General features: G+C 51.8%; 3 protein-coding genes across 15 annotated transcripts; all 3 read left to right on the top strand.

The window, feature by feature from the left end:
• Positions 1-1,947: 1,947 nt before the first annotated feature.
• S1PR4 (sphingosine-1-phosphate receptor 4) lies at positions 1,948-11,471 on the top strand. Its single transcript, XM_005209013.4, has one exon. The coding sequence runs from the start codon at positions 8,860-8,862 to the stop codon at positions 10,015-10,017; it is 1,158 nt and encodes a 385-aa protein (XP_005209070.1). The 5' UTR covers positions 1,948-8,859; the 3' UTR covers positions 10,018-11,471.
• Positions 11,472-16,639: 5,168 nt separating this feature from the next.
• Positions 16,640-29,234, top strand: NCLN (nicalin). 2 transcript variants are annotated; one of them, XM_005209007.5, is made up of 15 exons: positions 16,640-16,924; positions 22,211-22,401; positions 22,493-22,637; positions 23,474-23,568; positions 24,401-24,481; positions 24,774-24,877; positions 25,757-25,845; positions 25,929-26,068; positions 26,287-26,465; positions 27,399-27,486; positions 27,578-27,616; positions 27,706-27,866; positions 28,765-28,818; positions 28,910-28,988; positions 29,083-29,231. In XM_005209007.5, the coding sequence occupies exons 1-15, from the start codon at positions 16,741-16,743 to the stop codon at positions 29,137-29,139; spliced, it is 1,686 nt and encodes a 561-aa protein (XP_005209064.2). In that variant the 5' UTR covers positions 16,640-16,740; the 3' UTR covers positions 29,140-29,231.
• An 11,749-nt stretch (positions 29,235-40,983) lies between these two features.
• On the top strand, positions 40,984-92,431 carry CELF5 (CUGBP Elav-like family member 5). 12 transcript variants are annotated; one of them, XR_003035532.2, is made up of 13 exons: positions 40,984-41,392; positions 59,676-59,758; positions 70,709-70,760; positions 72,558-72,686; positions 74,211-74,290; positions 75,946-76,092; positions 77,001-77,142; positions 77,246-77,392; positions 79,190-79,252; positions 80,053-80,136; positions 83,135-83,237; positions 89,007-89,174; positions 90,528-92,431. XR_003035532.2 is itself a non-coding variant. In XM_024995026.2 (13 exons), exons 1-12 carry the CDS (start codon positions 41,134-41,136, stop codon positions 89,132-89,134), a joined length of 1,458 nt encoding a protein of 485 aa, XP_024850794.1. In that variant the 5' UTR covers positions 40,985-41,133; the 3' UTR covers positions 89,135-89,174; positions 90,528-92,431. The 12 variants fall into 12 exon arrangements, 11 of the variants coding, with proteins under 11 accessions (XP_024850795.1, XP_024850794.1, XP_024850793.1 ...); XM_024995026.2 differs by having other exon boundaries at positions 40,985-41,392; positions 83,094-83,237; XM_059888668.1 differs by lacking the exon at positions 40,984-41,392 and adding exons at positions 45,945-47,357; positions 51,071-52,787 and having other exon boundaries at positions 83,094-83,237; positions 89,007-92,431.
• Positions 92,432-110,415: the final 17,984 nt, after the last annotated feature.

Raw genomic sequence — 110,415 nt, 5'->3', positions numbered from 1 at the left:
CAGAACACCCTTCACCCAGCTTCCTCTGACGTGAACCTCTTAGGTAACATGCTACAAACCAGGTTATAGAAGCCGGGGAATTCACATCAACCATCCTGCTATTACCTAACCTCTAGACTTGATAGAATTTGGCCAGTTTTTTCCTCTTCTGTCCTCTGTCTGGGCCAGGATTCCACACTGCACCTCCTGATCTTCGTCTTCTTCCTGGCTGATGGTTCCTTAGCCTTTGTCATGGCCTGTTTAAAGAATTCTGCCTGGTTATTTTGTAGAACAGTCCCACAATTTGGGTTTGTCTGAGGTTTGCTCACAATGTGATTAACGCCATGCATTTTGGGCAAGAGTCCTGTAGGGTTCCTCTCAGACAGTTGGGGCCCTGGTGGGGAAATGCCTCATCACAGATGATGAAATGCTACCTGTGTTTTTTTTCCACAGTTGGTTCATTTGAGTCACGACCCAAACAAAGCCCACATGTGGCATTTGGTTGCTGTTCAGTTCAGTCGCTCAGTCACGTACGACTCATTGGGACCCCACGGACTGTAGCCTGCCAGGCTCCTCTGTCCTTGAAATTTTCTAGGCAAGAACACTGGAGTGGGTTGCCATTTCCTTCTTCAGGGGATCTTCCTGACTCAGGGATCGAGCCCATGTCTCTTGCATCTCCTGCACTGGCAGGTGGGTTCTTTACCACTGCACCACTTGGGAATCCCCTTGGTTTTTCTATCTCTTAAGAAGCTTTTCACCAATAACTATCACCCAACCTTTTTTGTGTGTGCCATTTATTTATTGAATAAACGAGATCACTTGTCTGGTAGTTTCTCAGCTTCCTAACTGGTGGATTGCTTTCCAGCTGTGGCTCAATGGGCTCCTCTGTGCCCTGTAACCCCTGCGAATGATCTGCCTAGATACATGAACAGACTTTCTAGGTGGTGTGAGCTCCAGCAGATGACACATAACATCCAGTTGGTTCTCTCTCTGTGTATCCGTGTGTCTCTCTCCATGAAACATGTAACAACACAACAGCCAGTTGGTTCTGTGTGTGTGTGTGTATGTCTCTCTCTCTTCTCATTAAAATGGACCAGTGGGTTCAGGGGGCATCGGTCTGACTCATCCATTGTGAACTTCCCAATGAGAAATTTCTCTCTACTAATAATCTTAGTGGCCACTGATGATCATCACTTACATACATCAATCGGGGTTGCAAAAATGGTGACTTCGAATACTTGCATTCCTTCTGCATTTATTGCCTTGAATTTTTCAACAACCCAGCTCACTCGAAAGAACTGAAAGCAGGGTCTTGAAGAGATATTTGTACACCCATCTTCACAGCAGCATTATTTCTAGTAGCCAAGAGGAGGAAGCAATCCAAATGTCCCTTGAGAGACGGATGGTTAAACAAATACGGTCCATCCATACAATGAAATGTGATTCATCCCCAATGAGGAAGGAGACCCTGCACACACTACAACATGCATGAACCTTGGGGATGCTATGCTCAGTGAAGTAATCCAGACACAGAAGGACACACACTGATTCCACTCACAGGAGGACCCTAGAGGAGTCAGATCCACAGAAGGAGATGGTGGGGCCAGAGACTGGGGGAGCAGGAGGGGGAATCAATATTTCATGGGGACAGAGTTTCTGTTTGGGAAGATGAGAAAGCTCTGGAGGTGATGGTGGTGGTGGCTGCAAGACAATGTGAATGTGCTTAAAGCCACTCTGGGCACTTAAAAATGGTTAGTGATAATTAATGCCACATGTGTTTTACCACAATTAAAAATTTTTAATGTAGTATGATCAAAATATCTTTCCCCTATCAAGTAATTGGTTACCCAGAAATAAAAGCTGTGCAGGAAAGAAAAGTTTAATGCTTGATTCTTGATTTTCTTTAGCAGTTTTCATAATAATGAGTTAGTTCCTTAATAGCCACAAAAGATCACCAAAGGGTTTTATTTTCTCCTTTGTGTCACTATGAACTCATGGATGTAACATTAGATGTTTTTCTACACAGTGTACATCTTATTCTTCCCTTTGTTGTTCAGTCGCTCAGTCATGTCTGACTCTTTGCAACCCCATGGACTGTAACACACCAGGCTTCCCTGTCCTTCACTATCTCCCAGAGTTTGCTCAAACTCATGTCTACTGAGTCAGTGATGCCATCCAACCATCTCATCCTCTGTTGCCCCCTTCTCCTGCCCTCAATCTTTTCCAGTATCAGTGTCTTTTCCAATGAGTCGGCTCCTCACATCAGGTGGCTAAAGGATTGTAGCTTTAGATTCAGCTTCAGTCCTTCCAAAGAATATTCAGAGTTGATTTCCTTTAGGATTGCTGCTACTGCTGCTGTTAAGTCACTTCAGTCGTGTCCGACTCTGTGCAACCCCATAGACGGCAGCCCACCAGGCTCCCCGGTCCCTGGGATTCTCCAGGCAAGAACACTGGAGTGGGTTGCCATTTCCTTTTCCAATGCATGAAAGTGAAAAGTGAAAGTAAAGTTGCTCAGTCGTGTCCGACTCCTAGCGACCCCATGGATTGCAGCCTACCAGGCTCCTCCATCTATGGGATTTTCTGGGCAAGAGTACTGAAGTGGCTTGCCATTGCCTTCTCCGTCCTTTAGGATTAACTGGTTTGATTTCCTTGCTGTCCAAGACGCTCAAGAGTCTTCTAAAGCACCACAGTTCTAAAGCATCAATTCTTCGGTGCTCAGCCTTCTTTATGGTCCAGCTCTCACATCCATACATAACTACTGGAAAATCTATATTTTTGACAATATGGACATTTTTCTGCAAGGTGGTGTCTCTGCTATTTTCCTTCTCCGGCCAATGGAAGCCTCTTCAAGTTGGCCCCTAAGTCCTTGTGATGTGACGCAGTGGTCTTAAGAGCTCATAGTTCTGGCATAGTGAGACGCTTTCTGATCATCTCATACTTCACAGCCCCAGCCTTGGATCCGGTTGTTTCCCCAAGGAGCCCTGTTTCCTTTTTTTTTAAATTAACATATTAATTTTGTTCATTTGACTACACTGGGTCTTAGTTAGTTGCAGCACGTGGGATCCAGTTCCCTGACCAAGGATTGAGCCTGGGCTCCCTGAGATAAGCATGGAGTCTTATCCACTGGACCACCCGGGAAGTCCCCCTGCTTCTTCTTGATATTTAGAGACCATCACTTGACCGCAAGTTAGGAAATCCACATTTTCTTCACTTATCTTTTGACTTTGAAAATATTTCAGGCCAACAGAAGTTGCAAGATGATGATAATGAACCCCCATAAAGGCTTCCTCTAGGTCAGCAGGGCTCCCTACCTGCTCTAAGCCTGCTTTGTAAATAAATTTTTATTGGCACATAACCACACCCATTCATTTACACATCATGGGGGGCAGCTTTCTCCATGACAGCAGAATCACTGTGACAGAGACTGGCCCTCAACACCAAAGACAGTTACTGTTTGGCTCTTTGCAGAAGAAGTCTGCCCATCCCTGAGCTAGAGCTTCCCACAGTTCATCTTTTGCTTTACATTTCTCTATAATCATAATCTAAAAGTATATAATCTATTCCCTAAAGAATATGCACAAAATAATTTTGTTCTTTTTCTTAATCTTTTCTAAATAATTTGACAGTGAGCTGGAGACATCATGCACTTTGACTCAAAAACAAAACAAATAATGCATGAAATCAAGCCAGTTAATCCTAAAGGATGGAGAAGGCAATGGCAAGCCACTCCAGTACTCTTGTCTAGAAAATCCCATAGATGGAGGAGCCTGGTAGGCTGCAGTCCATGGGGTCGCTAGGAGTCAGACACGACTGAGCAACTTCACTTTCACTTTTCACTTTCATGCACTGGAAAAACAAAACAAAGACCCACCCACAAAACAAAAAAACACGTCTTGTTAAGTAATCAGGATGGTCAAATTCAGGAAATCTAGCACTGATACAATAATAGTAGCTAATATACAGCCTGTATGAAAGTGTCACAAGTTGTTTTAATATTGTCTTATATAGCAATGCTCCCCTCCCCACCCCTCACTCTCCACCGGTGGTATATTCACTTGGGGATCACTTATTGCACATAATTTCATGTATCTGTGATCTCCTTTCTTCTGAGTCAGCTTCAGGCTTTTTGTTGTTGCTGTTATTGTCTCTTAATACCTTTCAGGCTTCCCAGGTGGCTCAGTGGTCAAGAATCTACCTCCAATGCAGGAGACGCAGGAGATGTGAGTTTGACTCCTGGGTGGGGAAAATCCCCTGGAGGAGGACATGGCAACCCACTCCAGTATTCTTGCCTGAGAAATCCCAGGGAGAGAGGAGCCTGGTGGGCTATGATCCATGGGGTCGCAAAAGAGTCAGACAGGACTGAAGTGACTTATTGCGCGCATACACACACACACACACACACTTAATAGCTGTTCCGACCTTGTCCCTCAGTGTGGGTTTGTCTGATGGCTCCCATGATCAAATGCAGGTGGTCTGTGTTTGGCAGGAATATCCAGGAAGCAATGTGTCCTCCTTGGCGCCTCCTATCAGGAGGCCCACAAAGACCATTTGTCCTCATTCCCAGTGTATTTACCTGCATGGCTTGGTTAAGAAGCTATTCACTAGGGTTCTAAGTAAGGCATTTGTAATTGCTAAGTCATCTGTAGGAACATACTTTGAGATTACTTCTCCCCTTCAAACTTCCACCCAATCATTTTAACATCCACTGATGAATTTATTTTTCACTGTGCTGGGTCTTTGTTGCTGAGCACAGGCTTTGTCTAGTTGCGGCGAGTGGGGGTACTCTCTACTTGCAGTGCCTGGGCTTCTCATTGCAGTGACTTCTCTTATTGTGGAGCACAGGATCTGGGGTACTTGGGCTTCAGTAGCTGTGGCTCCCTGGCTCTGGAGCCCAAATTCAATAGTAGTGGTGCCCGGGCTTAGTTGCTCCTCAGTATATGGGATCCTCCCGGACCAGGGATCAAACTGGTGTCTCCTGTACTAGCAGGCAGATTCTTTACCACTGAGCCACCAGGGAAGCCCTCCACTGGTCAATCTTGTTTGGGTCCATTACTGCTGGGATAATTATCGAATGGTGATTTTTTTCTAACTCTTTTTGAGTAAACGCCTGGGAGTGGAATTGCTGGATCATATGGAAAGATCATTTATTTTTTCTAATTTTTAAAAAATATTTATTTATTTGGTTGCACTGGGTCTTAGTTGTGGCATGTAGGATCTAGCCTGGGCCCTCTGCATTGGGAGCGTGGGGTCCTAGCTACTAGACTACCAGGGAAGTCCCTTCAAAACTGTTTTTTATTGTGGTAAAATAAACATAACATAAATGAACCATGCTGAGCATCCATTTCAGAGATAGGACTGAATGAACACATTCTTAATGTTTGCAAATGTCACAACCACATTCTATCTGCAGAACTCTTTCTTTTCACCTTATAAAACTGAAACTCTCTTCTCATTAAACACTAAATCTGAATTCTCCCTCCCCTTCCCCTGCATCCACCATCCTATTTTCTGTCTATATGATTTTAAGATCATTCACTGATGCTTTCCCATTGTGATGCTAGAGAAGCCTCTTGAATGTCCCTTGGACTGCACAGAGGACAAACCAGTCCATCCGAAAGGAAATCAACCCTGAATATTCGTTGGAAGGACTGATGCTGAAACTGAAGCTCCAGTACTCTGGCCACCTGATGCAAAGAGCTGGCTCATTGGAAAAGACCCCAATGCTGGCAAAGATTGAAGGCAGGAGGAGAAGGGGGCAACAGAGGATAAGATGGTTAGATAGCATCACTGACTCCATTGACACGAATTTGAGCAAATTCTGGGAGATAGTGAAGGACAGGGAAGCCTGGCATGCTTCAGTTCACGGTGACACGATCTAGTGACTGAACATTTGTTCACAATCAATTGTCCCAGATTTGTCCAGCCTGTATCTCTCTGATGGGTCCCATCCTTCTGGGAGCCCTTCCTTACTCTTTGATGCACCAAGACATTCCAGCCTCACCTTGTATATAGCTTGTATCCTGGATTCTGCCATTTCTCCCAAGAGTCCTGCATTCCCCTTCCCACCTTTCTGAGAGGATGATATTTAGAAGCCAAGATTAGGTGCTAGGTGCACTCATTCCTATTGGGTTGTCTCAGTGGACAGAGTTAGGAAGTAGATTTTTGTTTAACTATCAAGTCCACACAGATACTTTAATCTCGTTCTGTTCCCATGGGATTCTTCCATTTCATCTTTGCACTTTCTTTCTCCCCCAGGAAAGACCTGATTCTTAATAATATCAACACACTTGCTAGTTTGCTCAGTCCCATAATATACATGAGAGTTTCAGAATCACTATGCCTGTGCCACTCCGGAACACACCAATGTACTGAACCAAGTTTAAAATATTTTTTGCAGTTCCTTTTGTCTTTAGAATCAGTACCGTGTCCACAAGTTGCATAAGCTGGTTCTTTTCTATTTCTGGGGGTTATGGTTTTCATTTGAAATATCATTCGGTTCATTTGTTTTCTACTTATATCCCCCCTTTTTTTTTTTTGGCTGCACTGCATGACTGTGGGATCTTTGTTCTCCAACAAGGGATCAAACCCATGCTCCCTGCGGTGGAAGTACAGAGCCTTAACCACTGGATCACCAGGGATGTCTCTATATTCCATCTTAAAGTTTTTGTCCTCCATTGTTGTTGATATAAATTTTTGTTGAATATAGAAAGCAATAACAGTTTAAAAATTATACAAAAAGGAAAATACAAACGATGGTATCCCCTCCTTTCTTAAATTTCAGTCCCAGCCACACTTGTAGGTAACCAATTTGATTGCTCTTTGCTTTACCTTTCATTTTGCAAAAACAAGCAGATATGTGGTTATTTTATTCCCTCTTCTTTATTATACAAAAGGTAACATATTACCTATACTCTTGTACTTCCCCCTCAACTTAACAATATGTCCTGGAAATCACCCCATTCCATCACAGAAATAGACCTTATTCTTTTTCATGGCTGTGTAGTACTCCACTCTGAAGTGCAGTGTAGTACATCAGTCTCTCTCCTGTATACAGACATGTGGGTTGCTTCCAATATTTTGCATTTACAAATGACAATTAATAATTGTCTCCATATTCACTTGGGTATTGTTAGAGCTGTGTCTTAAGGATTAATTTCTGAAGGAGGACTGCTCTTCTGTAACATAAGGATAATTGTAAGGTTAAATAAGTTATAATGCACATATGGCTTTTCACCTAAGCAGCAGGTAATCCATGGCATAAGGTCACCACAGTTGGACAGCTTGGCCTCAATTTAGTCAAATCCTGCTCTCTCATAACATTTCAGTCTAGTTCTCAATTTGCTCTTCCAGGCTGGGTCAGGGGCTCACCTGGGGATAGGATTTAGTCAGGGTTGGGGTTCAATAGGATCAGGGCTTAGCTTGCAATCAGGGCTCAGTTCAGGGTCAAGTCTCAGCAAGGGTCAGGGGTCAGGGTTGGAATCAGCCTATGGTCATGGGCTCAACCAAGGACAGGATTCAGCCTGGGGTCAAGGTTCAGTCCAGGGTCCAGGCTCAGACTATACATGTGTCTCTCTCTGAGTGTGCCTGGGTCAGGGGTCCCTTGTGAGGCTGGGACTGGGGCTCGGTGGTCCTACTGCACAGGGTAGTACCTGAGCAAAGACTTCGCTGCTCTTGCCCTCCTCGCTCTCCCGACCTGCCTGCATAGCCCCTCCTCCCATCCCCTTCCCACCTCAGATCTGTTTCTGCTTGGTCACCTCCAGTGATTATATGTGGCTGCCTCTCAGTGCAGCCCCCCTCCCTCCCTGTAACTGTCCTGCTCCAGGCTGAACAGTGAACTCAGGGGAGGGCTGCAGGGCTGCCCTCCAGCCCCACGTCCTGCCCATCCTCCACTCACGGGGGCTAGGGAGCCCCGCAGATGCCTGTGCCACTCCCCTCAGACACTGGCCAGGGCTGTGCCTCCCCCCTCAGGCTCCCCCAGCATCACTTCACATGTCACCCCCCACTTCCTCTCCCCCACCTAGTCCCCACACACCTCGGTCCTCCACCTTCTCAGGCTGAGTCAGTCTGAGGGAGGTCGAGCAGTTGGGGTGTGAGCTCCCCACTTCTGTGAGCCCCTTCTCCCTCCAGAGGTGAGGCGCCGCCCTGGGTGGGGGTTCCCTGCGGCTTTGCTGCTAGCAAGGTCAGCTCAGGGGCTGGAAAGCAACAGAAGACCCGGGTAAGGAGGGTCCTCCCATCCAGACCCGCGTGGGTGCGTGGGGTTCACTTCCCCACTGTGTTGTCTTCTGCAGGGTTTCCCAGGGACTGCCCCTCTCCAGGCCTCAGTTTCCCCTCAGAACTGTTTGGTCCTGGCCCTATTGTGAGGATAAAATGGGGGTACAACTGCACCAATGAGGGAGCTGGCAGTGCTTCTGTGTGTGCGGTCACTCGGTACACACTTATTAAGCACCTACTATGTGCCAGGCGGGCCTGGATAGATTGAGGAGCAGGTGATGGAACAGTGGGTCCGGCCTGCAAGGAGTTGTTGGTGGGGGCGGGAGAGTCGTCCAGCCTGGGTGCCACAAAGGAACCGGTTACCCACCCTCTAGAGGGAGTGAGGGGGTGGGGGCGGGGACCCCACCCTCAATGGGCTTTCAAGGACCGGAAGGGGGCGACAGGGGGTGACCGCAGCGCCCTGCCCTCTGGGAGTAAGGATGGGAGCCGACCGTTGGATGCCCTTCCCCGTCTCAGCCTCACCCCCACCCAGGGGGGTACCTTATACATAACAGGAAATTTCAAACAACAGGAAACCAAGGCCGGGCAAGGCTCGCGGCTCCACCCTGCCTGGGGCGAACGAACCACCCCACCCCGGGGCCTCAGTTGCCCTCGGGGAGGGGGACCGCAATGAACGCCACGGGGACCCCGACGGGGGACCCCGAGTCCTGCCAGCTGCTGGCGGCCGGTGGGCACAGCCGGCTCATCGTCCTGCACTACAACCACTCGGGGCGGCTGGCGGGGCGCGCCGGGGCGGAGGAGGTCGGCCTGGGGGTGCTTCGAGGGCTGTTCGTGGCCGTGAGCTGCCTGGTGGTGCTGGAAAACATGCTGGTGCTGGTGGCCATTGCCAGCCGCATGCGCTCCCGGCGCTGGGTCTACTACTGCCTCGTGAACATCACGCTCAGCGACCTGCTCACCGGCGCCGCGTACCTGGCTAACGTGCTGCTGTCGGGGGCGCACACCTTCCGCCTGGCGCCGTCCCAGTGGTTCCTGCGCGAGGGCCTGCTCTTCATGGCGCTGGCCGCCTCCACCTTCAGCCTGCTCTTCACGGCCGGCGAGCGTTTCGCCACCATGGTGCGGCCGGTGGCCGAGAGCGGGGCCACCAAGCGGGGCCGCGTGTGCAGCTTCATCGGGCTGTGCTGGCTGCTGGCGGCGCTCCTCGGCCTGCTGCCCCTGCTCGGCTGGAACTGCGTGTGCGCCTTCCAACGTTGCTCCAGTCTCCTCCCGCTCTACTCCAAGGACTACATCCTCTTCTGCGTAGTGGTCTTCGCTTGCATCCTGGCCACCATCATGGTGCTCTACGGGGCCATCTTCCGAGTGGTGCGCGCCAATGGGCAGAAGGCGCCCAGCATCCCGGCGCGCCGCAAGGCCCAACGGCTGCTCAAGACGGTACTTATGATTCTGGTGGCCTTCGTGGTGTGCTGGGGCCCGCTTTTCGGCCTGCTGCTGGCCGATATCTTCGGCTCCAACGTCTGGGCGCAGGAGTACCTGAGGGGCATGGACTGGATCCTGGCACTGGCCGTGCTCAACTCGGCGGTCAACCCTATCATCTACTCCTTCCAAAGCCGGGAGGTGTGCCGGGCCGTGGTGGGCTTCCTGTGCGGTGCATGTCTCCGGCTAGGGCTTCGAGGGCCTGGGGACTGCCTGGCTCAGGCCGTCGAGGCCCACTCTGCAGCCTCCAACACCGACAGCTCACTGAGGCCGAGGGACAGCTTTCGGGGTTCTCGATCGCACAGCTTCCGGATGCGGGAGCCCCTGACCAGTGTCTCTAGCGTGCGGAGTGTCTGAAGGCACAGTCGGGGTGGAGGCTCAGCAGCCTCGATCCCCGTGCAGGGATGCTGCAGTCGGGCCTGAAGAAGAGGAAGGAGCCAGTTAGCCACCAGGGGCCTGCATCCCAGGGCCCCGCCATGCTCCCGGAAGCCTCCTGGGGCTGCTGTCACCAAGTGGGTTTCCTATGGTTGTTGTGGAGTGGGAGGCAACAGCTGGTTGGAACCGAGAGCACGCTGGACTGGAGATCAATGGGTTTGCTGTGTGCACCCCGCTCCTGTGTGACTCAGAGGAAGTCCCAGCCCCTCTCTGGGCCTCGGTGGGGGTGGGCTGGGGGGGAGTGGGTGGATGCCCTGGGAACAGGGAAATTCAGTGGTGGGATGAGATGGTGCGGTCCTTTATTCACAGGGGGTGTCAGGGTGAATGCATGAGGGTTGTGGGTCTGCTGGAGCTGGGCCAGTGTCCAGGGAGCGACATGGGTCTGTGTGCTGGGGGGTGTGGTTGTGATGGCAAGGGGTTTGGTGCGGGTGAGACTATCTGTGTGTGTTAGACAGAGAGGGATAGAGAGGTTGAGGGCAGAGAAAGCTGTGCCGGTGAGCAGAGTGCGCTGGTGTGCAGATATCCTTGCGTGTAGCAGGCCTCTTGTCTGAGGGTGTGTGCTTGTACACACATGTGTGTGACCGATCCACTCTGTTGAAGGTGTGTGTAAGCTTTGGGAGGCTACCAGAAGGGGGAGTGGGGGCGGTGACACTGACACCCACCCCTTCCCATTCACTTCCCCTTTGCCTGCCCTATCTCTCATCTTGGGTTCTGGGCAGCCTCCTCCCCCCACCTCTGGCTTCTGCATCTTTTGGGACTCAGCCTGGAGTCCAACAGAGAGGGAGATGCTTTAGTACTAACTGCCTCTCCCTTCCCCATCTGTAAAATGGGCTGATGGCAGACGAAACTCACCGCAGGAGCTGTCGGTGATTGCTCAGTGCTTTTGCTGTGGCGAGCAGGCATCAGTGTGTCAAAGAAACATCCGGCGATAGTGGAAATGTTCTACATCTGTGTTTCCCAGTATGGGAACCCTCCCTACCACATGGCTACTGAGCCCTCAATAAGAGGTCAATGGGACTGAAGAAATCAACTTTGAATGCATTAGAATTTAAGCACTCCACAGGACTCTCAGCAATGGTACCAGACAGTGCTACAGGGGGACACCTTCTGAATGTAGCCACTTTTGGCTAGTGGGAAGTTCTCTGTTTCCATCCGCCCAGCTGAGACAGCGCCCACAGGTCTTTCTGCCTATGTCTTGCCAAGTCCTTGGGGCAGCATCCTGTCTGCCACTCCAGAAGGGACAGCTGTGTTCTGAGCCTCCATTTCTCCCCTGCCGGATAGGAGATGGCATAATGGACATGTTGACTGTGCTGTCCAATAAAGTAGCCATTAGCCACATGTGGCTACTTAAAATTAAAATGAATTTTAAAAATTCAGTTTCTCGGTGCATTTCTCAGAGCTTCGGTGGCCAAGTATCACAGACTGGGGAGGGGGTGCTTGAATAACAGAAATGTATTTGCTCACAACTCTGGAGGCTGCAAGTCTGAGGTCAAGGTGCCAGCAGGCTTAGTTCCCCTGAGGCCTCTCTCGTGGATCCTGGGGGTTTGCTGGCAGTCTTGCATCCCTCAGCTTGTAGACACATCAGCCGCATCTCTGCCTCCATCTTCACATGGGTTCTGTTTGCCTGCACGTCTGTGTCCAAATTCTCAAGTCTTTTTTTTTTTTTTCTTGGCTGTTCTGGGTCTTCACTGTGGCACAAGGGCTTTTCTCTAGTTTTCTGGCTTAGTTGTCCTGCAACATGTGAGATCTTAGTTCTCTGACCAGGGATCAAATACAGGTCCCCTGCATTGGAAGGTGGATTCTTTCAACTTTTTATTTTGTATTGGGGTATAACCAAATAACAAGCAACTTTGCAATAGCTTCAGCTGAACAAGGAAGAGACTCAGCCATGCATATATGTATCCATCCATTACATGTATCCATTCTCTCCCAAACTCCCCTCCCATCCAGGTTGCCACATAAGGTTGAACAGGATTCCATGTGCTATACAGTAGGTCCTTGTTTGTTATCCATTTTAAGTGTAGCAGTGAGTACATGTCAATCCCAAACTCCCTAACTATCCCTTCCCCCTATTCTTCCCAACCAGCAACCATAAGTTTGTCCTTTATGAGTCTCTTTCTGTTTTGTAAATTCATTTGTATCATTTCTCTTTAGAGTCCACATGTAAGCGATGACATACGACCTCTCTCTGGAAGGAGGATTCTTAACCACTGGGCCATCAGGGCAATCCCTCCCCTTTTCATAAGGACACCAGTCCTATTGGATTAGGGCCACCCTATTCCAGTGTGACTCAGGTTAACTAATTATACCTATAAAAATCCTATTTCCAAATAAGGGCCTCTTCTGAGGTGTTGGGAATTAGGATTTCGAGACATGAATTTTGGAGGAGACACAATTCAGCCCATGACATTTGGTCACGCTAACCCCATTTTGAGGGCTTGTGGCTACTATTTTGGATAATGTAGACACAGAATCTATCCATCATCACAGAAAGTGCTATGGGACAGGGAGGGGAAAGTTCTAAGCATGTATAAGCTAGGATTGTGTGCTTGCGTGCTCAGTCACTCAGTCATGTCCGACTCTTTGTGACCCCATGGACTGTAGAGCTCACCAGGTTCCTCTGTCCAGGGGATTCTCCAGTCAAGAATACTGCAGTGGGTTGCCATTCCCTTCTCCAGGGAATCTTCCTGACCCAGGGAATGAACCCATGTCTCCTGTGTCTCCTGCATTGGGCATTGGCGGGGGGGCGGGGGGGGGGTTCTCCCTTCCCAGAGCACCCCCTGGGTAACTCATAACCTGGGATACTTACATTTTCCAGATTCCTGACCACATGTGTTTATCTGGAACAGTCACAGGGTGGGTGGGGTCTTGGTGGAATTTGGGGTGAGTGAAGCCCGGGCTGCCTTAAAGCTCTTGACCTGCAACCCCAGGCCTGTGTGAGTTGGGCCTGTTGGCCCCGTGGCCCCCTCCACCCTGTGAGTGTCACACTTTGCTTTGACTGAACTGGACCATTTGCTGCTCCTTCCTATCTGGGACCTTTGCACCTGTCTTTGTTAACCCCACTAGAGTGGCCTGCGCATCCTTCAGGTCTCAGCTTCAGCATCACCTCCTCCAGGAAATCTCCCTGATTTCTCCTCTTCCTTAGCCCTCTTCCAGGCTCACACATCTGCCTGTGCATCTCTATCACAGCTTCAGTCACACCTGGTCACACATCCACCTTCTCCCCTGGACTTGGAGCTCCATGAGAGTGGAGTTAGTGACAGTGTTAGGGTCACTGCTGTGTCCCAAACACAGCACAGGGCCCAGCAGATAGGAGATGCTCCATGAACTAGAGCTCTGGTGTAACTGGTCCCAGCAGCATGCCTTCCAGGGAAACCTCTTCACCTCCTTATTCCCCACCTCCCTAACTGAGGTGGAGCCGTCATGAATGCGGTCCTCTGCTCTTAGGTGGCTCAGGTGTCTGTAACCCATTGCTGTTCCCCAGCTCTGCCATGCACCACGGGCTTCAGTTTCCTCATCTGTAAAATGGAGATATTGATGTCTCCTGCCCTCCTGGGATGTTGATAAGGCAAGGAATATAAAGGCTCTCAAACTAGGTATGTTTGTGTAATGCGCTGTGCTCAGTTTCTCAGTCGTGTCTGACTCTTTGTGATCCCATGGACTGCAGCCCGTCAGGCTCCTCTATCCATGGAATTTTCCAGGCAAGAATACTAGAGTGGGTTGTCATTTCCTCCTCTAGGGGATCTTCCAGACCCCAGGATTGAACCTGTGTCTTCTATGTCTCCTGCATCGGCAGGCGGATTCTTTACCACTGCACCACTTGGGAAGCGTGGTTTTGTAACAGGGAAGAACAAATCTGACTCCGTATTAGATCTGTTCCTCTTTCACCTTTGTGCCCTGTTGCCTGTCATGCTGATTCTGCACCTTTTGTACAAGAATGTTGCATTAGAGCCTGAAATATACAGGAGAGCCTGTCCTCAAGGCTCTGACACTTGAATCTATTCATACAGAGGTAAAAAGTTGCAGAACAGAGAATAACATTTGTCTCATTGGAGGTTTACAGGAACATCCTGTCCTTCGTGGCCAGCTGCAAGAACAAAGGATTCCAACACTAAGAAGTCTGCAACAATCAACCACATCCCTCTCTTAGCTTGATTTGCTGAAACCCTTTGGGGAGTATGAGTTTATAAGGCATAAGCCACTGGTTTACTTGCATGGCCTGCAACAAACCTTTCTCTACTCCAACTCCCAAGGTTTTGGTTTGTCCTGGTTGTGAATAAACTTGCTTTTGGTAACATAGTTAAATGAATAATAACAACGGAGCCTTAAAGACCACTCAGTGTTGTTCTAATCACCTGTGTGTTAATTTATTTAATCCTTGCAAAACCTCCAGGAGGCAGATACTGTCATTAACTTCATGTTACAGATGGAGAAACTGAGACCCAGAGAGGTTAGGTAACACACAAGTTCACACAGCTGGGAAGAGGCAGAATTGGGATTCAGACTCAGACAGGTGACTTCTTGATCCCTGTTCGTTACTGCCTCTTGAATGAATGAATGAATGAATACCAGTCCCTTCCCTCTTTGAAAAACTAAGAATGAATGTTCCAAGTTATTCTTTGGGCTGCCCCAAGGTTTCACCTCCACAAAGCAGGATTAGTTGAAACTCCCCATTTTACAGACAGAAAAACCAAGGCTCAGGGGAGGAGGTGGCACAGGCAGCCCTAAGATCCAAGCCTCGTTATCTGAGCCAGGTTCAGGCCCCTTTCTTGCTCTATCTCTGGGTGAGTGTACGTGTGTGTGTGTGTTGCCTGTTCATAGCCTGGCTGGGAGGAGCAGGGGTAGATGGAAAAGCAGATAATAAATATTTGCTGATGAAGATCACATGGGCCAGAATGAGTTCTTACCCCTCTCCCTGCCCTGCCAAGCCACTCCTGACTTCTCCAGCCTGGGACCAGCCCCCCTGCCCCGAGAGACCTGGGGATGGCCAGAAGCAGGTAACATAGCTGGGAGGGATGGGCTGGTGTGTTAGGGTTTTCATGACTCATTTATTCACTCACTCATTCACTTAACACTGTGTGTCAGGCTCTATTCTGGGCACTGGGGTTGCAGCTATGAACAATCTGGCACCTGCTTGCACAAAGGTCACAGTTTGGCGTGGGTGACAAACACCAAACTAAAAGTCCAACATCATTTTCGGTGAGGAACTACCCATGAGAAAGCAGGAGGGGTCCATGAGGATTCTACAGGAAGAGCAGATGCAGCAGCTCCAAGGCTGCAGGAGCTTGGTGCATTCTCGTAATACCCGCAGCTATTGAGCGCTTCATGTATGCCTCATCCTTTCAAAGTGCATTCACATGAATTATCTTACTGAATCCTCAAACACCCCTGAGGAGCCTGGGAAGAGTGTTAGATTATTTATTATCGTATTCGGCAGGCAGTTGAGGAAATAGAGGCTCAGAGAGGTGAAGAGACTTGCCCAAGGTCACACAGCTGGGAAGTGGAGGAGCTGGGACTTGAACTCATGTTATTAATCAACACAACTGCCTCCTCTCACTTGGGACAGAGGTGGAGCTCAACTCTTTAGGCAACAGTACCAGAGCCTAGGGGCCAGGGCCATTATGTTCTGCACCCTGTGGCCTCAGACTTCTCATCCGTACAGAGGATATGAGTTACTGATGACCCTTAAGGCCTCTGACCCAGGGACAATTGGGTTCTTAGGGTGGGCAGATTAGAAAATATTAATTTAAGACACTCAGTAGAGTTTGAATTTCTCATTATCAACGAGTAACTTTTTTACTATGAGTATGCTCCAAATATAGTTAAGCCTAAGTATAAATAATATATCCTCAACCGCAGCACAACACCAGGTTGCAGACTACAAGTCCCATAATCCATTGCGACATTCCCTTTTAGGAACCTGTCATTTTTTGATTCTTCTTTCATTCATTTATCCAAAAATTATATAACCCACCCCTTGTGTGCCAGGCCTTGGGTCAAGTTCTGAGGAATACATCGGTGCACAAAGCAAACACAAGTCTTTGCCCTCAGGCAATTTAACATCTATATTCTTTGGGAGTTTTAAGTGATTTTTCCCAGACATCTGCCAGGAAGACTTCAGCTCCCATGATCCCTTGTGCTTGCTCGAGACCACAATTCCCAGGAGTCCTAGCGCAACAGATCCGCCCCTCTCTTCCTTATTTCTAACTTTCTTCCGGGTCGCAAGGTCACCTCCTGTACAACCTCTCTTCCTTCCGTCCCTCGCCTTTCTCCCACAGCAAAGGCAGGGTTTCAGTAAGTTACACTGCTAATAGTTTGTTTTAAAGTCTCTGTATTTTCTGACTTGGAGTTTAAGCGAAACTTTAGCCAGACAGTCCACCACAGCTTTCTCTATTAGGGAGTAACAGAATGGGCCCTCAACTCCCATGTGGCTCCGCGCGCCGGGAAGACTACAACTCCCAGTAGGCAGCGCGGCGGACAGGCGGCCCTCGGCTGTGCCGGCAGGACCCCGGGGCGGGCGCGGGCTGTCCCGCGCGGCGCCCGCAGGACCCCGGCGCCTACCCATGCCGAGGTGAGTCCGCGGGAGCCACCGCCACCGCCGTTCCGACCCCGCCGCCGCCCCGCGCGGCCCAGCTGCCGGCCAGGATGCTGGAGGAAGCGGGCGAGGTGCTGGAGAATATGCTGAAGGCGTCGTGCCTGCCTCTCGGCTTCATCGTCTTCCTGCCCGCTGTGCTGCTGCTCGTCGCACCGCCGCTGCCCGCCGCCGATGCGGCGCACGAGTTCACCGTGTACCGCATGCAGCAGTACGACCTACAGGGGCAACCCTACGGTGCGTGGACCCGGGCCCCTGGCCTCCCCCGTGGACCCAGCTCTTCTCCTGGGCTCTTGGTCTCCCCCAGCTCAGCCTCCCCGCTGGGGCCCTGACCTCCCGCCCAGCCTCCCGCCTCCCTAGGGCCCCGGCCTTTGCCGGCCAGGATGCCCCTTCCCGCGGTTCGGTCTCTGCTTCCTGGGCTTCAGGACCTGCCTCTCCCACACGTCCAGCAGGAGTCCAGCTTGCAGACCTCACTTGGGCTGCCAGCCCCTTTACCGGAGCTCCAGGCAAGTCCTAGCCTGGATACCTGGACCGCTGCTGGGCCCCTAGCTCTCTCTGTCCAGTGTCCCGGGGACCCACCGCCTGGCTCCCACAGCCCTCTGGCCCCGTCCCCGACAAGGGCTACCTGCTCCAGAACGCAGAACTCCCTCCCAGCCTCAGGCCATACTGTCGCTTCTCCAGACCTCCTGGGTCCCCTCTCTCTCTCCAGTCCCCAGCTGGAATAGAACGCCCGCCTTGGGCCTCCTTGATTTGGAGTGGAGCCTCTCAGCGCCGTTTTTCCAGGCTAAGCTGGCCAACCCTGCACAGCCCTTCAGCACCCGGGTGCGCTTTATCTAGTGCTCACATTCTGCTCTGCTTTAGGGCTCAGAGCTCTGATCGCTCACCCCAGCCTGTCACTATGTGGAGGCCCTCCCTACTCCCTGGTCCCAGTTAATGAATTCGGTTCCTCAGAAATTCTCCTGCCTTTGGGCTCCTGAAATCCGTTGGACCCCATGTCCTGCTCCCTGCTTGGGAGCGCACCCACCCCTCAGCTTCCTGGAAGCCCCCCTGCTGCTCCTTCTCCCCAGGATTGCAGGCCTCCAGGCCTGGATCCTGCCTAGCTTCTGTTCCTCAGCCCTGCCCTCTCATCTGTTAAAGTCTTTCGAAAGTGTCCTCTCTTCCCGGCCTTGCTGTATCTTGTGTTCCAGAACCTTCTGGCCTCTGGTTGCGCTCCCAACTTGGTGTCTTAGGCCCCTGGCAAGCAAGGCCCGTCCATGCCATGAGGGCTTCCCCTCCCCAGTGCCCCTGTCCCCTCATATCTGAGCCCTGGTTCTCTTGGACTGGCCTCTCTTGTTGGAACATTAGGGCCAACCTGAGTCCCCCGGACCCCTTGCCGCTGCCAGGTCCTTGGGGAGCCCCGGGGTCTGGAGACATCCCCCTCAGGCCCCTCTCACCCCAGAGTTGTAGCATTACTGTTTAGTGCAGTGGTTGCCAGTTCACGGGTCCCTGAGTGATGACTTTGGGTCGTCATGATTGACAGGCTCCTGGCATTCAGTGGGGCCCAGCCAGGGGTGCTGCCCCACACCTCACTGTGCCCGGGACAACCTCACTCCGAAAATTATCTGGGCCAGATTGTCAGCAGTGCCAAGGGGGAGAACTCAGGGTTACAGTGTTGGCTGCAGACCCCAGGCTTCTCACCAGTGGGGTGGTGGGCCAGGAGCCCCTAAGGAGTGGGCAGTTTATATGTATTGTTGGCATCCTCCTGGGAAGAGGGTCTATGCCAGGGGTGTCGCAGGTGGCCCTTTGGGATGACTTTTGGCATTTCATCATCATAATTTTGAATAGCCATGTGTGACTGGCGGCTCTGTCCTGGTCTGGAGGATTCCGCCATCCCGTTGGGATGGGATTCACGCCCTTGTCCTGTCTCACACTGGGAGCCTTGCTGCGAGCTCTCCTAGCACACCCAGCTCTGCCCCAGCCCCTTGGGCAGCTGTAATCTGGATGTCCCGTGTCTCCTGCTGCCTGCTCAGCGCTGGCCTGCTTGCTGATATGGCCCCCTGTCCTTGCCCAGACGGGCGCTTCTTGACACTCCGACCCTGATCACAGAGCCATGTCTGCCTCGTCCTCCACGTGGGCCCTCGGAACCTTCAATACTTTCTCCCTGTCCTCCCCACCTCCTCTCTCTGAGTCCTTTGCCCCCAGTCCTTGATTCCTTCCTATTCTTTTTTCTGACCCCGTGACTCCCTCACCCCACACGCCCTCCTTCCCGGCCCCCATCTTTGCCAGACACTGAGTGGGCTCAGGGATGAACAGAGGGGCCTGGCGGGGCACCCACCCATCTCGACTTACACATCTGCACCCCCACCCTGGTCCCACCTGTTAGTGTCCACATTGGCAGGGATGTGGGGTGCCTGCCACTGCCTGGGGAGATGCTGTGGGATAGTTTGGTGGAGCAGGGAACCCCAGCTCCCTCCCAGTGGTGGAGCATCTGAGAGCTGCTCTGCTGGGTCATCGCTGATTGCAGTGTCCCCAGCATCGCACATGCCCTTGCTTTGAGCCTCATTTCCCAACTTCCTGTCCTCTCTCCACACCTCTTGAGAAATCGGCAGGAGAGGCGTGTGCTCTTTGAGCTGGGGTGTGAGCTGGGCCCTGGGTGTGGCCTGCCTCCCTGCCCTCCCACAACGGACTCCGGCCTCCCTGGGCTGGGCCGCTCATGCCCATCCCACTTGGTCCCCTGCAGAAACGGCTCTGGCAGGCGGGGACGTGGGCACCCACGCCGGGCACCGGGACGGGCTCTCCACCCCTGGTTGTAAATAAAGTTTTATTGGCACTCCGCCACACCTAGTCAGTGGCTTTGCACTGCGTAAGACTAGTGCCACTGCAGGGAGAGAGGACTGGCCTTCGATTGAAAAGTCTGCGACCTCCGTTCAGATCTGGTCCCGCCGTGGGGACCTGCAACTTGCTGTCCAGGTGTCCAGAGCCCGTCATGACGCAGGGGCAACAGGCCTTGCAGACTTCAGCCTCGCACCAACCAAGGCAGTCTCTGCTCTTGGGGTGCTTAGCCTCTGAGGGGGCACTTGGGGGTCTGGCGTTAGCCTGACTCTGCTCTTACCCCCTCCTTCCTCTCTCTGGCCGTCCTCCTTCTGGAAAGTGGGTCACAGTAGGCTCCACAGGTGGCCCTGTGTGTCCCCACCCCGAGGTGACATCTGAGCCACCCCCGGGAGGCTGCAGCTGGGACAGGTGGGGCACAGGGGAAGGGCCCACCCGCCTTTTCAGGGTTTCAAGGGCTCCTGAAGGTCTCTGCTGCCCTCTCCTACCAGGCCCTTGGGGGCTCCCCTGTCACCCTAAAGCAGAAGTGGGGGCCCAGAGGGGTGGGGAGAGGCATGGAGGCCCCTGCCTGGGGTGCACTGCCCGGCCCCCTTGGTCACTGGCCCCTGCCCCAAGACAGCCCTGCCCTTTCCCACCTGGGACACTGTCCCTTCTGTGACCTGCTGGTCCCCTCCCCCGGACGGGCCCTCAGGACAGGCTGTAGGAAGCGACCCTTCTCCTGCTGGCCAGTGCATTCCTGCAGAGCAGTGGGGGGGACCCTGCCCCCGGTCTGAGCCTGAGGCTTCGTGGGGCTTGGTATGTCCCTCAAGGACACCAGTGTCCCCTCGCCCGGCCGCCTCATCCTCCGGGCAGCATGGTCCAGCTCCTGTGTGGAAACAGACCTGTTTGTCTGCATTGTTGTCTTGACATTTGCTGTGAGGGGCTCAGGGTGGAGGCCCTGGGGCCACATCTGCCCCCAGAGTAGGAGGATTCGTGTGCTTGCTTTGTTCATCCCAGCTCAGCCGGGGCCTGAGACGTTTTGGGGACTGTGTGCCTTTGTCATCTGGGAGGTCTGACCTAAGAATCTGGAGTTTCGGCAGCATCCTGCTGAGTGCTAGTGGCCCTGGCAGTTGAGGAGGCCTGCCTGAGCCCCACCTCCCCACCCACTCTGTCCAGGGAGGATAGAGGGCCCCGAGGGCTGGCTGCTGGGGGCCGTGCACCCAGGCAGTGCAACCACGGGAGTCCATGTGCTGCATCAAATGTCTGCACTGCTTCTTGCCCCTTCAGCTCTCAGGGCAGCGGTGCTCTGTGTGTGTGGGGACCCACCAGCCTTAGAACAGTGGGCTTCCCTGGTGGCTCAGACAGTAAAGAAGCTCCCTGTGATGCAGGAGACCTGGGTTCAATCCCTGGTTTGGGAAGATCCCCTGGAGGAGAAAATGGCAACCCACTCCAGTATTCTTGCCTGGGAAATCCCATGGACAGAGGAGCCTGGTGGGCTACAGTCCATGGGGTCGCAAAAGAGTCAAATACAACTGAGCGACTTTCACTTTGGCTGCACAATCCTGGTTACAACCTGCCCCTTCCACTCTGGTGGGAAGGAGTCAGTTGCCTGGAATAAGCTTATGAGCAAGGCAGGGTCCACTCCAGGAAGCAGCTTCTCACTTCCTACCTGATTCTCTGGATCTTTCTTGAGAAAAATCTGGGTGGCCCTGCTCCCAGGGGACACAGGGCCATGTCTGGGGTCGTCTGTGATTACCACGTCTAGGGGGGTCCTGGCAACAAGGGTGTGGGGGCCAGGGAGGCTGCCCTATACCCTACAGCGCTCAGGATGGCCCACAGGCTACAGTGTGGCCCTGACTGTGGAAGAAGGTGCACAAACCCTGGTGCTTGCCCTCCTGAGGGGCCTTGGGGAGACCAAACATTTGTTCATTCATTCCATGTCCTGAGCGCACTAGGCTGGTAGTTGCTAGGTGATGCTGGGTTCACACTGCAATGAACAAGGTTTGTGCCCCTGGAACCCCAGGCTAGTTGCCTGGGGGCTGGGGCGGGGGGTTGGCCTGAAGAGGGCAGGGTTTGGGTTTTCCCCAGGACATTGGCAACCTGGAGGTGGGGAGGTGCAGCCTCCTAGCTTGGGGGCTCCCTCTGCTGGTGTCTGGACCCTGGAGTGGTGTGGGGGCTGGGGAAACTGCTGGGCATCTCAGAACAATCTGGGCAGGGCAGGGGGCTAGGGGTTGGGTTTGCTCAGCTGGCGCCTGTCAGCCCTGCGGGTCCTGGAGCCCTGGGGAAGCCAGTGGTGAAGGACTCGGGGAGCAAGACCACTGAGTTCCGGTCCTAGTGCTCTGGCTGGGGGTCTTGCCTGGGGGTGGGGGCGGGGGTGGCTGCCTCTGTCGGGTGGGTTGAGGGCACCAGCCCCCTGAGCTGCTTCAGGGACACGGGGTGGGGTGGGGACACGTTGCCCGGCCCAGCGGGCAGCCCGCACGTGGTCACAGGGTGGCTGAGTGGACAGGGACATCGCTTTCTGGGGGATGACTGCAGCAGGGGTGTAGTTCGGAGAGGCGAGTGCGAGAGCAGCGAAGGCCGCTAGGGCCGTGGTCTAGGAATGTGGGTGTGGAGGGGAGGTTGGCCCAGGGAGACGGTTCTTGGAAGGCCCCGCGAGTCCCCGGGGTTGGGGTGGGTGTGCGGCGGGCTGGAGGCCGGTGGGGGTCCGGAACCCCACTCAGGATCCCGTCCCCACAGGCACGCGGAACGCGGTGCTCAACACAGAGGCGCGCACCATCGACGCGGACGTGCTGAGCCGGCGCTGCGTGCTCGTGCGGCTGCTGGACTTCTCGTATGAGCGCTACCAGCGCGCCCTGCGCCAGTCTGCCGGCGCTGTGGTCATCATCCTGCCGCGGACCATGGCCGCTGTGCCGCAGGACGTCATCCGGGTGAGCTCTGCCTCGCCCCGGGGTCCCCTCTCTCCCTCCGGGTCCCCTTCGCCCACACACACCGCAAACCGAACGCGTGCCTCTCTCGCAGCAATTCATGGAGATTGAGCCTGAGATGCTGGCCATGGAGACCATCGTTCCCGTGTACTTTGCCGTAGAGGACGATGCCTTGCTGTCCATCTATGAGCAGACACAGGCTGCCTCCGCCTCCCAGGGCTCCGCCTCCGCCGCCGAAGGTGGGCTGGTGAGGGTTGCTGCAGGGCGGAGGGTGCGTGGATGGGCTGCGCTGCGCTGTTTCAGGGGCTCCCCTTTCCAAGCCAACATATGCTTAACCGTGGGGGCACCGGGCATCACAGATCACATCTTGCAGCCGCCACCCGCAGGGAGGAATCTTCACGGACCAGGGATTGAACCCTCGTCCTTTGCACTGGCGGGTGTATTCATTACCAGTGAGCCACCAGGGAATCCCTACAGTTGTGTTTTTAAATGTGTAAAGAACAGAAGGATTTGAGGCAGGGTGAGTTCCTGGGCGTTTTAAGGCAGCCCCTGCCCCCAGGTGAAGTGGACCATTAGCTCACACTGTGGGAGGTGGGCACACCCTCTCCTGATTCTGGAGAGAACAAAACTTTAATTTTTATGAATCTCTGGGTTCTCATACCATCTCCACTTTGGGGGATGGGCTGGAGGGTCATGAGCTGTCTGATGGGAAACTCATGTTTTGGCATCCCTGCTCAAGTGATCCTTGGGAAGCTGGGTCAGAGGCAGTGTGCACCCCTCTGTGATTTAGGAAGGGGCCCTGATGGCCCTACAGAGCAGAGCGAGGGCGCACATGGGCTCCGTGTCGGAACCAGAGACCTTCACCAGCCCTTGTCCTGGATGCCCAGGTTTGCTCCCATGTCCAGTTATCACATTGTGTTCTGTCCATATGAACAGTCCCGTTTTTACTCAGACTGAATGCTTAGAGTCTGGGGTGACGAGGACCCAGGTTCTGGTCTGGGACCCCCCCCTACCCCCCCAGCTGCTGCAGGGCAGTCACGGGGCTCAGGCTGACCCTCCCTGGCCCTGTATCCAGTGCTGCTCCACACTGCCACTGCCAACGGCTTCCAGATGGTCACCAGCGGGGTCCAGAGCAAGGCCGTGAGCGACTGGCTCATCACCAGCGTGGAGGTAAGTGCCTGGCACCTGCCTGTCCCCACTGGAGGGGCTGCTTCTTGGGTGAGGGGATCAAGTCCCTGCCTCTGAGGAGGTGGGGCTCCTCCAGCTCCTCCTGCTTCCCCGACCCCTGCCTCCTGGAATGGCCACCCCTTTCCCTTCATGGAACATTCACTAAGCTGGTAGAGAGGAGAGCTCAGGGCAGCAATTAAAGCAGAGTGCAGAAAAATCCAGACACCCATCTCCCATCAGGAGGCGTCCAGGCCAGAGCAAGCTCCCAAGTCCTCCCCCACTTCCATTCTCTCCACGGGCAAACATGGGGTTTTATCACTGCTCCCCCCAGCAAAAAGCTCTGAGCAGTTTTGTTCCCACTCCCCGCACCAGGAGGCCTCCGCTGTCTCCTTGCAGGGCAGCTCTCCATCCAGAGAGTAAAGGCTGCAGGGCCTTAGCACCTGATGCCCTTAGGCAGTGCTCTGGACAGGCTGTCTTCCCAACTGCTCCTCGTTGGATTTGACGGAGGGCCGGTTTACACAAGAGGACCCTGACTCTTGGGCTCTTCCTGTGCTGTCCTTAAGGCCAGGGTCTTACGGACGGGTGGGGTCTCCATCAGTGGAGCTCAGCCTGTAAAGGGTAGGCCTGGTTTCCAGGTGGAGAAACAGCTGGCACCTTGGCCCCCAGCAGAGTCTGGCCAGCCTGTTTCTGTAAATAAAGTTTTACTGGAAAGTGACCATGCCCACTGGTCCACTGGTGCCCACGGTGTAGCCGGCAGAGCCTAGAACCCTGCCCCCTGAGGTGAGGGTGGCTGTTGCTTCCTATGGGGGGGCCCTTCACATCCATGTCTCTACAGGGGCGGCTGACTGGGCTGGGTGGAGAGGACCTGCCCACCATTGTCATCGTGGCCCACTACGATGCCTTCGGGGTGGCCCCGGTATGTCCATGCCCCTCCTGCCCAGCTGGGGAGTCTGGCTTCAGGCTGCAGGGTAGCAGGGTTGGGGGAGCTTCCCACGTGTGCAGGGATTGGGCCACGCCAAGGGTGCATCAGTCAGGTTTGGGCAGAGCTGGGGGTTAGCGGGGAGAGGAAGCAATCCCAGCTGGACTGGAAACGAGGACCTAAGGTAAGATTGTGGGGGTGGGGTTCAGAGTGGGCCACAGGCCGGGGTGGAGGTGGGTGGTGGTGCATGCTGAGGTGGGGTGAGCGTGCCCTTTGTCCCTGCCTGCAGTGGCTGTCGCACGGTGCGGACTCCAACGGGAGTGGTATCTCGGTGCTGTTGGAGCTCGCCCGCCTCTTCTCCAGGCTGTACACCTACAAGCGCACGCACGCAGCGTGAGTGACAGGGCCCGGGGCTGGGGGCGGGCCCGACCCGTGATCTCAGAGTTGGTTCAGTCAGGCCCCGCCCCTCCAGGTCCATTCACCTACCCCCTCCCCGGAAATCCCACCAGGGGGCTGCTTCCAGATGCAAGAAACAGAAACCCCTGCAAAATCGTCATCACTTAGACGAGCATCTCCCCATCTTAGTGCCGGACACTGCGGTCTCTCGCAGGGGCACTTGTCCACACAGCACGGTGCCCTGGGAGAGCAGGGCCCTAGTAGCCAGCGGGTCTCCCCAAACTTCACACTCCAGGCCCCACGCCTGCTGTCAGGCAGATGGCTTGAGAAGCACTGTGCTCACAGTCCAGTGGGTGGCGGGGGGGGGCGGGGCGCGGTGGGCATTGAGATCAAGGTGTTGGCAGGGCCACACTTGCTGTGCCTCTTTTATAAGGACTGCTGTGGTTGTGGTGAGGTGGATACAGCTGGGGCGGGGCCCAGTTACCTGGTCCTTCACCACCCGGCTGTCTTCACTCCTGCTCAGGGAGGTGGTGCTGAGTTCCCATCACTTCTGTTTCCTGGTTGGTCCACCCAGTCTGAGTGGGTGGACCACTCTGAGTAGCCCACCTCTCCACTCTGAGAGGTCTCTGGAGCCTCCCTTCTCACCCTGGAGACACTGGGTGAAGTTGGGATGTCTGTGGTTGTCAGGACTAGGGGGCTCCTGGCACTCACTTGTGGGGGCCAGGGATGTGTCCAGCGCCTGCAGCACTCAGGATGCCCCGATGTCATCAGTGCCAGGACAGGGTGGAATTGGGTACTCAGCGGGGAGACCACCCCTCCTTTTTGGGAGCCTGGACTCCCACCTGTCAACTCTTTGGCCCCACTCCTCCCTGCCAGGTACAACCTCCTGTTCTTTGCTTCCGGAGGAGGAAAGTTTAACTACCAGGGCACCAAGCGCTGGCTGGAAGACAACCTGGACCACACAGGTGAGCGTCCCCCGCGGCCAGGGTGGCCTCGGGACCCCGGTACTCCCCCACACCCCCTGCCCACCAGCCCTCACTGTCTGCAGATTCCAGCCTGCTCCAGGACAACGTGGCCTTCGTCCTCTGCCTGGACACTGTGGGCCGGGGTGACAGCCTCCACCTGCATGTGTCCAAGCCGCCCAGGGAGGGGACGCTGCAGCATGCCTTCCTGCGGGAGCTCGAAACGGTAGGCGCCCCGTGAGGGCTGCGCCCCCCAAACTGTGTGAGCCCTGGGGCCTCAGTTGGGTTTCCAGCGGGCAGGTGGGCTTATCCTCAGGCTCCAGAAGCAGGAGGTTGGGGAGGGACTGGGGATCCGTGGGGCGGCAGGGGCCACCTCTGCAGAGGCCAGTGAAGCCAGGGTGTGGCGCACGGGCACCGGGCAGAGCCTCATGGCTCCGCTCGCAGGTGGCCGCCCACCAGTTCCCCGAGGTGCGGTTCTCCATGGTGCACAAGAAGATCAACCTGGCCGAGGACATGCTGGCCTGGGAACACGAGCGCTTTGCCGTCCGCCGGCTGCCCGCCTTCACCCTGTCCCACCTGCAGAGCCACCGCGACGGCCAGCGCAGCAGCATCATGGACGTGAGGTGAGCCCCCCCCCATCAGACTGAGCCAGCCGGGGCCCGTCAGGCTTCCTGGAGGAGGGGGCACCAGAACCGAGGGCATGAGCCAGCAGAAGAGAGGGAAGAATTGATTGGGCAGGGTGCTGGGAGAGCCAGCGGCCGCCACCTCACCCTGCCTCCATGGCAGCCTGCACCCCACGCCCACTCAGGTCAGGATGTGTCGCCTCTGAGGCTCCCGGTCCTGTGTGGCCTCAGCCCTTGCTGACCCTGGGCTTGTGGCTGAGCTGCTGCCCTTGTCTCCCTTGTCATGGGTCCCCTCCCCATGCCTGTGTCCAGGCTTCCTTCCTTATGAGGACAGAGCCGTGGACTTCGGGACCCCCTGCTCCACTGTGACTGCGTGTTAACCAGTCATGTCTGCGGACAGCCTGCTGCCAGCTCGGGTCCCGTCCCGGGGTTTGGGTGGCCGTGGGTGTGGGGGACACCGTAGCCCCTCCATGGGGCGTTACCTCAGCTCTGCCCTCAGCAGCCGGCGGAGGCAGATGTCCTGACCAGTCCCCCCATACCCCCAGGTTCTGGAGGAGCACACGGGCCCAGAGCCGTCTGGTCACTGAGGCCCACAGCATCCTCAGGGCTCAGCTGGGCACCCGGGGCAGCCCCTTGGTGGGTGGGCCTGACCGAGGTGTGGGGTGGGGGACCATCCGCTGGGAAAGCTGTTGTTTTTTCTGTCTTTTCATCATCAGATACATATGTGATCATTTTTAGTTTTGGGTGATTGATGTCACTTCCAAATATGTATGTTTTTAAAATCTGCCCTCTAAGGGAGGTGGGAGGGGAGTTCAGGATGGGGCGGTGGAGGGGACACATGTACAGCTGTGGCTGATTCATGTTGTTGTAAAGTAATTAGCCTCTAATTAAATAAATAAAGTAAAAATAAATTAAAAAAACCTGTCCTCGAAGGTCCCGGGTTGACTCGAAAACCCTTACCCGAAACACGAGGCTCATCGCTGAGGCCCTGACCCGTGTCATCTACAACCTGACAGAGAAGGTGAGCCCCCGGCCACCCGCTAGCCGCCCTCTCCGCCCCCCTGAGTCCCCCAGTGGGTCTGAACTCAGCCCCGCCCCGCTTCTCTCTGCAGGGAACGCCCCCGGACATGCCAGTCTTCACGGAGCAGATGGTAATGGCCTGGCCGGCGGGTGGGTGGGCTCAGGCGCCTGGTGGGAGTGTGTGGGGGGTCCTGTGACCACCGCCGCGTCCCCACAGCAGATCCAGCAGGAGCAGCTGGACTCAGTGATGGACTGGCTGACCACCCAGCCACGGGCCGCCCAGCTAGTGGACAAGGACGGCACGTTCCTCAGCACGCTGGAGCACTACCTCAGTCGCTACCTGAAGGAGGTCAAGCCGCACCACGTCAAGGCCGACAAGCGGTGAGACCAGGCGCAGCCCCTGCCCCCAGCTGGCAGAGGGCCCTTCCAGGGTCTCCCTGCCCACCCTGGAACCAGACGGAGCAAATGGAAACTCAGGGCGAAATGTAACAGGATGAGTGAGCAGTGCAGGCGCCCTATTAAATCTGAGCTCCAGGTGAACGACGAATTATCCCAGCATAACTACCTCTCATGTGGTCTGGGACACACTTACCCTGAAAGCCCGTGTCGTCTCTATCTTCAGTCCTCACAGAACTGAAGCCCCGTGTTTTATCTGGCAGCCCTGTACCCCTGCCCACCCTCTGTGGTCCTTCTGTGCCCTGGGCCTCAGGCGACTCATACCCCTGGCCCCCTCCTGCCCTCAGAATGCTCCTGCCCACTGCAGGCCTCCTGGGTTTTGTCTTTCTGTTTGATGCTCCAATGTACCCTGGTTGGGATGAATGAGGACTGAGGAAGGGTGTTGGGGGACCCTCAGCAGGAGACACCCCTCTTCCTCCACAGACAGGTCAGTGCCACTCACTGGCTTTCCATCTTGCTCCCAATTTGTGGCACTCCAGGGAGACAGAGCTCTTGAACAGAAGAAGAAACTGAGGGTCACAGTGGACCCACAGCTGTGGAGCTGGGGCTTGCGAGTCCTCAGCTGTGATCATTCTCCCTCTATAGAAACGAGACCAGAGAATTTCCACAGTCACCACACTTTGTTCTTAGAGAATTGTTGGCCCAGAAAACCATAGAAAAGATGTTAGTTCAGAATAAAGGACGTCCTTCCCTAGGACAGACAGTGGCAACCCCCTGTAGACACATACCCAGGGTCCTCCCCGCTGCTGTGTTCCTGGGCTAGTGGGACTTCGGGTGGCTCTGATGTCAGGGTGAGCCCGCTGAGCAAGTGCTCTCTTGCCAGGGACCCCGAGTTTGTCTTCTACGACCAGCTGAAGCAGGTGATGAATGCCTACAGGTGAGCGCCCTGTCACCGCCCAGGGGCCTGGGTCCTCGGGACAGCTGGGAGCAGCTGGCTGACCGCCTCCACCGCCCCCTCCCATCCCCAGGGTCAAGCCAGCCATCTTCGACCTGCTCCTAGCCGTCTGCATTGGTGCCTACCTCGGGATGGCCTACACGGCAGTCCAGGTAAGCAGGGGGCGGTGGGAGGTGGGTCCTTGTGGGAGCCCAACGGGTGGCCCTTTTTCCCTGGTCTCATTGGAGTCCTCCCACCGCCCCCCAGCACTTCGACCTCTTATACAAAACAGTTCAGAGACTGCTGAAGGCCAAGACGCAGTGACCAGGCTGCCATCCCCGCCTCACCTGGAGGGCAGGGCCTCCCCCTCGGTGGCCGAAACCCTGAATTACAGAGCTTTTCTGTGTTGCTCTTGAGGACTTGGGGGCGTCTTTCTCTTTTTTGTCCTTTGCGCTCCCCTGGAGGAGCTCGGTGGAGGTCTGGGGCCAGGCCACAGACTCGGGGACAAATGTGTGGATGAGCCCCCCACCCTGGAGTCGGCCCCATGACCCTGGGGCATAAGCCATGGCCAGGAAAGAGGAAACGCACCCAGTGTGGCCTTGGGCATCACCCCCGCCCAAAACGCTGATCCTGGACCTGGCAGTTGCAGGCCAAGGAAGTCGGGCCAGGCCACCCCCCAAACCCCTAGCCCTCCACCATGCTGGCTCTGTTCTGACCTCGAGGCTGCCCTCGCATTTCCCAACCACCCCACCCCCGGGGCTCTCCCTTCTTTCCTGTCTGGAGAGTGCGCCGCAGGGCCTCTGGGTCTCCGGTTCCAGCCCCTCCGTCGCAGCCTTGTGCACCGCCTCCACACCCCCCAGCCTGGCTGAGGGGAGCCAGCTCAAGGGGCCGCCTCCGGACTCCCTGAAGCCCCTGGGGAGCTGGCGCCCTGGACACCCGGCACCCTCTCTGTCGGCCCTCTCACCCTGCCTCTGGGTTCCTCTGCCCCGTCCCCTGCCCGGGAGCCCCGCCCACCCGGCCCCGCCCACCTCTCCTAGTCCTTGGAGCTCCTGCTCAGCCTGTTCTCCTGAGGAGCCCTGGGGGCGGAGGCAGCCCCTCTGCCCCTGTCCCGGGGCCTCGGTTTCCTCATCTGCAAGGAGGAGGTCGCATTCAGGGGAAGCATGTTCCCCCATATCCCCGGAGGGGACGTGACCACAGGGGAGCTCTTCCTGGGACCTGTAGGGGCCAGGTCCAGGCCTGAGCCCCTGGGAAGGGGTGAGATGGGGGAGGCGAGCAGGGCTGGGAGTGACCTCAGGGAGACCCAGGTGTAACCATTCATTAGCAATATAATCAGTGACTTGTCCAGTGCTGGGGACTCAGGGTCCAGGAGGAGGGACTCAGGGTCCAGGAGGAGGGACTCCAGGGGCCTACTGGCCACCAGGGAACGCTCACTAGCCTTCCGATTCCGAGGGGCTGGGGACTGGCTCCCCCCCGAAGCCACCTACCACCCACTGGAGGGAACAGGTGACTATTTGGCAGGCCTGGGAGGGGCAGCCGTTGGGACTGCAGGTTCCTTGACCCTCCTTGTCCAGTGGCCTGTCTGCCCGACTGTTTACCCAGTGCCCGGCCCCCTCTAGGGCGATGCGGGGCTGGTGGCCCACCCTTCCACGGGTGTGAATGTGTGAGCCAGGGACCGGCTGGGGATGCCGAGTGAGTGTCCTTCCTCCCCGGGGGGCATGGTCAGGGCCACTGACTAGGTGGAGCTCAGGCTGCTTGTGGGATGCGGCCAGACGATGAGAAATAAAGCCATAACAAACCACAGCATCGCGTGTCCTGTCGGGGCTGGGGCCTCAGGATCTGGACAGACCCCCTGAGGGTCATATGCATTTCTTGGGGGAGGGTTGGGGGCAGAGCCTCATGTCTGTATAAAGAGCAGAGTCGGTGTGCCTCCTGCCCGTAGCTGGGACCGTCACCCGCCCCATGGCAACATGAAGGTGGCAGCCAGCTCAGAGCCGATAGACCATGGTGGGGGTGGCGTACCACAATACAGCTGGGATCCATTACCCCCCAGCCCTGGAGGCAGCGTGTGTCCTGTGTGTCCCCCGGCTCCTGGCCTCAGGGTCGCGTGGCCATCTCTTCTGACGTCTCATAAGCACGCGTCCGTCTTTGGGTTTAGGGCGCATCCTGCTCCAGCCAGTGTGCCAACTCACTCCACCTGCAGATGCCATTTCCACATAAGGACACGTTCTGGAGTTCTGCATGGTTGTGAATTTGGAAGGACACCATTCAACCTGATATGGGGGGAAGGGTGATGGCTGTATGAAGGTCAAGCCCACTGGCCAGCCCCAGCCCCAGCCCAGGCTTTGGGGAGGCCCTGGCCAGTCATCGGGGTGCCTGGTGCAGCTCCACACTGGGGTTCCAGCAGCGGGCTCCGTGCTCTGGGCCTGGGAGCTCCCGAGGGGTCTGCCTGCTTCCTGAGCTCCACTGGGGGGGACCCCTGATCTGGGGCCTGTCCCTGTTGGCTTCTGCCTGTCCACACCGTTCTGTGCCTTTGTGTCAGGGTTCCTGCCTCAGGGGCTTTGGTTTTGGGGAGCAGAGAGCAGAGTACAGAGACGTGTGCAACGGGGAGAGGAAGCCGGTGGGGGGGGGGAGGTAGGCAGTACAGGGGGTGTGGCTTGAACTCCACGGCTTCAGCCAAGAAAGAGGGCTGTGAGATCCTTGACCCCAGGAGGTGGGAGCCTCGGGGGAGCTGTGGGCAGAGGAGGGCTTGGACTCAGGTGCTCACGGGCGCCCTCTGGTGGCAGCTTTGGGGAAGGCAGACTGGGAGTGGGTACCCCCAGCAGGTCAGGGGGCTATGCTTGTCCAGGTGGGGAACACATGAGGGGAGAAGGGGGCTGGGTTCCCTGGACCCAGAGGAGGGGCTGGACCTCTGTGGGCCTGACCACAGTTGCTCAAGTCTTCATAGTGACTCCCATCTTCAGGGTCAATGTCACTGCCGCCTCTTCTCAGACCCTCATGTCCCCCACACCACTACCCCGAGGCTGGAAGGTGGCTCTGGCTCCAGCTCGAACTCAGGTAAAACTCCCCACGTTTCAGGGGAAAAGCCAGCCCCTTCCCTTATTTCAACACAGGCTGTTAACTTCCTCTTCCTTTTCCACGAAACTGTGCCCATTATAACCAAAAACATGAAAACCACAACAACACCGGCAGGCAGACACAGCTGCCGTTATGTATGTGCTGGTGTTTCCCCGTCATGTCCACCCTGGGTATGTGGTGTGTGTACATGGGTGTACACCAAGTCACATTCTGGAAATGAGATCCACGTGTGAAAACAGTATTTCTGTCCGTAGGCATGTTAGGCGGTGAGAGGTGCACACATGTTACACCCATGGAACCATTGCCACATGGAAGGCATGGTGTGTGCATCGCCCTCAGCGCTCCTGGCTTCCATCCATGACCCCTCCCTGTGGCCTCCTTGTCCCCAGGTGCCCTCTGGTCCCGCCACTGCAGATCAGTCTCATTCAACTGTGGAGTCAGCCTGTATTTCCCCAGCATGTGCCAGGTGCCCTGCTGGGCATACAGATGCAGCTGCCAAGCAGAGACCCTGGGGCCTGCGGTCCACTGGAGTAAAAATAAACCTCCCAGGTGGATATGAGCGGGCTTTTGAGTGAAATCAGGGTGACAGGAGGGACTAAGCCATATGGAAATTCAGGACAGTGGTCCAAGCAGAGTGCACAGCCCGTGCAAAGGCCCTGGGGCAGGACCAGGCCTGGCGAGTTGCAGGAGCAGTGAGGAGGGGGCCTGTGTGGGTGGGGCAGTGATGGAGGGGGAGAGAGGAAGGAGGTGGGGCACAAGAGGCCCCTGGGGAGTTGGTGGGCATTTGCTGCATGCTGTGAGAGTGATGGGAAGCTGTGGGGAAGGAAGGGCAGAGGAGAGGAGGGCTGCGGCAAGGCCACTGACTCCCAGGGGACAGTTGGGAAGATGACCCTGTTCTGTGGGCTCCCTGAGCATCAGTGAACATGACCGCAGGTCTCCATCAACCCTGGGCAGCAGCAAATGATTTGGGCAAAAGTGCAGTCCCCTACTGGGACCCCAGTGGCATCGATCTCTTTCCAGGGTCTGTGTTTTAAGGCTATAAAGCAGGAAGAGCATCTGGTGAAACCACCTTGGTCTCTCCTCTTTCTGCACAGAGGCATCTCCCACTGTAACTTTCTCACTCTTAAAAATGTTTATGTGTGCGTTTAAGGTTATGTTGTTGTTCAGCCACTCAGTCATGTCCAAGTCTGCAACCCCGTGGACTGCAGCACACCAGCCTCCTCTGTCCTCCACTATCTCCCAGAGTTTGCTCAAACTCATGTCCATTGAATTGAATCAATGATGCTATCTAACCATCTCATCCTCTGTTGTCCCCTTCTTCTGCCTTTAACCTTTCTCAGTATCAGGGTCTTTTCCAATGAGTTGGCCCTTCTTATCAGGTGGCTAAACTATTGGAGCTTCAGCTTCAGCATCAGTCCTTCCAATGAATATTCAGGGTTGATTTCCTTTTGGATTGGCTGGTTTGATCTCCTTGCAGTCCAAAGGACTCTCAAAAGTCTTCTCCAGCACCACAGTTTGAAAGCATCAATTCTTCGGCATTCAGCCTTCTTTATGGTCCAGCTCTCACACCTGTACATGACTACTGGAAAAATCATAGCTTTGATTAGACGGACCTTTATTGGCAAAGTGATGCCTCTGCTTTTTAATATGCTGTCTAGGTTTGTCATAGCTTTCCTTACAAGAAACAAGCGTCTTGTTTATGGATATGTACACAATATTCAGCTTTGCTTGTGTGTGGCCTACACATCTGTGAGTCACATTGTACTGTCCTTCTCTTGCATTAACTCTTGTTTTGGTATCTCTCACTTACACTCCATGCTCCTTTTCCCTGCTGTGTAGTATTCTGAACTCAGAAGGGACAATGGCTTATCTACTGGCGCCCTGCTGATGTTCATACCATCACAAGCCTTCATAGGTGCTTCTCAGGAGGGAGTGTGTTTAACCAGATGCCAGAGAACTGTGGCCCTTGACTGTGTCTGGCCCACTGCCCATCTTTGTAAATAAAGCTTTATTGGCACATGGCCACAACCAGACTCACCCAGCTGTGAATCACCCTCAGCTGTTTTCTCACTGCAGGGGCCACAAACCCTCAAATGCTTACTGTTCCAGCCCCCCAGAAGTCCACAGGCCCCCACTGTGGGGGGTCCACTGCCCTCTGGTTTCTCCCCTTTCTCACCATAGGACACATCTGGCAGCTACCAGAACAGACTGGTGGTACAGTCCTTTTGCAGGGGACACACGTCCTGGGCTGCTTTGGACATTTCAGCCTCAGTTCAGGAGCTTCCCAAGTGGCTCAGACAGTAAAGAGTCTGACTGCAATGTAGGAGACCCAGGTTCGATCCCTGGTTCGGGAAGATCCCCTGGAGAATGGAAGTGGCTACCCACTCCAGTAGTCTTGCCTGGAGAATTCCATTGGCGGGCTACAGTCCATGGGGCTGCAAAGAGTTGGACACAACTGAGTGACTAACACACACACACACACACACACACACACACACATCCTTGGCTTCTTTTGACATTTCAGCCTCAGTTCTGAGAGTTATTGATAATTTTAATCATATTTGACCTACAGAAGGTCCAGAAAAAAATTAAGGGAGAGGAGGAGCAGGGGTACAGGGGGCGCTGGTACAGGAACCAGGAATGAAGTGGGGGTGTCATTGCCAAGCTCAGGGCGATGTGTCTGCTGGGTGTCCCACAAGAGAGTCACTGTTCCCCCTTTGTGATTAATGAGCAAGTTGTAGGTTGATCCTTTAGTCCAAGGGTCGGCAACCACTGACAGCTCCTGCTTGAAACCACCGGGACCTGGTGCCCAGCGGGGACACTCCTTCCATTCCTCTGCTAAAGGCACGGGTCAGGATCACATACTTGCATCTATGTCCAGTTTGCAGAGGACAAAAGGGTTTCTGGGCAGGAGAAGTATCTTGCCTTAAGGTCCCTTGGCAACAGGACGCTGCTGGCAGTCACTTTTAAAAATATATATTTTTTTATTATTTGGCTGCGTCCTGCAGCATGTGGGATCCTAGTTCCCCAGCTGGGGATTGAACCCGTGTCCCCCAGGTGGGAGTGCAGAATCTTAACCCCTGGACCACCAGGGAAGTCTCCCACCTTTTTTATTTTTCTTTTTTTAAGTCTTATTGAGATACATTCACACACCATAACATTTGCCATTTCAGTGTGTATAGTTCAGTGGGTTTTAGTCCATTCACAGAGCTGTGTATCTGTCAGCTCCATCTAATTCCAGAACGTCCTATCCCACTCCTGAAAGGAAACCCTGCTCTCATGAGCAGTCACCTCCCCAGCCTCTGTCCCAGCCCCTGGTAACCACAAACGCACTGTATGTCTCTGGATTCTGCCTGTTCTGAACATTTCACAGAAATGGAATCCTGCAATACAGACTCTCATGCCGTTTTGATGGCGAGTTACAGAAACACAGTAAGGCTAGCTCATTCAGAAAAGAGCTTTTATTCATCTCTTTCTCATTCTAACTTGGGGAGGGGGAAGATCCTCTGACAAACTCCCTAGTTCAACACCCAGGCCCTCTTGTTCCCAGGCTCAGAAGAGGAAGGAAGAAGCCCTGAGGGGCAGGTGTCCACTCCTAGGGCCAAAGGGGCAGAGCCACAGCAGAGGAGGGATGGGGGGAAGAGACCATGATCACTGAGGGGTGCATGGCTGGGTCCCTACTCCTATTTCCAGCCCCTCCTTTTCTTCCCCCACCTCCGCACGGGAGAGAGATTTGCTCAGGGGGTGACAGAGTTGTGTTTCAGATTCCCCCCACCCCCGCCCCCTGGCTGTGTCCAGGGAGTGCGGTTTGCTGAGACGGGGGCAGCAAGGGGTTGGCTCGATGAAAAACCTTTTCCCATCCCTGAAGCCAAATGGCGAGGGTCAGAGAGGATCTGGGCAGTTCCATCCCAGCAGAGGGAGGGCAGAGGGGCTGGGGGCACTGAGCCCTGGACAGCCCCGGGTGCCTTGTATCCTTAAATGTGTGAAGGCAGGAGGCATTTGGGGCGGGTGGGGACTGCGGTACAGTGTTTCTGGGGGACAAACCCTGAGCCCCTAAGCCCTGTCGGATGGGCACATCTCTGGGGATGTGCCAGAGGAGGTGTACACAGCCTGGACAATGAGGGTCTTGGGGGCACTGAAGGGATGAGGCCGAAGGACACAGGGTCCAAGGGGACGGGGCATGGCTGACCTTTACCCAGGATGACACTTGGGCTGGCAGTGCAGAGACCACTGGCACTGGTGCTCCAGGCTGGGCCCCCAGTCCCACTGGCTGACCCTCCCACCACCACCGGATGAACCCCCAAACCAAGGACGGCAAGACCAGGACCCAGAAAGGACATTTCCCTTCATGGGCTCAGTCGTCATCACACCCACGCCCTGTGAAATGAACCCACACCCCGTGAAATGAGAGTCTTGCCTGTAAACGTCGAGACGGGGACACAGTGGCTGTCTCCTCACACCTTTGCTGCCCCTCACTTGGAGACTGGTTTGAAATAGAGTCCCATGCCCCTCATCATACCCATGGGGTTGGGGGCGGTTCTGTGTTTTCAAGGGAATGCCTGCCCAGGTGGTCTCCTGCACATCTGAGGGGCAGTGCCGCCTGGACACTCCCCCCCTGATCCCAGTCTGGCCCCTCTGCCAAGGTAAGCCAAAGTAAGCACCTTACCCATTCACATCAGCAGTTCTCACCTTGGACCCTGGACCACATCTAGGGACAACTGTCACAACTGGGGGTGCCCTTGGCACCAAGAGGGTGGGGCAGGGAAGCTGCTCAACAGCAACCCCAACTCCCCTGCACAGAGAATGACCTGATCCCAACTGTAGGGAGTTTTCCTTTAAGATAAATTAAGTCTGTTTAATTATTTTGAGAAACTCTATTCTGGGAGACTGTGCAAAGGTCCTCGGGCAGGTTTTTGACAGCAGATCCTGAGAGCCAGTCAACCGGCTGGGAAGTAACTCAGCCCCAGATTCCCCATCAGGCTCTGTTCCCACCCTCACTGTCTTTTAAGTAACAGCCCAGACCAAGGACCTCCTGCCACGAAGCCGGTGTGACCAGCTTTCCTCTGCTGATAATAAAATCAAAGTCAGCCTCAAGTGTTCTAGGTGCTCTCAGCTACACAGTCTTGGTTTTCTCTGCCATGACCTGTTCCCTGATATGGCTGATGTGTGTCAGGGAATAAACGCCAGGGGTGAAGATTGCTCAGGAGGTGGGATGCTAGTGGTAAAGAATTCTCCTGCCAGTGTGGGAGATGCAATAGATGAGGGTTTGATCCCTGGATCAGGAAGATTCCCCTGGAAAAGGAAATGGCAACCCACTCCACTAATGTTGCCTGGAGAATTCCATGGACAGAGGAACCTGGTGGGCTACAGTCCATGGGGGTCACTAAGAGTTGGACACGACTGATCACACACAGTTACTGAATTTTAGATCATGGAGTTCAGACTCAAGTTATACTGGGCTCTTCCCCACTCCTTGTCCCCAGTGGGAGAAAGAGGCTGAGGAAAATGCCTCTTTGACTCACAAGAGAGCTGGTGGGGTTTTATTTTTATTCTTTTAAATGACTCTCCCAGCATATCAGAGGGCCACAGGGCTTCAGCATCCTGTCTCCATGGAGACAGAGCCTGTCTCCAGCCCAGCACCACCAGCTCAGCCCCAGGCTGAGCTGAGAACCAGGGGTGCAGGGTCAAGGGGTGGGGTGTTCTAGGAGGACACTGGATCCCTTACCCGGGTTCTGCTCCTCCCTCAATCCTGTCTTGGGGTGGCTGCTGGTATCAGGCAGGGTAACAGCCATTTATTGAATGCTAAAGGTGCTCCTGGTTTTATGCTGAGCCTCACCTATTAGCATCACTGAATCCATGCCAGGGGCTTCACCCTCTTTAGTCCTAACTTGGCAAATAAGGAAATTGGAGCTTGGCTGTCTAAAACATGGGGAAGATGCTGTGGGACTGTGGGAAGCATGTGGGTTCATATCCCAGCAGTCTCAGTGTGTGACCTTGCCCAAGTGACTTGACCTCTCTGGGCCTCAGTTTCCCCCTCTGTAAAGTAGGTATAGTAACATTACCCACCTCTTATGCTTGCTATGAGGGTGACCTCTACTGAGGAGCAAACTTTAAGGATAGAGAAAAATAGAGAATATTTTAATATAATAGTTTTCAAAAACTAAAAATAATGCTGAAAAAAATCCATGATGAACAAAAAGGTCAACATTTTAAATAGAATCAGAATTACTGATTTTTCCTTTGGCTCATTACAGCACTATGACTGATCCTGTTTTTGTTTCAAAAAAAAAAAAAAAGAGGGACTTCGCTGGTGGTCCAGTGGTTAAGACTCCATGCTTCCACTGCAGGGGCATGAGTTTGATCCTGGATCAGGGGACTAAGATCCCACATGCTACATGACCAAAAAATAAATTGTAAAAAATGAGAGAGAGAGAGAGAGAGAGAGAGAGAGAGAGAGAGAGAGAGAGAGAGAAAAGAAGCCTTCTGTATTAAGAAAAAACAAAAAACAAAGAAAATACATTTAAACTAAAGTCAGGGTCAGTAGACTGACCCCTCCAGTGGCTGTGTGGTGCTTTTTATCTTACAACCTCTGACCCCAGTTCCTCCAACCCTGCCTCAGGGCCTTTGCATCTGCCTTTTCATTCTTAAAGGCCATCCTCTCTAAGCCTTCCCTGAATTTGCCTCCTAAAGCCATCTCTCTACTTCTGTTTCCTCCATTGCATTGAACACAGTCCAAAGTATCTGGTTTAGGGGCTTCCCTCGTGGACTAGTGGTTAAGACTCTGCGGAGGGCTATCCCTGGTGGGGAAACTAAGAGCCCACATGCCTTGCAGCATGGCTAATAATAATAATAAGGTATCTGGTTTATTTGTCTGTACTCATCCCAGGCATTGTGCTGTGGATTGAGTCAAGCACTGAGAACAGAGCCTGGTGTTGGAAAGAGAGCAAAGTGACTTATCAATCAATCAATCAATATATAATGATGCAAAGAACTGACTCATTTGAAAAGACCCTGATGCTGGGAAAGATTGAAGGCAGGAGGAGAAGGGGATGACAGAGGATGAGATAGTTGGATGGCATCCCCGACTCAATGGACATGAGTTTGAGCAAGTTCCAGGAGTTGGTGATGGACAAGGAAACCTGGTGTGCTACAGTCCATGGGGTTGCAAAGAGTCAGACATGAGTGAGTGATTGAACTGAACAGAGAATTAAATTAATTAAATTATCATGAGTATAAATGCTATGGAAGAAAAAGGAAGCCTGAGAAAAGAAGTAATGGTGGCTAAATGATTTTAGATCAGGTAGACACAGAAAGTGATGGGAGACTGAAGGAGCGGACTGGGCGAAGGGCATTCCAGGCACAGTTGTGCAAAGGCCCTGAGGCAGCACCACAGCTCATGTGTTGGGGCACCAGTGAAGTGGTGCATGTGTCTGGAGCAGACTGAGCAAGGGAGAGAGAAGGTGGAGGGGAGGGCAGGGAGGTGCTGCAGGAAACTCAGGCTTTAATTTGGAGACATCTTTGGATATTTTTTTATATTGAATTGTAGTTGATTTACAATGCTGTGTTAGTTTCAGGTGTACAGCAAAGTGGCTGTGTACATATGTATATGTATATATTCTTTTTCAAATTCTTTTCCATTATAAATTGTTACAAAATATTGAATATATATAGTTCCCTGTATTATAGAGTAGGTTCTTGTTGTTATCTATTTTCTATATTTACTAATTATATATATATATTATATATATCTATATAGATATAACATAGATATATATCTACTAATATAAATAATATAATACTAATATATCTACTAATATAGATAATATAATTTATTGTATCTACTAATCCCAAATTCCTAACTTATACCCCCCTTTCCATTTAGTAACCATAAATTTGTTTCCTATATCTGTGAGTCTGTTTTGTAAATAAGTTCATTTGCCTCATTTTGTTTTGATTCCACATTTAAGTGATATCATATGATATTTGTTTTTCTCTGCCTGACTTACTTCACTTACTATGAGAATCTCTAGGTCCATCCACGTTGCTGCAAATGGCATTATTTCATTCTTTTTTATGGCTGAGTAGTATTCTGGTGTGTGTGTGTGTGTGTGTGTGTGTGTGTGTATACACACAGACGTACATACCACATCTTCTTTACCCATTCATCTGTTGATGGACATCTAGCTTGCTTCCATTTCTTGGCTATTGTAAATAGTGCTGCTATGTATCTTTGGAATGCATGTATCTTTTCAAATTCAAGTTTTCTCCAAATATATGCCCAAGAATGGGATTGCTGGATCATATGATAGATCTATTTTCAGCTTCTTGAGGAACCTCCATACTGTTCTCCATAGTGACTGCTCCAATTTACATTCCCACCAACAGTGTAGGAGGGGTCCCTTCTATCCACACCCTCTCTAGCATTTATTATTTGTAGGCTTTTTGATGATGGCCAGTGTGAGGTGACAACCTCCTTGGGTTTTGATGGAGAGTTTTAGCAGGGATGGCGTGATGCCCATAGAGCACTTGGCTCAAATGCATCCATTTCTTTCTATATATTTTGAACAGTATGTGCCCGTGGCAAGTGTGACCAAAAGTGTCGCTGAGGATATAACACAATGATCGCTGTTTCTATTCCGTAAGTTACAAACGTAAAAGTGCTGAGCATAGTATTATCAAAATACTCCTTCTTGTTGCTATTATTTTTATTATTATTAATGTTATTATTCTGTCTGCTTAACCATTCCATGGACAGTCCTGTAAAAGCCAAGTGAGCGCCCCGTAGAACTGTGTGCTACTTTTTGTGTTTTTCCTGGTGTTATCAGTGGGAAGACCTCGAGCCACCTCGAAGCCCGGTCGGTCCTGCCTAAAGATTTGCCGTCACCCACCCAGAAGGCAGGGGTTACGAGCCCGCTGGCCTCAGTTTTCCGGCTGGGACAGGGCGGCCAGGAAGGATGCCGGATGTGTGGGATGCAGGATGTTCAAGTGCGATTCGGGATAGACGCTGCGCGCGGGGGCGCCGCCGCGGCGAGGAGCTCTCTGGCCGCCAGGGGCCGCTGCGGAGCCGCCCTTTTGTGGTCCTGATGCTGGCGCGAGCGGGCGCGCGGAGGAGGGAGGAGGGCGCGGGGACCCGGCGGGAGGGAGGCGGGAGGCGGTGTCCGTCGCTCCAGCTGCGAGTCCGCCCGCCGCCCGCCGCCGCCGCCGCCGGCTCGGTCCCGCGCCCGCCGCCCGCCTTCGCCCGCCATGGCCCGCCTGACGGAGAGCGAGGCGCGCCGGCAGCAGCAGCAGCTCCTGCAGCCGCGGCCCTCGCCCGTGGGCAGCAGCGGGCCCGAGCCCCCCGGGGGGCAGCCCGACGGCACGAAGGACCTGGACGCCATCAAGCTCTTCGTGGGCCAGATCCCGCGAAACCTGGACGAGAAGGACCTCAAGCCACTCTTCGAGCAGTTCGGCCGCATCTATGAGCTCACGGTGCTCAAAGACCCCTACACGGGCATGCACAAAGGTGGGCGCCCGGCTCGCTCCCCTCCCCTCCCCTCTCCTCCCTCGGCCTCCCCACCCCACCTTCCGGCATCTTCTCCCCGCCACCAACCTTCCTCTCCTCACCTCCTCCCTCCGCTTGCCTCTGCCACGGCATCATTTCTTCCCCCCCAACCCCGGTCTACCCACCCCCTCCTCCCCCCTCTGGGGGTGCAGCTGACAGATCCGAGCTGGCCCCCTCCCCTCCTCCGCCCCCACTCCCTCCCTCCCCACCTTCCGGCATTCTCTCTCTCTGTCTCTCTCTCCCTCTCCCTCTCTCTCCTCTTCCCTTTTCTCTCCTCTCTCATCTCCCCCTTCCTCCCATCCTCCCCGCCCCAGCATCCTTCCCTCTCTCCCTCTCCCTCTCATTCCCTCTAGACCCCCACCCCGTCCTTCCTCCCTCACCCACTCTTTCTTGCCCCTTTGCTGGGAAGCTGCCTAAACACTGCCACCCCTCCCTGTGCACCCCCCCTCCATTCATTCGGCCTCCCCAGGCCCGTCGGGGAAGTTTGCACCACTGGATTTCATTGCTTTGGTCATTTGCACAAAGCCAGGCCGGCGGGGCAGGTCCAGCCGGCCGCGGGGGACACGGATGCTCAGGATCTCGGGCTAATCGGTAACTACAAAGAAAGCGGGTGGGGGGGTGGGGGTGCAGGCAGCTAAGCCAGTCAGGGGGAGCACCGGCCTCTTGGGTGGTTCAAAGGCTACCGTGTACCCTCCCCCATGCCCACCCTCTCTGTTTGGATCAGCATTCCCCCTCCATTTCTCTGTGCCACCCACCGCCCCCTCCGCACCCAGACTGCCGCCTCCACCTTTGGCTCAAGTTAAAACTGGCCAAGCCTGTTAGCAGTGTGTTGAGGGCTGAGGCCAAAGATGATGAGCTTGGGCTGTCCATCTGGCAGAGCCCAGATCCTGGGGTGGACAGGGAGGTGTGGGCGACCTGTGAGCCCAGCAGAGGAGGCAGGTCGGGTGGGAAGGCCTGCCTGCCTCCCTGCCACCTGATTCTCTGTTGGCATGCTGACAGGGGGTGCTGGGGACTGTGGCCCCAGCCCTGGGCTCAGATCACGGCACAGTGTCTGGATTGGGGTGGCCCTGGCAGTTCTCCTGGCAGGGGATGGGGACTGAGGGGTGGGGACGGTGAAGACTTTGTGCTGACACCCTCGGTGAGACCCTGGAGGGGCCTTGGGGTTGGATCAGGGCCCGTGACCTATTTCAGACTGCATTCATCCCCATCTTCCTCTCTGTGTGGCAGGCATGGTAAGCATGAATACGTGTTTGTTGAATGAATGAATAATGAACAAATGAATGAATCAGTGAATGATGGGTTGGGACTGGCCATAGGGAGGATCTGGTGGGTTGAAGTCCAGGCCTGCCACTTCAGCTAGCCCCTCCAGCTGATACCCAGGGGGAGGAAAGCAGCTCCTCCCATCCCCCATCTCTTTCAAATCCAACCATCACCCAAAAAAAAAAAAAAACCGGCCTGGAAAATCTAACCGCTCCCTGTGGCCTAGGAGGGCAAAGGGCTTGTGCTCACCCATGAGTCAAGCTGAGGGATCCACAGCTGTGTGAGGGGTCTTTCCACAACCCGAACCCCCAGTGTGTCCGAAGGGCTCATTTCTAGAAAGATTCTGATGGAGGTGGTGTCCACGTGCCCCCCCCAAACGTTGAATGAAAGGCTGCTGGCGAGCTCTGGGTCTCGGAGACAGATGGGGCGTGGGGAGATGGAGCCACCCGGCGGTCCTCCCCTCTTTTCTCATTTTTAAATCTCTCCTGGAGAACCCTACCACCCCCACAGAAGGGTAAGGGAGAGACTGGCTGGATTTTCACTGACCTGAGAGCCTCAGTTTACCTGTTGTCGACAGAACAGGGTCTCATGAATGCAGGTTTTTTTTTTTTCTGGCTGGAGAATGTTGGGACTAGGGGGTGCCTCAGTGTGTTTCCCATTTGCAGTCTTTCCTTGGAGGGTGAAAATTAAGGAGCTGGGTGTCCCTCACATCCACTTTGCAGGAGCCCTAGGCAGGTTGGAGCCCCAGATATAGGGCCTGGGGGTAATTGAGTGGAGGGCCTTCTCTCCATATCCACCTGTCCAACCCAGTGCCCTCAGGACACCAATGGAGGCTCCTCCTTATCCCACCTGTGCTGGGCCTGGTAGGACTTTATCTGTGGGAGGGAGTTGAGGGGGTGTTGAAGATGGGAGTTGTCTCAAGGGCCAGAAGCTGGGCTGGAGGCCTGCTGTGGGGGTGCTTAGCTGTGTGACTTCTGGCCAGTGGCTGTCACTCTCTGGGCCTCAGCCAAAGGGAAGTGGAATGATGCGTGGGGAGGTCCAGGCACCTCCTGCTAACACTCATCTGGTTTTGTTTCTGGGGAACCTGCAGGGTGCAGGGTGCCTACTGAGGGTGCTGGCTGAGAGCCCAGGGGTGGGAGTGTGGACCTCAGGTTGTGGAGAGAAATCCCTAGAGAGCCTTGGGGGGCCCCTGGAGGCTGGGCACCAGGGGCGCTGAGAACACTGACTGTGGCCCTGTGGCCCCTGCAGCCAGCAGGAGAATGGACATCCAGTATTGCATTATTCCCATGATCACTGTCTCACCCTTAATTTTTACAATGGGGGGCCTGGTTGATTGCTGCTGATGGGATCGTGACTCCCACAGGCTTGTGAGCATCTGTGCATTTCATGTGGAAGGGAAACTGAGGCTGGAGGGGCAAATACTGGGTCCCAAGGACTGACCAGAGGTGCCCCTCACCCAGCTGTCACACACCTGTCTCCCACCCAGGCCAAAGAAGCAGAAGTGTATCTGTGGGGTGAAGGAGTGACAAGCTGAGCCGGGACCCCCACCTTCCCCAGGGGTGGTGCTGGGGAGGGGAAGGGAGGGGGTGGGGCTATGACATCTGACAGCCACCAGCCAGGGGTGAGGTGGGGGCACCCCCATTCCTAAGGGTCTGTGCGGGGGGCCTCCCTGCTGGGACCAAGAGAAAGGCAGGGAAGAAGTGGAGGTTTCTCTGGAAGAGCGCAGACCCATGGGTGCTGGCTGTTTTTGTTTTTAAGATCGAGAGATGGAGACAGAGACAGAGGTGGAGAGGCTTGGCAAGAGCAGAGGAGAGAGATACACAGAGACAGAGGGAGGGGGAGACTGACGAAGCCTCCCCCCATCCCCACCCACAGGGGAAGGCAGAGAGAGGGCGGGAGTTGGGGAGAGAGTTGGGGGGGCAGGGAGGCCAAGAGACTGCTTCCCCTCTGCTCAGATCTGCGCCTCATCTAGAGAAAGGCCTTGCCTGGTGCCCCCAGCCCAGCCAGGGGCTCAGGCCAGGAATTGGAGGGGCTCCCACTGATCAGGGTCCCGTCATAGTCCCCTCCAGCCACCTGCTGGGGGTCGGGCCCCCTCTGGGACCCTCCCTCGGAGAGGGCTGGGTACACATGCCCTCCCTTCCTCCCAGGTGCCTGATGTGGCTCGGGCCCTCTCTCGCGCGATCGGCTTGAATATTAATACCCGCCCTGCCCGGGGCAGGAGCCCGCTATCGCTTCGTCCGCCACCGCTGCGCGGCCCCCTTTATGGTAATCGTATATGCATTTGCATGTTAATGACAATATTTGTCTTAAAGCGGAGGTTGTGAAGGGGGCCGGTAAGGAGGGGGGGGGCCGGGTGGGGGCCTGCAGTTTCCATGGGAGCACCAGCTGCTCGGCTGGCGGTTGGGGGGTGACGGAGGGTGGGGGGAGAGGCTGGAGCACGCCGAGCTCCAGGCATGAAATTCCGTGTGTGACGTGCCAGCCCCAGGGAGCCGGCGGGCTGGGCGGCCGGCAGGCGCTGCCCGGTGAGGAGGGACGAAGGGAGGGGACAGCGGCGGGTGGGCAGGGAGGGGGCGGGGGGCAAGCCACCAGGGCTGGCTGTGTGGCTTCGAGCTGGGCACGCCTCCCTCCATGCCTTAGTTTCCCCAACCACTCCATCCTCAGGGGGCTAACAGGCTTTTATGAGGCCCTGGGGACCTTATGGGTGACCATGACATCCTTTCTGCCTTCCGTTAGGCAGAGTGCATTGGTTGAGCGCCTGTTGTGTGCGGGTCTGAGAGTGCAGGCAAACAGGAATTCCTGGGGGGCATGATGGAGTCAACAGGCTGTGAAGCCATCTATTAATGGAACCACTATTTCTTCCAGACCCAGGATACAGTGTTGGCAAAATAGAGAAATATCCTCTCCCAGACTCCTCCCACCCCCAGATCCCATTTGGTGGTGATGTGCTGCGGGGGAGTTGGGGGGGGCGGCGGGGAGGGGGGGCCCACACAGTGAGGAACCGGAAGTTCCAAGGCATTGATGTCAGGGCTGAGATGGTGGACGCACATCCGCAGGGACAATCCAGAGGAGGCCCCAGCTGCTGCAGGTGTGGAGCCCAGGAGGGCTTCCTGGAGGAGGCAGTTGATAAGGGAGAGCAGTTAGGATGTCTGGTTTCTCTGCATCTTCTTGGCTATGGAAACTTGGGCAGCTGCCTTCAACTTTTCAAGGCTCAGTGTTGTCATCTGTAAAAGAGTTGTGAGACCAGTGGGGCCTCCCATCTTGAGGAGAGTTAAGGGAGATGAGGGCCAGAATAGTGGTTAAAGCTCTTGACACAGGGCTGGGCGCAGAGCCTATGCTTGTTATGCTACTAAGCTGAGACCTGAAGGATCTGTTGATGGGGAAAGGTGATCCTGGCAGAGCATGTGCAAAGACCCTCCAGGTTAGGAGTGGATGGAGTTTTGCCTTGGTGGGGAAACAGCAGAGGGTCCTGGGAGCCCCATGGTTCCCTTTTGATGACATTTGCTGTCTCTTTAAACCCTGATATTGGCTGATGAGACCCTGGCCATTAGGAGCACTCAGTAGGACCACACTCATTCATTTAGCCAACACTTTCTGAAAGCCTTCTGGGGCCTTGTACTAGGCAAGAGAGATCTGAGACCCCCCTAATGAGCAGAGCTACACATTGGCACCTACAGCTGGAATGGTCAGGGTGTTTCAAAGGGAAGGGGTGCAGTGTTGAGAGAACTGGATAGGGAGTTGAAGGCTCTGCCTAGGGAATCCAGCTGGGTGGAGGAGGGGGATTAGAACTGGGGCTTTGAAGGGTGAATAGGAATTTGCTAGGTGGAGAAAGCATTTCATGTGTTTATTCACAGAAGCGCTTTCTATGTTCTGAGCCCTATGGTGGATGTGAAACACAGCAGTGAGCCAGCCAGGTGACTGTCTCTGTCCTCGTGGATGTGGGCAGAGGGAACTGGGTTTGCAAAGGCCTGGAGGTGTGAAGGAGCACAGCTGGAGTCGAGGAGGAATTAGGTGAGGCATGGTAGTTGAGGCCAGGGAGTCAACCTTGAAGTCAGGGACTCAACCCTGAAGGGCCTCTTATGCTGCACTGAGCTTGGATCTTTACTGAGGACACTGGGGAGCCATGGAAGAATTTAGAGCAGAGGAGGATCTCAGACCCGTGTGGAAAGAAAGCTTCATGTCCTGTTAACTGTCATTGCTACCATCAGCCTCTTGCCAGCCTCCTAGCCTTATCTGTAATATGCACACTTCTCACACACCTGGGCGGATACAACAGAAGCTTCCCCTTGGGGTTGAGGCTCACAGTGTGGGATGAAAAGGACACAAATAAACAGACACATGCTTAGGTCACAATGGTTCTTAGAGAACCAGCCCCTCCCCCATGGATAGACAAGGAATTGGGGCTCAGAGACAGGCAACACCCACACCCAAGTCACACAACAAAATAGTCTCCCAGCCTGAGACTTGACCCACCTTGGAAAATAAATAAGGGAAGTAGGGAAAGAGATGTGATCGTGGAGATGTAGACTCAAGGTGAAAGCCATCCAGGGTTCCTTGTTCTCCTTGGATTGAAGGTGACCAGGGCCAGAGGGAGGGGCTGCTAAGTTTGGAAGACATGGACCTAGCAATAGTCCTGTTGATCTGGGGTCATGGTGATCATCACTGACATGTAAGTTCTGTGAGGGTAGGGACCGTGTCCTGTTCACCATTTTGAAGTGGAGCATGTGGATGAACAAAGGCCTAGGGGAAGGAGAGGATGAGAGGGTGAGGGGGTGCTTGGGTGTGGCCTGGCCAACAGATGATGTGTAGACGGCTACAGGCATGAATGGATGGATGGTGATGACTTGGTGGGTGGATAAGTGGATTGCTGGATGCAAGTGTGGGTAGGTGGATGAAAGGCTGAATGGACTGATAGATATCTAGGTGGATGAATGGGTGGATGAATAGATGGATGGATGGATGGAGGAATGATAGATGGAAAGATGGTTGGGTAGACAGATGATGGAGAATGGAGGAATAGAAGCATAGAGGACTGGACTAAGGGAGTGGATGGATGGCTGGAAGGATGGAGGAATGGATGCATGGAAGACGGGTGGATGGATGGAGGGATGCATGGGTAGACGGGTGGATTGATGGAGGGATGCATGGGTAGGTGGGTGGATGGATGGAGGGATGCATGGGTAGGTGGGTGGATGGATGGAGGTATGCATTTGTAGATGGGTGGATGGATGGGTGAGTGGGTGGCTGGGTGGATACCTTCTCAACATTTACCACCTTCCTCCCCATCAGGGGAATGGGAATGACCATCAGCTTTGCAGCCCAAGAGGCTTTGTTTCTATTCCTGACTCTGCTTTTCATTTCTGTGTGATCTTGGACAAGCCGCCTTATCTTTCCTGAGCCTTAGCATCCTCACTTGTAAAAGAGAAGGAGTATTGAGAGTTCTCTTACAGAGTAGTTGTAAGAATTAGCATTAATTTGTAGAATGCAAATAATGACAGAGTTAACACAATCCCTGTCAATAGCGTCTTGCACATCATTGGTGTTAATAAATGGTCAGGTAGCCAGACAGTTAACAACCTCTGTCCAGTCTCTGGGGTGTGCCAGGCATTGTGCCTGGTTTGGGAGGACGCAAATCAGTCTGGGAGAGAAGAGGGATTGACACTAAATGAGCAAACAGCTAAGACTTGAGTAGGAGCAAGTTGCTATGGAGGAAGTAAAGAGGGATGTGTGTTGAAGGGTGAAAACTTACTGCGGGTGACCAAAGATGTCAGGAGGTGACATCTGGGATGAGCCCTGCATGGCAGATGAAAAAGGTTGTTCTAAAGCCAAGAGAAAGGCATGCCAGGAAGTGGGCACAGCATGTGCAAAGGTCCTGAGGTCAGAATAAGTTTGCAGCATTGGGAGAACGGGGTTAGAGCAGAGTGAGTCAGCAGGAGAGAGGGAGGAGGGAAGGGCAGGGAGGGGACTTTGAGCTTTTACAGGTAGATTGGTGGGAGCCCTGGAGGGCTGTGGGTAGGGGAAGGTCAGGGTCCTTTAGGGAGCTCTGAATCTGGGGAAAGTGAACTCTGGGTCCTCCGTTTTTGAGGTGGGGAAACTGAGGCACAAAGAGTCCCAGAACGTGGCTGGACATTTCTGCCACCACAGGTGAGCTCAGCTCCTCTGAGGGACTTCTGAAAGGTGGCAGGTTGCCTGGAGGTGCCACAAGGGTAGATTGTGTGAGCTCCCTCACCAGTCCTCTGGCTTCCCCCAGCAACCTTCGGGGGTGGAGTTCCCCACATCCGAGAGGTGAGAAGGGGGCACTCATCACATCCTTGTCCCTGACCCTCTGCTAGGAGGAGGAACCCGAGGCCTCATTCCCGCCCCAGCTAGGGGTCTCCAGAGCAAAATGATATATGTGGGAAGTGCAGGCTCAGAGAGGGGAGAGCACCTCCCCAAGGACACACAACAAGTTCATCACAGCAGTGTCTATGCTGGAAGGGATTTGTCGTCATCTAGAGCTACCCCTGGAAAAGGCAATGGCACCCCACTCCAGTACTCTTGCCTGGAAAATCCCATGGATGGAGGAGCCTGGTAAGGTGCAGTCCATGAGGTCACTAAGAGTCGGACACGACTGAGCAACTTCACCTTCACTTTTCACTTTCATGCACTGGAGAAGGAAATGGCAACCCACTCCAGTGTTCTTGCCTAGAGAATCCCAGGGACAGGGGAGCCTGGTGGGCTGCCGTCTATGGGATCAAACAGAGTCGGACACGACTGAAGAGACTTAGCAGCAGCAGCAACAGCAGAGCTACCCCATGTGGTTAGGCAGAGCTGCAAGGTTGTTTATTCACCTACTTACCCACCCCTTCTCTCAACTGGTTTTTGGTTTTTTTTTTGAGTCCCTGCTATGTGCCACCTTTGAGTGAACCAGACCTACTGTGTGACCAAGAGGAGTGCGATGCACTATGAGAAAGTGGACAGAACGCTGAGCAGTCCTAAGAGTGGTGATGTGTAGTGATTTAAAAAGTCAAATCATCATCTCTTGCTGGGATCCAATAGGGAGGGATCTGGTGAAGTGGGCCTCACCCAGGGCGATCCTTAACCAGGGAACACTGGGCAATGTCTGGGGATATCTGTGGTGGTCATGACTGAGGGGGCTCCTGGCTTTGGGTGGGGCCAGGGGTGCTGCTCCATCCCCACAGTGGCCAGGACAGCACCCCCACACACACACAGAGGATGACCCAGCCTGGATGCCAGCAGTGCCGAGGGGGATTCTGATCTAGGATCACACTAACATTCTGGCCTGAGCAGTTGGTGGTCAGCGTAGTGTCATGGAGATAAGCCCTCAGTGTGTCAGAACAGGACCGCAGAGTCACCCTGACTCTCCCTGTCTCACACCTCTGCTCCCCTATCCCTCCCTCCTGATGGCTCTGCCTTCTAAACCTCTCCAGTCCACTCATGTCTCCCCACTCCTCTGTCTACCCCATCACATCCCCTGGACTAGCTTAGTCTCCTCTCCCCTGATCTCCCAGCTCCCACCCTCACCAGCCACAGTCTGAACTTCTCCCAGCAAGCTGAAGGTCCCTGTGAGCACCTGAGTCAGGCCTCACCCCTCCTCTGCTCACAGTCCTCCAGGGCTCCCACCTGCCCAACGGTAAAACCCCAAGTCCTCCCCACAGCCCACAAGGCCCTTTATGACCTCTCCCCGCCTTTATGACCTCTCCCCTCCTCCATCTCTTTCCCTCTCTCACTCTGCTCCAGACACACAAGCTCCTTGCTGTTCCTTCAGTACACCAGGAATGGTCCTGCCCCAGGGCCTTTGCACAGGCTTTGCCCACTGTCTGGACCACACCTCCTCCCTATCCTCTGTAAACCCCACCTTCTCAGTGAAGTCATCCTGTGGACCTGATTTATAATCTCAGCCACTCTCCAACACTCCACATCCCTCTTTCCTGCTTCCTTTTTTTTTACCTCTGTGAAAATGAAAACTTCTGACGTACCATAGAGTTTATTTATTTTATTTGTGTTTCTCTCCTCCCAGTAGACTAGAAGCCCTATTAAGATGAGGTATTTTTGCCTTTTGTGTTCACTGCTATGTCTCCAGTGCCCAGAACAGTGAGTGCCTGAAACTCAGCGGATGGATGGGTGGATGCATAGATGGATGGGTGGATGGATGGATGGGTGGATGGAGAGATAGCTTGATAGCTTGATGTGTGGGTGGATGGATGAATGGGTAAATGAGTGAATGATGGATGGATACATGAATGGATGATAATGAATGGATAGAAGGATGGGTGAATGGATGGATAGATATAAGGATGGACAGATGGATGGGTGGATGGATGGACAGGCGAATGGGTGGATGGATGGGTGGGTGCCCTGATGGAGTAACCACTGGTGCAGCGATGGTGACTAAATCCATGGGAGCAGTCGACATGGGTGCAGGCAGAAAGTCATAGGTCCAGATGAACCCTGAGAAGCCCTGTTTGTAACGTGGGGACAGAGGAGGAGGCAGCAACAGAGGCTAAGGAGCAGCAGCCAGGGAGATAGAGGTAAGGCTAGAACAGTGTGCCTGATGAAGCATGAGCCCTGGGTCCTAGGTCTTGCCCTCCTGGACAGGAGCCAATGAGTTCATAAGTGGAGGGAGGGACAGTGAATAGGGGAGTGGGGTCCATCAGCCCCTCTGTTCCCAGTTAAGTGGGGGACTGCTTCAGGATGAGAGGATGGAGGAGGAGATGGAGAGGGCAGCCAGGGGCAGGGGTGGTGGAGAGGTGGCCACACAGCAGAAGGGAGTGTCGCCTATAGTGCTGAGTGGATGATGTTGTCATTTTATGGATGAGAAAGTGGAGGCTCAGAGAAGTTAAGTGGCTGGCCCTAGAGCACACAGCAGGAAGGCATTGGGCAGGGTTAGATCCCATCTTTAGTCACCAGATTAGAGCTGAATTTAAAGAACTAGAATTAGGGGTGTCAGTGTGTGGTGAGGGGGTGGGCTCAAAAGGGTTTGAGATGAGAGGTTCACACAGTTGGTTATAGCTGGGGAGGGGAGATGTTGGGGATTAGAGAGAAATGAAACAGGTTGTCTTTCCTGCCTCTGTTTTCCCTGCACACCTGGCGCATGATCGGTACTTCGGAAATACTGACTGACCCCATGCTGGGCGTGGTGGGGGAGGGGAGGCAGGAAAACATATCAATGGGGTCGTTGCCCACAAGGTGGTCTTGATATTAGCAGGTCATCTTGGAAGCAAAATCATTCATTTTGCAGTAAGTATTTACTGAGCACCTACTGTGTGTCTGACACTATTTAGGTACTAGGGACCCAAAACTGAAAAACCTGCCCCCCCCCCCATCCTCTTGGAGTGACATTTCAGTAGGGGAGAAACAAGGGGAAAAAAAAGTGACATTTGAGATGGTTCTAAGGGTACTGGAAAATATAGAACGGGGAGGGGGGCATGTTTGAGGACTGTCATTTGAAACGGAGTACTCCAAGGAGGTTTCACTGGGGGAGGTGACATTTGAGCCAAGACCTTAAGTAAGTAAGAGAGTAAACTGCAGAGATCAGAGGGGAAATACATCCCAGAACAGCTCATGCAAAGACCCTGGGGCAGGACCATTCCTGGTGTGTGGAGAACAGTCAAGAGGTCTGTGTGTCTGGAGCAGAGTGAGCGAGGGAGAGAGAGGAAGGAGAGGAGGGCAGGGAGAGGAAGGAGCTAGTTGTGCAGGGCCTTGTGGAAGGACTTGGGCATTTCCCTCAGGGAGGTGGGAACCCTGGAGGGCTGTGGGCAAAGGAGGGGCGGGGCCTGACTCAGGCGCTCATAGGCGCCCTCTCGTGGCTTCTCTGGGGAGGACATAATGGGGGGACGAGGGCGGAGCCGGGGACCAGTGGGGAGGAGAAATGAGCAGTCCAGGTGGGGCTGAACTAGGATGGAGACCATGTACAGTGGTCAAATTCTTCCTGGGCACGGGCTGTGTAATGGGCCAACGCTGAGCACTGGGGACACATCAGTGACATGCACGCTACCTGTCGCCAGTCCTCCTGCCCCAGCATCAGTCGGGGATGAGGAGATTTCCTGGAGGAAGAGTGACTCAGCTGGGACCTGCAGGTTGAGGAGAAATGAGCCAGGTAAAGATGAGGGTGAGGACGTATGGACCAAGGAAATGGCAAATTCAAAGGCAGGTCAGCGAGAGGCCAGGTGTATCTGGGACCAGGGTGCAGACAGGGACACACCAGTGTCCATCAGGATCAGTTCCTAGACGTGTCAAGCTCCCTGGGAAGTGACAAATATCCCAGACTTATGCCTGAACATGACAGCTATGAATAGTAAAAAGAAAAATAGTTTTTCCTTTTATTTATTTTTTGAGTTTATTTTGTGTTTTCTTGGTGGGGTTTTGTTTGTTTTGTCTCTTTCTTGGTCACACTGCATGGCTTGTGGAATCTTAGTTCCCTGACTAGGGATTGAACCCAGGCCCTCCACAGTGAGAGTACAGAGTTTTAACCACTGGACTTCCAGGGAATTCCCTGTTTTCATCTTTAAAACATTTTTTTTTTGTTGTTAGTTCATTAAATCAGGGTATTAGGCTCCCAAGACCTAAGTCATCCCCAGTGCTGTGGAATTTTCTGGGACTCAGAAGCCCTTTAGCCACCCCCAGTTTGCCTTTAGTAGCAGGGGTTGTTTCCGACTTGCTGTGTGACATCAAGAAAGCGGCTCAGCATCTCTGAACACGGGTTTGCTCACCTGTAACATGAGGATAAAAGTAGTGTGAAGCTCCAGGGATGATGGGGGAGGGGCTTCAGCAGAGCTTGGCTCCATGTACACAGCTGGTACATCTTCCTGGGCCACTTGGGGGGTTTTCTAGTCAGTCCTGGAGGGTCCTTTCCATAAAGACCTGCAAACCCTCAGATTCAGCAGGGCCCAAATTGGGTTCCACGTCTTCCTTCTAAACCGCTTCTCCTCCTGGGTTCCCATCTGTACTGGTTTGCTGGGGTGGCCGTTACAAATGACCACAGATTCTCAGCCCTGAAGGGCAGAAGTCTGAGATCAAAGCTCTGCTCCCTCCGGAGGCTCAGGGAGGGTCCCTTTGGCCTCTTCCAGCTTCTGGAGGCTCCACACATCTCTTGGCTTGTGTCTGTATCCGTCCAGTCTCTTCTTTCATCTTCCCCTGTCCTTCCATCTGTCTCTCCTCTTTTGTCTCAAATAAGGATGCTTGGCATTGGATTGGGGTCCACCTGGTTGTCCAAAATGACCTCATGTCAAGATCCTTGATTACATCTGCAAAGACCCTTTTTCCAGATCAGGTCCCATTCACAGATTCCTGGAGTGGATGTATCTTTTCTAGGGGGATCACTATTGAGTGCCTGAAGATGCTCCTCATCTTCTGGGCTTCCCCCAGCCCTGTATCCCTCACTCTGTCTTCCAGGCTGATGACACACAGGGAGGTGTGTCCATCTCTGTCTCTACCCAGCCTGGGAACCTTAGCATCTCCCATCAGTCAAAGTGTTGTCCCCAGAGCCCCAGCTGAACAGAGACCTGTTGCCGTGAAGGGACCATGGCTACTTCTGCTCCCTTTCTCAGGAGCATCTCCAGGACTGGAGAGAGGAGCATCCTTGTGGGCTGGGGGAAGAGCCCTTTGTCATGGGTCATGCAGATATGGGCTTAAGTCCCAGCCCTGTCATTTCTGTGGGTGACCTGGGCCACTGGGAACTTCAGCCTCCTCATCTATAAGGTGGACACTCTTCTCCCCACCATTGAAGGCTCTGTGGGGTCACCGTGGGGCTCCACTTTTGGGAAGCCTGTATCATTAATGATTCAGTTTATTCATGCATCAAACAATTGGTGTCTAGATTGTCCATGGCCCAGAAGGGTCTTTTCATGGAAACACTTAAGGCCACCTTTGTCTTGGAGTATGAAAGGTTTGAAGTGAGTTTTATGGAAGATGGTAGAATTGGGTACCTCTGCCACTCTGTACTCCAGGGACCAAAATCCTAGAGGTGCAGTGGATGGGAGGGAAGCCCTCAGCATCAGATATTCCTGGCTTCAAATTCCATCCCCACCCCTTACCTGCTGTGCAGTTATAGGCAAGTCACTTTACCTCTCTGAACTTCAGTTCCTCCATACTGTGCATCACATCCACCCCCCACAGGATTCCTGCAGAGAAAAGGAGGGTGTGAAGTAAAGTACCTAGGACAGCAACTGGCCTAGGGGCTCAGTGAGTTGGCTGTTTACTGGCACTATTATCATTATCTTATAATAATGGGGGATATTGTGGTGCAGAAGGATTAGGACTGGGGTTAAACTTCAAGGGTTCAAATCCCACCTCTGTGTGACTTTGGGCAGACAACTCAATGTCTGTCTGGTGTTTCAGTTTCCTCATCTTAAAATGACAAGAAAGATACAATGGTATCAATTCTTTCTTTTGGGCTGGGCTGAGGGTTCAAAGGGTTCATATGAGTGATGTCCCTGTAAGATGCTTGGCACTCACTGGACTTCAATTATTATCATACTAGCATTGTTACAACTTTGATTCATGAAATCCCAAAAGCCCTGATCTTGGAGCAGAGAACAGAGGATCTTGGCGAGAGGAGGGATCCTCAGGATTTCCCAGCAAAGAAATTTCCTCTCTAGGGGATCTTCTGCTTGCTTAAGCAGCAGTGACAGGGAGCTCCCTCCCTACAAAGAGCAAGCATGATGAGATAGATCAGTTGGTAGACTGCTTTCATACATTGAGGAAATCTCTTGTTTTCCAAAGACCCACCCCCCTCCATTAGTCCCTTGGGTGCTCCACCTTGGGTGTCAAGAGGTCAACCTTTGTCCAGACTTTGAAAATAAGGGTGGGTGTGAAGGAAATCATAGGGTTGAGCCTTTTGGGCAATTGGTTCTTGGAGGTAGGGCTGCCTTCTTGACTCACCTCACCTCTACAGAACTCCAGGGCTTGGCCAGCATGGGGCTTGAGGTGTGTTTTGCTGAATACCTGGCCCTACTCTTATCATGGGGCTTCCCTAGTGGTTCAGATGGTAAAGAATCTGTCTACAATGCAGAAGACCCTGGTTCTATCCCTGGGTGAGGAAGATCCCCTGGAGAAGGAAATGGCAACCCACTCCAGTATTCTTGTCTGGGAAATCTCATGGACAGGGGAGCCTGGTGGGCTACAGTCCATGGGGTCACAAAAGAGTCGGACATGACTGAGAGACTAACATACACACTTTTATGGTGGACAAGTCTGGTGTGTGGGGTGAGGGTAACCAGGGTTGGAATCTCTGAGAAGAGGCTCACCCATCGTGGGCACTGGCTGGGCTGAGAGTTCCCTGGGAGGGTCACTCTAGGACTAGGACACAGCAAACCAGACCCCCAATCCCCAACTGAAATGTGCTCCATGGCCTCTTCACCATTGGATCCAGTCCCAGATTATCTCAGAAAGGCGAGACTATTTTAAGGTTCCTTTCAGGGCGAGGTAAAGCAAGGGCCTGTGGTCCTCCCCATAGGCCCTAGGAGAAATTTTTAGAAAAGATACAAATTCCAGGTAGTTGTATCCAAGTGGTTGGCACACAGTTCACAGTGCCTCTGATGTTCCACTGTGTGACCCTGGGCAAGTCGCTTCCCCTCTTGGTACTGCAACCCCTCATCTGCAGAACAAGGACGATGCTAACAGCTCCTTTGTGGGGTTGTTGTGAGGATTAAATGAATCAATATTGAGTATAAGCTTATTAGCATTAAAAACTAGGGAGCTTTAGGGATTTTCCTGGTGGTCCAGTGGTTAAGACCCCACGCTTCCAATGCAAGGGGCCTGAGTTTGATCTCTGGTCAGGGAACTAAGATCCCACATGCTGTGCAGTGTGGCAAATAATAATAATAAAGAAAAATCTAGGGAGCTTTATTAACATCATTAGAGGTCTGTATTCATTGGGAACTGTATTTGTTTGTTAGGGCTGCCGAAATAATGTGCTTAAAAAACAGAAATGTATTTTCTCACAGTCCTAGAGGCCAGAAGTCTGAGATCAAGGTGTTGTTGGCAGAGCCGGCTCCTCCTGAGGCTGTGACTAGGAATCTGATGCAAATCTCCCAGCTTCCGGTGGTGCTGGAAATCCTTGTATCAACCAGATTTCTGCCTTCATTTTCACATGCCATTCTCCCTGTGTGCCTGTCTCTGGATCAAAGTTTCCCCCTTTATAAGGGTACCAGTCCTATTGGATTAGGGTCCACCCTACTTCCAGTATGACCTCACCTTTACTGTTATATCTGCAATGATATAAGATCACGTTCTAAGGTCCTGGAGATTAGGAGAATGAGTTGAGTTGATGGAGAAGGGAAACAATTCAGCCCTAATAGAAACTGAAATTCAAGGCTCTGTTTATCAAGAAATGGGTAAATATGACACATTTTCACCAGTTAGAAAAAGAAGCTAAGAGGCTGGGAAGATAGGGCCCAGTAAACAAGGAGACATTTCAGTACCAGGGACAGCAGCTTGCATGTTTTGCCTTTTTTTTTTTGGGTGGTTGTTTTTTTCCATCTATCTGGCTGCAAGCCTTCCAGACAGACCCACAGGCTGGCAAACTGTTGTTCAAGGGTTATACCTACACTCCTAGAGCCGACACATTCTGTCTTCTGCATATAGGGCTCCACAGGCAAGAAAAGACCCAAGGAGAAAGGGCTTTGCCCCTCTTTTATGCCTCCCAATTTCTTTCCAGCCATGCCTAATGTTTCTCAGGCCTTATGGCTATTTTCTTAGTGCCTCTGCATTCCTTGAAGACCCTGGAGATTCAATTCAGAAAATAGAATCTCAAAAAAAAAAAAAAAAAAAAAAGGCAGGAAGACGTGTATTGGGAGAAGATATGGGCATTAAATATAACCAAAAAAGGATAAGCACACACAATATATAAAGAGGGTGTATTTGTAATATCTCCTATTACAAATTTTTATTCTGGTAAAATATGCATAGCAAAATCTGCCATCTTGACCATTTCTAAGTCCACAGCTCAGTGGCACTGAGCACATTCATATTGTTGTGCAACCATCCCCACCATCCAGAACTTTCTCATCTTCCCAAACTCTGTCTCCCATGAAACACTGACTCCCCATCCCCTCCCCCAGCCCCTGGGCCCACCATCTACTTCCTTCTCTCTGTGGATCTGACTCCTCTAGGACATCATTTGAGTGGAATCATACTGTAAATGTCCTTCTGTGTCTGGCTTATTTCACTGAGCATCGTGTCTGCAGGGTTCATTCATGTTGTAGCAGGTGTCAGAATCTCCTTTCTTTGTGGTCCTTGTATAGACGGACAGCGTTTTGTTATCCATTCATCTGTTGATGGGTATTTGGGTTTTTTCCACCTTTTTGCTGTCCCGAACAATGCTGCTATGAGCACGAGTGTTTCTTTTCGAGTCCCTGCTTTCAATTCTTTGGGGATATATACCCAGAAGTGGAATTGCTGGATCATATGGTAATTCTATGTTTAACTTTTTTGAGGAACTGCCAAACTGTTCTCCACAGCCGCCGCACCATTTTACATTCCCAACACAATTTTTAAAAAAATGAATGTTAGAGGCTGTCCTCAGCTCTGCCTGGTGCCCCTTCCCCAGGGCCCCAGGGCACCTCTCAGGCCTGGGTCAGAGACTCCTTCCCACCACCAGGCCCAGCTGGTGGGAGCAGCCGGAGAAGTGAGCGCAGCCCAGCAGGATGCAGCTTTAATTAACTCCAGCCTGGGGCGAAAGTGGTACCCCCAGAGCTGTTCCCAGGGGCTCTGCACAGGGGGTCCCCGTCGGGGGAAGCTGAGAGACCATGGGAAGGGAGCTGGGGGTGGAGGACCCAGGACTCGACAGCATCAGAGCAGCCAACGATGGTCTCATTTCAGTCAGTGAAACTGAGGTCCCCTGGGGTTAGAGAGGCAAACCCAGCTCTGAGGCCCGGATCCCTGTGTCCATCCCAAAGAACTTGCCTGCATCTCCCACCCCACAAAATCTTTTAAAATATCTTTAATCTCATTGGCCTTTCTCTGGCTGCCTCCCTCTGCTCAGTTCCCTACGGTCTCTGTCTTGCAACCTTTCTTGTCTCTATGGCTCTCATGCCTCGCACCCCCTGCGTCCACTCAGGACGTCTTCCAATCACACCCCGGCTCTGGACCACTTTAGAGCCGGCCCCGCCCCTTGCCTCTCCTGATTGGTCCTTCCATTTGACGCCACGCCCCACCCCTCTAGCTCCGCCCCCGCATCTAGGTTGGTCCATTCCACTGCACCCTCCGAGCATCTGTTCTGATGGGGAAAACTGAGGCGCCCACACAGGTGCAACGGGCCATCCGAGGCCACAGAATTGGTTAGTGGCAGAGTTACTGTGCTCCTCAGTCCAGTGCTGAGGCTTCTTCTGGTTCCTTGGGGCTGCTGCTGCCCCTCACTATCCTCCTCCCTGGGGCGGCAGCTGTGCCGCTTCCCCCTTCCCCCACCCCCCATCTCACCCCGCTTTTTAGCATCAGCCACAGATTGAATTAACAGCTGATTCGCCTCTCTGCCTTTCCCGTCTCACCCTTTGGGAAGTGTGGGTATGGGAGGGGAGAGCTGAGCTACTCCTAACTGCCCCACCCCAAAGGGGGCTCCAGCCTCCTTTTCTCTATTTTTAAAATTATAGTGAAATACACATAATTTAAATTTACCACCTTAATCACTTTTCCTTCTTTTATTTCCTAAGCTTTTAAAATTGTGGTTAAATATACATAACAGAAAGTTTGCCATTTTAACCATTTTTAAGTGCAGAAATTAGTGGCTTTAAGTACACTCCTATTGTTGTGCGAACATCTCCACCATCCATCTCCAGAACTTTCTCATCTTCCCAAACTGAAACTGTGTCCCCATTAAACACTGACTCCCCATCCCCTTCCCCATCCCATGGCCCCCACCATCTACCTTCCGTCTCTGCGGATCTGACTCCTCTACGGATCTCCTGTGAGTGGTTCACAGTGGATTTTCCTGTGAACATGGGTGCACAGCCTCCTTTTCTCCTAACACTTCTATTTCTCTCCCCTCCAGGCTGTGCCTTTCTCACCTACTGTGCCAGGGACTCCGCCATCAAAGCTCAGACTGCCCTGCACGAACAGAAGACCTTGCCCGGGGTGAGTGCTGGATGCTGCTGGGAAGTGAAGGGGCAGATGGAGGGGATGCTGTCAGTTTGGGGAAGGCTAAGGTCCTTCCTGGGGTCAGCTGTGAAGCTCATCTGCCTCTGAACTCAGAAAGAGACGAATGGAGCAGAGACACAGAAATCATCACCCAGATGGGCATTTCTTGTGTGTTAACTGCATCCCTGGCTGTGCACTTCATGTCAGGGTGGTTTTGTGTGGTTGTGGAGGTTGCACACTGCCCGAGGGCACCTGGCTTCACATGAGAGTGTCACTGGAGGATGAGGAAGCATTAGCAGGCAGAGGGTCAGCAGGAGCAAAGGTCCAGGGGCAGGATGGTGCCTGGTGTGTTGGAGGAACAACCAGGAGGGCCGTGTTCCTGAAGCAGAGAGAGTGAGGAGGAGAGAGGGAGGAGGGGAGGGCAAGGAGAGGATGAAGGCAGATGTTCAGGGCCTTGTGGGCCTCAGGGAGGCCTACCTACCTGGTAGGACCCTACCTACCTCTCACCATAAGAAGGGAGGGGATTTTCTTTCCTCTTGTCCTTATGGAGCAAGTAAAGCTATGACTCCTTATGTGGTATTTCCTCCCCAGGGGAGGCTGGCCCAAGCTCTGGGCCTGCTGGTTCTCTCCTGTCAGCCCTGCCCTTTTTGGGTGGGCAGGAGGTCCCTGCCCCCAGGAAAGGATGGAAGGTCCCCTTCAGCCTGCCAAGCCAGGTCTTCAGTGAGATCTGTAGCACCCCACCCCGTGAGTTTGGGGGCAGGGGGTGTCACCTTTCCCTCTAGAAATCTCAGGGACCCTTCAGTATCAAGGGGCTTCAGAGGATGCTAGGGTGGCATCTTGCCATTCCTGCTGGGAGCATGGATGCTACACGGCTGACAGTGGACAATCTGGGGTTCACCTGCCAGGAACCGGAAGCTGTGGCATGAGTTTGACTCAACTCTGAGCAAGCATCCAAAGGTTTGGGGGGTGGCCTCAACCTTACCTTGCAGAGCAAAGAGCCCCTCTTTGAAAGATGAAGTGGCAGAAGCGAGAGCATACGCTCTGGCGGCCACATCAGCGGGCTCCTTGTTTAGTTTCTACCTGGTGTTGCCATGTGACGATGAACCAGCACCGGATCTTCAGCACCGGAAGAGTATAATGCGGTGGGGTAGAGGGAAGAAACTGTTGAGGAGGTCACTGAGGGCTTCACTGAGGAGGTGGCATTTGAGAAGAGACTTGAAAGATGAGGAGGAAGGACATGCTAGGAGAGGGGACCAGATACGCAAAGGTGAACAAACACCATCTGGATTCACTCTTTTCCCTCACTTGGACCTTCGCCAACACCTCCCCAAACCAACAGGAAACTGGAGGGCAGGTCTGTCCGTAGCACCCAGGGGCACAGTGGGGTTCAGTGGATTCTATTAGTTATCTCCCGATGTGTCACAAATTACTCTTCAGGGACTCCCCTGGCAGTCCAGTGGTTAAGACTCTGCACTTCCACTTCAGGGGGCACAGGTTCGGTCCCTGGTTGTGGAACTAGGATCCTGCATGCCTCACTATGTGGCCAAGATTTTTATTTATAAAAATAAATAACAAATTACTCCTTAGCTTAGTGGCTTCAAACAATCAGCATGCATTGTCTCACAGCTGCCAGGGGTTAGGAACTGGGACATGAGTTGGCTGCATGGTTCTGGCTTCTGGTTTCTCCTGAGGTTGCAGTGGAGTCGTCAGCCAGAGCTTACTGTGGCTGGCAAATCTGGCCCAGTGCATGGCTATTGGCTGGAGGCCTCCGCTCCTCTCTGTGGGCATCTCCCCAGTGCTTGCTACTTGAGGGACCTCATAGCATGGTGACTGGCTTCCCTCAGGGCATGTGATCTGAGAGTGAGCCAGGAAGAAGCCACAGCGTCTTTTTTTTTTTTTTTTAATATGTATTTATCTATTTATTTGGCTGCACTGGGTCTTAGTTGCAACATGCAGGATCTTTAGTTGCAGCATATGGGATCTAGTTCTCTGACCAGGGATAGAACCTGGACCCCTGCATTGGAAGCATGGAGTCTTAGCAACTGGACCATCAGGGAAGTCCCAGTCTCAGGGCTCTTTGTCCTCCTCTCTCTGCTCACTCTCCTAGCACAATCCAATTCTTTCATCCGTATCTATCCTGCCAGCCAGCCAGCAACCTTTTATTAAGCACCTACTTAGTAGGCTTGATGCTGCACTTCTCTTACCAGTTCTGTGTACAGAAGATACCCCTTGGTGACTCCTTCAGGCACCCCATACCCAGCAGAGCTCAAACTGCCCACAGCATCCCCTTTGAACCAGTTTTTCCTCCCTTCCCCTTGCCCCGCCCCAGCTTCTTGTGGTCGCTGGCAATCCTTGGCCTGTAATCCTTCCAATTCCTGCCTCTGTTGTCAGGTGGCCTTCTCCTCCATATCTACATCTCTGCCATCTCCACTGCCTTTCTCTTATGAGGACACCAGTCCAGTCCTGGTCACCTAAATCCAGGATGACCTTGTGCACAGATCTGTCACTTAATTACATCTATAAAGATACCATTTCCAAATAAGGTCTCATTCATAGATTGCAGGGGTTAGGTATTGGACACGTTTTGGGGCAGGACAGCCATTCACTTCACTGCAGGGGGTGACCACAAAATGAACAGCTGGATGGAAGGGTGACTGGGGAACTGCATCTCAAGGGAGAACCAGGTGACCTGTGGTGATGACCTCCTGGAGGGCAAACAGGGCAGCTTTCTGGAGGGGAAGCATTGGAGCTAGTCTTGAGTGACTGGGAGGGTGTTGGCAGATGGGGGTGATGTGAGCACGGAGCGTACTGAGACGTGGAGGCAGGAGTGTGCCTGGCAAGCTGAGTGTGGGAACGCACGAGAACCTAATGGAAGTTTACTGCCCCCAGGGACACTGGGCAATGTCTGAGGACATTTGTGATGATCATCTTGACCATGGCATCTCGCAGGTACAGGCCAGGGCTGCTGTTCCACACCCTACAGTGCACAGGACGGCCCCCCACAACAGAAAATGATTCAGGCCAAAATCAGCAGTGCTGAGGTTGAGGAACCCTGTTTAGGAGAATAAGGAGCTGGTGAATGTTCTAGAACAGTACTAAGAGAAATATGTAGAATGCATACCACATACAGCATTTAGATTTTTCTAGGAGCAGCGTTTAAAGAGTAGAAAGAAACAGGTGAAATGAATTTTAATGCTTTCTTTTATTCTAACCCACTGTCCCAAAATCCTATCAAGAGGCTGTCAGTAGGGCCCATGTAAAACTTACTAATGAGATAGTTCACATTCTTTTTATTTCATCCTAAGACTTCACTTTCACTTTTCACTTTCATGCGTTGGAGAAGGAAATGGCAACCCACTCCAGTGTTCTTGCCTGGAGAATCCCAGGGAGGGGGAGCCTGGTGGGCTGCTGTCTCTGGGGTTGCACAGAGTCAGACACAACTGAAGCGACTTAGCAGTAGCAGCAGCAAGTGTTTGAAAATCTGGTGTGTGTCTTGCACACCCTCAATCCCTCTCAACCAGAACACTTAGTGGTTACCAGAGATGCTCAATGTGGAGTTGAATTTTATAAAATTGACAATTGAAAAAGTAGATTCCTTTCCTCAAGTTGTTGTAAACCTACTCAGAGCTTTTCCAAGAATGGAGTCAGTTTTTAGACTTTTCTGGAGAGGATCAGAGAACAAATGTTTTCAGCTTTGCCAGCCATACAGCCTCTGTTGCATCTGTTGAAAGCACAAAACAATCACATTGAGTGTGGCTAAGTGCCAATAAAACTTTATTGACAAAAACTGGCTGGGGCGGGGTGCAGAAAAGGGCTGTAGTTTGCCCATCCCCATATTGGGCTATCATCATCCAATAGAATTTACTGGATGTTCTGTCTCCACTGTCCAGTAGGGTGGACACTTGCTCCGTTTGGCTATGGAGCCTTTGAAAAGGGGTGAGTGTGACTCAGGGACTGAATTTTTAATGTTATTTAATTTTAATAGATGTAAATTTAAACTTCCACTGGCTACATGTGGCTAGAGGCTACTGTCCTGAACACTGCAAAATCTAGAATGTTCTAGATCAGGGATCAGCCACCACGTTAGACAGTGCAGATCTAGAATGTTCTAGACTGTTCAACAGTGTAGACCTAGAATGTTCTAGACTCAGGAGCATGGTGCAGCATCATTATACGTCTAGGTTAGGGAGTTGTCTGTCTCGTTTTGACACCAGATCACAGCTGAGGAGGGATTAGGGACCTCAAGCCACCTCTTCTCCTCTCAGGGCTCAGTTTCCCTCGTGTTATCATTGTCCCCCAGCACTTTGGGGGCACTTCATCCAGCTGCCATGTCAGCAGGGCCCTGGGTCTGCTCTGGCCCCATGTGACAGACAAGGGAACTGTGGTGAGAGAGGAGGGGACTTGTCCTAGGTCACCCAGGAGGGTGAGCACTATGGCTCTACCCACCCTGCTTCACAGACCTTGAACCTGTGGCTTCTCTGCTGGAGTTTCCTGTAAGCTGCTCCCTGCGCCCTGGAGGTGAGGGCAGATGTCTGATAAATAAAGAGGAGGCTCAGAGCTAGATCCTGGGGACAGAGGGGCTCAGCTTAAATTTTTTCTTAAAATTTGAAAAATACTGCACATTTAGTGAAAAGTGCATGCAACCCAACTGACTATAAAGCAAGCACCCATTACACTGTGCACCCGGAAACCACCCCGACCCACGTCCCCAAGCCCAAGCCCCTCTCTTCTCCTTGGAGGAACCCCTGTTCTGACTTTTATGGCAATCAGCCCTTCCTTTTCTTCCATTACCATGCGGATGAGATTCAATATGATGCTTTGTAGCTTTGTGCTTTGTCATTGCTGTGTGGTATTCCACAGCCTGGATGCACCGTTTATTCATCCATCCTCCTGCTGGTGGACATGTGAGTTGTCTCTAGTTTTGCTGTTAAGGCACAGAGATCCTTGCCAGTGTTTTGCTCTGGGTGGACACATGCCACGTTTGGGTCAGTCTCATACACAGGAGTTCGGGATCCCTGAATATGTGTGTCTTCCAATTCTGATGAGAGAAGGGGTTGTCTTTGGGGGTGAGCCTCCCTCCACAAGAACACCCACAGAAATGGAACCAGTCTTACAGTAGGAGAGCTGGAGGCTTGCTCACTAATCGCACAAGGAGACGTGGGGTCTATTGGACAGGAGGACCCTTTACCTGTCAGCATGTCTGAGCACAGGAGTCTAAGCCTCCCCATAGGTGTCAATGCCAGAGAATGGAGTCTTGGCTGTGGAAGAAAGCCTGCCCTGCAGGGTCACATGCTGCACATGCCTGCGCACTGCCCGGGAGACAGGGGCCCTGGGCTGGGCCATGTTAGAGACAAAGACTGCCAGCACCTTTCCTATCCCTGTGTGTGTGTGTGTGTGTGTGTGTGTGCACGCACACGCATTGGGGGACACAGTACAGATCGACACCTCTGTCTCTTCATCTTTTGATGAACGAGGGAGTGGTCCCAGTGGTTTGCCAGCTCAGTGCATCTTCCCCCACCTTGGCACAGCCGACGCCCCCTCCCCCCCGCAATGCTGTTTTCTGTAGCAAGTGACACACACCCCTTCCAATTCCCACCTCGAATGTGACAGCAGAGTCCATGGGGGATGCAGTTTAATCAGATCTCAGCATTCTGGAATAAGATCCTACAATGAATAACAGAATCCAAGAATAGAACCCAGCATGGACCACAGGACCCTGGAATCCACACGGGGCCGACGCCTCCGATTGTTACAGGGATTCTCCGCTGGCCTGTCAAACCCAGGGTGGGGATCCTGGGGATGGAAGAAAGTCCCACTCTGGCGACAAAAGGCAACAGGTCCAGTTCCCACCTCGAGGATGGCAAGGGGCTGGTGGCCATTTGAGGCAACACTATCTCTTTCTTTGTGAAGCTCTTGGGAGTGAGGGATGAGCCAGATCAGGGAGCAGCCATGCAGCGCATCGGAGCATTCTGGAAAGGGATGAGTTTGAGTTTGTCAAACTGTGAGCACCCCACCAGAGGCCCCTCCCTGAAACCCTGAACCCCCTTCTGTGTACATAGGGGTATCTGAAGTGGTCCCTTTGCAGAACCCACCCCCACATTTCATGACTTGGCTCAGAGTCAAGCCAGTCCTGGGAGTGAGCAGGAGGCCCCTGAGGAGCCAAGTGTCTCAGGATATGGTTTTTGAGGCCTCAGTGTCCTCATCTGTAAAATGGGTTTGTGGTGTGTTTGAGGGTCCTGTGAGCTGGGACACACCAGAGGCTGAGCATGCACTTGGCAAATACACAGCCGAATGAATGAACTCATCATCCCAGGAGTCGAGCTGTGGGACTCTGGCCAGTCACGTCTCTTCCCAAGCTCGTGTTCTCCCGTGAAATGGGGACAGCTCAGACACGCCTGGCACAAGCTCTTGGGTTACTTCCCGTGCCGGGCACTCTGCCCAGCACGCCTGCCCAACTCTTGCCTGTGGGACAGGAGTCTGGAAACCATAGGTCTTGTCTTGTCTCATCCTGTTTGCCGCTTGTGCACCCTATGCTGGTTCTTTCTCAGGAGGAGGTCTTAGAGCCCCTCACCTCAGCCCTGACCCTGGAAACCCCTCCTAGAGAGGAACAGAATGTGTGCTAAGGGTGGGGGGAGATGCTGTCATCAAGGCAATGACTGGGCAAAGCAACTGAAGCAGGGAGGATGGAGGGGAAGGCCTCGGGGGGAGGTTACATTCCAAGGGGCTTGTTGGGCAAGGATGGGGTGCACAGGGGTGTGCTCCAGTCCATTGTCCTCAGGGAGGGGGAGGAGAAAGGGGCAGGAATGGTTGGGACAGAGCAACAAAGTTGGCTCGGATGCCAGGATGAGGAGTTGGCACGCCACCCCAAGGGCAATAGGGAGCCACGGCAGAATCTAGAACAGGAGAAGGGCTTGCATGAGAGAGGAAGAGCATGGAATGCTAGCCCAGACAGCCCAGATAGGGGTCCACCTGCTTCATCCCCCTCCACACCATCCAGAAACAACCTAGTCAGGGCTTTCTCTGGGCCCCCACACCTTCAAAAGGCACAGCTTTGCAAACCCAGGAGAATATTTGGGGCCCCAGCCTGTCTACCAAAGGGTCTTCCTGCAGTCCTTCCCCCAAGTGGCATCAGTTTCCTCATCTCTCATATACATAATGGAGAAGGCAATGGCACCCCACTCCAGTACTCTTGCCTGGAAAATCCCATGGACGGAGGAGCCTGGTAGGCTGCAGTCCATGGGGTCACTAAAAGTCGGACACGATTGAGTGACTTCACTTTCACTTTTCACTTTCATGCGTTGGAGAAGGAAATGGCAACCCACTCCAGAATTCTTGCCTGGAGAATCCCAGGGACGGGGGAGCCTGGTGGCCTGCCATCTATGGGGTCGCACAGAGTCGGACATGACTGAAGCGACTTAGCAGCAGCAGCAGCAGCATATACATAAGTCAGACATAAAGGACCCTATTTTCCCAACAGTGTATGGCTTGGTTGTAGTCATTTAGCAAGAGCTGGGTGGCAGAGCAAGGACTGGATTCCAGTCACTTAACGTATGCCCACCCAGAGCCCTAGTCCACCTGATCCTTGGCTGGAGGGATGGCTGGGTTCTCAGAGACCCCCACTCCCCCGAGAAAACTGGCAGGAGATCTGGTCTCTGCTTCTGATTTTCTCCTCTCCCTTTTTGATTTGCCCATCTTTAAAAGGAGTATGTTTCCATTTCATAAAGTTGTTTGCAGATTAAATGAATCAATGGACATAGGTATTGCTCCAGTTTGTTCCTCACCACCCCTCACCCTGCCATGAACTCCTATTCATACTTTAAAACCCACTGCACATTTTCCATTTCAGTGCACCTCCAGGAAAGTCTTTGGCTCTTCACTGTTCTCTGCTCTAGGCTCTCCCAGCACTTGACCCCATGAGTCTGGAAATAACTGCATATCCTTCTGTTTCCCCCACTGCCTTACTAGTGGAATGCTCCCTGAGGTTGCAGAATTACTCAGCTGGAAGCACATGAGAATGTTGTTGAATAAGTGTAAAGAGGGAGGGAAAGGGAAGGGAAAGGATGCAACAGTGGGGAGCCAGGGAAGGTAGAGGAGCGAGGAAGGGCATTCAGCAGAGACCTTGGTGGGACAGATGGAGAGAGGGAGCCGGAAGGATGTGGGCAGAGCCAGATGGGTGGGCAGGGGCGACAGGAGGGGTGGGGTGAGGGGAGACCCAGCTCTCCCCGGCACGCCTCCTCCCGGCTCGGGCGGGCAGGGCCCGGCCTCTGGCGTGCGGATTGCCTGGGCGTTGGGCGCGGAGAGCGGAGAGCGAGGCGCAGAGCCCGAGCGTGCGCGCGTGTGCGCGCCTGTGCTCTCAGGGCCAGCCGGGCGGGCGGCGGCACATGGATGCCAGCCTAGCGCACATCTCTAGGCCGGTGGGTAAGGCGAGGCGCGGGTCTGCGGGATGTGGATGGCCGGGCCTCAGAACCTCGACTTTCGAGTGGGGGACTGGAGAGGAAGGGGATGCCCACCAGGCTTCTTAGAGCCAGGCCAGGACCCCTTTCCTCTCGCTGAGCTGACCCAGGAGGGGGAAGGGGCCTCCTAGTAGGCGGAAGGTCCCAGGCTCTGCAGCAGGTGGGGGGAGATGGGAAGCAGGTATCCAGACCCAGAGAACGGTGTAAAGGTGGAGGGTACCCTGATGGGGGCAGGTTCCCTCCCTGTGGTCCTCCTCCCTCGCTCCCTCCCTCGGCTCATCCATCTCCAGAAGATTATATTTAAATATCTCTTTTGTGCAAGGCAGGAGCTGGGCTCGCCCCTAAGAGGCTGTTTCCATGGCAACAACAATTGCCAGCTTCCGTGTGGTGAATCAGCGTTGCCATGGCAACCCCATCCTCATCTGCCCAAGGTGCTGGGAGGGAGGGAGGAGGTGAGGGCCAGCGGAGGCGGGTGGGAGAGGTAGAAGAGAGGGAGACTGGAGCCCAGGTGCCCCCTCCCTCCCATCTCCCTTCACCACTTCAGTCTGCCCTCAGCCCAGAAACTGGTCCCATATGGTTGAAATAATCTCTCCTCAGGCCTCCAGCTAGAGGGGTGTGGTACCCAGGTGAAGAGGGTCCAAGATGAGTGTGCGCGCGCACGCGTGCATATGTGTGTCTGTGTGTATGTGTGTGTGGTGGGGGAAGGGAGATGTGGTTGGGCCTTTCCCAGGTGGTCAGGGTCCCTCTGAGGGTGTGGTTGGGTGGCAGGATGATTGCGCTGGGGGAAATGGGGGCCAAGATGGGGGAAATAGAAACCCTTTGAGTTCTGGGGCTCCCAAGGCTGAGTTCACATTGAGGAGGCCCATATATGCTTCAGACACACACTTGAAATGGGGGAGCATATCAGATGAGGGGGCCCACCAGGGGAGGGGGAGCAGAAAAATACCTCTTCAGGCCTTGATTTGACATCCGTAAAAAACAGGGTAAAAATTGTGCCTCTCTCTCTGAAAACTTGCCTGGCAGCTGTGTTGTGATTAGAAGACACTTATCAAGTATCATCAAGTACCTCCGAATGGCTGTGGGGATCTACTCCAAGACTGACTTGGGAGGGGGGCTGGGACCAGCACTCGTTCCGACCCCAGGCCTGGTGGAGAGGGACCAGGAGCCTTTCTATGATGGCAGGTGTTGACCACTTCCTTCTGGTCACTTCAGTTCAGCAAACTCCTCTGATTCTCTCCTGTACCCTGCCCTGAAGGATGGGGAGTAATGTGATGGTCTCAGTCTGGAGGGAAGCAGAAACATGGAGACACCTCCTGCCCTGAGGCAGAGAGAGGAGGAGGCCCCAAAAGGTGGAAGGATTGCCTGCCTGGGGGCTTTTGAACTGGGATGAACAGTTTACCAGAGACACCGGGTTGGGAAGAAGATTCTGTCCTAGAGCCAAGAGAGAAGTAAATGCCACCCAACCCCACATCCCTCAAGTCTGTTCTGAAATACTTGCATTAGCTCATACCCAGGACTGGGTAAGTTGCAGGAGCTGGAGTTAGGGAAGAATTTCTTCCACTGAATAGTTCATTGGTTTCTTCCAGTTTCAGTGCTGGAGGGTGGTGGACAGACATGTCCAGAACAATGAGGCCAGATTGAAGGCTGGTCCATTCAAGTATGACAGTTCTCCTGACTTGTGGCTCAGGGGGCTGGCTAAAACTAGCTGCCTTGGAGTACCAGTCAGCTGCTGCTGAGTAATAAGCTGCCTCAACCGTTTTATTTATTCATGATTCCATGGGTTGGCAAGCCCAGGGTGGGCTTAACTGGACAATTTGGCTGATTCATCCTGAGTCATTCATGCAGCTGTAGTCAATTGGGGATTGACTGGGGTTAGCTGGGCTGGGACCCCCATGAGCTGTCAGCAGGGCATCTCTGTCCATGAGATATCATATCCTCCAGTGAGTCACCTGGAATTGTCCACCCTGAAATTTCCAGGGTTCCAAGATGGCCAAGTCTCTTGAGGCCAAGGCTTGGAACTCCCACTACTTCACTTCCACTATATTCTATTGGTCAAAACAAGTTGCATGGCCAAGTCCAGATAGAAGAGGTAAAGAAACAGACTCCAGTTCTCAATGAGAGGAGCCACAATATCCCATTATATACAGGGACCACAGGAGTTGTGCCATCTTGGCAAGCAATCTATCAAACTTTGGGGAGGAGGGGTGGGTGCAGCAGAGAGACTTCCTGGATTAAGGGGTATTGTTCCTGGGGCTTGAAGGCAAAGTAGGAGTTTTCCAGGTAGCAAGAGTAAAGCCCTGGAGGTAGGACCATGTGTCATTTGGTGTGACTGAGTTGGTCATACCCAGTGGTGACTGAGGTGCTGGTTGCTGCCAGAAGCTGGTGGGATGCTGAGGCTGGGGAAGTGGGCAGGAGTGCCTGGCAGGGCCCAGAAGAAGCTCCCACCATGCTGCCCACACTGTCCACCTTGACCTCCCTCCCCTTCTCTTCACAGATGGCGCGACCAATCCAGGTGAAGCCTGCGGACAGCGAAAGCCGTGGAGGTAGTTGTCATCTCTCCATGGCTGCCAGACTGTGGGTTGATGGAGGAACGGGAGGAGGGAAACCCTTGCACAAAAGGTGGTGGGAGAGGCAGAGGCCCCTGCGAGGGTGGGGCAAGGTGATAGAGAAGGAAGGCATGGGTCCCTCCTAACTGCAGGGCCACAGGCCCAGCTGTGGAGGGTATGGCCAGGCCCTGCTGCTTTCCCCTAGAACTTGAAATACCTGATTCATTTCAGGTTGCAATGATGGATATCTTCAGATGCAGAGGCACTGGGGGACCCCAAAGGACTATGGATGGCTTTCTGGGTTGTGTGTGTGCTCAATTGGATATATGAGCCAGTGCATATGTGTGTATGTGAGCATGCATTCCTGGGCATGCCTGTGTGCAGATGTGTATGGGTGTGTGCACATAGGCATGTGTTTTCTGGCTGGTTCAGTGCCTGTCTGTGTGCACATCTGTGTGCCTGGGCTGTGCATAGGTGCGTAGGTGTATATGTGCAAGCATGTGTGCTTGACTGTTCTAGGCTGGGAGTGTGGGTGTGCAGGCTCTGTCTTGTGTCTACATGAAGTTGGACCTCAGGATGGGTGTGTGCCATCAGGAGATGCTTGACTGTCCCCCATGGGATCCAAGACTAGCCATTCTTAGATACTTTGACCCCTCCTCCCCATCTCAGATGGATTACGGGCCTGAAGGAGAGCACTCAGCCTTGGAAATGGTGTGTGGGGCAGGGCTGTTAGGACCTCTGTGTATGCATAGGAGCGTGGTAAAGCCCATCTGGGCTGGGAGCCCATTTTCACACTCTCAGCCTGGCTTCCATTGAAGGTTAGGGATTGGAGAGGGGGCTCTGCATGTTTTCATCTCTGTCTGTCTCTCTTTGTCTCTCTCTCAATCTCTATCTCCCTCTCTATCTGTTTCTCTCTCATCTTTTTCTCTCCTCCTATCTCTCTGGTTCTCTCAGAGCCTCTCTGTGTGTCTCTCTTTGTCTCTTCTTGTTTCTCTCTTTGCCTATCTCTGTCTCTTGGTCTCTCCCTGTCCCTCTCTCTCCCTCCCACCCCCATGAATGACAGCTGCCAGAGAACGGGTTTCCATAGCAACCCAACTCACCATTCCTCACAGAGGAAGCTGCCTGGTCCCTGATTACAGGAGAGCAGTGCAACTCCCCCGGGAGGCGGGAGAGGGCTCTAGTCCCTCACATGGGAGAGGCTGGGCCAGACTGGCCCCTGGCCTTAGGCTTGGGCAGGTCCCAGCCAGGCTTCCAGCCAATCCCAGGCTCCCCAGACAACTGGTCTTCTGCACACACATGCCTTTATTCACTCATCAGACATTGATTTTTTGGCTTCTCCGGAGCCCTGGGAAAGTCCGATGGGGAGCTCTGCTGGGTACTGTGAGAATGCAGGCACCCTCAGTGCTCACCCCTGCCTAGAAAATTTAGATGGCAGACAGACATAGACCCAGGCCAGGCAAGGCATAGACCCTAGTACTGTGTGTGGGCTTTCTGAAGAACTCAGAGAGGTGGGAGGAATACAGAGGCGGGAGTAGCCGTTTTGCCTAGAATGGGGAGCAGTTGGGCAGAGAGGGCATTCTAGGCAGAGGGCACTGAATGAGGTGGTAGGCCTCAGGGACGTGGGCGGGTGAGAAGGCAGGGAAAGCGCGAGGCTGCGTCCTCCTTCACACGCGTAGAAGAGGGCCCCGGGGAGGTCCAGGGGCCCCACTCCACGCCCCGGTGCCTCCGCTTTCTGCTGGAGGGATGCGGAAGTTCCCGGAGGCTAGGACTTGGCTGAGGTGGTGTTTCCTCCCACAGGGGACCGGAAGCTGTTTGTGGGGATGCTGAACAAGCAGCAGTCAGAAGAGGACGTGCTGCGGCTGTTCCAGCCCTTCGGGGTCATCGACGAGTGCACCGTGCTCCGGGGACCTGACGGCAGCAGCAAAGGTGACCGGCTGGGGGCGGGGCTAGCTCTGGGGGCGGGACTATAGGAGGGCGCGGCTGGTGGGATGGGTCGGCGCGGGCCCCGGAGAGGGAGGCTGGATCCGGGGGGCGGGGCCGGGCTTGTGGGGAGGGACTGGCCCGCAGTGGGCGTGGCCTGGCACGTGGCAAGCAGGCCGGCCGGATGGGGTTCCTCTAGGCACACAAAAGGACGGGGCTGGCCCAGGGGCGGGGCGAGCAGAGGCCCTCTAGTCTCACCTGGTCCCACTCGCCGGCCCAGGACATCCGGGGCTGCCTCCTGTGTCTGTGTCCATCAGACTTTCTGTCTCGATTTGCCTGTGTCTCCTGGACTGTCGGTGTACCTGATCCTACTTGCTCCACCGTTCCTATAAGGTTGTACCATCCAGGAATGATTGTTTTATGATCTCCAGCAACTTGTTTTCTGGTCTGCTCTGTTTGGGTCTTCAGGTGTCTGGTGATCTCTGTCTACCTGATTCTACTTGTTCAGGTTTATCTGTCCAGAACTGGCCTGTCTCTGCCCTTGTGACTTGATCTTACTAGGACCGAATATATTTGATGGTCCCTGTCTATTTATTTGCCTGGCTCTTTTCTAAAAATTGAGATATGGTCACATACTGTAATCACATACTGCCAAGGCAGGAGGCGCAAGAGACGTGGGTTTGATCCATGAGTCAGGAAGATCCCCTGGAGGGGGAAATGACAACCCACTCCAGTATTCTTGCCTGGGAAATCCCATGGACAGAGGAGCCTGGCAGGCTACAGTACAGAGAGTCACAAAGAATTGGACAAGACTGACTATACACACACACACACACACACACATATACTGTAAAATTCACCTTTTAAAAGTGGACAGTGGGAAAAAAAAGTGGACAGTGAAATGCTTCACAAAATTCACAGAACTGTGCAACTGTCATCATTATTGAATTCCAGGATGTCTTCACTCCTCTCCCCCAAATTTGTGTGACCCTTCCATAGCCCTCTGTCTGGAACTGTATCCTATGACCATCTGTCTGGATCTGCCTGTGTCTGGTGGTCTCTGGTTGTCTGTCTGCCTGATTCTGCCCTTGCCCGATGACTCTTCATCCCCATCTATCCAACTCTGGTCACATGGGCGTATCCATCTGGGTCTGAGTGTACCTCTGCCCGAGTGTGTCCATATCTCTCTCTGTGTCTGATGGTTTGTCACTTTAATTCTGCCTGATTACAACTCTGGATCTTGTGGTATTGGTGGCTGGTGGGTGTTCTCTAATCCTGTCCCCTTCACTTGTTCTAATGGGCAGTTCCTGCCTCCCTACCCTGGGCACCATCTCACACCCTCTGATGATGTGTTGGACAAACAGTTGTCTTACTGTCTGGTTCTTTGTTGTCCCACTGTATGTCTGAACATATGGCTGCCTGTCTCTCTGTTGTCCAACCTGTGGGCTGCCCATGTCCATGCTGACCTGCTGTGCAGGGCTGCCAGCCCCTCTCCTGTGTCCCCTCACCCCTCCCCTTCTCTTGGAGCAGGCTGTGCCTTCGTGAAGTTCTCCTCCCACACCGAGGCTCAGGCGGCCATACACGCTCTGCACGGCAGCCAGACCATGCCGGTAAGTCAGAGCTGCCCTGGGCAATTTGGGTCAGGGTAGGCAAGGGGGAGGAGCCTGGCCTGACCATCCCAGCCATCTGGTAACCCCTGGCCCTTCTTCAGAGAGGGGACAGGGTAGGGAGAAAGAAGTGCATCTCTGATGGTGGTATGACTGGGTATATGTATGTATTTGTGTGTGTGTGTGAGCGTGCAAGTGTAGACTATGCAGAATGTCCTGCCAGTGTTTGGCTGCCCATGTGTGAGTATGTGTGGGCCAGTGTGTGTGTTGGTGTGCACACATGTGCATGTGCCTGAGAGTGTGCTTCCATGCCTGTATGTGAGTGTGTGGTTGTGAGTAGGTGGGTGTCAGTGTGCACATGAATGTTCACATGTATGCTGATGCATATGCACATGTATATGCTGTGACTGCATGCATGCAAGTGTGTTGAGTGGGTGTGCTCATGTGAGTGCACATATGTAAGTTATATAGGTAAGTGCACATGTGTGTTTGTGTGTGAGTGTGCCCCAGTGATATGGGGGGAATGAGTGCATGTGTGTGCATCTGTAAGAGTGTGTGAGTATGTGTGGAGGGGTGAGCACATGTGTGTGAATGTAGACAAATATGTGTGTACATGTGTGTGTGAGTATATGTGCATGTATTATTGAGTGTATGTATGTGTATGAGTGTGGATGATGGGTGTGAGTCACTGTGGGTGGAATGCATGTGTGTGTGCAGATGTGTGTGAGCCCCAGAGGAACAGGAGGGGATGGGGCTGGAGGGGCCTGCAGTTCAAAGCCAAGAAGCTTGGGATTCCTCCCAGGGCAATGGGGAGCCTCCCAGGGTATCCCCAGGAGAAGGAAGGGGCAGGCCATTTGGAAATGTCTCCGTGGGGCCAGTGTGGGAGATAGGCAGGCGGCAAGTCTAGAGCTGGGAGCTGGTGGGCCTGCAGCCGTGAGAGGCTGGAGGAGACCACTGGGGTCTTGGGGGTGGCCCTGCCACCCAGAAAAGTGGCCCTGGGAGCCTCCATCACTGTACAAAAATGTCCGAATCTGCCGCAGGGAAGACAGGCCTTGGGGAACCCACTCTCCTTTCTGTTGTTCTGCAACATGGTATGAAGAGCAGGGCAGTCTCAGATCCTCCCTTCTCTTGCTCTCTGGGTCATTGGGCATCAGTTCTAGTCCCTGGAGAGGGAGGAATCAACTCAATCCAAGGTCAAGCTTTCTCCTGCTCAGAGCTGTCCACTGATGGAGCTGGTGAGTGGAGAGGTAGTGAGCTCCCCATCAAAGGAGGTATTCAGTTTCTCAAATGATTGGAACCTCACCTGTTCTCAGGTGTGGGCAGCTATAGAATCCTCTGTATGGGCCTTCATTGTTCCTCTCCAGCACTTGGGTTCTCCATCTTTTTTGAAAGTATGGCTGACAGTCAGGTCCTCCTCTGCTTCCCAGAGGCAGCCCCCACTAGACAAGTGGGTGCCCCACTTGTGTGCATGGCAGCCTACAAGGTCAAGTGCGAGACCCAGGATGCTGATCTCCAGACTAGTCTCACTGCGGCCCCTGGGACCTTGAGGGAGGGGCTGATAGCTGCTGCCACCTACACCCCTACACTCCCCCCAAGGTACCTCAGAGTCCTGGCAATGTCCCCCTTCTTTCCTTCCCTGCTTGCGGCTGCCCTTGCAGGGTGCCTCCTCCAGCCTGGTGGTCAAGTTTGCCGACACAGACAAGGAGCGGACGCTGAGGCGCATGCAGCAGATGGTGGGCCAGCTGGGCATCCTGACTCCATCCCTCACCCTGCCCTTCAGCCCCTACAGTGCCTACGCCCAGGCTGTGAGTGAACGGCGGACACACTCCTGTCTCCAGTGGGGCTCCTGACACCACTGTTTTGAGGGCCTAGCTCAGTGTCTCTCTCTCTCTTTCTCCATCTAGTCTCTGTCGAGTGCCTCTTTCTGTTTCTTTCTGAGTGCTATCTTTCTGTTTCTCTTGCCCAATCTCTGACTCATGGCCTTATTCTGGTTATGGCTAAGTCCCCAGATCCAGTCCACTTCCTGATCTCAACCCCAGCTTAGCCCCCCACCATGAACTATGCTCTGAGCCCAAGCTGAACCCCAACTGACAGGACCCCAGGCTCGGCCACCAAATCCAGCCTGAGCCACAACCCTGGGTGAATGTCAAATCAAGACCCAGTCTTGGGTTGACCCCCAGATCCTGGCTGTTCCCCAAATCTAGATAAGCCCCAATTCTAGCTAAACCTCCAGGCTAACTCCAAACTGAGACCCAGCCCTGAGTGAGTTCAACATTGGCTGAGCTTGGGACTTCCCTGGAAGTTGCCATGCCTCCATGCCTCCAGTGCACAGCACGCAGGTTCGATCCCTGGCTGGGGAAATAAGATCCCACATGCCGTATGCATGGCAAAACCAAAACAAGCAGAACACATAAAAAAACATTGGCTGAGCCCTGGTCCCAGACTAAGTTCTGATCATAGACTGAGCTCCAGTCCCTGGCTGAGCTCTGATTCCTAAATGATCCTTGAACATAGTCTGAGCCCTGATCCTATGCTGAGCCTTGATCCCAGGCTAAGCCCCAATTCCTAACTGAGCCCTAACCCAACCTGAGCCAAGATACCTGGCCTGACCCCCTGCCCCTGTTTCTGGAGGACTGGCCCCTCAACCCCATGAGCCATGCTCTAAGGCCAGGTGCCACTTGGACTGTGTACCTGACTCCCTCTCCACCCCCAGCTCATGCAGCAGCAGACGACGGTCCTGTCCACATCAGGCAGCTACCTGAGCCCCGGCGTGGCCTTCTCACCCTGCCACATCCAGCAGATTGGCGCTGTCAGCCTTAACGGGCTGCCTGCCACGCCCATCGCCCCTGCCTCTGGTGAGAGTCTGCCAGGGGCCCACAGCTGGGGGGCAGAGCCGGGGCTATGACTCTTAGCCTTAGCTGGGGCTAAGGCTACCCATGATGCTCTTCCACTCCCCAGGACTGCATTCGCCCCCGCTGCTCGGCACCGCCACCGTGCCCGGCCTCGTGGCCCCCATCACCAACGGCTTCGCAGGTGTCGTGCCCTTCCCTGGCGGGCACCCTGCCCTAGAAACTGTATATGCCAATGGCCTTGTGCCCTACCCAGGTAACTTGGGTGGTCCCTTGGGGCCGAGGAGAGTGGCAGGGGACAGGGAGGGTGTCCCTGGGACAAGCATGAATCCCTTTGCCTTGGTGTCCAGGGAACAAAAGTACAGGAAGCAGGGACTCTTAGGTTAATAGATACTAGCTATGGGTGCAGAGGGGCTTCCCTGGTAGTTCAGCTGGTAAAGAATCCACCTGCAATGCAGGAGACCCCGGTTTGATTCCTGGGTCAGGAAGATCCCCTGGAGAAGGGATAGGCTACTCACTCCAGTATTCATGGGCTTCCCTGGTGGCTTAGACAGTAAAGAATCTGCCTGCAATGCAGGAGACCTGGGTTCAATCCCTGGGTTGGGAAGATCCCTTGGAGGAGGGCATGCCAACCCACTCCAGTATTCTTGTCTGGAGAATCCCCATGGACAAAGGAGCCTAAAGGGCTACAGTCTGTGGGGTCCCAAAGAGTCAGAAACGACTGAGCAATTAAGCACACACACACACATGGGCACAGAGAAGGGGGTTAAACATAGGAAGTTTGCAGTCAGACCTTCCTGGATTCAAATTCCAATTCAGTGGCCCTTGTGGGGAGTTTCTTTACATCTCAGAGCCTCAATTTGCTCATCTGGAAAATGGGACAGATAGTATCATTCATCTCATGATGTTGCTCTGATGAGGCAATCAGTCTGTAAGATGCTAACCCATCTCCTGGTACCAAGAAGGGTGCCATCAATCTTCACTATTAATTGTTACCATTTGGGATCAGTGCCCATATTCATTCATTCATTCATCCAGGATTGACCATGCACAGATTTGTGGCACTGGACTCTGCCCTACTGAAGCAGAGGTCTCACCTTTCTCTACCCTATACCCTGATTTCAAGGCAAATGTCTTCCCACACCTTGCTTAGGTGAAGTTTGTCATCTGGGTTTCCACCACTGAGAATCTGTTTATTTTTATTTTGTAATAATTGGTGCTCACAGGGAGTTTCAAACATAGTACAGAGAGGTCCTGGTTACCCCTCACCCAGTGTCTCCGGATGCTAACACCTTACGTAACAACAGTATGTTGTCGAAACTAGGAAACTGGCATCAGTACAGTACAATGAACTGAACAGGTGTTGGAGACCCTGTTCAGACTTCACTGTTTACAGGCACTTGTGTCTGTGTGTGTGGTTCGTTCATTTTATGTCATTTCATCACAGGTATAGTTTTGTGTAACCACCACCACAATCAACATACAGCACTGTTCCATTACTACGAAGTAATTCATTCATGTGACCCCTTTACTGGCTTATCTCTCTGCCCTCACTACCCTATCTTCTAACAACCTCTCTCCATTCAAGGAGATTTTTAGTTGCCTTGACAAGCCCTCTCCTCCCCCTGTGTCCTCCACTAGGGACTATCGGAAGGTCACAGTCACATAGGGGATCCATAGGCTGTCTGATCAAGGTGTGGGGAGGGAAAAGGAGGAAGAGATGTGAATGGGTGGTGATCAGGAGCAGAGACCTGGAGCCCTAGAGAATCCAGAGAAAAAAGGGGGAGGAGCAAGGGGGTCTGGATGGGGACAAAGAGTTGGGAGTTAAACCTCTCTGGAGTCTGAGAAAACTGGATTCGAGTTGAGTGGCCCTGTGCCAGCTGCTGTTTTCCCACCTGTAAGAGGTTCCCTGAGCTTCAGTTTTCCTCACCTGTGGAATGAGGGTCATACCTATAAAATGTTTATGCAGAAATGAAGCCGGGGTGGATGCTGTGGGGTGGATGGAAGACTTCTGCTGCCCCCGCCCCACTAAGCCCCTCCGTCTGCCCCTCAGCTCAGAGTCCGACGGTAGCCGAGACCCTCCATCCTGCCTTCTCTGGAGTCCAGCAGTACACAGGTAGGGAGGCAGTGGGGCACCCCGACGCGTGGCACCCCCCCCAACCCCCCCGCCCTCAGTTTCCTCCCTGGACTAGCCACTCCACGCACCTAGCTGCACTTAGATCTGGTTCCACCCCTCAGGGCCGCCCTCTTCATTCTACCTTGCCTCTTCTGTCTAGCCATACCTCCTACTTTGTGGCTTGGCCCCCGCCTCACCCTCCTTCGACATTTGGCCCTGCCCCTCATAACCTGCCTTTGGTCCCGCTTGTCGTGTCCTGCTCGGACCCGCTCTCCAGTGTGACCATGCCCCCTCATTCTTCCCAAGACCGGGCATTGGCTCCGCCCTCAGCCATGGTCCCCCACCCCTCAGATATGGCCCCGCCCATTAAACGCTTCCCTCCCTCATACGTCTCTCCCATGTGACCACGCCCCCTCTACCTTCCCAAGACCTGTCGTGGCCCCACCCTCAGCCACCACCGCGTCCACTCTACTCCTTCCTGTGGCCGTGGCCTCTTCCTCAGACTGTCTCTCCCATGTGACCACGCCCCCTCCTTCTTCCTAAAATCTGGCCTTGGCTCTGCCCTCAGCCATGGCCCCACCCTTCGAATATGACCTCTTTCCCTTCTACTCTTCCCTGTACTAAGGTCTTAGTACTTCCCTCAGACCAACTCTCCCCTGTGACCACCCCCCTCCACCGTCCCAAGACCCATTTTGGCCCCACCCTAGGCTGTGACCTCGCCCCCTCAGTCTTAGCCCCGCCCCATGCGCCCACTGGCCTCACGCCCGTTCCGCCCTATGTCTCGCTCCCGGTCTCTGCAGCCATGTACCCCACAGCGGCCATCACGCCCATCGCGCACAGCGTCCCCCAGCCGCCGCCCCTCCTGCAGCAGCAGCAGCGAGAAGGTGAGGGGGCCGCGACCTCCCCTGGGCGCCAGCCCCGCCCTTTGACCGCCCCCCTCCACCTCCAGGACCTCCTGCCGGGTTTGACCTAGCCTCAGGGAACTGCTCGGCCTGAGGTCCGGAGAGACTTGCCTTCAGTTCCCAGCATCACCTGGGTGTTTGGGAGGCAATTGACTCTTGGTCTCTGAGCCTCCGTCTTCTCCTCCGGAAAGTGGGACCCGGGCTAGTCCCGACCCCATAGGGATAGCAGTGACCCTGTCTCCACCACGAGCTCTCTCCAGAGTGGAATGACTTTTTTTGAGTTTGAGGTCAGGGGGTGGGGTGATGAGGTATCTCTGGTGAGATGGGAGTTCCTCAGTAAAGTCAAGTGGGAGAGGAGTTAGATTCTGGAGTCGGACCGCGGGGATTCAAATCCACCCAGTGCTGACTTGAGGCATCGTCAGAAAGGCACCTCCCTGCCCCATGCCTCTGTTTCCTCATTGGCCGCAAGGCCACCCGTGCCGAGGCCTTGTTGGGGAGTGAGCAGCACGGTTCCTGACACATTGTAGGCACTCAGCCTGGAAGGAGAAGGCAATGGCACCCCACTCCAGTACTCTTGCCTGGAAAATCCCATGGATGGAGGAGCCTGGTAGGCTGCAGTCCATGGGGTCGCTAAAAGTCGGACACGACTGAGCGACTTGACTTTCGCTTTTCACTTTCCTGCATTGGAGAAGGAAATGGCAACCCACTCCAGTGTTCTTGCCTGGAGAATCCCGGGGACGGGGGAGCCTGGTGGGCTGCCGTCTATGGGGTCGCACAGAGTCGGACACGACTGAAGCGACTTAGCAGCAGCAGCCTGGGAGATTTTCCTCGCCTTAATCCATCTAGTGGGGGTGGGGGTGGGGAGCTGGAGCCAGGCGACCAGCCAGAAAAGTCCCCCGACTCCCCCAGGACATGGGAAGTTTATGGATGGCCTGGCCTGTAGACTGAGTTCTGTGAGGTTCTGTTCAATTCCTTGCCCAGCAGGGCGCTGTGGGTAAAAGCTGGTTCCGATGCCGTCTGTGCTGCTGTAACAGAACAGGATATCTGCTTTCTGGAAAGCCACCCGAGTTCCAGAGCCTCACAATACCAACTGCAGGGCTCGTGGGGGAAGTTGGGTCAGGGTACACCACTCAAAATGTTGCCTGTGGGAGTTCTCTGGTGGCCCAGTGGTTAAGACTCTGTGCTTCCACTACAGGAGGCACAAGTTCCCTGGTTGAGAAACTAAGATATCTCATGCAGCCCTGGTGTGGCCAAATTTTTTTTTAGAAGTTGGCTGTGACATGGCAAAAAAAAAAAAAAAAAAGACCCTAATAAAAATGGTAGCACAGTTTTATTCATGTTAGATGATTAAGAAATCCATGAATAGTACAATAAATTGGGCATTAGAAGTTTGCACAGGAAAGTGGCGTCAGATGGGTTGTAGCATGTGAGTTACCGTGAAGTGATGGAAAGTTTTGTCTGAAATTAGACGGAGAGTCCGAACCTCAGATGGGAACAGGTCCTCCTCCTAATACACTTGGAGAGCTGAGAAAGGTGGTGAATGTGGAAGCTGCCTTTGCATATGTGTGTGCATTTTGCTTTCTTATGAGGTTCAGTTCAGCTAGGTGTGGCTTTCTGCCTTCACCTAGTGTTTCTTGGAGTTGAGCTAGCACACAAGCAAACACAAAATTCATGTTTGCTCACAACTGTTCTGTAACATATCAGTTGTGTGGAAACACACCTGTATTTTAAAAACAAGCACATTAGGGAATTCCCTAGAGGTCCACTGATTAGGACTCAGTGCTTTCACTGCCGTGACCCCGAGTTCAATCCCTGGGCAGGGAGCTAAATTCAGGCAAACCTTGCGACAGGGCCAGACAAACAAGTAAGCAAACAACAACAGCAGACAAGCACATTAGCAGAACTGCGGTCCTCATCAGGAAGGTAAGGGTGGATGTGAATGTAATGTAATCTTGAATTTTGGATTTTCTGGGGTGGGGAATGTTCATCATGAGTGTTGGGATTTCTTGGTGGTTTGAGGGTTACCTTTGTTTGGGGAGACCTAGGAGAAGATCGTCTGTAGGTTCGGGATTAGCAGCAGGTTTGAGGACTGAACTGGGTAATTAAGGTTTTAAAATGCTCTGATTATTTATAATTCTTATATGAGCCATGCACTGGGGATTCTTCGGGAAGGAATGATTCTGATGGTTAGCTGTGCTTTAAAAAATTATTTCTGGTTGGTACAGCAAATCATTTAAACGTGACCAGTGGTTTCAGGATATCTGAGATTTGGGACTGAAGAATAATCTTTTTATTTCTCTACATTTTATTTTTGCATCAGTTTTGAAATTATCCAAGCTTTTAAAAATTAGCCAAGGTTTGGAAGGTTATCCAAGGTTTTGAAAATTATCTGGATGTTTGGGGTTTGGGACCGGGGAGTTACTTGTCTTATTCTAATCTGTGATCATTAGACTTCCAAAAATGAACCTTTCCATTTAAACCAGTTTTAAAGATATGGAATGATGGCAAAGACAGTACAGAGTTTCTGTTATACCCTACAACCAGTTCATCTGATTTTTGTCAATGACCAAGAGTTTGAGGTTTAGGGGTTTTCTGGGGGGTGTTGAGGTTGTCTGGGAGTTTTGGATTATCTGCGGTCTAGGATGAAAGGCTTTATTTCAGTTTGGGGGGCTAGGGATCATCTAAAGTTTGTCAGTTCTCTGGGGCCTGAGGATCAGCAGAGGTGTGGAGTGTCTGAATGTGGAATTTTATAGACAAGGGCTCAGGGCACCCTGCCTTCCCTCCCCGCTGTTTCCACGCCCCTCCTTTCTGGGTGTCAGGGTGCACCCCTCCCCCAATAGCTGGAGACACTAGCTGTGGGCTCCGGACCCGTGCCCCTCCCCCGGGGGTCGGCCTCCTCTCCTTGGGGGCTTTATGTCTTTCTCTCCCCCCACCTGCAGGTCCCGAAGGCTGTAACCTGTTTATCTACCACCTCCCCCAGGAGTTTGGAGACACGGAGCTGACGCAGATGTTCCTGCCTTTCGGCAATATCATCTCCTCCAAGGTGTTTATGGATCGGGCCACCAACCAGAGCAAATGTTTTGGTGAGTCCTTGCTGTGGGTGCCCCTTCCTGCTTGCCACTCCCTGAACCGCAGGCCCCTTGCCCTGGGTGGGGTTGGGGGGTCGGGTGTGGTCAGCCACAAGACAGATCTGGTCTGAGAGAACCACATTCTGGGGCTTCCCTGAAGCTCCAGTGGTTAGGACTCTGTGCTTTCACTGCTCAGGGCCCGGGTTTATCCCTGGTTGGGGAAGGAATATCCCACAAGCTGTGCAGCAGGGTCAAGGGCAAAAAAGAAAGAAAGAATCACATTTATGATCATAACAAGCACTTATTAAGCACCTACTGTGTACCCAGCACTTAGCATGAGTCATTTCTAAGATTCCCTTGTTCATTCATCCATTCATTCAACAAATAGACACATAGGGGCTTCCCTGGTGGTCCAGTGGTTAAGACTTCGAGCTTTCACTGTGTGTGTGTGGGGAGCACAGGTTTGATCCCTGGTGAGGGAACTAGGATTCCGCATGCCACAGGGTGCAGCCAATAAATAAATCAATAACACAAGCCCTGTATAAGATTAAACAAAAAAACCCAAATAGACATACAGTGCACCTACTGTGTGCCAGTGCCCAGCACAGTGCCTGGCACAGATTGGTAAAGGAAGCCAACAAAATCACTGCCCTCTGGGAGCTCAGAGCCCTGCCACCCTGCCTGTAGAACTTTCTCTGAGGATAGAAATATTCTATATCCCCACTGTCTGAGCCATCCACCCCATGTAACTGCTGAGCGTTTGAAGTGTAGCTATTGCGGCCAAAGCACTGAATTTTTTATTTTACTTAATTTTAATGAATTTCAATTTCAGTAACAACTCATGGCCAGTGGCTGCCAACTGAATTGAAAAGCACAGGTCCAGGGGGAGGAGGTGGAAATAAACAGGCAAGAATACTGGAGTGGGGTGCCATTCTCTCCTCCAGGGGATCTTCTTGACCCAGGGATAGAACCCGAGTCTTCTGCATTGCAGGCAGATTGTTTACTGTCTGAGCCATCAGGAAAGCCCAGGATATAGGCCAGGGTGTTATAAATGATATAGAGAAAAATAAAACCAGTAAGAAAATACAGACTGATAGGAGGAGGCAGTGCTTCACTGAGGCCTGAATGATGAGGAGCCAATCATAGGAGTGTCTAGGGGAAGAGTGTTCTAGGCAGAGAGAACCACATGTGCAAAGGCCCTGGGGCAGGACAGGGAGGTGACAGGGAGGAGAGGAAGGCAGGGAGGGGAAGGGCAGGTCATGAAGGGCCTTGTGGGCCATGGGGAGGACTTCCTTGTCCCCAGACACAAAGGATGTTAAGGCTCAGAGATGTGTAACTTGCCCAAAGTCACAGGCAAGAACCTAAATTAGAAACAATCTGACTCCAAAATCTGGACTCTGAACCCTACCCTGTCCTCTGGGAAGGGCTGATTCTTGACTGCTTATTAAGCTCCTGCTGTTTAGTCACTAAGTTGTGTCCAATTCTTTGCAGCCTCATGGGCTATATACTGCCAGGCTCCTCTGTCCATAGGTTCCCCAGGCAAGAATACTGAAGTGGGTTACCATTCCCTTTTCCAGGGGATCTTCCAGACCCAGGGATCGAACCCAGGTTTCCTGCACTGGCAGGTAGATTCTTTACCACTGAGCCACCTGGGAAGTCCTGCTGTATATACTCATTGTCCAACCATAAAAGGGAAGAATTGTCCCCATTTACATGGGGAGGAAGGAGAGGTATAGATGGTCAAACAACATGCTTGAGGTCACACAGCAAGTTAGGAACAACACCCACCCCCCTGCCCCTGGCCCAGTACCCAGCCCCCCTGCTCCCACATCCTGCTTCTCAGTTCAGTTCAGTTGCTCAGTCATGTCCGACTCTTTGCCACCCCATGGACTGCAGCATACCAGGCTTCCTTGTCCATCACCAACTCCCAGAGCTTGCTTAAACTCACGTCCATCAAGTCAGTGATGCCATCCAACCATCTCATCCTCTGTTGTCCCCTTCTCCTCATGCCTTCAATCTTTCCCAGCATCAGGGTCTTTTCCAGTGAGTCATTTCGCATCAGGTGGCCAAAGTATTGGAGTTTCAGCTTCAGCATCAGTCCTTCCAATGAATATTCAGGACTAATCTCCTTTTGGATAGACTGGTTGGATCTCCTTGCAGTCCAAGGGACTCTCAAGAGTCTTCTCCAACACCACAGTTCAAAAACATCAATTCTTCAGCACTCAGCTTTCTTTATAGTCCAACTCTCACATCCATACATGACTATTGGAAAAACCATAGCTTTTGACTAGACGGACCTTTGTTGCCAAAGTAATGTTTCTGCTTTTTAATATGCTGTCTGTGTTGGTCATAACTTTTCTTCCAAGGAGCAAATGTCTTTTAATTTCATGGCTGCAATCACCATCTGCAGTGATTTTGGAGCCCAAAAAAAGAAAGTCTCTCTTGGTTTCCATTCTTTCCCCATCTATTTGCCATGAAGTGATGGGACCAGATGCCATGATCTTAGTTTTCTGAATGTTGAGTTTTAAGCCAACTTTTTCACTCTCCTCTTTCACTTTCATCAAGAGACTCTTTAGTTCTTCGCTTTCTGCCATAAGGATGGTGTCATCTGCATATCTGAAGTTATTAATATTTCTCCCGGCAGTCTTGATTCCAGCTTGTGCTTTATCCATCCTGGCATTTCTCATGATGTACTCTGCATATAAGTTAAATAAGCAGGGTGACAATATACAACCTTGATGTACTCCTTTCCTGATTTGGAACCAGTATGTTGTTTCAGCTCCAGTTATAACTGTTGCTTCCTGACCTGTATACAGGTTTCTCAGGAGGCAGGTCAGGTGGTCTGGTATTCCCATTTCTTCAAGAATTTTCCAGTTTGTGTGATCCACACAGTCAAAGGCTTTGGCATAGTCAATAAAGCAGAAGTAGATGTTTTTCTGGAACTTTCTTGCTTTTTCTGTAATCCAACAGATGTTGGCAATTTGATCTCTGGTTCCTCTGCCTTTTCTAAATCCAGCTTAAAGATCTGGAAGTTCACGATTCATGTACTGTTGAAGCCTGGCTTGGAGAATTTTGAGTGTTACTTTGCCAGCGTGTGAGATGAGTGCAATTGTGTGGTAGTTTGAACATCCTTTGGCATTGCCTTTCTTTGGGATTGGAATGAAAACTGACTTTTCCAGTCCTGTGGCCACTGCTGAGTTTTCCAAAGTTGTTGGCATATTGAGTATAGCACTTTCACAGCATCATCATTTAGGATTTGAAAGCTCAACTGGAATTCCATTACCTCCACTAGCTTTGTTCATAGTGATGCTTCCTGAGGCCCACTTGACTTTGCATTCCAGGATGGCTGGCTGTAGGTGGGTGATCACACCATCGTGGTTATCTGGGTCATGAAGATCTTTTTTTTGTATAGTTCTTCTGTGTATTCTTGCCACCTCTTCTTAATATCTTCTGCTGCTATTAGGTCCATACCATTTCTGTCCTTTATTGTCCCCATCTTTGCATGAAATGTTCCCTTGGTATCTCTAATTTTCTTGAAAAGATCTCTAGTCTTTCCCATTCTATTGTTTTCCTCTATTTCTTTGCATTGACAAAGGAAGGCTTTCTTATCTCTCCTTGCTATTCTTTGGAACTCTGCATTCAAATAGGTGTATCTTTCCTTTTCTCCTTTGCCTTTAGCTTCTCTTCTTTTCTCAGCTATTTGTAAGGCCTCCTCAGACAACCATTTTGCCTTTTTGCCTTTCTTTTTCTTGAGGATGGTTTTGATCACTGCATCCTGTACCAGTGTCACGAACCTCCATCCTAGCTCTTCAGGCACTCTGTCTATCAGATCTAATCCCTTGAATCTATTTGTCACTTCCACTGTATAATCGTAAGGGATTTGATTTAGGTAATACCTGAATGGCCTAGTGGTTTTCCCTACTTTCTTCAATTTAAGTCTGAATTTGGCAATAAGGAGTTCATGATCTGAGCCATAGTCAGCTCCTGGTCTTGGTTTTGCTGACTTTGTAGAGCTTCTCCATCTTTGGCTGCAGAGAATGTAATCAGTCTGATTTCAGTTTTGAGCATCTGGTGATGTCCATGTGTAGAATCTTCTCTGTGCTGTTGGAAGACGGTGTTTGCTATGAGCAGTGCGTTCTCTTGGCAAAACTCTTAGCCTTTGCCCTGCTTCATTTTGTACTCCAAGGCCAAATTTGCCTTGCCACATATCTCTTGCCTTCCTACTTTTGCATTCCAGTCCCCTGTGATGAAAAGGACATCTTTTTTGGGTGTTAGTTCTAGAAAGTCTTTTAGGTCTTCATAGAACAATTCAACTTCAGCTTCTTCAGCTTTACTGGTTCGGGCATAGACTTGGATTACTGTGATATTGAATGGTTTGTCTTGGAAACAAACAGAGATCACTCTGTCATTTTTGAGATTGCATCCAAGTACTGCATTTCAGACACTTTTGTTGACTGTAGGTGTACCCCATTTCTTCTAAGGGATTCTTGCCCACAGTAGTAGATATAATGGTCATCTGAGTTAAATTCACCCATTCCAGTCCATTTTAGTTCACTGATTCCTAGAATGTCAATGTTCACTCTTGCCATCTCCTGTTTGACCACTTCCAGTTTACCTTGATTCATGGACCTAACATTCCAGGTTCCTATGCAGTATTGTTCTTTACAGCATCGAACTTTACTTCCATCACCAGTCACATCCTTAACTGGCTATTGTTTTTGCTTCTGGAAGCATCCTGCTTCTAGGAAGAATAAAGAAATTTCTGGAAGAAAACCTCCATAACATTCAGCAGTCAGGGGGTCACATGCCTTCTCTGAGTCTCAGTTTCCTCGTCTGTATAATGGGAGGTGTGAGTGATATGAAGACACCCCCCCTACCCCATTTCCAGATTCCCCTATGGCTCCCTGTGGGCCTCAGCCAGACCCCTCAGCCCTGATCCCACCATCTCTCTGCCCTGACCTCTCTGCTTCTCCCACAGATCTCAGGTACCCTGCCCCCAAATGCTCACACATGTGGTTCCCCTCCCCCTGGGGTGGCCCCCAGCCCCTGTAGCCTCTGCAGAGCCCCCCAGAAAGTCTATGAGAACCAACAGGTAAGGGGTAGGAGTAGGGCTGGGTGGAGGGAATTATGTGGTGGAAGTTTAAGGTATATGTGTCAGGAGGTGGTGCGCTGGAGTGTTTCTGATGGTCCACGTTGGGGGATATCTGTGGCTGGAATGACTGATGGTGGCAAAGAGAGAGACAGACACAAAAAGAGAAAAGAGAGGGAGGGAGAGACATAGACAAGAAACACAAAGACACACACAAAAGGAGAGAAGAAGAGAGACAAGGACAGATAGACACAGAGACAGACAGGAAGAGTCAGATGGACAGACAAGACCCCAAATGGATGGAGGGCTTAGAGGAGGCAAAAGGTAGGGATCCAGAGCCTAGAAGGAGGTGGGCCTGGGGTGGGGGAGGGAGACCGTGGTGTTCCCTGGACCCCCAGAAGCCCCACTTGTCCCCCTCTCCCCCTATCAGTTGGGAAGCCTCATCAGAGCAGAGCCCAGGTAAGGAATGAGTGCCCTATCCCCAGAGGCATGCAAGCCACCAAGGTGTCAGAACCACATCAGGACTGCTGTGTGTGTTCTGGGAAGCCTCCCTACCTCCCCTGGGTCGTCTGCTCCTGCGAGCGCACACCCCCGCCCCCAGGACCCCACAAGCCGGGCAGCCAGGGCTGCAGCACTGGAGCGAGCCGAGGACCCCTGCGTTGCCCACCATCGTGGGTCCACCCCGGTCTCCGCAGGCTTCGTGAGCTTTGACAACCCGGCCAGTGCGCAGACTGCCATCCAGGCCATGAATGGCTTTCAGATCGGCATGAAGAGGCTCAAAGTGCAGCTGAAGCGGCCCAAAGACCCGGGACACCCCTACTGACCGGGCCCACAGCCACCCAGAGGCTGCGGGCTTGGCCCAGGTGAGCCGCTAGGCGGCCCTGCCCCTGCCCCACCCCCACCCTGTCTTGTCCGCACCCTCTCCTCATTCTCCAAACCCTCCCCAGGCTGGGGGATGATGCAAGAGGCTTCAAGGAGCCCCCAGGTTTGGTTGACGGGGACAGAGCTGGACAAAGACACCCCCCCAGTCCCCTCAACCCCCTACCCTCACCCCATGGTCAGGGCTGGAGCCGGAACAGTAAGATGGGGGTGGGAAGGGCAGTTAGGTAATCTTTCCTGGAGAAGGCTTTGAAGGATGAATAGAAGTTCACCTGAGAAGCGGGCATGGTCTGGGGTGAGGAGGGCCGTGAGGAGGGGCTTTTGTCCTGTACTAAGAATCAGTTCTCCCAGCTAGGCCCCTTTGGGAGCCCTTCCTTTGGCACAATTCACACCCAGTGGGTAGATGAGAGAGTGAAATGTTTGCCCCACCCAAGGCCATGCCAGGGGTGAGGGTGGGGGCGGAAATCCCCTGAACAAATGAACAAATCCCCTAATGTCTGCACCATCAGAGTGAACGACCCTGTCAACTCATCACTTCTTTGGAGGCATGAACCTTGAGCCTCCAGGGCCAGTGGGGAAACTTATAACTGTGCTGCAGCCTCGACAAGCCTCATCTGTGAAATGGGCTCATGCACGTCGCCTCCCCCAGGGGCTGTGGGGTGGATTCACACGGGGCACTCGGTGTTTTTCCAGCTGAGCCCAGGACCCACCACCTGGAAAGCTCTTGATAACTTATTTTGATTTTTCTCCACTAAACCCACCATTGCCGCGGTCATCACAGAGGCTCCCCACCTTGGGGTCTGGTGTGAAGTAGGTGTTCAGTGAGGGTCTGCTTCCAGACCCTCTGCCAGGGCAGCACCCACAGAAAGGGTGTTCAGCACCCACAGATTCAAGGGTTGTGGGTCTTTGGGGGCATGCTCGGAGACTCGCCACCTGAAACCAACATCTGTGATCCGCGCGCTTTGAACACTGACAGCAAGTCTTTACTAAGCACCTACTGTGCACCAGGCACTGTTTCCGGCACCACGAGTGAACAGAAATGGGGGCGGGATGCTGCTTCATGGAGCGACAGGGAGCAGGGGAGAGGAGACGGAAAGAAACAAATATTTGTGCCCGGTGGCCAGACGGGGACACGGGGCTTAGCAACCCCTCCAAGCCGTGTGTGTCAACCTCCAAACCCCAAAATGGACTCTTTCTGCAAAGATAGGGGTCCTTGGGGATCCCAGATCCAAGTCTGGCCAGGGCAGGGGAGCGGGTGGGAGGTGATTTGTTGGCCTACGTGCCCACACTCCCCCTCTCTTCACGCGGCGCCCTAACGCCCCTCCCTTCTCCGCCAGGTGAGGGGCCTTCCCACCCCAGGAGGGTTTCCCGCTTCCAACTGATCCAGGACTTTTCCGTAAATTACAACAGAGTTTGGACACCAGCCCCCTCCCCTCCCCTCCCTACTCCTCTGCTCCCCTTCCCAAAATGTGAAACGCTACCCAAGGCCCCATGGAGTGGGGAAGGGGCTTCGTGGTCTTTGGGGGACTCCTGAGGTGGGGGCCAAGGATTCACTACCCCCTCCACGGAGATTTCCTCGCTTCCACCCGCTTCCTACACACACAACCTTCATGGCTTCCCCAAACAAAATCGCAACTTTTCCTATATATATATATGCATATATATATAGAGCTATAGACAGTATATATATTTTTTGAGTATAGATCATGGGACCAAACTTTTCCGACTTCTTTCCATCCAAGAGAAGGTGACCCTGGGCCAGTCACCCAGCAGGGACGCTCAGAAGGGCTGAGGTTGGCGGGGCAGCCCAGTGTCCCCCCACCTCCCGCTGTCATGTCAGACCAGGGCGCCGGTCAAGCACTGGGAATCAGCCAACGAACGCGATATACCTCCAGGACTTTTGACCCCCCCTCCCCCACCACCAATAATTCTCATGGGCCTGAGGGCTCAGCCGGCTTCAGTGTCCCTGGTCCTAGCTGCAGCTTCCTGAGCCCCCGCCCCCGCGTCCCAGGGCCCTGCCTTCTCCAGATGTAGGCACAAAAGAGACCCCTTGGCCTCCCCCGACCCTTCCCCCCACCCCCAGTCATAGCCTTACTCATGTGGCCAATAGCCCTTAGCTTTCCGTCGGGGGCAGACAGGGCCGGGGGAAGCCCCCCCCCACCCCTCGAGCCCCCTCCCAAGGGCAGGCAGCCACCCTCCCTGCCTTTGGATCACCAGCCTGGAATTCACAATGTCATGACCAAGATCGCCACGTGCACCGGAGGAGCCCAGTGTGCACTGGCCCAGCACCCCTTCACCGGAGATACCTCTACAAAGAATTTTCTTTTTTTTGGTCTTTCTGAGCAGGTACAAAGAAGAAATGGGGGGAAAATCAAACAACAATGGATTTTTTTGTTTCCTAGTTGGGGCGGGGAGGGATATCCCGTGGGGCGCCTCTGTATAGCTACTCAAACCGTGAAAACCCCCCTTGAAGCACAGAGTCAAGTTTTTTTTTTTTTTTTATTGGACATCCGGTGGGGCCTCATGCCAGACGAGGCACCAGAGAACTTCATAAGCTCAAGAGAAAAAAAAATTTTTGAAAAGGAAAAAAAAAAAAAGCATTCCCTTTTGTTTCTACCAAAATGTGTTGACGGACCCAGAAAAAAAAAGCAAAAAAAAAAAAAAAAAAGGAAGAAAAAAAAACATAGCAAAAAAAAAAAAGAAGAAAAAAAAATCTTCTGACAAACCTGTTTCGATATTCCAGTTTGATAATTGTTCCAAGACCCTCTCTAGTGTGCCTGTGTTCTGTGAGTCTGCGTGTGTGTGTGCTCAGGGGTCGCGGGGCTTCGGCTATGTCCTGCCCCACCCGGCCCCCGCCAGGCCTGCTTGGGACTGCGTGCCGGCGTGCAGTGGTGTGTGTCCTTTGGTCCATGTTTACTGGCTGTAAATACCATTTTTATACTCCACATCAAAGACCGACGTGATTTGTACGATGTACTTTATTTCTGCTACGAGTAATTTCATGAAGTTTCAACTTGCAAAACTGACTTTTGGAGACAAACCGCCACACACACACACACACACACAAAGAGGAGAAAAAGACTTGGAGGGAACTTTGAGTTGACTTGCTTTGAATCTCGAGGTCCTTGTCACTGTGGCGTGTTTCAGGTGAGAAGCTGCAGTCATCACCTTCATGTCCAAAACACCTCTCTTTGGTCTGGAGAAACTGAAAGTTTATTTAATAAAAGTTTTACTTGCTAAAGGACTGGGCCCTCCCTCATTTGCCCTCCTCTCCTCGATTAAAGACCATGTGCTTCCGGTCAAGTTGGGTGCCTGGGCTAGAGATGAATCCGGATTTAGAGTGAGGGGTGTGTGGGGAGAAGGGTTTGATGTCCCCACAGCTGAATTCTGACAGAATCATCCAGACGCTAAAGAAATGGAGCGTTCTTTTCTCATGAAAAGCAGGTGCCTAAGTTTGTTGATTCACACGTTCATTCATTAATTCAACAAATGTCTACTATTTATTGAATGCCAACTGAGTGACTGTGGCTTCCCTGGTGGCTTAGTGGTAAAGAATCCACCTGTGAATACAGGGGATGAGGGTTCAATCCCTGGATAGGGAAGATCCCCTGTAGAAGGGAGTGGCAACCTACTCCAGTTTTCTTGCCTGGGAAATGCCATGGTCAGAGGAGCCTTGCGAGCTACAGTCCATGGGGTTCCAAAGGAGTTGACACCACTCAATGACTAAAACAGCAACAACTGAATGACTGACCCCATGCTGGCCATCAGGGACATAGCAGTGACCAGATGGTTCTGGGCTCTGGCTTCAAGGAGGCAGCCAGGGGTGGGGGCAGGGGAGACACTGTACAATACATATTTTTGTAATTGGGGTAAAATTCACCATTTTCAAGTGTACAATTCAGTGTCATTAAGTACATTCACAATGTGCAACCATCACATCTATCTAGTCCCAGACGATAGAGTTCATCACCCCAAAAAGAAGCCCTGTCCCCATGAACACTCACGCACCAGCCCCTGACAACCAGGATCCAGTATCTGTGGATTTGCCTGTTCTGGATGTTTCCTATCATCAAGGGAATCACACACTGTGTATCCTCTTTTTCTTTTAAAAAATTTTTATTGTGGGTATAGCTGATTTACAGTGTTGTTTTAGTTTCAGGTGTATAGCAAAATGACCTCGTGTCCTTTTTAAAAAATATATTTATTTGGCTGTGCTGGGTCTTAGTTGCAGCACATGGGATCTTTAGTTGCGCCATTTGAACTCTTAATTTCGGCATATGGGATCTAGTTCCCTAACCAAGGGCAGAACCCAGGTCCCCTCCCTGCATTGAAAGCACGGAGCCTGAGCCACTGGACCACCAGATAAATCCCATGGCTGTGTGTCCTCTTGTGTCTGGCTTCTCTCACTGAGCATTGTCATCGTGTTCTCAAGGTCTAGCCACATTGTAACGAGTGTCAGTGCTCTCCTTTAAAAATCTGGTCCATCTATGGATGGACCATTCATCCATTGATGGACATTTGGGTCTGCTTTTTGGTCACTATGAATTATGCTACTATAATTATTCATGTGTAAGTTTCTGTCTGAACACCCATCTCAGTTCTCTAAGGCACATACCTAGGGGCAGAATTCCTGGGTCCTGGTCACTCTGTGTTCCCACCAGCAACTCATGAGAGTTCCCATGTCTCCACATCCTCACCAATACTTGTTACACAACAGATTCAAATTGGAATGTGGAGGGAGAAATCCCCCCATTGGAGCTGAGGTAGTAAAGGACCCAGAAGTGTCCTGAAGAGGTGAGACCTGAAGGAGGTAAGATCCAAAAGAGGAATTGACTTCGGCTGAAAAAGCACATATAAGACAGCCTGCAGACCCTGCCCCATTCCAATGAAGTCCTCAAAGGTCCTAAAAAAGAAAATCCTGAGACCTGGGATGCAGAAGAGTGGGCTCTAGGGTAAGAGCTTGTAGTGGGGATGTGAGTAGAGGGGGGTGGCCACACCCAAGCTGAGCCTTACCAAATTCATGGGAGGAATACTAAGCACTTGATTTAATGAGCTACTCATGTCCTGCCAGGGGCTTTGCAGAAACTATGTCTTTTAATCTTTATCAATGACTCCATTTTACAGTTGAGGAAACTGAGGCTCAGAGACAGGAAATGCTTGGTCCAGCTCCAGCAGAGAGGCCCAGCTCGGGTGGGAGTTGGAAAGGTGAGTCCGAGTCCACCTGGAAAAGTTTTCTGGGTGGAAGGAACAGCCTGGGCAAAGGCTCAAAGTCTTGGGATGTGGTTTTTAGTTGGGCCACTGGCTAAGACCACAGCACTGGATGAAGAGATGGATGCAGAGGTGATGGGTTACAGAGGTTCTTTTGTGACTGAGCACTACCATGTGCTGGACCTTGTCTCTCCCCTCCAAAGTTGCAGCTGAGGAGAAAGTACTTATAGGACCAAAAAAAAAAAAAAATCAAAGTACTCCATCCCCACAAGAAAAACTAATTTGCAATGTGCTAAAAGTTGCAATCACAATGAAACCAACAAATCTGGGACATTACCTTTTTTTTTTTCTTTTGGCAATGGCACACGGCATGTTTGATCTTAGTTCTCCAACCAGAGCTCGAACACATGCCTCCTGCAGTGGAGATGGGGAGTCCTAACTACTGGACCACCAGGGAATTTCCTGGGACATTATCTTGATGTCAATAGGGAGTCACAGAGGATTTTGAGCAGGGGAGGGGCATGATAGGACACCTCAGGTGACCTCTGTGCTGCTGTTGAGGTGTAAATTGGCATTCTGGAGAACAACTGGGCAGGGTAATATTTCTGTCAAGCATTTATTAAGCACTTACCTTTTGCCAAGTGTTGTTTCAAGCCTGTCATCCAATACTGTAGCCACTGGCCACCTGTGGCTATTTACATCTAGATCAGTTTATCAATCTATAATTTCCTCAGTCCCACTAAGCCACATTTCAAGGGCTCAAGAGCCACGTGTTCATCACTTCTGGAGTTTTCTCGGACGACACCAGTCTTAACACTGTACATAACATAACCTGCCACAACCTTGTGGAGTGCGTCCTATCAATAGCCTCACTTTATGAGTCAGTAGCCTGAAGTTCAGAGAGGTTAACTAACCTGCCTGGGGCTGCACAGCTGGAGGTGAACCCAGGGCCTCGGGTTGGTCTCAACCACTGTGCTATCCCATTTCCCTGTACTGTGTAGTGGCTGAAATGAGATGTATTAGATCTTAGTTCAAGTTGTTATTTGAGATAGTCCAATATAAGCTTTTAAATTTAACTCAAAGACATTAAACAATTAAAATGTGCACCTGTACAATACAGCAATTGTACCTGAGTATCTCCATAGAGTGACTTAGGGGTGTGCTTGGGATGGCTGAGTCCTGGTTGTGAGGTAGGGTGTTCATCCTGGGAAAGTAGACTAAGTGACACCCAGGGTGTATCAGTTAGCTGTTGCTGCATAACAAATATTCTATCTTCAAATTAGCTGCTTAAAACACCCCACACATTTATTATCTCACCCAGTTTCTATGGATCAGAAATCCAGGAGTAACTTAACTGAGCTGTGGTTCAGGGTCTCTCACAAAGTCAAAGTTAAGACACCATCTGAGGCTCGACTGAGGCTGGAGGAGCTGCGTCCAAGCTGGCACCCTCGCATGGCTGTTGGCTGGAGGCCTCAGTTCCTTACTGCATGGACCTGCCCACAGGGCTGCTCATGACATGGCAGCTGGCTTCTCCCAGAGATCGCATGATCCAACATGGGGGAGAGAGAGAGTTAGAAAGAGAAAAAAGAATATATGCATTTAAAACATTCTGGGGACATGTATATGATTGTAAGAATGAGAAGAAAAAGCTAGAAGTATATTTACCAAAATAATGATGGGGGTGGTTTTGGGGAAGTGAAGAATTGGAGGCCAAGATTAAGCAGAGTTGAACCTCAGCTGCAATATTTACAAGGTGAATATATTATTATTTAGGAAATTAAGAATTAGTTTTAAATGTTCTTTAAAAAAGATTTTTTGATATGGACCATCTTTAAAGTCTTTTATTGAATTCATTACAACATTGCTTCTGTTTTATGTTTTGGTCCTTTGGCCACAAGGTATGTGGGATCCTAGCTCCCTGACCAGGGATTGAACCCACAACCCTTGCTTTAGAAGGTGAAGTCTTAACCACTGGACTACCAGGCAAGTCCCCAAATATTCTTTTTTTTTTTTTTGAAGATAAAAGAATGGAAATGACAGGTATGAGAGTTATTTGGGGGAAAATACCTACATTTAACTCAAGTGCTCCACTGTCCTTCAGAGAGGCCCTCAGGGCAAGGAATGGGGTGGGGAGTGGGGGCCGCTTCCAGCCAACAGCCTGCAAGGAACTGAAGCCCTACCAGCAACCACTTGGGCTTGGAAGAGGATCCTGACCCAGTCAAGCTTTCAGATGAGACACCACCCCAGCACAACACCTTGATTGCAGCCTGTGGGAGACCCTAAAGCAGAGAACCCAGCTAAGCACCCTTAGATTTCTGAAACTAGGAAATGGTTTAAGCCATGAAGTTTTAAGGTAATTCATCGTGCAGCAGTGGTAAATAACACATCAGCAAAAGCTCGTCAACTATGACAGAGACTACTAAGTACCTGGAATAAACTTCAGAAAAACCTGTAGAGAGAAAACGGTAAGATCTTACTGAAAAACATAAATGGAAAAGCAGACAAGTGGTGAACTGGGTAACAGAGGTACCTGGGGCAACTCACGATCTTAAGGGATCAGTTCTCTCCTGGATGAACATTGAACTTCATCACAATTCAGATCCCTACAAAGTTTGCTTGGAACTGGGTAGGCCAATTCTCAAATTCATGTGGATCTTTGAATTGTAAGGGAAGCAAGGCTGGAATGTCCTGAGATGAATGGCTGTTATTGAGCATATACTATGTGCCGGGCACAATTCCCGGTGCACTATTAGGTTTAACTCATTTATCACCCCAGGAGGTGGGATCTCATTCACAGATGGGGAATACAGAGAGATTGGGTGACTGGCCACAGTCTGCCCACTGAACTGTGATAAAGAATCCACACGGCTCTACTGAACAGAAAGACATGTTATAAAACTATAGTAACTAAAGTTATACATCATCAGTGCCTGTCCTGTTTTATTTGCTCTTCTGTTCCCTGGATCCCAGTACATAGTATCTGCTCACTGACTGTCCTAAAATTACAGCGTTTAAATCTGGAAGCTTAAGCTTAAATCTAGAGACTGCGCAGGGTTTGAATCCCAATTATGACACTTGTCAGGCCAGTGGCTCATCTCTCTGAGGCTCAGTCGCCCCCACGGCTGGAATATGAGGCTTAATGGGCACACACTTCTGAGCGTTGTGTGAATGAGTAAGTTAATATCTATAAAGCCCAGAGTAAGTGCTACTGCTGCTGCTAAGTCGCTTCAGTCGTATCTGACTCTGTGCGACCCCCAGGGCTCCCCCGTCCCTGGGATTCTCCAAGCAAGAACACTGGAGTGTGGAAAAGAAATCAATCCCATAGAAAATTCACTTTCCAGAGGCTTGGCTCCTGGCCACCAGCAGGGGGCAACAGAGACTCACGCCTTCGTTCAGAAATAGTGGCGCCTTCACTTGAAATGGAACAAGCATTTATTGAGCACCCAATGAGGCTTCCCAGGTTGCTCAGTGGTAAAGAATCCGCCTGCCAAACAGGAGGAACGGGTTCGATTCTTGGGTCGCGAAGATCTCCTGGAGAAGGAAATGGCAACCCATTTCAGTATTCTTGCTTGGGAAATCCCATAGACAGAGAAGCCTGGCAGGCTACAGTCCATGGGGTCACAAAAGAGTCAGACACGACTTAAGAGACTAAACAGCAAATGCATGTTGCACGCGTGCTGGGGGCTGGATGAGGGGGTGAAGGAGATCCCTGGGCTGTCTCCTGGGACATGAAAGCTACCTTGCCCAAATTTCCTAGCCTGTCCCTTAAAGCCTGTGGCATCAGTCCCACCTCCCTTCTGTCCCCTCATCTCTCCAGCTACCAGGCCTCTCCATCTGTGGTTTCCTCCACCGGGAAACCCTCCCACCCTGGAGTTCTGAGACGCTGGCTTTGGATGAGGGCACAGGAAATCTTCCGAGTACAGGGAACACAACTGGCCGAGGTGGAGAGGTGGCAATGGTCTAGATCCTAGGGACAGAACAGGGAACCCTTCACCCTGGTTGGCCTCAGAGCTACACGGAGGATGCAAGCAGGGCACGTGGTGGTTAAACATGGTGACATAGGATGTGAAGCCCACGAGGACAGAGACCAGTATGCTTACGTCTGGATCCTCAGTATTTGTCATTCTCTCTCCGAGCCTCAGTTTCTTCATCTGTAAAATACTGTGCATCATCCAGGATTGTTGAGACAATCAGGATTAATGCATACGAATAACAGCCGTTGTCATTATAATACAACACTTATAGACAAGACAAGATCTCCTGAATCAGGAAAGTGAACACTGTGGATTCAAATATCAACAGGCATTTATTGAGCTCCAGCCGTGTGCCAGGCGCTGCTGTAGGTAGGTCCTGGAGACACAGCCGGGAACAGAATGCACACACACACACACACACACACACACATACACACAGCCCTGACCACGCCCCCAGCCCCTCACCACAATCCCGCCTCATTTCCGCCCCTCTCTTTCCTGAGCCTACCAGAACGAGGTGGAGGTGGGGATTATCTACATATTCATGAGCCCATCAGCCAATCCACAGCCTAAACTCAGGCCTGTCTTTAGAGCCTCGGTAGTTGTGACCTCAGAAGTGACACTGTCAGCGATACTTAGGGGCGCAGTAACCTCCTGAAGAGCAGGGAGTTTGGAACTGACTTACAGCAACACATATACCTGCCTCTTTTTAGGAGTCTGTACAATACAGGTTGGGAAACCAGCGCATACTAATAGCGAAGAAAGAGCTTTGCCGTCGTGCACGAAGTCAGGGATACGTTTGGAGCGCACACCCCCTGCCAGGCACTGGAGCTGGAGTTTCAGCACCTGGGGTCGCGGACAGCTCCAGAGCCCAGATGGAGGGCCCTGAGTGGGTGGGTGTACCCGTGTGTAGAAGGTTCTGGGGACAAGGTCCAGGAAGAGCGTCCCAGGCCCTCAGCCAGCCCCCAGGAACAAAGGCCTACTCTCTCTCTGCCTGTCTGCTCCACCCCCATAGAAATCCTCAAAGGAGCCCAGATGCATGAGTCCACTCTACATCTTCAAGTGGAAGTTCCTCAGGTCAAAATTGTTCCTGGTCCTTAGTCCTGCTACTCCCACGTCGGCTCCATGTCAACAGATGGCAGTGCCATCCTTCCACGTGCTGGGCCCACGTATGTTGACGTTATCCTTGACATTTGCTTGCTCTTTCCATAACCAATCTATTAGCAAGTCTGTCGCCTCTGCCTTCAAATATCCTAAATCTGCCCACTTCTCCCCTGCTCCTCTGCCTCCACTTAACCCAGCCCTAGAATCTCCCGCCTGGACCAGTGCAGTCCCCTCCAGCGAGGTCCTTGGCTCATCTTCACTGACCCCCTCCCCCAACCCATCTGTCCTACCTGAAGCACACTCCTCAGAGGGTGCTCACAAGCACCTGAGTCAGGCCCCAACCCTCCTCTGCCTACAGACCTCCTGGGGGTAAAATCCAAGTCCTGCCCCCGGCCCTGCATGACCTACCTTGTCCCCTCCCTGCCCTCTCCTCCTCCCTCTCTCCCCCTCGCTCACTCTGCTCCAGCTACACAGGCCTCATCACTGCTTCTCCATCATGCCAGCCATGGCTCGCAGTCTCTGCACTGGCTGACCCTTTGCCTGGAACCCACTTTCCCTAGATAATCACCTCCTTTCCTCTCACAGGAACTAGCATGGAGGGAGTGGGGGTGGGATAAGTTAGCAGGGGATTAACTGTCAGGCATCATGGGCCCTGGAGACCTGGTGGGGGATGTCAGTCTCTGTCCCAAAGGCAACAGGGAGCCATGAAGGGTTTTATAGGAGGGAGAGGTGAGGTGTGCAGTCACGTCTGCATTGGTTAGTCTCCCTCTGGCTGCTGTGTGGAGAACATAGTGCAGGGGAGACTGTGTAAAGAGAAGAGGCTTGTTCCAGCTCCCAAGTGGGCAGTGCTGTGGCTTAGATGAGGTCAGGGCCCCCCAGAACTCCCCTCAGCAGAATCTGGGGTCTGCCTTGGTTGTGCTATGTTCCCCAGAGCTCAGTACAGGGCCTGGCATACAGCAGGTGCTCAACAAAGGTCTGATAAAGGAAAGAAGGAAGGAACATCCCATGCCCAGAACCTTGGCTTGGAAACATTTGACACTGGATTGACTCTCACAACAAAGCTGCAAAGAGGACATTGTAGGACCCATTATACAGATGAGGAAATTGAGTTTCAAACAAAAGAAGGGATTTGCCTGAGCAAACCCAGGCTGATTCAAGACTCAAGTCCTCTGGCGGTCATGGAAGGTTTCCAGAGGCCAGGTGGCATTTAGGTGGAGCCTAGAAGGATGAGGATGAAGGTCAAGGGCCAGAGGTGGGCATTCTTGGCTATAGAAAAGGCATGAGCCAGTGTCAAGTGGTGTGATGGAAGGAGGATGAAAGCCAGTTGGAAATCTGATGGGCAAGGCTGGATGGTCAGGGAGAAGGTCCTGAGCTGGGAAGGTCTCTGCAGAGATGAGCTTCTGTGTCAGTCCCACCCACAGCCCTGGCATCATCCCACCCCTTGAGTGTGGACGAAGCTTGTGACCTGTTCTAACCAATGGAATATACAAAGTGATATATCAAGGTGATGGCCTCATTCCCTCTTCTCTTGTGGTTTTTCCGATTGTAGATAAATATATGTAACATAAAATTTACCATTTTAACCATTTTCAGAGTGTAGCTCCAATGACATTAAATACATTCACCTGATTTATAGTAGCTGCATCTCACAAACCTTGATTTTCATTTTCACTGAATTAAGTGTTTTCTCATGGCACTTCCATCTAGGTTATTAAGAAGTTTATGGTTTAATCTCAAAGTTGGAGATTTTTTTCCGCATAGCTATTACTGATATCTAGCTTAATTTTGTTACATATTTTCTTTGGTTTGACTTCTCTTAAATGTAAGGTTTGTTTTATGACCCACCTTGATGAGTATGATTAAAGAATATGGCCTGTCTTGGTGTATGTTCCATGTTCACTTGAAAAGAATGTGTCTTCTGCTGTTGTTGGGTGGAATATTCTAGAAATGCCATTTCAAGTTGATTGATAGTATTGTTCAGGTTTTCTAGATCTTTGCAGATTTTCTGTCTACTTTTTCTATCCATGGGGGTTCCCAGGTGGCATTGGTGGTAAAGAACCTGCCTGCCAGTGCAGGAGATGCAAGAGACACAGGCTCGATCCCTGGGTTGGGAAGATCCCCTGGAGTAGGAAATGACACCTTACTTCAGGATTCTTGCCTGGAGAATCCCATGAACAGGGAAGCCTAGTGGGCTACAGTCCCTGGGGCTGCAAAGAGCTGGACAATGTCGTTGCTGTTTTCCATCAACTGCTGGGAGCATAGTTTGAAGTCTCCAAGTATACATGTGGATATGTCCGTTTTCCTTGCAGAATCATCAGCTTTTTTTCTTGTCTTGACTGTGTATTGTTGGATTGTTTGCTAGTTGTATGTGGCAAGATGCATACACATTTGAGATCAGCGAATTGGCCCTTTTCTCATATATGTCCCTTGTTAAGATGTCTGCTTTGTCTGATTTTAATATAGCCACTCTAGCATTTTTTTTTAAGTTTAAAACATGTTATAATGGTTGATTTACAGTATCATTCAGTTTCAGGTGTACAGCAAGGTTATTTAGTTATATACATTCTTTTTCAGATTCTATTTATTACAAGATATTGAATATAGTATGCTCTGCAGCAAATCCTTGTTGTTAGTCTACTTTTTTAAACAAAAAAAAAACCTTGGTATTTTATTCATCATGGATTTTTGTATTATATTTTCTTTTCTTTTTTTTTAAATAGTGTAGGAAGTATTGTTTTCTTACTGAGTTGTCTTTTGTGGGCTTCTTTTTTTTTTTCTTCTCTCTTTTGGCAGCTCCTGGTGTATGTGGGATCTTAGTTCCCCAGCCAGGGATCAAACCTGAGTACCCTGCAGTGGGAACTCAGAGTCTTAACCACTGGACCCCCAGGGAAGTCCCCTGTTAATCTATGTTATATAGGGTGGTATTCTGGTGCCTTTTGATTTATTGATTTTTGGCTGCACTGCATCTTCTTGCCGTGTGTGGTCTTTTCTCTAGCTGCAGGGAGTGGGGGCCACTCTCTAGTTGCAGTGTGCAGGCTTCTAGTTTTGGTGGCCTCTCTTGTTGCAGGGCATGGGCTCTAGAACATGGGCTCAATAGTTGCAGCACCCAGGCTTAGTTGCCCCAAAGCATGTGGAATCTTCCCAAACCAGGGATTGAACCCATGTCCCCGGCATTGGCAGGCAGATTCTTAACCACTGGACCACCAGGGAAGTCCTTCTAGTACTTTCTAAATGCTTATTTTCTTGGTATATTTCCTGCATACTTTTACTTTTATCTACGTCTTTATATTTAAAGTGGGTGTCTTGCTAATCATGAATTTCCTCTGTTTTTGTTTGCTGGAAAAGCCTTTATTTCTCCTTCATTTTCAAAAGGTATGTTCACTGGGCATAAACCTCTGGCTGGCCAGTATTTTCCTATCAGCACTTTAAAGATATCTTTTTTTTTTTTTGCTTACATGGTTGAGTCTGATCATTCTTGTCTTTGGCCCTCTGTATGTGTGTGTCTTCTCATCTGCCTTCAAGAATTTTCTCTTTGTTTTAAAATTAATGCATTTTGAGTGTGACATGTCTCGGTCTGTTTTAGGGGGAATATTTGTCCCATTTGGTATCTTCTGATCTTCTTGGAACTGTGACTCCATATCTTTAATTTTGGGAAATTATTGGCCATTCTGTCTTAAGATAGTCTTCTGCCTGCTTTTCCTTATCCTTCTGGGATTCCAGTCACACATCTATTAGATCATTTAATCTTGTCCTGTGGCCTTCTGGGGCCCTGAAACTGATGTCAAGACCAAGCTTCAGGCTTGTTCTCTGGTTAGGAGTTGGATAGGATTGAGGAGGGGTTTTTTTGGTATTTATCTTTTCAGCTGACCTTGACTGGTGGCAGCCTGTAGTGGTGAGCTGTAATTTTTAAATACCTCCAAGTCTTTTGGTGAAAGTGGTTGGATTGCAAGAAAACTGTTCAGTCATACTTGAATACAGACAAAAGATGGCGGGTGGTCTGAGTAGCAGGAGGCTGAAGGGGGCTTCCCTACTTAACCTCCTCCTTTAAAATTTTTTAAATTTATTTATTGTCATGGTCCAGGCGTGGGTTGGAAAAGAATTTCCAGACATGAGACAGAATGAGAGGGAAATAAAGCTTATTAGAGTGGGAGACGCTGTTAGAACAGTGGGCCAGCTCAAGGGAGAACCGACATTGAACAGGGGTCCTTACTCCACTTTTTTTTTTTTTTTAGTCCACTTATACAATCAGGGTACAAGGAGTGGGATGGGGTCTTGCGGGTCATTTGCTGATTGGGTGAGGCATGTATACTGGCTGTGGTAAAGAGTAAGCCAAATACCTTCTCCCTATGGGGTCAGAGGGGAGATAGGTTATACTGCTCAGGAGGACCTGAAATCCATTAATAGTTACAACATGGGGGAGGGAAGGATGATAAAGGTCTGGTTTTTCTGTTCCTGCATTCTGAGACCCTCCTTGGTTTTCTCTGCTCTTTCGTTCTTGGGTCACCACATTCCCCCCTCTCTTTATTTTTAGGGCCAATTCTTTGGCCCCTTTTGATACCCTGCTCATGTCTAACTATCTACCTCTTTCCCTTCTCAGGCATTTGGGAACCCAGTGTCAGGGGAAAGGGGGCAATGACCGCTCTGACTTCTTCAGGCTGTACAGGGGTGTCGTGGGGCTCTGGGTTCCCTCTGCATGCTCTCTGTCAGGGTGCATTTACGGAGGGAGAGGAGAGGCCATGGAATGATAAGGTGACTTGTTTCAGCATCGTCTGGCGTCAGGGAATATTCTTGTCATACTACCACTTGAGATTTGTTGTATTCTAGAAGAAACAAACTTAACAAGAAAGTTAAAGGTACGTGGCCCAAAGATTAATAGAAGTAGAAAAGCTGCTCAGGGGCTACCAGGAGAGCCAGGCCCAGACATTGGTCATGACATTAGTGTTTCACTAGGTACAAAAAGATGCAAGAATTTGGGCTCATAAAATCTTTATCTGAAAACATCTGACTGTCTGAAGGCCGGTTCTTCTGGGTTTTTCCCAGAGCACAGAGTGCCTTATTTCTAATCTCCACCCTGAACTCCTTTCAGGGGGTGTTGAAGTTCATCAGCTTGCAGTGGTCATGATGTAATCTTTGTAGAGGCAGCTGGCAAATGCCAACTTCCAGTCAGCTGGGTCCCTTCATAGCCACATATTTGACCATGCTTTGTAGACATTTCATGGCCATTGTGCCCTGCAGTGCTGGGAAGGCTCATTCCCAGGTCTAGGGAAGATTCCACTGACAGGCCACTCAGTGTGCTGTTATTGGACCAGGCCTTGCGAGTAGCAGAAGTCTCTGGACCATACCTGTCTTACTAGCCTCTTGGTCCAGGAAAATATTCCCTCTTGTTGCTTCTTCCAATATCTAGAGTTACATTATTACAATCATTGCTCTCATATGGAGTAAGGTAAGAAACAATCTTCTGAAACAAGCGACACAGAAAATAATATCAGATCAGATCAGTCGCTCAGTCATGTCCGACTCTTTGCGACCCCATGAATTGCAGCACGCCAGGCCTCCCTGTCCATCACCAACTCCCAGAGTTCACTGAGACTCACGTCCATCGAGTCAGTGATGCCATCCAGCCATCTCATCCTCTGTTGTCCCCTTCTCCTCTTGCCCCCAATCCCTCCCAGCATCAGAGTCTTTTCCAATGAGTCAACTCTTCGCATGAGGTGGCCAAAGTACTGGAGTTTCAGCTTTAACATCATTCCTTCCAAATAATATAGCTCTCAGTTATTAGTAAGGTCACAAGCAAGAATTTAAGTCAAGAAATTTCATTAGGTATACCCTAGTATTCCCCAGGTCATCTGACTTAGTTAAATGATTATAGCCAGGTGTGAATCTCCTGGTTGTACTTCATGGAGCATCTGACCTTTATCCAAAGATTGGTTATTGAAATTTGTTTTAGAAACAAACTTAGAGTGGCCTTTTTAATAATTAATTAAACCTTTTAGCAATATAACATAGCAACAAGGAACTATCTCAAGAGAGAATTGTAGTAAACACAGAGCTTAATTAACAAAACTAGAGCTTAACATTAAGTGAAATATAATTTTTTTGTCATTGTGAGGGCATTAACCCTGTAGCCAGGGAAGGTTTTAACCCATCAAATAAAAATGAGGTTTGTCAGGGAGCCAGGAAAATCCAAGGAGCCGTCTTGGATTTCCCATAGCCCTGACTCTTTGATTTATAGTTATTGTCCACCCATTTTTAATTCCCTGATTTAGGAGTAGACTGTAGCCATGTTTTAAGGACATCAGGATAGCAAAAGTCTAACCGCGAGGGGTTATTTTTTTGTAGAAGCAGAATAAGCTTTGTCTACATGTACCATAATCTTAAATAATGTTTATTTACTTTACCAAAGTAACAAAAGATTTTAAAAACAAATATAAATCACTTAAAGGCAAAGAAATTCATAATCTGTTATCAAAAGCTTCATTCTAAGAAAACTTTGTTCTCTTAACATAGACAGTAAGTTTACCAGATAACAAACAATCAAAATTTGTTTTTTGCTTAATCTTAGAAGTCTTTTCCATAAATCTTGAAGTGGCAGTATTCTTGCAAAGGCATCAGAGTGGAACCATAGAAGGCATGCTTAAAACCGGATGAAATTGCAATTGACAAAGTAGCCTGGTCATTGCTGTGAAATGTAACACTTTAATATGATAACTAGAATTATAACTGACAACATTTTACCAGGACATATCATATTTTCATGAATTTCACATAATTTCTAGGATATCTATATTAGTAACATCAACCATAAAATATAACCTGAGAAGAGTCATCACTCCTGCAACAATACTTCCCATGTAATTTAACATGTCAAATGAACTCAGGTAGTTTAATATCTCTCTTTGGGATGTTTCAGGGGATCTCTGAAGCATCCCAAAGTTAGCTAGAAGTCAAATGATTTAGGAAGTGTTTTCAATAAATATCAAAAGGGTTTATAACACTCAGTCAGATAGGATCATATAGGACACTGTGAAACAATATATTCATTTAGCCAAAGTAACAAAGGTTTCAAAGGTAAACATAGAACAGATCACTTCAGAGGTAAAGAAACTTAAAATCCACTATCAAAGGCAGTTCAACATCTCAAGAAAACTTGTATTTACGCACAAAACTCTTCCTTTGGGGTCCACTTTCCATAAAACTTCTTATCACTTTCTGTACCCATTACTTTATTCTCCCATCCTGAAACAGCTACCTGTAAGTCAGACCTACTTCCTTTTCCCTTCATAAAATGTAATTTCATTCCTCATACCTTCTTTACTGGAAACACACACCCTGCTTTCCTTAAGCAACCAAGAACTGACTTTTATATTAGCATTCTATAGATTGGTGAACACAAATAACCAGTGATAATTCCTTAAAAAAAAATTTTTTTTTTTGCTTTCTGATAGAGAACATCTCAGGATAGCATCAAACATTATTCATTAATAGCCCAAAATCTTTAGTTTCTCTGTAAGAGGAAGTTAGTGTTTAGTAATGAATGTTTCAGAATCTTACCTTATTTGGAAATGACCTAGCTATTCAATCGGAGAAGGCAATGGCACCCCACTCCAGTACTCTTGCCTGGAAAATCCCATGGATGGAGGAGCCTGGTAGGCTGCAGTCCTTGGGGTCGCTAAGAGCTGGACACGACTGAGCGACTTCACTTTCTCTTTTCACTTTCATGCATTGGAGAAGGAAATGGCAACCCACTCCAGTGTTCTTGCCTGGAGAATCCCAGGGACGGGGAAGCCTGGTGGGCTGCCGTCTCTGGGGTCACACAGAGTCGGACACGACTGAAGTGACTTAGCATAGCATAGCATAGCATAGCTATTCAATAAACTTCTGTCACTTAGTTTAGCACAACCCTAGAAATTCAGGTTACCAAAATCTAGAGAGACTGTTTTAGACAGACATTTTTAATCTTAATAGAGTTTATCTAAAACCTCATATCTCATTTACATTTTTTTTGAAGTTTCTTCACTGGAGGTACCTTCTTGGCTGACAAACTTGTAACAGATATAATAATACTTAACAATATAACAGTATTTAACTTATAATAAACCTAGGCGCAATGAAAATATTATACTTAAGATTAATGACTCTTCAGTCAGTCAGTTTAGTTGCTCAGTCGTGTCCGACTCTTTGCGACCCCATGAATCGCAGCATGCCAGGCCTCCCTGTCCATCACCAACTCCTGGAGTTCACTCATACTCACATCCATCGAGTCAGTGATGCCATCCAGCCATCTCATCTTCTGTTGTCCCCTTCTCCTCCTGCCCCCAATCCCTCCCAGCATCAGAGTCTTTTCCAATGAGTCAACTCTTTGCATGAGGTGGCCAAAGTACTGGAGTTTCAGCTTTAGCATCATTCCTTCCAAAGAAATCCTAGAGCTGATCTCCTTCAGAATGGACTGGTTGGATCTCCTTGCAGTCCAAGGGACTCGACTCTTAGACATGTCTATATTAGATTTGCAAGCAAACATTTATAGTAGATATTTAGTATTGTATTTCCAAGTTCATTCATGTGAATCTGAAATTCATTTAGGTTAATTTCTCTTGTTTTTAGAATTGTCTGATTTGTAAGCGCTTACTTTTCTCTCAGTTCAGTTCAGTTCAGTTGCTCAGTCGTGTCTGACTCTTTGCGACCCCATGAATTGCAGCACGTTAGGCCAATTAAATTAGAACTCATTTACAACTTCAGCAATACTTTTTAAAAAAAAAACAAAGGACACACACTGAGACATAGATAAATCCAGATAGACAGGCAGACAGAGATCTCATAGTTTTCCGCTTGAAATTTAAAATGTCTCTTTAACAGCAACCCCCCACCCACTTTTTTGGCTTGAAGTTCTACTTTCCTCAAGTTGAGGTCTTAAAGTTGGCTGTGTATTTCAAGGACATGGACGGAGTTAACTTCAAGTTTTTTTCTAGGCAGGCCTTTTAACAACCTAGTTGTTTTTAATTTCATATCCAAAAAGAACCAGTTTTGCCGTTTCCAAGAAAAAAAATTCATGTTAGTTTTATAGCTAAAATATAGACCAAATAGTACTGAAATTGACTCTGATATCAGGGGCAGATCAGCTGATAAAGTCTTGGATTGTCTCTCTGGTGGGAAATGAGGTCTTCGTCCCATCAGAAGAATCTAAAGGGTTAAGGAAATCTGCAAGAGTTGGGGAGGCTTGGTCCTTCCCCACCCTGAGAAACAGGAGTAGTTAGAAGGGAATTCTGTAGGATGTTCAGGAATGGGGGAAGGTTGGTTCCCTCCCCACCTGAGAGATAAGCTAGTTAGAAGGGGATTCTTTAGAATGTTAGGAGAATTTTTGATCCTTCAGGCTTTTGAATAGAGGAGAAAGACCTGGACCAAAGGGAACCTCAGAATCCTTTCCTAGGGATCATGGGGATATGAAAGGTCGAGTACGGGTTGTCTAGGAAATCTGATGGAGAGAGACAAAGGGAACAGGAGATAGGAAGGCAACAGAAAGACACATGTGGCGTGAGTCCCTCAAATCTGGATTCTGACTGAGGGCCATGAAGGACTGGACGAAAGGAAATTCTGAGTCCTTTCCCTGCTTTTGACAAAAGCTAGTGTACCTTTCAGAGGCTATTTTTTGGGTCCCCCAGTTTGTATTGGGGCCAGGCCTTTTGAAGGGTCCAAATTTCTCAGTTTCTGAGAATGTAGTCAATGAGAGAGGCTCCCGAGACGTACTCGAACCATGTGACCCGGGCAGAGAAAGACAGAGCTCCCTGGGAGCAGCCGGGTGACTCACTGGCGAGTCCCTGAAACGTGGAAGGCACTCTTGGGATGGCTCAGAGGCAACACCTCGGCTCCTGTAAATCAATCTGGACCGAAAGGGAAAGAAATGAAAGTGACAGGGAAGAAGGCTGAGGAATCCACCTTACAAGCTTATCGGGGAGGTGGTGGTCAGGAGACAGTTGTCTCTGTTTTGCTTCAACCACTGTGTGCCTGACACGGTGCACGGAAGTTGTCCTGCTGGGGGCGGATGCCCTTGTGGCCTGATCCGTTCTGTGTCCCTGTTATCTTTACACGGGAGTCTTCATGTGGCAGGCGCCCTAATGGCTTTTAAGTGCCTGACCCGTGCCCACGCATTATCGGTTTGCCTAGTCCTCAGTTGGAGAGAAGAAAAAGGAGAGACCCTCTCCCATTCGGGCAGCAGCTACTGGGGCGCATTGAGCAGTGGGGCATTTGGAACACACCAGAGGGTAACCCTGGCCAGAGTTCCTCAGTTGCTTCCACAGCACTTACCTGTTCACAGAGGGTCCCTATGAAAAAGAAGTGAGGAGGTGGGGAAAGAGACCGCAAGGTCCACGTACGGGCCACCAAAAATGTCATGGTCCAGGCGCGGGGTTGGAAAAAGAATTTCCACACATGAGACAGAGTGAGAGGGAAATAAAGTTTATTAGAGTGGGAGGCGCTGCTAGAACAGTGGGCCAGCTCAAGAGAAAACCAATATTGAACAGGGGTCCTTACTCCACTTTTTTTTTCTTAGTCCGTAGCCAGGGTACAAGGAGTGGGATAGGGGTCTTGTGGGTCATTTGCTGATTGGGTGAGGCACGTATACTGGCTGTGGGGAAGAGTAAGCCAAATACCTTCTCCCTATAGGGTAGGAGGGGAGACAGGTTGTACTGCTCAGGAGGACCTGAAATCCGTTAATAGTTACGATATGCTGGAGGGAAGGATGATAAGGGTCTGGTTTTTCCATTCCTGCATTCCAAGACCCTCCTTGGCTTTATCTGCTCTTTCATCCTTGGGTCACCACATTTACTTATTTATTTATTTGGCAATGCCAGGGTCTTAGTTTTGGCTTGTGGGATCTTTAGTTGCAGCACGCGAATTCTTAGTTGCGGCATGTGGGACCTAGTTCCCTGACCAGGGATAGAACCTG

Source organism: Bos taurus, chromosome 7 (assembly GCF_002263795.3).
Source record: "Bos taurus isolate L1 Dominette 01449 registration number 42190680 breed Hereford chromosome 7, ARS-UCD2.0, whole genome shotgun sequence".
Taxonomy (NCBI): domain Eukaryota; kingdom Metazoa; phylum Chordata; class Mammalia; order Artiodactyla; family Bovidae; genus Bos; species Bos taurus.
Note: the sequence above shows the minus strand (reverse complement) of the source record. Positions and strands in the feature narration are given on the sequence as shown.

Bases quoted from the DNA above. Each gene is read 5' to 3' on its own strand.
- S1PR4 (XM_005209013.4), top strand. From the start codon at position 8,860: ATGAACGCCACGGGGACCCCGACGGGGGACCCCGAGTCCTGCCAGCTG.
- NCLN (XM_005209007.5), top strand. From the start codon at position 16,741: ATGCTGGAGGAAGCGGGCGAGGTGCTGGAGAATATGCTGAAGGCGTCG. The intron at 16,925-22,210 runs GTGCGTGGACCC...CCGTCCCCACAG, and splicing joins CCTACAGGGGCAACCCTACG to GCACGCGGAACGCGGTGCTC. The intron at 27,487-27,577 runs GTGAGCCCCCGG...TTCTCTCTGCAG, and splicing joins TCTACAACCTGACAGAGAAG to GGAACGCCCCCGGACATGCC.
- CELF5 (XM_024995026.2), top strand. From the start codon at position 41,134: ATGGCCCGCCTGACGGAGAGCGAGGCGCGCCGGCAGCAGCAGCAGCTC. The intron at 41,393-59,675 runs GTGGGCGCCCGG...TCTCCCCTCCAG, and splicing joins CTACACGGGCATGCACAAAG to GCTGTGCCTTTCTCACCTAC. The intron at 72,687-74,210 runs GTGACCGGCTGG...CTCTTGGAGCAG, and splicing joins ACCTGACGGCAGCAGCAAAG to GCTGTGCCTTCGTGAAGTTC.